At 40.5% G+C, this 142359-nt stretch overlaps 3 protein-coding genes across 6 annotated transcripts; 2 read left to right on the top strand and 1 right to left on the bottom strand.

Moving 5' to 3' along the window:
• Window positions 1-2447: 2447 nt before the first annotated feature.
• LOC140493676 (uncharacterized) lies at window positions 2448-26571 on the top strand. The gene is made up of 8 exons (XM_072592405.1): window positions 2448-2734; window positions 3537-3719; window positions 4601-4725; window positions 6136-6202; window positions 17513-17669; window positions 22856-23001; window positions 24390-24500; window positions 26058-26571. Exons 2-8 carry the CDS (start codon window positions 3567-3569, stop codon window positions 26244-26246), a joined length of 948 nt encoding a protein of 315 aa, XP_072448506.1. The 5' UTR covers window positions 2448-2734; window positions 3537-3566; the 3' UTR covers window positions 26247-26571.
• A 15242-nt stretch (window positions 26572-41813) lies between these two features.
• On the top strand, window positions 41814-66558 carry LOC140493675 (uncharacterized). 3 transcript variants are annotated; one of them, XM_072592404.1, is made up of 9 exons: window positions 44059-44088; window positions 45059-45168; window positions 46951-47133; window positions 48180-48298; window positions 49512-49578; window positions 57215-57368; window positions 60784-60929; window positions 64496-64606; window positions 65948-66558. In XM_072592404.1, exons 3-9 carry the CDS (start codon window positions 46981-46983, stop codon window positions 66149-66151), a joined length of 954 nt encoding a protein of 317 aa, XP_072448505.1. In that variant the 5' UTR covers window positions 44059-44088; window positions 45059-45168; window positions 46951-46980; the 3' UTR covers window positions 66152-66558. The 3 variants fall into 3 exon arrangements, with proteins under 3 accessions (XP_072448504.1, XP_072448503.1, XP_072448505.1); XM_072592403.1 differs by lacking the exons at window positions 44059-44088; window positions 45059-45168 and adding an exon at window positions 41814-42039; XM_072592402.1 differs by lacking the exon at window positions 45059-45168 and having other exon boundaries at window positions 43974-44088.
• Window positions 66559-70443: 3885 nt separating this feature from the next.
• On the bottom strand, window positions 70444-141762 carry nucb2a (nucleobindin 2a). Of its 2 annotated transcripts, none has more exons than XM_072592400.1 (13): window positions 141517-141762; window positions 134753-134890; window positions 106448-106555; window positions 104670-104802; window positions 99487-99590; window positions 96994-97179; window positions 95395-95485; window positions 94457-94515; window positions 84563-84655; window positions 83027-83116; window positions 81385-81555; window positions 74216-74300; window positions 70444-73019 (listed from the first exon to the last, which is right to left on the bottom strand). In XM_072592400.1, exons 2-13 carry the CDS (start codon window positions 134888-134890, stop codon window positions 72910-72912), a joined length of 1368 nt encoding a protein of 455 aa, XP_072448501.1. In that variant the 5' UTR covers window positions 141517-141762; the 3' UTR covers window positions 70444-72909. The 2 variants fall into 2 exon arrangements, with proteins under 2 accessions (XP_072448501.1, XP_072448502.1); XM_072592401.1 differs by having other exon boundaries at window positions 104676-104802.
• Between the last annotated feature and the right edge of the window lie 597 nt (window positions 141763-142359).

Genomic DNA, 142359 nt, shown 5'->3' with positions numbered 1-142359 from the left:
CATTGACCAACCAGGTCTTACCCTCTTACCTGTCTTCACCTATCCCCACTTCACTACCCTGTCCCTGCCATCCCCCTTATCTGCAGCTCCCCTTATACCAACCCCCCAGTCCAGAAGAAAGGTTACACCCAAGATGTCCACTTCTCCACCTCCTGATGCTTGCTGTATTCTTCCAGCCTCTTGCCTGTCTACTTTGGAGTCCAGCATTTGCAGTTTTTTTGTTTCTATCCATGCAAATATTACCATACATAAGACCAGAAAAACAAGATGGAAAATATAATGTTACAGCTACAGAGAAGGAGCAAAGAGAGATCAACTTTAATCTATAAGAGGTCCAAAGGACCAGCGCCTTTGTTTTGCTGACATTGAGAGAGAGAGATTGCTGTCTTTGCACCATGCAACTAAGCTCTCCACCTCTTTCCTGTACTCAGTCTCATCATTTTCTGTGATCTGAACCACTTTGGTGGTGTCATCAGCAACCTTGTAAATAGAGTTAGAATGGAACTTGGCCACATTGTCATGAGTATATAAGGGATATGGTAAGGGGTTGAGTAGAAAGCCATGTGGGGCACTGGCGTTGAGGGTTATCTTGGAGGAGATATTGTCATGTATAATTTCTGATTGTGGTCTGTGGGTCAGGGGGTCAGGAAGTCAAGTATCCACTTGTGAAGGAGGGAACAAAATCCTAGGCCTTTGGTGATGAGTTTGGTTGGAATTATGTTGGTGAAGTGGAGCCAAATTCAATAAGTAGGTGTCTGATATAGGTAATCTTGTTATCCAGATATTTCAGGATAAGTTTAGGGCTAGGGAGATGGCATCTGCCTTGGATATGTTGTTATGGTTGGCAAATTGTAATGGATCAAGTTAACCTGGGAAGCTTGAGTTGATTTGTGCCATGATTAACCTCTCAAAGCACTTTGTAATGATGAAAGTCAGAGCCATTGGGCAATAGTTATCAAGTCTGAGCTACTATCTATTTCTACCTTCTTTCATCGAAACCTTTCATTTGTTAACTGAAGTTCTTTAATTTCCCTACCTCTTTGGAGTTTGTGCTTTTTCAATTACATTTTATTCTTTTCACTTTTCCTCTTTTTCCATTTCAAGTTTTATAACTCTTCCGTTCTCCTCTCCACTATCCTCCATTTTTCTTTTTCCTCAATGTCAAGTCTTTTAATTTGTGTTTCTCTCTCCAAACTCAAATCCATATCATTTCTAACTGTCTCTTAATTAATGCCAATGGCGACATCTTAATTTTCAAAGGTTTTCATCCCACCAAATCGACAAATGTATAATCATTTGAAACTCCTCATCTTTGCACACCTGCTTTTACTTCTACATTCAACTTATCTGCTAAGTTTGTTGGTTTAAGTTTTTAAATAATCCAGTTATATTTTGCACAATTATTTAGAACATGCAAAAACATTTTCAAATTTTGTACAATAAACTTCACAACAACACAGCTGCTTTACGTTCTGCAGTCATAACTTCAACAAGAGACAAATCTTTCTTAAATCCAGTGAATTCATAAATCGTGGACAAGTCACCATTTGTTATGATCCTACTGGACAAATCTGATCGCAGACACAAACTTGGATATATCATAATTTGATAAGTTTTCATTTTTGTGAAATGGTCTCTTGCTGAAATGTTATCATGCAATGCTGCAGATTTTGTTTTGATGATAAAATAGAAGTTTATTAACAAATGAAGGTAATCTAGAGTAAACCAAACCATCACCTTCAAACACAAAATCAAAGATAATTAATCCCAAAGCACTGCTTTATAGTTAGAAAATAAAAATGGCTTTCTGAAGAACCAAAAACACCACTAGTCCAATATTCACATCACAGTCCCTGTATCGAAGTAGCATAATGTTACTTGTGACTTGGGTGTATTCTGCTTTAAGTAACCTCTTCAGGATTTTATCTCAACACTTCTGCTTTGAGACTTATACTCCATGGTGACTTAGTTTACTATATCTCCCTCCTTTCACAGCAGCATATATAAAGACTGCTCAAAACTCAAAATAAAACTCTCACTCTTTATTCTGAGTTCTTCCCTTACAATTGATTAGGCGAGTGATGTTAAATCAAGCATTGTTAATGAGTACAGCATCTAAGGCTGTGAGTATCTCCAGAGTCAACCCAAGGTCACTAATGTCAGAAAGGCCACACTCGGGTGAGTATCAAGTATATTCCAGCATAAACAGTTAGGTAAACAGTGGAGTGGGAGAAAGAGGAAGGAGAGGAAAGAAGCCCAGAAACCCAAACAGATGTGTAGTTGATTAATACAGGAATGGTTACCCAAATATGGTGTAATTGTTCCCACAGTAGTCACCAAGCCTAGTTCCAAGTCAGGAAGGTACAATGTGGTGAACTATTTCACAGGCATGTTGTTGAATTTTTAGGTTATATTTCATTCCCTGCATTGTATGACGCAGCTCAATATACATTTGGACCTCTGCAGAGAATCTGCATCTGTAAGAAACCCAACCTTGGGCTGCTTATGTTCAGTATTCAATGCCATTTTCTTCAATAACATTTCTCATCCTCGTCAGCTTAATAAAACAAAATAAAACGTGCATTTCAAACTACTGTTAACTTTACGTCCATGTAAGTCGCCCTTAAAGGTCACGTTATCGAAGCACACTCAGAATAGAACAATCATTGCTCATTTGTAATACCTGCCGTCTCAGCGTCACAGTTGGAAAGGGCGAAGGACACACAACAAGCTGGTAAGTCCGCTGCAATCTTAACGTTTGAAGATAACTTTATGCAGTTTCAACGTTGAACATTGAATAAGAAAATTCATAATTGTTAAATACTCAAAAATCTTACAATTCAATCCTTTGTGTTGGATTGTTGGCGTAAGAGCCAGTTAAACAGAAACAAATTCGTGTAGGGACGCCTCCCCAATATTCTCCCACCTCGAGACAAGTTTTCTAGGGGCGGCGAGTGGACAATCAAAAGTTCAAAGATCCAATTTACAGATTCTTTTTCTCTTGCTCCGACATTGACGGAATTTGACAAGCGGCAGATGGGTCACCCATAGAACCCAGAGCCAACCTTGTGTAAAGGGAGTTCTGTCCTGAGGATCCCTGTTCTCACCACTGTCTCTCCAACAGCCCACCTCTCCGAGAGGAGCTGCTGACTTGCTCACTTTGCAGACCCCATTGAGTCCCCTGTGTCCTACCGGCCCCCATTCCTTTATGGAGAGCTGCGGCAGAATGGGCATGTTTGGGATATACAATATATCCTCATATTTAATAAAAACTTCAAATATAATACTGAGCCTGTTTTCCAATGGCAGGGATAAATTTCCAGCGCATTATCTGCTGGATTTCATTTCTTAGGGAATATGAAAAGTGTGTCTGGGGAAAGAGATGAGATTAAGATAAAAGAGGGGATAGAAGCAAAAGGGAAAGGAGATGAATACAAGTGGAAACGATGTGGAACTATCAGAAGGAGGGAAAGGAAAGACACAGGGAAATTTCTGCATTTCACTTTCAGTAATGTTGTGTGTTTACCTACTGAAAGCTCCAAAGAAGCCAAAATCGTAGGAATACAATGAGCATCGAAATAGTTGACTTTGGCTCGTTTGGCTTAGGAAAAAATGAACCTTCAGCCATTGAAATTGAGCGAATATCCACAGAGGTCATCAGGGCTTTAACAGACATTGGATTTGTATACCTGAAAAACACTGGAATTGAAGATCAAAAGGTGTGTCCTTTTAAACTCTACAAATTTAGTGTCAGTTCTTGTCAGCAATGTGAATGGGGAATCTGTATGTGTTTTTTGTTCTTTTGTGCAATAACATAATGTAAATTAGTGTAAAAGGAAATAAGTTGAACTATTCAAGAATAAACCATGTCTGATAATGTCTTTGACTAAAGTAACAATTTACAATTGTAAATGACATCTGAATGCTGAGAGCACATTTCTGAATATATCTGGCCCATGTTTTCCATTTAAAGGCCTTCATGAGAAGAGAATCCTGTTAGATATTAGGAATGATTCAGTCAGTAGCCAGTCTGCCAGATGTGTCTCAAAACATGCACATTGAACCCTCCACAACTCTTGTGGATATTGTTTCTCATTTATTCAGGTCCCTGCACCTCAACGCTATTAGGGCTATTGCCATCATTTTCTGAGTGGTTGCATGAGTTCCTAGTCCATTGGAATCTCTTCCCATGAGTTGTAAACCAAACAATTCTCACCTCTCACTCCTCCAGTATACTATATGACATTATGAAATGATGCTCAACATTCTCTCAAATAATATATCCCAAATCTTTCTGCTTCTCTGCTTCCATAGGATCTTGCTTGATTGTCAAAAAAATGTACAACTGCATATTCTTTTATAGCTAATAATATTGTCCTGTTGCTGGCCTAGATGACATGCAAAGAAAATATGTGATGAGAAACACCCTCCTCTTCATATTGCATCCCCCACTCATCTTGATTTAGACAATCTTTGAAAATGGATTAGGGATAATAAACTAAAAGAAAGAACAGAAAGGGGCTGTTGATTAAAAGCTAAAGTTAATAGATCCAAGGTGCAAAACATATTTCATTACATTTGAAACATGATTTTTCCTCAGATATTTGAAGTGATGGACATCTGCAAGGAGTTCTTCATGCTTCCAAGTAACATTAAACAACAATATGCCCATACTGTGGACTCTGAATCTCTAGGTCATGGTTGGATTGCAGAAGACAAAGAAAGGTAAAAAAAAATACAGAACTATCTTTGGCAGAATTATTTTCTGTGGTAATGAGACGTGATGGAAGAACTGAAATAGAGGCATTGGGTGCAAAAATAAACAATTTGTGTTAAAGATTTCATTGGTAACGTCTCAGCTAAGTCACTTTAGCTAGTGTTGGTCATAACCAGAGGAACTCTAGTCAAATGGGAAGGACCAGAAATTAATTTTCACTGCCGCAAAGAGAACAAAACAATACTTAAATGGGAGAATGTTCAAAATAGAGGAGGAGTGATACTTCAATTCAGAAGAAACTGTTTCTACTAGTGCAAGGACCAATTATCAAAGGTCACATTTAAAGTAATTTGCAAAAGGACCAGAAAAGAGATGTGGAAAAAAATTTTGCAATAACTTAGGATGTCCATTAACTGGAGGGATGGTGGAAGTAGGTTAAATAACAATTTTTCAAAAGAAACAGCAACAATATTTGGGGAGAAAAATTCCAGTGTCATGAATGAAAAGCTGGTGAGTGTCTTCAAAATTCTGGAGATCACAGCAGGTCAGACAGCATCCATGGAGAGACAGAAACTTAAAAGTTTCAAGTCTGGATGACTCTTCATCAGAGCTATGGAGTAGGATAGCTCACAAAAGTTACTGGTTCATGTGCAAATGACCAAATGGCCACTTTCTTTTCCGAGGTTCAGTGGTGTGCTATGCTGGACGGCCAAACTTAAAACAATATTCAAAGAATCAGAAAATTATAATAACAACAATTTAATGATAAACTAAAGAATCTTGTTGCCAGTATCTAGTTCATAATCAATGTATTTTGCATGGCAACTTGTAGTTTAGAAATATATTTGCTGTTTGAAAATTCAATATAAGACAAATTAAAGAGTCTTGATTGAAAAAAACTGGCAATAATTTTGAAATCAATGTAATTAAAGCAAGCAGGAATTATTTTAATTTAAATACTATCTGATATCTTAAAGTCAGATGGATGGCTGTAATGTGAACAATGAGTGTGCCAGTTCTGGTCTTCTGGGTACAGTCTGAGTGTCCACCATTACATCCATAGACCGACGCTATAAACTAGCTTTGTTCGAAAGAGCCATAAAACTCTATTAGAGATTCACAAGAGGTAGAAATTGTTCATGTGGTTTCTAAGAATGAAGGAAAGTTTTTGAATTAAAGACAGTTTACTTGCCTCTCTATGTGGGAATAGTCACTTTCACTAAATGTTATTATTAGTATCAAAGAAGATTCACATTCAGGTTGTTGGCACCATGGTAGGACAGATATATATTTGTGAAAGAAGTACTCTTGGTAGACCTGATTACTTTCCCTTGCTATAAGGGACATATTGGACTAGCTAATTAATCAGATGCAAAATCATGAGGAGAATTTTGTGTAAACATGTTTTTTCTTCACAGATTAAATCCTGAGCGGCCTGCAGACCTGAAGGAGTCCTTTAATATATCAGCATTATCTCCACATGTTGTAAGATCTTAAGAGTTCCAGCTATAGTTGTTCTTGAACTTTGTATTGTTCGTTAGATCTGAAAAGATAATGAGATTTTAGAGATGTTTGGCCAGTCACTTGTTAGATGCTACTTGCAATTGGTATCATCCTGCCTGCCCTGCTGTGCAAAGCAGCAGGCTGAAGTCTTTGGAAATTAATGAGCCTGATACCTGCCAATGAGCAGGATCTAAGCTATTGTTGAAAATGCTCCTTCTTCAAAATTACTCTTACCCCTCTTTGCAGCCAGAGTCCTCCACTGGGATAAGGATTAATCAGATGACAGGACAAGACAAAACAGCTATTTTACTTATCATATGACTGGATCCTTATGTTCACATTACGTGATCTCTTATGCCTTTATGTTTGTACATTTCCTCACTACATTTATATTCTATTCCCCTATTGTTTTAATTCTCTTTCAAATTTGTTGCCCCTCTTATCTGTCTTTCATGTTTTCTTCCCTTTTCCAAATATTTCACTGGTTCACTTGTTTTTACTATACATTGCCTCAATCATCCCTCCCTTTTCCGCCTCTTCCCCCCCCCCCCCCCCCCCCCCCCCATTCTGCTATTTCTCCTTCCCGGATCCTTTATGCTAGTTCCTGACACTTGTTGCCATCACCTGTTATCTGTTCCTGCTCTCACTAGCAATTTCCACCACTTTGACATCTTCCACACTCATCTTCTCAGTATTTCCTTTTTCTCTTCCCAGTAGTCTCTCATCCCAGCATCGCTTTGCCTTTTCTGATAAACCTGACAAGGTGCATGGGGAATAACTAATCAATCTCCCTGTGGAGCTCATTGAGTATATGTTCCTGTGGTAACAGACTATAGCCTGTTCAGCTGAAACTCATTGCCTGAGCCCTGGAGCATTCTTATGGTGCAGTGGTAGTGTCCCGGTCTCTGATCCTTGAGGCCTGGGTTCAGGTCTGTCAGAGAATTGTCCAGTTATAAATAAAGCCCATACACGGATTTTGTGAAATTGACTTATACTGGTTTATTTCACGATATCGTGGGAAGAGAGACTGATTTCCTTGGATTACAATGGGATCTTGATCAGATGGGCCAATGGGCTGAGGAGTGGCAGATGGAGTTTAATTTAGATATATGTGAGGTGCTGATTTTGGGAAAGCAAATCTTAGCAGGACTTTTACACTTAATATATGGTTCTAGGGAGTGTAGCTGAACAAAGAGATATGTCGCAGGTAGATAGGATAGTGAAGAAGGTGTTCGGTATACTTTCCTTCATTGGTCAGAATATTGAGTACAGGAGTCAGAAGGTTATGTTGCAAGACATTGGTTAGGCCACTTTTGAAATATTGTGTGCAATTCTGGGCTCCTTCCTATCGGAAGGATGTTGTGAAACTTGAAAGGGTTCAGAAGAGATTTACAAGGGTGTGGCCAGAATTGGAGGATTTGAGCTATAGGGCAAGGTTGAATATGCTAGGCTGTTTTCCCTAGAGCATCGGAGGCTGAGAGGTGACCTTATAGAGGTTTATAAAATCATGAGGGGCATGGATAGGGTAAATAGGCAAGGTCTTTTCCCTGGGGCAAGTGGGGTCTACAGATGCTGGAGCTCAGAGTCAAGAGTGTAATGCTGGAAAAGCACAGCAGGTCAGGAAGTATCCTGATGAAGGGCTTATGCCAAAATCATTGATTCTCCTGCTCCTTGGATGCTGTCTGACCTGCTGTGCTTTTCCAGCACTACACTCTCAACATTTCCCTGGGGTGATGGAGTCCAGAACTAGAGGGCATAGGTTTCGGGTGAGAGGGAAAATATATAAAAGAGATCTAAAGAGCTGCTTTTTCACACAGAGGGTGGTGCATGTGTAGAATGGGCTGCCAAAGGAAGTGGTGGAGGCTGGTACAATTGCAACATTTAAAGAGCATCTGGATGGGTGTATAAATAAGAAGGGTTTGGAGGGATGTGGGCTGGGTGCTGGCAGGTGGGACTAGATTGGTTTGGGATAATTAGTCAGCATGGACGAGTTGGACCGAAGGGTCTGTTTCCATGCTGTACATCTCTTTGACTCTATGACTGCATGTATGCAAAATGGACACTTTGCACAGCTGAGTCAAATGCCATCTTTCCCGAGCTTCAGGTACAGTCAGTTCTTCTTGGGTTGCAAGAGATTGATATTAATTACAAGACAATCACAGTTGATAGCAACAATGCTGCTAGCCCGGCAGTAGCGGTCAGTTAACGATGGCAATAGAGGCTAGTTAATCAACAGAAATGCGTGCTAATGTCCAGAATCCTAGCTGCGATAGTTCCAAAGTGCCGTGAGCATTCATCTCAATCATCCTGGTGCCAATTAGTCTGCGTGGGCATTGTGGTGACTGGTGTCCTGGACACAGAGGGAGCGCCCTTGGGGCTTCAGGAGCTGTGGTGTCATTGTGAGGCAGTGAATCCCATTAGCAGGTCATCTAGATAACATTCCTTCAGTAAGGACTTAGGTTTACACCGGCACCAATCCCCACCTCTTCCTCCACTACATTGATGACTGCATTGGCGCCACCTCGTGCTCCCGCGAGGAGGTTGAGCAATTCATCAACTTCACCAACACATTCCACCCTGACCTTAAATTTACCTGGACCATCTCTGACACCTTCCTCCCCTTCCTGGACCTCTCCATCTCCATTAATGACGACCGACCTGACACTGACATTTTTTACAAACCCACCAACTCCCACAGCTACCTGGATTGCACCTCTTCCCACCCTACCTCTTGCAAAAATGCCATCCCGTATTCCCAATTCCTCTGCCTCTGCCGTATCTGCTCCCAGGAGGACCAGTTCCACCACAGAACACACCAGATGACCTTCTTCTTGAGAGACCGCAATTTCCCTTCCCACGTAGTTAAAGATGCCCTCCAACGCATCTCGTCCACATCCCGCACCTCCGCCCTCAGACCCCACCCCTCCAACTGTGACAATGACAGAACGCCCCGGTGCTTACCTTCCGCCCTACCAACCTTTACACAAACCAAATCATCCGCCAACATTTCCGCCACCTCCAAACAGACCCCACCACCAGGGATATATTTCCCTCCCCACTGCTTTCCACCTTCTGCAAAGACTGTTCCCTCCGTGACTACCTGGTCAGGTCCACGCCCCCCTACAACCCACCCTCCCATCCTGGCACCTTCCGCTGCCACCGCAGGAACTGTAAAACCTGTTCCCACACCTCCTCCCTCACCTCTATCCAAGGCCCTAAAGGAGGCTTCCACATCCATCAAAGTTTTACCTGCATATCTACTAATATCATTTATTGTATCCGTTGCTCCCGATGTGGTCTCCTCTACATTGGGGAGACTGGGCGCCTCCTAGCAGAGCACTTTAGGGAACATCTCCGGGACACCCGCACCAATCGATCACACTGCCCCGTGGTCCAACATTTCAACTCCCCCTCCCACTCTGCCGAGGACATGGAGGTCCTGGGCCTTCGCCGCTCCCTCACCACCAGACGCCTGGAGGAAGAACGCCTCACCTTTCGCCTCGGAACACTTCAACCCCAGGACATCAATGTGGACTTCACCAGTTTCCTCATCCCCTTCCCCCACCTCACCCTAGTTCCAAACTTCCAGCTCAGCACTGTCTCCATGACTTGTCCGGACTTGTCCTACCTGCCTATCTCCTTTTCCACCTATCCACTCGACCTTCTACTCCCTGACCTATCACCTTCATCCCCTCCCCCCATTCACCTATTGTACTCTATGCTACTTTCTCCCCACCCCCACCCTCCTCTAGCTTATCTCTCCACACTTCAGGATCTCTGCCTTTATTCCTGATGAAGGGCTTTTGCCCGAAAAGTCAATTTCACTGCTCCTTGGATGCTGCCTGAACTGCTGTGCTCTTCCAGCACCACTAATCCAGAAATGTTTTTTTTCTGTCTGTTTGTGAGTGTGGCCAAGTTGAGGTAGCAGTGGCATTATGGGTAGGCCCTCTTTGGCTAAAGACAACGATAGTGTCTGTAAGCAAATGGTCTGTAGGCAAAGTGGTTTTTTCTTCTCCCACATGGTCACACCTGCTCCTGAGATGTGTAATGACATCTTTGAACAGGTTGATCAGAAAGTATTATATGGCAGATCCAGGGATGGGTCTTCAGAATTGTCTGTCTCAGGTCTGGGCCTAGACTATGTGTCTGGATTAGTGGTGCTGGAAGAGCACAGCAGTTCAGGCAGCATCCAAGTAGCTTCGAAATTGACGTTTCGGGCAAAAGCCCTTCATCAGGTATAAAGGCAGTGAGCCTGAAGCATGGAGAGATAAGCTAGAGGAGGGTGGGGGTGGGGAGAAAGTAGCATAGAGTACAAATGGGTGAGTGGGGGAGGGGATGAAGGTGATAGGTCAAGGAGGAGAGGGTGGAGTGGATAGGTGGAAAAGAAGATAGGCAGGTAGGACAAGTCCGGGCAAGTCAAGGGGACAGTTTCTGCACTGGAAGTTTAGAACTAGGGTGAGGTGGGGGAAGGGGAAATGAGGAAACTGTTGAAGTCCACATTGATGCCCTGGGGTTGAAGTGTTCCAAGGCTATGTGTGTCATGAGTGGTGGCCGTACTGTGGTGGTCAACAATGAATGATATTCCTCTCCAGTTAGGCATCCTGTGTTATTCCAACTCTCCACTTCCTCATGTTATCTACTCACCTGTACACTCCCCTCTCAATCGTGACTTCATAGCCTATGACATTGCTTCTTCTTTCTCTGCCTCCTCAACTCTTCCCTATCCACCATCAGCCTCAACTAAAAGCTGTTTGGATCATGCTTGGAATCTGGTGTATTTTCAGGCATTTGTAACATAAATCCCTGATTCACTAACTGGGTCCATTGACCCAAGGATATTAGATTAGATTAGATTATTTACAGTGTGGAAACAGGCCCTTCGGCCCAACAAGTCCACACCGACCCGCCGAAGCGCAACCCACCCATTCCCCTACACTTACTCCTTTACCTAACACTACGGGCAATTTAGCATGGCCAATTCACCTGACCTGCACATCTTTGGACTGTGGGAGGAAACCGGAGCACCCGGAGGAAACCCACGCAGACACGGGGAGAACATGCAAACTCCACACAGTCAGTTGCCTGAGTCGGGAATTGAACCTGGGTCCCTGGCGCTGTGAGGCAGCAGTGCTAACCACTGTGCCACTATGAAATAATATGCATGTGAACAGTGCTGCAATGTTGGCTGTTGAGGCTGTGCTGTTGACCCTTATTTTGATTTTCTTTTTGTCTGCCTGAGCAGTACAACAGAGAGCATGTGCACCAGAATGTTCATTGTCGGTCCCAATGCTCTGCTGTCTGTGTACAACCTCATTATTGTGTACAACCTCATTGTAGTGTATCACTACCGAACGGTGGTGTTGAAGCAGATCCATGAACAGACATACTATATCTACTGGGTAAATGGTCAATTTTGTGTAAAAGTCATGCTTTGATGTTGGCAAAAATATTTAATTTTTAATATCTCTTTTGTATCAGCCAATTGCCAACATTTAGCCAAAAACCCCAAAACACTACTTAGCAACCACTCACTGCTCACATCAAACTTGCCCTTGTGCAAACTTACAGTTTGTTAGGATCAGAGAATAGCATAGCACTGAAGGTGCTTATTCACCTCCTTGTCTCTGCACACAACATTGACATCGATCCATCTCACTGTAGCACACTGCATAGCTGCCAATCTTGCTATCAACATGGTACCAAGCAAAAATATGCATTAATGATCTGGATGAAGGAACTGAGGGCATTCTGGCTAAGTTTGTGGATGAGACAAAGATAGGTGGAGGGGCAAGTAGTATTGAGGAGACAAGGAGGCTGCAGAAAGACTTAGATGGTTTAAGACAGTTGGCAAATAAGTGGCAGATGAAATACAATGTGGGAAAGTGTGAGGTCATGCACACTGGTAGGAAGAATAGAGGAATGGACTATTTTCTAAATGGGGTGAAAATTCAGAAATCTGAAGTGCAAAGGGACTTGGGAGTCATTGTCCTGGTTTCTTTTAAGGTAAACCTGCAGGTTGAGTCAGTAGTTAGGAAGGCAAATATAATGTTGTCATTCATGTCGAGAGGACTAGAATACAAAAGAAGGGATGAATTTCAGAGGCACTTTAATGCTATGGTCAGACCACATCTAGAGTATTATAAGCAGTTTTGGGCCCCATACCTCAGGAAGCATATATTGGCCCTGGAGCAGGTTCAGAGGAGGATCAAGAGAATGATCCCAGGAATGAAAAGCTTAATGCATGTGGTACATTTGAGGACTCTGGGACTATAGTTAGTGGAGTTTAGAATGAAGAGGGGGGAGGTTGTGTTCTGATTGAAACTTACGGAATTCTGAGCAGTCTGAACAGAGTGAACATTGGGAAGATGTTTCCATTGGCAGGTGAGATGAGGACCCAAGGGCATGACCTTAGAGTAAAGGGAAGACCCTTTAGTGTGTGGTACGGTGGCTCAGTGGTTAGCACTGCTGCCTCACAGTGCCAGGGACATGTGTTCAATTCCCACCTCGGGTGACTGTCTGTGTGGAGTTTGCACTTCTCTCCCGTGTCTGTGTGGTTTACCACCAAGTGCTCCGGTTTCCTCCCACAATCCAAAAGATGTGAAGGTCAGGTGAATTGGCCATGCAAAATTGCCCATAGTGTTAGGTGCATTAGTTAGGGGTAAATATAATGTAGGGTTTGGGTGGGTTGCTCTTCAGAGGATCGGTGTGGACATGTTGGGACAAAGATTCTGTTTCCATACTGTAGCGAATCTAATCTAATCAAATGGAGAAAAGGAGCAACTTCTTTAGCCAGGGAGTGTTAAATCTGTGGAGTTCATTGCCACCGAAGGCTGTGGAGGCCAGGTCATTGACTATATTTAAAACAGAGATAGATAAGTTCTTGATTGTCAAGGGGACCAAAGGTTACGGGGAGAAAGCAGCAAAATGAGGTTGAAAAACCTATCAGCCATGATTGAAAGGTGGAGCAGACTTGACAGGCCAAATGGCCTAATTTCTGCTCGAATGTCTTATAGTCTTATGGTCTTATTGCACAAAGACATTGAGATATGCAGAGCAGGCAAATTGTTGTGCTTAAAGAACTAGAGATTTCAAGATATTGGAGAAGAATATGAGAGATTGGATAAAGGTTTCTTCACTGTTTCAAAAGATTCCTCAGAGTAAAATGTAAAAGTAGAACACTGCAAGCCGAGCATGTGGTTGGAAAGTGATGTGAAATATGTCAATGAAAATCACCAGAATGGACTCAGTTTCATGAGGGCTGATCCAAACTTTGAACCTGAAATATTGAAGAAAATTAGTCAATCTCAAAGATAGCCCTGGTTGGTGTGCCAACTGAATGAAGGCATCAATTTTGTATCATGATACAAAATCAAGATTTCACACATCTCCCTCTGGAACTCGAAGTCAGGTTTATTATTCATAATTAGACCCTACAAAAGAATAGATCTGGATGGGAAATTAATTAGACTCCAATGGATTTTTATATACCAGCCAGTCAAACAAGGAGCAAAGCTGTAGAGAAACCATTGTTGAAGACAACTGGCTGTGAAAAGAGTAAATTTACCCATTAAGCTTTCTTGTGTTTTCAATGAGAGAATACTTAAGCCAATAGTGATGAACTCTCTTAGAACAATTCCTGAAAGGATTCTTCATCCATATTATCTGTGAGAAAGGATGGTTGGAAGAAAGTAGCTTGGTAATATGGCGGAGGAAGGTTTTGTGCTTCCAACAACAAAGAGAAAATAAAGTCTCCTCATTTGAGATAATACTAATATAAAACAAAAAAAACTGTGAATATTGGATATCTGAAACAAACAAAAATGGAAATTTCTGGAGAAACTCAAAAGGTCAGACAGCGTCTGTGAAGAGACAACACCATTATCATTTCATCTCCAGAACTGAAGAAGGATCACTGGACTTGAAATGTTATTTATTTTCTCACCTGGGATATGTTCAAATCACACTTTGTTGGTGTTTTGTAATTGAACTTCAGCAAAAATCGATGGTATTGTAAATGATTCTCAGTTATCGTATAAACTATGTTTAACCAACAAATATCTCTGTGAACAAGCCCTTTGAGGATCACAGAAGATTGAATGGCTGAATGATCAGAGGAGAGAAAGCATTGACCAAAGAAAGCAGCATTCAGGCCTAGAATAAAATAAGAATGCAGTCTGTTGGCAAATCATTCAAGAAATGTGGGATATCCAAAGCACTTGTTGATACTGATGGTGATTTTTGAGAATTGATGAAAGAAAGGGTTTCTTTAGTAAATGCACAATTAACTTTTATTATAAAACAAACATCCAATGAAGATGCAGAATCAGTTAATAAAATTTGTAATATGTAAATATTAGGGTTTCTTTCTCTAAGTAACCCTAAACACACGCAAAACAGACACATTTCAGGTTAAGAAAAACAAATTTCTCTCTGCAGAGAGAAAAGCACTTTCTGACGAAGGGTGAAGACAGAAATGATAAAGCATTGATTATTCCAAACTTGTCATACGCTCGTCTTGCATGTGAGGTGCATTGAGTTCTTTCAGTCAGTTCCTTCCAGAGGAACAATTAGATTTCACACAAAAGTCACCAAAGCCTTTTTGGAAATGGGAGACAAGAGCTGGCCCACTTATTCTTTACAGGTTTTTCCCAACTAAAACCAAAATGGAAATTCCAAACATGTAATTACCATTCAAGCCCGACAGCCATGTAACCCAGTTATTAAATAGAATCTACTTCTTCAGAGATGAGTACAAGCAACCAGGATCAGTCATGAAGCAGAATATTATAGGAGTGCGAGTGACATGGACTATGGTGAAAACTGTTGCAAAAATTAGACAAGTCATCCATCTCTATATCAGCTTGTTACTGCAGGGAGCAGAGTTTATATCAGAGCAAACTTGACTCATGACTCCATTGTGCAACCCCCTGACTGATGGGGAACATATAGTAATGCCAACCATGTCTCAAACAGGACCAGGTTGGAGCAGAGTATAAGACTGTTGAAGATGCACTTCCCTCGCTTGAACAGGCTTCTAGGATACTCCAGTGGAGCGCATCATTGTGGCATGCTGTGTTTTGCATAAGTAGAACAGGCGATGTCCTGGATGCAGACGAACTAGGAGAGCGGAAACATTTCTCCAATGAAGAGGAGGAAGCTAAAGGTGTCCACAATAGATTGCAGCTGCGATAAGCACTATAAAACAGAACTAATTGAAACCTGGTTGCAACAGAAGAGATCTGGGTGCAGCACACACTCAGTGACAGTAAAATTGTCTTTGGACATGATTCTGAAATCTGGTTGGCATTGCAAAGGGCTCAGTTCAACCTCTGTTGCCTTCAGCTGTGTTCCATTTTGCTCTCCATAAGGAAAAGCTCATGTTTGCATTTGTCTGATTGCTTTGTTGAGTATGATGTTTTCCGAGTGGACACTGATAAGAAGTGACAAAAAATGTGGTGATGGAAAAGCACAGCCGGTCAGGCAGCATCCGAGGAGCAGGAGAGTCGACGTTTCGAGCATTGGTTCTTCATCAGGAATTTCAAGAAGTGACAAGACGTGGGTTTAAATTGGGCACTGTGGATAGGGTAGCACTGACTTGGAAAGGTTGTTCAGATGGGATCTAACTAAGGACAATGTGTAGCCGAGTGCTCAAAGAGCAACTAAGATGAGAGAACAGGTTTGCACATGTGATTGTGACTGCCATGTGGTGCGGGCAACGGGCTTTCTGACTACTGTGACATCGTGGTGCCATTGAGGAGTCATGCTGGATTACAAAGGCTTGTCCAGATGTACAGTGGCAGATACAAGGGTTGGCAGATTTGGCAGATATCTGATGAATGGCAAGTTGTTCCATGATTGAAACATGGTAGGATTGGGGGTGATTGGAGAGACAATTGCAGGTTCATGGGAATGGTCCCAGGAATGAAAAGCATAACATATGAGGAACGTTGAGGACTCTGAATTTATACACGTTGGAGTTTAGAAGGATGAGGCAGGATCTAATTGAAGCATACAGAGTACTGAATGGCCTGGATAGAGTGGATGTTGAGAAGATGTTTCCAATGGGAGGAGAGATGCAGATCCGAGGGCATAGCCTTAGAACCTTTCAGAACAGAAATAAGGACAACCTTCTTCAGGCAGAGAGTGGTGAATCTATGGAATTCATTGCCACAGAAGGCTGTGGAGGCCAGGTCATTGAGTACATTTAAGACTGAGATAGACAGGTTCTTGAATATCAAGGGGATCAGGGGTTACGAGGAGAAAGTGGGCAAATGGGGTTGAGAAACTTATTAGCCATGATTGATTGGCTGAGCAGACTTGATGGGCTGAATGGCCTAATTTCTGCTTCTATGTCTTATGACCTTGTCATAGCAGCATGATAGGTCATTATTGAGGCGAGACAGTTTATGAAACTCCTCTTAACATCATAGCAATAAACCCTTCAATGCTGACTTACCCAAAGCTTTGCAAGATTGAGCCCAATGTCTTTTCACTGACCTTTAAAAAAAATCGATATCCAGGTATGCACTTCTGTCTAAATAAATTAAATGTGAAGCAACTTCAAAACATCTTACAAAATTCATGCAGGTTCCTCTGAAAAGTGATGGATTTCACATTGTGCAATGTTAAAATGCAAGGAATTTAGAATATTACATTTTGCCCGAGGGATAAGCCATTTAAAAACTAAAAATGTTTGAGAAGCAATGCTCTAAATAGACTGTTGTACATTAAACACTTTGAAAGTAGTTCTCATCATTAAGCTTAGCATTATAATACTGAACATCAGAAAGGCATTTGATAGGGACAGTGCAGGATGGATAGGTCAGAGGAAGCCCAAATGAAGAGGCTGAGTATAGGTAAACAACAAGGTCATCGAAGATTAACCCTAAAGTTTCAAAGATCTGACTTGACAGCAATACCAGATAGTCATAGTGTGCATGTTTAACTATTAATAGAAATGGGCGTGAAAGTTACAAGAATTAATTGTACAACTGGATAGTTATGCAAGCGCAAGATCAATCCACCCTCACTGGGGATCTAAAAGCAGAAATTAATTTATTTGTGTTCAGGCCTCTCAGACTGCATTACAAATCCTTCACAAATCCTTCAACAGTATGTCTAACCCTTCTCCACTCATCACCGAACCAACATCACAACCTTCTGTTTACTGAGGACAATGAAACAAGATATTTAAATAATTTTCAGAGTCAAGTAAAGATAACATTGCATTTGTTACTTTGGTAAATAAAACTTTGATAAAGTACTGCTGTTTCTATTTATCTGTTTGTCTAGAAATGGCCCATTATTAACACCAATCCTGAGTTTAGGGAATGTCTGGAATCATTCTTCAAAATGTGTCAGCAGCTGTCAGTAAAAATTCTGGAAGTGATTGCACTGGGCCTGGGTCTTGAGAGGGATTTCTTCATCAATAAGCACCAAAAAATGGGCAGTAAGTACCAGTTCAATGAGCAGTACTATCCGATTTTGGTTTATGTATCTATAAATCTTGCTTCAATATAAATATAAATATTTATACATATTAAAGAAGTTTGGTGAACCCCAGTGATTGGTGTTGAAGTAGAAAATCAATAAATTCATCCTGAGGACATAAAGGGCAATAGTTACGCCATGTTCCCTCAAGATATTGGATGGTAACAGTATTTAAATTATGAATTTTTAAATATTTAAACATTTAAATAATTTATTTAACACACTATTTAAATTATAAAAGCATTTGTAATTATTTGAAAGGAAATTAAGTGATGCCATTTTCTCATTACTCGTTTAAAAAGTACATGTTAACAAACCCTTTCTTCATTTCGTGATCATGTTGCCAATGAGATTACAAAATGTCACAAATAGCAGCTGTGATAAATCACTGTTCCAGCAGGACATTGTTTCATGATTATTCGGCACAGCCACTATTTCTCAATGAATCCTGAGCAAACTGTAAGTTAATCTTTCCAACCCATATGTTAACATTTTCTTCTGAAAGTGTTTTGTTGGTTCATCATCTGCTGATTCTTCATCCTGTGCCATTTTCCTCAGTAATTTGTGTTCATGGTGGTTTGCTATTCATTTCCACACTCAGCGGTACAGTGAGAAGTTTTCAACTCTGTCTCAGTCAGGAAGGGAGCTATTTACATTGAGCTATTTACATTGTTCTGAACTAAGCGACAGCCAGTTGGCAACTGAACTCATTGTATCTTGTGTCAACATTAGATGATGACAAGCTTGATGTGACATTGGCTGAGCTGAAACTGAGTCAGAGATGGGTTAGACCTGTCCATTGAAACTAGTGAATAGGTTGTCAAAATCAAAGAGATGATGTACTCACTTCATGCTCCTAACTCCAGACCATTCCCACTTTTAAGATTTGCTGAACTGTGCAACATGCAAGAAGACCCTCATAAAGCTGATTAATACATTTTGCAAATATAAGTCAGACCCTGTATGTCAAACATGATTTCAATTTTAATCAGATCCTGAGCAAAGCTGACAGTGACGTTACCATCCGATGAGGGTCCAAAGAGTATTCAGAGCTAAAAAGGGAATTTTTGAAAAAAAGATTATTTCGTACTTTTTGCCTCTGTTGTGGGTTCAGGAGGAAATCAGACCTCCCCACAATCCAATCAACGCATCCTCCAGGCAATATGACTTTCCACCATAGGGAGAACTGGATACCAAGATGAGACCCAGCAGCTTAAAAAAATCAGAGATACTCCGCGCAGTAGCAGGTTACCTTTTACGTGACACTGCTACTTGCTGCAAACAGATGAGGAATGGTGATTCAAACCTTCTGTTTTGATTGGTTGGAATATATATTTTCATTTCCTTTTCATGCGCAACTTTCTCCCACATCATTTAAAAATGTAGTTAGAGTCATATAGTCATAGAGATGTACATCATGGAAACAGACCCTTCAGTCCAACCTGTCCACGCCGACCAGATATCCCAACCCAATCTAGTTTCACTTGCCAGCACTCGGCCCATATCCCTCCAAACCCTTCCTATTCATATACCCATCCAAATGCCTCTTAAATGTTGCAATTGTACCAACCTCCACGACATCCTCTGGCAGCTCATTCCATACACGTACCAACCCCTGCGTGAAAAAGTTGCCCCTTAGGTCTCTTTTATATCTTTCTCCTGTCACTGTAAACCTCTAGTTCTGGACTCCCCGACCCCAGGGAAAAGACTTTGTCTACTTATCCTATCCATGCCCCTCATAAATTTGTAAACCTCTATAAGGTCACCCCTCAGCCTCCGACGCTCCAGGGAAAACAGCCTCAGCCTGTTCAGCCTCTCCCTGTAGCTCAGATCCTCCAACCCTGGCAACATCCTTGTAAATCTTTTCTGAACCCTTTCAAGTTTCACAACATCTTTCCAATAGGAAGAAGACCAGAATTGCACGCAATATTCCAACAGTGGCCTAACCAATGTACAACCGCACATGACCTCCCAACTCCTGTACTCAATAGTATGACCAGTAAAGGAAAGCATACCAAACTCCTTCTTCACTATCTTATCTACCTGCAACTCCACTTTCAAGGAGCTATGAAACTGCACTCCAAGGTCTCTTTGTTCAGCAACACTCCCTAGGACCTTACCATTAAGTGTATAAGTCCTGCTAAGATTTGCTTTCCCTAAATGCAGCACCTCACATTTATCTGAATTAAACTCCATCTGCCACTTCTGAGCCCATTGGCCCATCTGGTCCAGATCCTGTTGTAATCAGAGGTCACTCTCTTCGCTGTCCACTACACCTCCAATTTTAGTGTCATCTTGTACCTCTTATGCTCACATCCAAATCATTTATGTAAATGACAAAAAGTAGAGGACCCAGCACCGATCTTTGTAGCACTCCACTGGTCACAGGCCTCCAGTCTGAAAAACAACCCTCCACCACCACCCTCTGTCTTCTACCTTTGAGCCAGTTCTGTATCTAAATGGCTAGTTCTCCCTGTATTCCATGAGATCTAACCTTGCTAATCAGTCTCCCATGGGGAACCTTGTCGAACGCCTTATAGATCACATCCATATAGATCACATCTACTGCTCTGCCCTCATCAATCTTCTTTGTTACTTCTTCAAAAAACTCAATCAAGTTTGTGAGACATGATTTCCCACACACAAAGCCATGTTGACTATCCTGAATCAGTCCTTGCCTTTCCAATTACATGTACATCCTGTCCCTCAGGATTCCCTCCAACAACTTGCCCACCACAGAGGTCAGGCTCACTGGTCTATAGTTCCCTGGCTTGTCTTTACTGCCCTTCTTGAACAGTGGCACTACGTTTGCCAACCTCCAGTCTTCTGGCACCTCACCTGTGACTATCGATGATTCAAATATCTCAGCAAGAGGCCCAGCAATCACTTCTCTAGCTTCCCACAGTTCTCAGGTACACCTGATCAGGTCCTGGGGATTTATCCACCTTTAACCGTTTCAAGACATCCAGCACTTCCTCCTCTGTAATCTGGACATTTTGCAAGATGTCACCATCTATTTCTCTACAGTGTATATCTTCCATATCCTTTTCCACAGTAAATACTGATGCAAAATATTCATTTAGTATCTCCCCCATTTTCTGTGGTTCCACACAAAGGCCGCTTTGCTGATATTTGAGGGGCCCTATTCTCTCCCTAGTTACCCTTTTTTTCCTTAGTATATTTGTAAAAACCCTTTGGGTTCTCCTTAATTCTATTTGCCAAAGCTATCTCATGTCCCCGTTTTGCCCTCCTGATTTCCCTCTTAAGTATACTCCTACTTTCTTTATACTCTTCTAAGGATTCACTCAATCTATCCTGACTGTACCTGACATATGCTTCCTTCTTTGTCTCAACCAAACCCTCAATTTCTTTAGTCATCCAGCATTCCCTATACCTACCAGTCTTCCCTTTCACCCTGACAGGAATATACTTTCTCTGGATTCTTGTTATTTCATTTCTGGAGGCTTCCCATTTTCCAGCCGTCCCTTTACCTGCGAACATCTACCTCCAATCAGCTTTCGAAAGTTCTTGCCTAATACCATCAAAATTGGCCTTTCTCCAATTTAGAACTTCAACTTTTAGATCAGGTCTATCCTTTTCCATCACTATTTTAAAACAAATAGAATTATGGTCGCTGGCCCCAAAGTGCTCCCCCATTGACACCTCAGTCACCTGCCCTGCCTTATTTCCCAAGATAAGGTCATGTTTTGCACCTTCTCTAGTAAGTACATCCACATACTGAATCAGAAAATTGTCTTGTACACACTTAAGAAATTCCTATCCATCTAAACCTTTAACACTATGGCAGTCCCAGTTGATATTTGGAAAGTTAAAATACCCTACCAGAACTACCCTATTATTCTTACAGACAACTGAGATCTCCTTACAAGTTTGTTTCTCAATTTCCCTCTGACTATTGGGGGGGGGTCTATAATACAATCCCAATAATGTGATCATCCCTTTCTATTTCTCAGTTCTACCCAAATCACTTCCCTGGATGTATTTCCAGGAATATCCTCTCTCAGCACAGCTGTAATGCTATCCCTTATCAAAAATGCCACTCCCCTCCTCTTGTCTCCTTTTCTCTCCTTCCAGTAGCATTTGTAACCTGGAACATTAAGCTGCCAGTCCTGCCCATCCCTGAGCCATGTTTCCATAATTGCTATGATATCCCAGTCCCATGTTCCTCACCATGCCCTGAGTTCATCTGCCTTCCCTGTTGGGCCCCTTGCATTGAAATCCCTTTTAATTCGATAGATTTCTGTGGTATATCTTGAGAATACTAAAAAATTTATGGAAGTAACTCTATTAATTCACACATTTGTATGAAAAGTTGCAAAGTTTGGATATAAAAGTTGCTTGCAATTGTTCAGCTTTGGGATGATAATGGAGCCATACTAGGGAATGAGTTAATTAGTTTTAATTAGTTAATTCAATCAAAATGAAGGTTGCCATTCCTGGAGTGAAGGAAAAAGGGATTTTATTACTTACGAACCCTGAGATCCTATAAAAAGATCTCAACATCAAACACAGTAAGTTTTTTTAAATGTGTGGGACTGATACACAGAGAAACATTAAGTAATCATTCTGAGTCCTTCATTGTCAGATTGAAATCTGAAGTCACAGTTATTTAAGTTTCAACTCATATCCTCAACTGTGATGAAGTTTTAGATATCTTTGATCACACACATCTCGGAAAATGGTTGTTTCCCCAGTTTGCTTTTTCACTGAAAATTGTCTTTGGGGAAGCAAGGAACAGAGCAGGGGAGAAGAAGATACTTGCAGTTCTTATTGTTAAAAATTCAGTTTTTCTATTTTCTCGCTCCTGGTTTCCTAAACAACTATTCCCTAGTATGGCTCCATTATCATCCCAAAGCTGAACAGTTGCAAGCAACTTTTATATCAAATATTTGCAACTTTTCGTACAAGTGTGTGAATTAATAGAGTTACCTCCATAAATTTTTAGTATTCTCTTCTCAAGATGTACCACAGAAATCTATCAGTTAAACAAAAACAGCATGGAGATTATCCTTCACAAATTTTTTAGTCTGATATTCAGAAAAGTGGAAAAAATAGAAACAATGGAATTCATTAAAAAAATTAGTTCATTGTACTCATGATAAACTATTTTGAAATTCTTTAAAGGCAATAAAAATCCTACGACCCTTCGAGCTCTATATTATCCATCAGTACAGAAATCCTCTATGCAGGATCATCAGATCCGATGTGGAGAACATTCTGATTATGGAACATTCAGTTTACTCTTCCAAGATAAGACTGGAGGGTTAGAGGTAAATAAATATTTGCAATGAGATTTCAGATTTAAGTGTTTTTATTTATGAGATAAAATATTAAAGCATCTTATAATCACACATGAATAATGTGTTTTTTCTTTACCATTGTCTTTGCATTTACTTGATTTACCAAACATTCCTAAGGTTCCTAAGGTTTATTTTTAATAAATAATTCTTTAAGCACATCCATCTTATGTCAAACAATAATGCTGTCACTTTTTATTTTCTGTTTGCATTGAATTTGTTTACAAGAAGCAGGTACTAATATGGCAGGAACAGCTAAGTGCTGTATCTTGGCGAATGGAAGAGACCAGCAAGAACTCAGATTCCATTTTGAGTATGCACTGAGTTAACTGATTGAATGGTCATAAGTCTGTGTAGAATTGAAGCTTGAAACATTGGATGAAAAACAGAGTGTTATCTGCCCTTGATCATATCTAGCTACCTGTATGGAAAACGAATCCATGTGCATATTTTATCATAACAGTACTAAGTATAATGTGGAATATGTACAAACATTTCCTGCACTAGCACTCACTTAAGTTCTGATGCCTGTAAGGTTGCCACTTTGAGAAAGTAACCAGAGGGCTCTCAGTAAATTGGCATCTTCAAGAGAAATGATAAATTGGGAAGGAAAAATGGAATGCTGTAGTTGTGGGTATGTTCGCTGAGGTGGGAAGTTGATTTGCAGACATTCCATCCCCTGTCTCGGTGACATCTTCAGTACTTCGGAGCCTCCTGTGAAGCACTGTGTGCTGTGCCTTCTGGAATTTATTTGGTTCCATTCCTGCTGTGTTCGGTTGTGAGTTCCAGTTGTTCATTGCAGTGGTCAGTATATTAGGTCTAGGTCAATGTGTTTCTTGAGGCTATGCCATGCCTCTAGAAATTCTGTGGCTGTCTTCTGTTTGGCTTGTCCTATTATTGTTGTGTTGGCCCAGTCAAATTTATGGTCCTTGTCATTGACAAGGGACAGCTGATCATGGTGTTCGTAGATACAGATGGCTAGTTGTCTGCCGTTTGTCCTATATAGTGTTTCATACAGTCTTTTCATGGACTCTTGTAAACCACGTTTGTCTTGCACATGATGGATTTTGGGTCTTTTGTTCTGGTGAGTTGTCTGAGCATGGCTATCATTTTATAGGCTGTCATGAATCTAAGTGGTCAGAGGCGTCTAGCTGTTAGTTCCAAGACTTTTTTTATATAAGGTAATGTGGCTACTGAGTATGGACATGGCATATCCTCATCTTGTTGTTTGTGTGCTAGGCATCTGCAGATGAAGTTGCGGGGATATCTGTTCTTGGCAAAGACTTTGTAGAGGTATTCTTCTTCTTCTGTTCACAGGTTGGGAGTGTTTCACTGGTTTACACAGGTTTTCTGTATTTTAGATTCTAAACAGGTCTGGCGAGTATGTTGCTGCTCCCTACATCCAAAATACCGTTCTCATCAACATTGCTGATCTTCTGCAGAGGTGGACATCTGACAAATTATTATCAACGGTGAGATGGCACTCATCTTGGCAAAAATTCAGTCATTTGATATTTAAACAGTTATTGGTTTTCTTTTCACCTTCAGTGTGGTATGCAAAGATTTGTCAATATTTTAGGTTTCAAAAACTGAAGACTGAAATGAGAAAAAAAGTTTTAAAAACAGGACATTGAAAAGGATGGTTGTTAGCTTTGAAAAGCAAGTAATCCTATGCCCATGGCAAGCATCATAACTGTTTGGACAAGCTGTAATTAAAATTGCATTGCAGACTTGAGGGACTGTTAAGAGAGAGGTGCTCAGTTCTTCCCCAATTCAGGAGCATCTCTGTTCTCTGCAGTCCAAACGCAATAAACCAGAAGAAAACTATTTGTCTTGCCTGCAACAGCTGTTGTAAGCTGTAACTTGTAATTGATAAGCCAGGGAACTTTTATGAGTGAGCTAGCCACTTTGTGTTGTTGCTTAATCAGCAGAAGCATATTGAGAAAGATGGCTGAAGCAACATGCTAGCCAGCAGAAGATTCATAAAGATCATCTGAACAACAAAACCTGGGAGCAAAGACTACTGAACAATCTTTCCAGTTTTTCCCGCTCCCCAATAACCTATTTTCACTGACTCTGTTTTTGTACATATGCATAACTGGGAATTTATAAGAGGATTAGAATTTCAATAACTAGTATTGCCAATGGTTTATTATATTTATCTGATCCTGTAGTCTAATTACTTTTAATAAAAGATGATTCTTGTTCAGTAGAGAAACAAAGTCTGTTCTTGCTGTCAACCTTGGGTCTCAAAATCAGGCAAATTTGTACCAACTCTGCATATAGTGGAATTCAATATCCAGCATGCTCCTTTCGTAATTTGTAGCAGGTAAAAGTATCATGCTTATATGTAGACTGTATGCCATATAGGTTTGTGGATATTGCCAAACAGCATATTTCCTTGGCTGTTCTCAATAAGTCAGGTGCTCGCCATGCACAATAGCCAGTGCTCACAAACCTACAGCACAGTGACTAACATTTGATGCGATTCTGTAATTGGACTCAATTGCTGCATACTCCTGAGTGTAAGGCTAATGGCTAATGTTATTGCAACTTTATAAAATTGTGGAATAAGTCAACAGAATAAGCTTCCAACAGGCTACAAGGCAGTAGGTACAGTTTGGAAGTGATCTTTTTTACAAATATGAAATGCCTTTGGATTGTTTGCTGGAGAGAGTCAAACTCCAATGTTCAGTTTGTTTCTTCATATACTACTGTACAGAAATAAAATGCTTCAGTGGCTATATGTAGACAAAAATATTTTTGTGAATAAAGTATGTTATTGAAATTTAAAAAGTGAGAGACAGACAGACGAACAGAGTACCATAAAGACACAAGTTGTCTGCATATTACTGAATTTCTTTGCTTTTCAGCTCAAAAAATATGTACGACTCATTCTTTGGTTAGTTAGCAACTGCAATTACCCATTGCCTGTTTGGTTAGAGTCATTGATAAAGTTACTGTTAATTCTGTTTTATAACATACAACATACAATTTAACTTGGGTAAATATTTTCTCTTTTGCTTTAGGTTCACCGAGTCCTCCTTCCAAAGTCTGAAGACAAGATGTGCAAACCTAGACAGTCGTTGGTTTTCTTTGTTGATCCAGACAATGATGTGATAGTCACATGCTGTAATGGGCTTCAGAAGTATCCACCCATCCCAGCTCTGCAGCACATACAGGGGCGTTTGAATTCTTCAAATGTAACAAAATCCTGATCCAATGAATTAATTCATTGGCAATTGTGAGGCAAGGCTTCAAGATTATATAGAAGTCAAAAAATGAAAAGGGTATTTGATGAGATTTTTGATAAAAGCGATAATCTGATTAATTAAACTATGATTTCTGAAGGTCATTTCTCGGCATGAATATCTGATCCCATACTGATAATTTGGTCTCTTAGTTCATGGAGCTCTATGTCTCATTCAAGCTTCTGTGAGGACAATCTGAGGGGTGAAAGAGCATGAATTGCCTTAGATGAAGGAAGTAGAGAGTCTGTCCCTAGAACGTTAAAAATCACACAACGCCAGGTTATAGTCCAACAGGTTTAATTGGAAGCACTAGCTTTTGGAGTGCCACTCCTTCATCATGTGGTTGTCTGATGAAGGAGCAGCGCTCCGAAAGCTAGTGCTTCCAATTAAACCTGTTGGACTGTAACCTGGTGTTGTGAGATTTTTAACTTTGTACACCCCAGTCCAACACCAGCATCTCCAAACCATGTCCCTAGAACTTCCTGCTTGTTGGCTGCACGGGAAAAGTATTTCATCAAATAAATGGGGAATAAATTAGAAGGTAATGCTGGTAAGATACAAAACAAAGCAGACTGCAGTTCAGTATTTTTTAAGAATTTACAGTTAAAAAGTAAATGTTCATTTGTTTGATAATGCATCTGATATGTTTCAAATCAAGATAAGACTTTGTCAACTTTTCCTGAGATTACTTCCTCTCCATCATACCATTTATGGATCTGTTTTGCATGTTAATATTTTTATTAAAATGGAGAATGCCTTGACCGTTTTGTTTCAGCTGACTTTCATTTGGGTTTGATTTGATGCATATGCCTTGAACTTCTGAGCCAGTTGCACACATTACAGATTGTACACCAGTTTGTTGAGGAGCAGAGTCATATTTGTACTTGACAAAGCATTAAGGTCCAAATCTCTTTTGGGCATTTGGTCTGTCTAGCTGCCATCTCAAATGGGATAAAATACCTTTTGACTCCATTCTTATTAAATTTAGGTACCAAGAGAAGATTCTTGGCTAAATCAAATGTCTCACTGAAATCAGAATCATAGAGTCCCTATATTGAGGAAGCAGGCAATTCAGCCAGCATTCCACCCAGACCCACCCACTGCAACCCTGCATTTTCCTAGCCTGCACATCCCCCGAACATTATCAGAAATTTAGCATGGCCACTGCAGACTGTGGGAGGAAACTGGAGCACCCAAACAAAACCCTTGCAGACACAGGGAGAATGTGCAAGCTTCAAGCAAACAGATGCTAGAGGATGGAATCAAACCCGGGTCCCTGATGCTTTGAGGCAACAATGCTATCACTGAGCCACTGTGCCATCTCATTTCATTGATTTGATTTTATTATTATCACATGTACTGAGGTACATGTACTGAGAAAAGAATTGTTTTGCGTGCTATCCAGGCAAGTCATACAATACATAAGAACATATAGATAGTAGAACAGAATGGAGATTTTAGTGTTATAGCCACAGAGAAGGTGCAGAGAAGGATCAAGTCTGATAACAGAGGGGAAGAAGCTATTCTGGAATCTGTGGTACTCTTTTTCAAACTTTTCTATCTTCTGCTTAATGGAAGAGGGTTGAAGACAGTATAACTGGGGTTGGAGGGGTCTTTGATTATGTTAGGTGCTTTTTCAAGGCAATGGAAAATACAGATGGAATCAATGGAAGGCAGGCTGGTTTGCATGATGGGCTGTGTTCATACTCTCTGTAGTTTCTTGCAGTCTTTGGCAGAACAGTTACCATACCAAGCTGTGATGTATCCAAATAGGATGCTTTCTATGATGCATCTATAAAAGTTGGTAAGAGTCATTATAGACATGCCAAATTTTCTTAGCCTTCCGAAGAAGGAGAGACATTGATGTGCTTTCTTAACAGACGTGATTGGACCAGGACAGATGGTTAGTGATCTTTACTCCAAGGATTTTGAAACCTCAATCATCTCCACCTCAGCATCATTGATACAGACAGCAGTGAGTCCTCCCCACGCTTCCTGAAGCAATCTTATAAGTAGAGTTATAATGGAATTTGGCCACACAGTCATGAATGTGTAATGAATATAGTTAGGGGCTGAGTATGCAGTCATGCAGGGCATTGGTGTTGAGAATTATTATGTAGGAGGTATTGTCATCTCTACTTACTGATTGCAGTCTGTAGGTCAGGAAGTCGAGAATCCAGTTGCAGAGGGGGAGCAGAGTCCTAGTTCTCAGAGTTTGGAGATGGGCTTGGTTGGAATTATAATGTTAGAGGTGGAGCTAAAGTCTATTAGTAGGAGTCTGACATAGGTGTCTTGTTATCCAATGTCCCAAGATGAGTTTAGGGCCAGGAAGATGGCATTTGCTGTGGATGTATTGTGATGGTAGGCAAATTATAGTGATCAAGGTAATCTGTGACATTGGAGTTACCGTGTGCCATAACTAATGTCTCAAAGCACTTCATAATGATGGAAGTCAGAGCCATCAAGTGGTTTGAAATACTACTTCCTATACTACCTCTTTCTTCCTTCTTTTGTCAAAACATTTCTTTTTTTTCATTATCTTCTTTAATTTCCCTATCTCTTTGGAGTTTTTATCTTTTCAATTGAATTTCATTTGTTTCTTTATTCCTCTTATTCCATTTCAAGTTTTATTACTCTTTTTGTCCTCCATTTTCCATTTTTCTTCAATGTCAAGGTTTTAAATTTAACCTTCTCTCTCCAAATTCAGGCCTATATCATTTCTAACTGTCTCTTAACTAATGCCAACAGAGACAATCTAATTTTAAATGTTTTCATCCCACCAAATTGACAAAATTCATATAATCATTTGAAAGTCCTCACCATTACACAATCCTGCTTTTACTTCTACTTTCAACTTATCTGCTAAATTTGTAAGTTTAGCTCCTTAAATAATCCACTGTTATATTTGGCACAATTATTTACAAGATTTAAAAACATCTTCAAACTTTGGAGAATAAACCTCACCACAACACAGCTGTTTTATGCTCTGTAGTCATAACTTCATGAATTCATAAGTCGTAGACAAACCACCGCTTAGAATCCCTACAGGGCAGAAACAGGCTGTTCAGCCCATCAAATCCACACTACTCCTCCAAAGACCATCCCAACCAGAATCAGTCCCCCACCCTATCACTGTTCGCTTGCAGTTCCTGTGGTTAATCCACCTAACCTGCACATTTTTGGAATTTAGGAGGAAACCCATCCAGACATGGAGAGAACATGCAAACTCCACACACACAGTCACCCAAGGGTGGAATCAAACCCAAGTCCCTGGCTCTGTAAGGCAGGAGTACTAGCACTGTGCTGCCCCCAAAACTTCAAACCTTCTGTGTAGATCAGATCTTTTCCCTCTCTCTAATCACTTAAAGTCTTGGAGTCATAGAGATGTACAGCATGGAAACAGACCCTTCAGTCCGACCCGTCCATGCCGACCAGATATCCCAACCCAATCTAGTCTCACGGGCTAGCACATGGCCCTCCAAACCCTTCCTATTCATATACCTATCCAAATGCCTCTTAAATGTTGTAATTGTACCAGCCTCCACCACTTCCTCTGGCAGCTCATTCCATACATGTACCACCATCTGCGTGAAAAAGTTGCTCCTTAGGTCTCTTTTATATCTTTCCCCTCTCACCCTAAACCTATGCCCTCTAGTTCTGGATTCCGCAACCCCAGGGAAAATACTTTGCCTATTTATCCAATGAATGCCCCTCATAATTTTGTAAACCTCTATAAGGTCACCCCTCAGCCTCCGACGCTCCAGGGAAAACAGCCCCAGCCTGTTTAGCCTCTCCCTGTAGCTCAAATCTTCCAACCCTGGCAACATCCTTGCAAATCTTTTCTGAACCCTTTCAAGTTTCACAATATCTTTCTGATAGGAAGGAGACCAGAATTGCATGCAATATTCCAACAGTGGCCTAACCAATGTCCTGTACAGCTGCAACATGACCTCCCAACTCCTGTACTCAATACTCTGACCAATAAAGGAAAGCATACCAAACGCCTTCTTCACTATCCTATCTACCAGCAACTCCATTTTCAAGGAGCTATGAACCTGCACTCTAAGGTCTCTTTGTTCAGCAACACTCCCTAGGACCTTACTATTAAATGTATAAGTCCTGCTAAGATTTGTTTTCCCAAAATGCAGCACCTCACATTTATCTGAATTAAACTCCATTTGCCACTTCTCAGCCCATTGGCCCATCTGGTCCAGATCCTGTTGTAATCTGAGTAACCCTCTTCGCTGTCCACTACACCTCCAATTTTGGTGTCATCTGCAAACTTACTAACGGTACCTCTTATGCTCGCATCCAAATCATTTATGTAAATGACAATAAGTAGAGGGCCCAGCACCAACTTGTTATGATTCTACTGGACAAGTCAGATTCTGGACAGAAACCTGGGTTGATAGATCATATTTTGATTTGATTTGGTTTTAATTAAGTGGCTGAAGGTGGGGGCTTCCTTTATGTTCAATAGTTCTCTCACTGAAACATTAACATGCAAAGTTAAAAGTTTATTAAAAAATGAATGCAACCTAGAATAAACAAATCCATTATCTTCTAATACAAAATCAAAGATAGTTTAAACACAGTAAAACTATACTTCCATTCACTCTAAAAATGGAAAATAAAAATGCTTTTCTGTAGGAACCAAAACTTCACTCATTTAATACTCACATTACAATTCCTGTACCTAACATTCCAGGAGCATAAAGTCACTTGTGACTTAAATATACTCCGCATTAACTAACCTCTTCTGGATTTTATCCCAACTGATTTGAAACTAACACTCACTATATTTCCTCTTCTTCTGGATTTTATCCCAACTGATTTGAAACTAACACTCACTATATTTCCCTCCCTTCACAGGAGCACATATAGCCATTCTATTTCTAGGAATTCAAAGGACAGTTCAAAACTTAAAATAAAACTGATACCAAAAGTCCCACTCTTTAATCTGTGAGTGTTTCCCTTACAATTGATTGGGCTAGTGAAGATGAAACCAAGCATTGTTAATGAGTATAGCAGCTGAGTCTATGAGTGTGTTCAGAATAAATCCAAGGTCATTAGTGGCAAAAGGCCACACACCAGAGAGCATGTCAAATATATTCCAGCATAAACAGTTGGGTAAACAGCGGAGTGGGAGAAGGAAAAAGGAGAGGAAACAAGTCCAGAAACCCAAACAGATATGTGGTCAATTGACGAGTGAATGGTTATACAAATATGGTACCATTGTTCCCAGAGCAGTCACCAATCCTAGTCCCATGTCAGGAGGATATAATGTGGTGAACTATTTAACAGTCATGTTGAATATTATGGTTACATTTCATTTTCTGCAAACAAAAGCTGTGTTCAAGCCTTGTGGAGGTTTTGAATTACTTGGGAATTCGGGAACCCGATAATTCTCTAATGTTTTCCTGATGATAATAGGTCTCAATAGGTCAGAGGCAACTTATGAACCAATTCAGCAGTCATTTGGAGGTCCTTGTTGCCAGGAAGGTGTAGAGGAGAGGAGTCCTCTTACCAGAGGACTAGCAAAGGAAACTGCACAGTGCCAAAGAAGATCAATGATATCCATTGCCACAGGAGCCATTCACTTCTCTCAGCTACCCCACATTCACTCTATTTCTGCTGCTGCACCCACCTGTCACCAAGGCTCATATTTTACTCTCCTCATTACTGCCTGCACTGTCTTCCCCCACCTGCTCTTATCCCACTCCCATACTCCCACACCATTAACACAGCTTTTGTTTGCAGAAAATGAAATGTAACCGTAATATTCAACATGACTGTTAAATAGTTGACCACATTATACCCTCCTGACATGGGACTAGGATTGGTGACTGCTCTGGGAACAATGGTATGTGCTCTCTGTGCTGCAGGAAAAGGACAAGAGTATTCCTCAGACACCAGCTCGCAGCTTCCACATGCACTTGTTGGTGAGCTCCTGAATATCCACATTCCCTTCCTCATAACCCATCCCATAAATCCCAGATAGGGATTTCCCACCACCCCTCCCCAGTTCCCCAGTTATGATTTACATAACTGCATCTAACTACATTTCTCACCCAGCCCTGGTATTGGAGGTGAGCTTGCCAACTATGTAATTCAGTGCCCCATTCCCACTTGGACTTGCCCCTGTAATCAGAAAAGATGCAAATCCTGCTGGCACATCACCCCCTGCACCTCCATGCAGGGCCCCAAACAGTCCTTCCAGGTGAGACAGAGGTTCACCTGCCTCTCTTCTAACCTAGTTTACTGTATCCAGTCCTCCCAATGTAATCTTCTCTACACTGGGGAGACCTAACATAAACTAAGGGAACATTTCACTGAGCATCTCAGCCAGACTCACAGGAGTCGACCTGACCTCCCAGTCACCCTCTATTTTAATTCCTCTTCCTACTCCCTTTCAGACATGACTATCCTTGGCCTCCTCTATTGCCACAATGACTCAAACAGCAAACATAGAACATAGAACATAGAAAAATACAGCGCAGTACAGGCCCTTCAGCCCTCGATGTTGCGCCGACCGAAGCCTACCTAACCTACACTAGCCCAATAACCTCCATATGCTTGTCCAATGCCCGCTTAAATGACCATAAAGAGGGAGAGTCCACCACTGCTACTGGCAGGGCATTCCATGAACTCACAACCCGCTGAGTAAAAAATCTACCCCTAACATCTGTCCTATACCTATCACCCCTTAATTTAAAGCTGTGTCCCCTAGTAACAGCTGACTCCATACGCGGAAAAGGTTCTCACTGTCAACCCTATCTAAACCCCTAATCATCTTGAACACCTCTATCAAATCTCCCCTAAACCTTCTTTTCTCCAATGAGAAAAGTCCCAAGTGCCTCAGCCTTTCCTCATACGATCTTCCTACCATGCCAGGCAACATTCTGGTAAACCTCCTCTGCACTCGTTCCAATGCCTCCACATCCTTCCTGTAGTATGGTGACCAAAACTGCACACAATACTCCAAATGAGGCCGCACCAGAGTCTTATACAACTGCAACATGACCTCATGACTCCGGAACTCAATTCCTCTACCAATAAAGCCCAGTACACCATATGCCTTCTTCACAGCACTATTTACCTGGGTGGCAACTTTCAAAGATCTGTGTACATGGACACCAAGATCCCTCTGCTCATCCACACTACCAAGTAGTCTACCATTAACCCAGTAATCCATCTTCTTGTTACTCCTACCAAAGTGAATGACTTCACACTTAGCTACATTGAATTCCATTTGCCACCTTACTGCCCAGCTCTGCAACTTATCTATATCGCGCTGTAACATGCCACATCCTTCTTCGCTGTCGACAACTCCACCGACTTTCGTGTCATCCGCAAACTTGCTCACCCAGCCTTCAAGCCCCTCCTCCAGGTCATTTATAAAAATGACAAACAGCAATGGTCCCAAAACAGACCCTTGTGGAACATCGCTAGTAACTGCAAAGTAGAGGAACAACATCTCATTTTCTGTCTGGGCAGCCTACAGCCTGGAGGACTCAACAATGAGTTCTCCAATTTCAAATAACCTCCCTTCCCAGTGCTTACCTTTCCCTTCCAATCCTCTTAATGATCCTTCCTTCCAGCCACCAACCAGATTCATTCCTCCTATTGACCAACCAGCTCACACCCTCTACCTGTGTTCACCTATCCCCACCTCACCACCCTGCTCCCCCACCCAACAACTTTATCTGCAGCTCCCCTTACACCCACCCCCAGTCCTGAAGAAGGGTTACACCCAAAATGTCAACTTCTGCACCTCCAGATGCTGCCTGACTTACTGTGTTCTTCCAGCCTCCCCATTGTGTACTCTCCCCACTTGAAGCTAGGGTCCCTCTGAATGTAAATGACACCCCCCATCCTGTATTATCCCTTTCCCAGCCATGCTTTACCATAATGCTTCCCCCGCCCGTTGCAAGTAGTAAATCTTTACAATTATACTCTTCCCTTCCTCAGGGTCTACAGCCACCAGTATAAAATACTAACATGCTGAATCACCTTCCTACAGCAATGGTCACCCTTGGCCTTTAGCTTCTGTGGTCAGACCCAATGGACTGACAAAAGCTTACCTAGAGTGACTTAACCAGAAAGCGCTGGGCAAGCCATGCCCAGATTCCTAACTAGTGGCTGAATATTCCCCTGAGTGTGAAACCCTGTCAGCCCAAAATGGCTGCTTCTATGGACTCATAGTAACACATTCGCTTTCACAGTGGCATGTACCTGTTGACCCAGAAGTCCACAACTGAGTGCCTGACCCTGTCCAATTTCCTAGACTGGTCTCTGAGGCTGCCCTTCACTTGCAGTGCTGGGAACCTTTGACTGGCAAGTGCCTTGATGGACTTCCCTGAAGAAAAGTCACAGAGTCATAGAGATGTACAACATGGAAACAGACCCTTTGATCCAACTCATCCATGCTGACCAGATATCAAAAATTAATCTAGTCCTATTTGCCAGCACCTGCCCCATATCCCTGCAAAACCCTTCCTGTTTATATACCCATCCAGATGCCTTTTAAATGTTGTTATTGTACCAGCTGCCACCATTTCCTCTGGCAGCTCATTCTGTACATGCACCACCCTCTGTGTAAAAATATTGCCTTTTAGATCCCTTTTAAATCTTTCCCCTCTCACCCTAAACCTAAGCCCTCTAGTTCTGGACTCCCCTATCCCAGGGAAAAGACCTTGTCTATTTATCCTATTCATGTCCCTCATGATTTTATAAACCTCTATAAGGTCACCCCTCAGCATCTATTCCTCCAGGGAGAACAGCCACAGCCTATTCAGCCTCTCCCTATAGCTCAAACCCTCCACCTCATCAAAAAAATCCCTTTCACCTGTTCCATCAGTGCACCTTAGCAAATATTTCAGATAATTAAGCAGCAACAACAGATATTTTGCTTTATCAATTCCAAATGTCCTTGACTGAACTGTTCAGTTCAATACAATAACTAACCAAATGTTGCACAAGGGCAAAGTGCTGATTTATTATCAAACAAGTATAACAGCAGGGTGTAATCAAGGTGGTGATAACTTGGTTGGGGATTGGGAAATGATTTTGAAGGGATCAGGGAACAGCAAACAACGGAGAAAATCAACATAGAAGGGATAAGGCTGAGGAGAAAAGAAAAGGAGGAACATGAGAAACTCGGCAAAGAAATGAAAAAAGGAAGAAGAAAGAATGAACTAGCCTTAGAGAACGAGGAGGAGAGGATGGGGAAAAGTCGAGTCACTAATCTACAGTTCTCTGCCTCTGCCTCTTCCCATCACCTGCAATTTGAAGTTCTCAATCTCATGTTCAAATCCCTTCAGAGCCTCATCCATTCCTATCTCTTTCTGCCTTAGAATCCAATCAAATCTTACAGAAATCTCAACTGTTCCAACAATTGTCTATTATATAGTCTCTTTCCATCTTTTCATTAATAACTGTGCCTTGTGCTGCCAAGTGCCTGAGCACTAAAGTTCCTAACCTTGGCCACTTTGCTGTTCTCCCTTTAAAACCTTTTAAAACCCATCTGTGTAATCAAGCTATCGGCTATCTTCTTTTTAGATTATTCTTTGGTTCAATGCTAAGTTTTGTTTGATTAGATTTATAAGGATGTTTTCGCACATTAAATAGATTAGGAACACAGGAACAGAAGCATAGAAGTGTGTCATTCAGCCCATTAAGCATTCAATATGGTCATGGCTGATTGATCACTTCAATGCCTCACACTCACCTCCACCACATAACCTTGAATACCATTGGTGAACTGAAATCCATCAATCCCAACTTGACATACCAAAGCCTATGCGGTAAAAGTATTATAAAGGTTCACAAACTTCCAAGTAAAGTAATTTCTCTTCATCTCTGATTTAGGTGTACCCCTCTTATTTTTAAATAGGGTTCCCTGGTTTTACACACCCCCTCCCTCCACCAGCAATCTACCCTGCAACTACCCTGTCTATCCCTTTAAGTATTTTGTACATTTCAATGAGATGACCTCTCATTCTTCAAAACTCTAGTGAATACAGACCCACTTTTCCTATGTTCTCTTGTTCAGAATGTCTCACCATCTCAGGAACAAGTCTAATTGCACTCCTTCTATGGCAGTAGTATCTTTCCTAAGATAAGGAGACCAAAGCTGCACACTGCATTCAAAGTGCAGCATAAACAAGCTCTTACACAATTCAAGTAAAACTTGACTTAATTCCTCTTCCAATTCCATTAGCCTTCTTAATTGTTGCTTCCTAAAAACTGCTGTAACTTGCCTGGCCAAACTTCCTTCATTTCTTCTCCTTAACCTATCCTGGATTCACATTTTTCTTAACTTTCTTTCCAATCTCCCCTTATGCACTCTCCATGCTCAATTGTCGATGTGATACATCCTTCTGTTCCCTCAATCGTTTTCCCAATAAACTGCTGATTGCCAAACCTGACCCTCATGTTTGCCCACAATGTAAATGGCTTTCTCTCTTCAAATGTTGTCCTTTTCTCCTTTAAATTAAATGCCATCACCCCTCCCAAAAAAACATTTGACTCCACCAAGTTTGTAAACTACTGTCCAATTTTCAACCTCTCTCTCTTCTCCAAAGTATGTTCGCACCTCCCAGATGCAATCCCATCTTGCCCAAAACCCTTTTTTTTTTGCAAAGGCAGACAGTGGTTCCTGTATAGCAGGCAGGAAAGTGGTGTTGAGGCTGAGATGAGGTCAGCCAAGATTGTGTTAAGTGATGGAGCAAGCTCAAGGGGCTGAATCCTTTTGCTCTTGGTTCTTATGTTAATGAGTGCATATAAGATCCTGCAAAGATGAGCTGTTTGCAATATTTACATGCATGACAACTTACAGAAAAAATAATCACCCCATTTCACTGTTCAGACTTGCCTGCTGAAGAGTTAAGGGAGATATGTGTTTCCTTTAGGCTTTTCAATGGCTAGCATTTACATGTGATGTACATCCAGGGTATTGGAAAACTGTGAGATTATAAATATCCGAATCATCCTCAGCAACCATTGCTACTGTTAGTCTAAGTCAGCAGAAGTTTCACCTTAAAAGACTCTGACATTATGTTAACATGTGGTACATTTCCATTCTGAATCACACTGAGTGGGGAGCACACTGCTCAGAAGGGAGATAGATAATTGACTTAGTACTGCTGACAGTTGAACATTTTTCATGTCTTATCTGACTTAATTGCTAATCTAACCAACATTATGTAACTCAGGGTTACGATCTGTAAGTCATCTTTGTTGACAATTCCAGGGTATTGGAAAACTGTGAGATTATAAATATCCGAATCATCCTCAGCAACCATTGCTACTGTTAGTCTAAGTCAGCAGAAGTTTCACCTTAAAAGACTCTGACAAATCTATGCACACAATTCCCAGATCTTCCGTCCCTGTGTAGACTTTAAAACTACACCTTGAATTATACCTTTCTTATCCCTTTCACCAAAATGCACCACTTGATATGCCCCATGTCAAATTCAATCTGTTCCTTGTCCATCTATTTTGCTGGCTTATCTATGTCTTGTTTCAGTCACTTGGTGTCATCCTCACTGTTTTCAGTAAATCCAAACTTTCCTTTGTATTCCAAAATCTACATCATTTAAATAAGAAATATGAAACCTCCAGCAGCAGGTGGCAGGAGGAGTTGAATGGACCCTGAATAGAAAAAGGGGACCCTTCGGGAAAGGAGGCCTCATGGGAAGAACGTAGAGACAGAAAAAGATTCCTCAACCTAAAGTAAACCACAGGCTTTATTATATGTGAAGACTACAAATATTTTCTTGTTTAATCTTAATACCCCTTCACATTTGTAATGACTTGATTCCAATGGAATAACAAATCCCTGTTTCCTGATCTTTGGGCCACCAAGGCCTCGTCTATAGCCAACGTGTTAGTACATGATTGAGTTTCCATTTTGGTGCTCCACATTTGAATCACAGCGATTGGGGTCAACTTTAAGAGCAAGACCCTATCAGAGATTTGCAATGTCTACGGCAATGCCAAAATCTGCACCATTCACTTATGATCCAGAGGGAAATGGACAGTAGGAATAAACTTGACTGTTTGTCCAGCTTGCCTCCTGAGAGTTAACAAAAATAACTTGAGTACTTTCTAGAGCTGTATTATGCCTATAATAGCAACCTGGACTCATTATCAGGCTGCTCTCCACACTATCTCTTGTTTGGACAAGGTCCAGTCCCTGTTTTTGACCATTTCTTTGGACTTTCCATACTGCTAGGGAAAATGGCCAGGTCAGTGAATGGAAAGTTGAGCATCACACCAGGTTAAGCCACAAATTGAAAAGAGGAATGGGAGAGAAGTGCTGAGAAGAAAAAACATTGTACAATTGGAAAGCTGGCAGGACTGACTTTCCAGTCAGCGTAAGGTTGGAATAAGATACAGGGTGTGTCAGACCCTGAACCCCACAGTGTCATCAAGTGGCTGTCCATAGATAGTCAGACTTATGTTGTTGAAACAATAGTTGGAGGCAATCTCAGAAAATGACTAAGCAACTAAGTTGCTGAGACAATGGGGAGACATGCAGTTCATCCTGCAGTATTGCAGAACCTGCAGTGTTGGTGGATAATGGCTTGAGAGAAGTAGAGTCAGATAGTGATATGCTCTGGAGTGACCAGCACATTGCTAATCCAGGAAGTGTATCCAGTGTGTGGAGGCCTATTCCCACCCTGGAACCTATCATTGGAACACATCACCTTAAACGATACATGCTGTTGACAATACACTCCTGCATACCTGACCAACCTAGACCACAGTGTGGCTGATCCTTTGCAATGTACCAGTACCAATAATGGGCTGAGAAGGTCATCCCTCCTTACCCAATTCTTATAATTTGCCCAGATTAGTGATGGAAGACAGGAATGCATCCACTAATGTGATCTTGAACATCCGAGCATTGCGGAGCAATTGATTATACTAATCCTGGAACTGCTTAGCATGTGGTTACTACGTGATGTGTGTAGTTGTCTGAATGGCATGTTTCAAGCAGGGAGGAGTGCAATGGAATTTCCAGCAACAGATGGCAATGGTGAGGGAGGGGACTGAGCAGGGGAGCTTGAGAAATTGTGCTGGGATGCCAAACAGCTGGCAGCAATGGTTCGGCAGGGTAACTGGAGCAGTCTAACTAGAATAAAAGGATGCCACTTGGAAAAGGAGAACTCCCAGGAAGAAGCAGCAGATAGACAAAGCATTCCTCAATTTAAGTTAAAAATCACACAACACCAGGTTATAGTCCAACAGGATTGAGCCCTCCACTATCACCTGATGAAGGAGCGTCGCTCCGAAGCTAGTGTGCTTCCAATTAAATCTGTTGGAGTATAACCTGGTGTTGTGTGATTTTTAACTTTGTACACCCCAGTCCAACACCGGCATCTCCAAATCTCAATTTAAGTGGTAGGCTTCATTCTATGTAAATATTGAAAATGTGCCTTTGCTTAACCTTTATTTGCCTTCACATTTGTAATGACCTTATGTCAGTGGAGTGAAGATGCTCTGTTTCATGATCTTTGAGCCATCCACGTGTTCAAATTTCTAAATCTAAAAAAATGCAGTGACTTCTGCCAAATGTTAGTGTCTCCTGTCATCCAGTCTCAAAAATAACCATTGACCACAACTCATTGATTTCTGTCTTTAAACCAATTTTTAATATATTCTGGCACTGACCCTTCCATTCAATAAGCCTCAACTAAATTTACTAACCTTTTATATAGTGCCCTGTCAAGCATTTTCTTAAAATCCATATAGACATTCATCACTGCACTGACTTCATTGCCTCCTCAACCAAAAACTTAAAATATCCAAACAGAACTTGCCTTTCACCACCAGGGATATATTTCCTGCCCCACCCCTTTGCTTTCTGCAAAGACCAATCCCTCTGCGACAACCTGGTCAGGTCCACGCCCCCTAACAAGCCACCCTCCCCTCTTGGCACCTTCCCTTGCTACGGCGGGAATTGCAAAACCTGCACCCACACCTCCTCCCTCACCTCCATCCAAGGCCCCAAAGGGGCCTTTCACATCCATCAAAGTTTCACCTGCACTTCCACACATGTTATTTATTGTATCTGTTGCTCTCGATGCGGTCTCCTCTACATTGCCTTTTTGCAAAATGCTTTAAAGGACATCTCCAGGACACCTGCACTAATTAACCCCACCACCCCATGGCCAAACATCTCACCTCCCTCTCCCACTCTGTCGAGGACATGCAGGTCCTGGGCCTCCTCCTTTGCCACTCCCTCACCACTGACACCTGGAGGAAGAACGTCTTACCTTCCGCCTTGGGACCCTTCAACTCCAGGGCATCAACGTGGACTTCACCAGTTTCCTCATTTCCCCTATCCCCACCTTAGCCCAGTTCCAACCTTCCAGCTCAGGACTATTCTCATGACCAGTCCTCTCTGTCTCTCTGTCCATTTTCCTTCCCAACCTCCCCCGCCCCCCCCCCCGCCCCCCCATTCAGTCTGCCCTCCTCTCTGAACTATCACCTTTACCCCCACCTCTATCCACCTATTGCACTCAAAGCTATCTCCCATTTATCCCTCCACCCCCCAGGTTGCCAGCCTCATTCCAGATGAAGGGCTCTGGCCCGAAACGTCGATTTCCCTGCTCTTCGGCTGCTGCCTGACCTGCTGTGCTTTTCCAGCACCACACTCTCAACTTTCATGAATTCATGATTTGGAGACGCCAGTGTTGGGCTGGGGTGTACAAAGTTAAAAATCACACAACACCAGGTTATAGTCCAACAGGTTTAATTGGAAGCACTAGCTTTCGGAGTGCCGCTCCTTCATCAGGTGATTGTGGAGAATAAGATTGTAAGACACAGAATTAATAGCAAAAGTTTATAGTGTGATGTAACTGAAATTATATATTGAAAATGACCTGGATTGTTTGCTAACATGGTCATCTTTTAGAATGACCATGTTGGTTTCAATTCGTTCATACATAAATCGCAAAACTTTTTGTAAAAGTTACATTCTCAAGTGCTCTCTAACAATTGGTGTCATGTCGGCCCAGATAACGTATTGAAGGTGTTAACTCCCTGTGAGGCTGTTTGCGCCACAACGGTCAGACTGATTCTAATCTAAAAAACGGATTTACAGAATCTTGCATGAATTCATGCAGTTTTTGAGCAAAGTAAAATGTAATTCTGCAAGTACAAATTCACCCCACAAACTTATATGTGTACGTGTGCATGTGGGTGTGTGTGTGTTGGGGGGAGGGGGTGTGGTTTTATAAGTGTCTGTGGGAGGGTGTGTGTATGTGTGTGAGTGTGAGTGTAAAAGGGTTTAAGTCTGTGAGAGGGTGTGTATGGGAGTGTAAGTGTGAGTGTATGAGAGAGTGTGTGTGTGTGTGTGAGTGAAGGTCTGTCTCTCTGCATCTGTCTGTCTGTGTCCGTCTATCTGTGCGTGTGTATTGTGCAATGGGGTCACCTTTGATTTGACATGAACCCAAGGTCCCGGTTGAGGCCATCACCATGGATATCGAACTTTGCTAACAGCCTCTGCTCTGCAACTTTTTATTATCACCTGTCCCGAAGTCCGCCTTGGCGGATGGTCACCCAAAGTTCTGAGGTTGAATGTCCTGGACCACTGAACTGTTCTCCTACTAGGAGGGAACACTCCTGTCTGTTGATTGTTCTGCAGTGTCCATTCATCCATTGCCGTAGCCTCAGTTTGGTCTCGTCAATGTTTGGTCTCTTCATCCTTGCCTGCAGAGTATGCGATAGACAATGTTGGCTGAGTCACGTGAGTACCTGCCACGTACATGGTGGAAGGTGTCCCCACGCATAATGGTGGTATCCGTATCAACATTCTGAACATTTTGTAGCGCCTACCATGACAAGGTTGTATGGTACACAAACACACACACACACACCCACATGCACACGCACACATATAAGTTTGTGGGTGAATTTGTACTTGCAGAATTACATTTTACTTTGCTCAAAAACTGCATGAATCCATGTAAGATTCTGTAAATCTGTTTTTTAGATTAGAATCAGTCTGACCATTATGGTACACACAGCCTCACAGGGAGTTAACACCTTCAATACATTATCTGGGCCAACACAACACCAATTGTTAAAATGCACTCGAGAATGTAACTTTTAAAAAAAGTTTTGCAATTTACATATGAAGGAACTGAAACCAACATGGCCATTCTAAAAGATGAGAGACTTAACAAACAATCTGGGTCTTTTTCAATATATAATTTCAATTATATCACACTGTAAACTTTTGCTATAAATTCTGTGTCTTACAATCTTATTTCCCACAATCACCTGAAGAAGGAGCAGCGCTCCGAAAGCTAGTGCTTCCAAATAAACCTGTTGGACTATAACCTGCTGTTGTATGATTTTTAACCATAAATTCATGCATTTTTTTCATTATTAATACAGATTTCTCTAAGTTCCTACATTATTTTACAGAATCAAAAAGTGCTGGACAAACTCAGCAGGTCTGGCAGTGTCTGGGAGACATAGCAGAGTTAATACTTCAAATTCAGTTACTCTTCTTTGAAACAGTTACTGCCAGACCTGCTGAGTTCCTCTAGCAATTTCTGTTTTTGTTTCAGATATCCAGCATCCATTGTTTTTAATTTGAATTTATTTTACCTACTATTCTTTTCCCTGGTTATGGTTGTAAAACTGCACCCACCATAGATATTAAAGTGACAATCTTGTAATCACTAAGAATGTCCTTTTCTTGAACAAGGGGGTGGCACGGTGGCACAGTGGTTAGCACTGCTGCCTCACAGCGTCAGAGACCCGGGTTCAATTCCCGCCTCAGGCAACTGACTGTGTGGAGTTTGCACGTTCTCCCCGTGTCTGCGTGGGTTTCCTCCAGGTGCTCCGGTTTCCTCCCACAGTCCAAAGATGTGCAGGTCAGGTGAATTGGCCATGCTAAATTGCCCGTAGTGTTAGGTAAGGGCCCTAGATGTAGGGGTATGGGTGGGTTGCACTTCGGTGGGACGGTGTGGACTCGTTGGGCCGAAGGGCCTGTTTCCACACTGTAAGTAATCTAATCTAAAGGTGTGACATTTGCCACTTTCCAATCCACTTGATATTTCCTTCCTAAGTAGGAATGAAAGATTATGACAGGTTATTCTGCACTTTTTTAAGTCAACCCACAGACTAGGTTCCTTAATCACTCACCATAGGCTTTGCCAGCCTTTCTGATAGATTCTGCCTATCTCTTTTAACCTAATCAATTTCATTTACTACTATACGTTTATTAATAATTTGTCAAATCCTTTTCCTTTGAAAAATGTGATACAACCACTCATCAAGTGTTCCAGCTTTGCCTGAACCTCTCTGCACTTTTTGTCACTTATGGACCCAACGTAGCACTTTTCTGCCCACTTGCTATTTAGATCCCAGCAGATGATGCTTGGGTTATATTACTGACATTCTATTTTCTTCTTCCCTCTTTGCCAATTTTCCTCTTCACTTTTCATTTCAACTTATTTAGCATGGTTTGTGCTTGAGACATTCTCCTGACATCCAGTCAAATTTTGGTGCAGTTCATTTGGTCAGATGCCCTCTCACCCCATTCAAGTTAGTCCCTTATAATTTTGGAAGTTCTTCTTTAAATTGTTCCTTTCTTTTCTCCATTCTTGACATGAATTTCATGCCAAAGAGTCAAAGTCTGACTGATTGTTTGTCTGGCAAACATTTTTCCAATAAGCACTGAATAAATATTTGAATAGCTACTTTTATAAATTAGCAACTCTATCGAGTTTAAGCAAATGCGTAAAGTCAGCTTCCGGAACTATTTAGCAAAATTCTTTTAGTGGTAAGTTTTGTAAAGATTAATTTATTAAAAATTGTCAACATTTGATAATTAAAAGTTTAGCATTGCTTTTGTCACCAATTAGGAGAACAATACATTTATGCTGCAATTTTAGATTATATCTGTTTCAATCAAAATTTGAAATCTGGCATGTTTTGCTTGTCTGAGAATATTCTATAAAAATGAACTTAGTAACTTTTGAAATAAGTTGAATCCTGGATCTAAATCAGAAGTTAGGAAGTTGACATTCATTTTTATTGAGCTGTACATTTTAGCAAGAAGGGGAAAAGGAAATGAGAAACAACAAAGATAGAGTCTGTATTTTCAAAATGCTCAAATGGAGTTGGAAGCTATTGTGTTATTAGTGAGGAATAGCAGATGGTTCTTGGAAATTAACTACCAGCACAATAATAAATTGGAAAAAAAGAGGAAGAAAATGACTAGTACCTTTTAGTTGTCTCTTCAATGACATGTATGCTCATATGATACATAACCTTTCTCTCTGAGGATACTGACAGATCTATTATTTATGACCATTAATTTTTGTGTTAATTGAAAATCTGTAAAATTATTTCAGTTCATTTTTTCTTAACATTTTTTCCTTTTAGGTAGAAATCTGCTTCACACTAATTCTGTTACAAAATCGTATAAAAGGTCCATTAAATTAAAACCCATGTACTCCTTCCTCTCAACTGACTGCCTTTCAATTTTAAGGCAGCTTTGCAATTCTAGTGAACGTGAACCAATCAATAATGTCTGATCCATTTTTAAACTTTACACACCGTGTTCAAACTTGTTGCTTTTGTTACTTACTAAGCTATGAAGCAATATGACTCAATAGGCAACTGCAACATAGAATGCAATACATTGAAGGTGTCATGGCAGCTGCCAGAATATTGGGCATTGATTTGCAAGATTCATTGTATATGGTCACATATCAACTGGATTTTGAAGCAGTGTAATTTGCTTTCAGTTCTAGCATAAAGCACAACTAGATTGCAATATTCACACAGTAGTACAGCATGAAGAAACCTAAAATCCAAGCAGCACTTCATATTCAGTCTGCCTGCATCTGCCTGAGAGGTGAGAATGAAATGTAACTTGCTCTGTAAATATTGAGCTTCAGTGACCATCCATATACACGAACAGAATGCAAATTGGAAGATGTTGCAAGTATCTCTGCTCCAGTTTTAATGTTTCCAGATGCATAAAGGTTCACAAACAGTAGTATTATGGCCTTTACCCTGCTATGAGTCGTAGATGCAGCAGTTGGAGGATTTCAATGATGTGTTCTTTCCTAAATGCAGGTGTTGAACACATTGTTCATCATTGAGGTTCAGATCAGAGAATGGCTTCCTGAACACTCAGTCAGATCCTTGTTTGAAGCCCTTACAATACTCGACTCCTCCTCCTCCATAGGTTTAATCAATTCTGCCTTGACTCTATTCATTCTTCATTCATATAGTAGCTATTGTTTTAAAACAACCTGCTCAGGCATTGCAACAAATATCTGGGGCAGGTGGAATTTGATCCCAGATGTAGGTACACTACCATTGAACTTCTAGATCCTCCAGGTTATGCTGTATCCTAAAGGTATTGCTGTATTAACTCATCTATGTCCAGGCCCAATTGGTTTGCCTGACAGGAGTCAGCAAGATGTTATTCAACACCCGTCAAAGCAATGTCTTTATCTTTTTGAAACCTGAAACTGCAATGGAAGGTGCCAAACGTTGGTAGAATCCATGCAATTGAAGAAGAAATTAACCACATACTTACCAAAAAGTGACCCCTTGAAAAGTCATGACAAAGTGTTCTTCCTGCTGCAAAACATATGTGTATTAGGTTGAGGCATTTGGAGTGCTAGCTGGGAACAAAGGTAATAAATCAGCCTTGCATGCTGATTCTATTCCAATCTGCCTGCTCTCCATACCTCTGATGGATGTTCAAAGCTTAGACTAAGACCTATACCAATGTAACATTCATTGTGTTTTACCCCATATTTGAGCACATGCTTCTTGAGGCATTTATAGAATCTGACAAATAAGTGACACCAAGGCCTATTGCTCAAGTCCAATATTTGGCAAACATTTCAACAGATCTTGTTGAATTTATAATTAGTTTACTTCATAAACTTACTTTACAGGCAAATCTTTAGAGTAGTCGTGCTTTTATTTGTCATTTCTGGTATAGTAAAAAAAAGGAGAGAGCTTTCCTCTAGGAGCAAGGTGCTGAATGGACAGTACAAACTACACAACCATACACAGGGCGGCATAAAGTGCATAAGAAGTGCAAAACATGCAACTTACATTGTAGTAAAAGAATTATAATTAATAGGCATTGTTCTAACAACAATTCGAAGTTGTGCGAAGAATTTCAGATGGAAATGAGTCTGATCATGTAGTGTTAAGAAGCCTGATGGCTTTGGGGAAGCAACTGTTGCACAGCCTGGCTGTGAGAGACAGAATGCTCTGGTATCTTCTGCCACATTTCAGGAGGGAGAGGTGTGTGGGGTCTCCCTCAAGCTCTTAGCCTTTCGAATGCAGCGTGTGGTGTAAATGATTGTAGTGGAGGGAAGAGAGACCCCAATGATCTTCTCAGCTGTCCTCACTATCCATTGTAGGGTCTTACGATCTGAGACTGTGCAATTCCTGAACCAAGCAGTGATGCAGCAGCTCAGGGTACTCTCAATGAACCCTCTGCAGAATGTGGTGAGGATGAGGTGTAGAAGGTGGGCTTTCTTCAGTCTGCGCTGAAAGTAGAGATGCTGCTGGGCTTTCTTGGCTATGGAGCTGGTGTTGTAATGGCTTCAATTTCACTTTTAGTTAATCTTATTTCAATCAATTTGTCTGCCTTTTTTACTGAAAGCACTGAAGGAGACAGAAACCTTGCAACAAGATGAACATTGAAGTGGTTGATTTTGGTGCAGCTGGCTTAGGGAAACCTGAGCCCTCAGCCACTGAAATGGAGCAAATATCCAGAGAGATCATAAGAGCCTTCAGAGACATTGGGTTTGTGTATCTGAAAAATACTGGAATTGAAGATCAAACTGTGCGTATTAATTTTATTTTCTTATTTTATATGTAGTACTATTCAATTTGCTGGACATATTAAAATTGCATGCTTAATGAAACAAGTTGAGTGGTCTTGTTCTACTCTGTTGTAAGTTTACCAAAATAAAGAGTGATTCATTTTCACAAATGTGCTTTGCATTATGCCATATAGATATTAATATGTTCATATTTGCTTGCTCATTATTCTGAACTGTTAATTTGTTCAATGATTATACTTTAAATGTTTTATTTTTAACCTCTTTATTAATTGTGACACATGCCCAAATGCAAAATTTAAACGTGCCATGTCTAAAAGTATTAGATTTAAAGCACGTTAAAATTTCATCTAATCAACTTAAATATATTAAGTATCACAAATGCATCCAGACAGGACACGTCAATAAAAATGCTGTGTAAATTTATTATCAGAAGGGCATTTGAACATACAGGTGAGGAGGCATAAGCATTGACAGCAATTAACCTAGTGTGGATTTAACTCTCATTTTCTATCATGAGAATCGCATAATGAATAGAAGATGGAATGATGGTGAATGTGATACTCTAAAATGAAGATTTTAAATGAAAATACTGGCTACCTGTACGACACACACCTCTTCCCTATTTTCTTCACTTCTTTCTATGGGAAAAGAAACAAAACATTTCTTCAGTGGTAAATCTTCAGTGAAGTCTGTCTAAAATGGCATATGTCACCAGGAGGTGATATGTTGCCATAAAAATCTACTACTCCACCAACGGAAAGGCCTGTATCTAAAAGTTATCTTTCATTCAGGTTAGGTTCCTACAGGCATCACTACTCTGTCCCAGCTGTCTCAAAAGGAAAAGCCAATCTCCTCAGAGACAGAGTTAGTTGGAGGTACAAGGCCTTAAAATGTTCTTTCTCCACCACAGAATCAGTTGTGCAGCATTATAGATGCTCTGGCTAAGTGTGAATGCTAAAGTTTATTAAGCTAGTGAAACCCCAGCATTGCTATAGTTAATATAGAGCACACATTTTATAATCATTCAAACAATTATGTTTCTCAGGTGTTTAGAGTGATGGACATCAGCAAGAATTTCTTTCAGCTTCCGAAGGACATTAAACAACAATATGCTCGTATATTGGACTGTGAGATTCCAAGCCAAGGGTGGATTGAATTAGAAAGGTAAGATTCCCAGAAAAATGTCATCCAGTATGACCCAAGCCCAAGATACTTCAGTCCCAAATGCAAGCACTTAGAGTCATGAAGATGTACTGCATGGAAACAGACCCTTTAGTACAATTTGTCCATGCCGACCAGATATCCTAACCCAATCTAGTCCCATTTTCCATATCCCTCTAAACCCTTACTATTCATATACCCATCCAGATACCTTTTAAATGTTGTAATTGTACCAGCTTCCACTACTTCCTCTGGAGGCTCATTCCATACGCACAACTCCGTCTGCCTGAAAAGGCTGCCCTTATGTCTCTTTTAAATCTTTTCCCTCTTACCATAAACCAATGCCCTCTAGTTCTGGATTCCCCCACTCCAGGGAAAAGACCTTGTCTATTTACCCTATCCATGCCCTCATGATTTTATAACCCTCTATATTGTCATTCCTGAGCTTCCGACTCTCCAGAGAAAACAATCCCAGCCTATTTAGCTTCTACTTATTGGCTCAAACCCTGGCAACATCTGTGTAAATCTTTTTCAAATCTTTTCAAGTTTCACAACATCCTTCATATAGGAGGGAGACCAGAATTGCACACTATATTCCAAAAGTGGCCTAATCAATGTCCTGCACAGCTGCAACATGAGCTCCCTACTTCTGTATTCAATGCTTTGACCAATAGAGGCAAGCATACCAAACACCTTCTTCATTATCCTATCTACCTGCAAATCCACTTCCAAGGAACTATGAATCTGCAATCCAAGGTCTCTTTGTTCAGCAACAGTCCCCAGGACCTTACCATTAAGTGATCTGAAGATAAGGAATGCTGAATGGAAGTTGCATTATGCTGAATACAGCATTACTTTGTCAACATTAGTACAGAGGAGGTTTGGTGCCATCATGAGTCATTAACAACAGTTGGAAATCATGCATTTGTATTGGTTATCTCATTATCCCTTAAACAAACCAGTCCAGGGTTACTTAACAGATATCTCTGCCAATTAACAATGAGGCGTGGGAATCCGTTTGTGTAGTGGACTGTGGTTTGTTCTACATTTGGGAAGGAATATTAATGCAGAATTTTTCTCTGAGTTGATTGCTTGGCTTGGGTAATTGCTGATAGGCATAAATCTTAGTTTGTGAAAGGAGTGGGCTTGAAGATGAACTGAGTACAGTGTATTAATTCTGTATATCTCTGTTTATTAAATACTGTGTTCTTTACAGTTTAAACTCCACAAACTCTGAAGACCTGAAAGAAGTTTTTAATCTAACATCGCTGTCTGAAAGTCATGTAAGATCTCAAAATTTGGACTGAGTTTTGTTTCTTTCTTTATATTTTACCTCTGTGGTAGGATTGAGAATTTTATGCATGATTTATTGCTTTCAAAAAATTACAGGAAGGAAAAAGTACACAATAGACAGGCTGCAGGGAACTTTGTGCTTTATTAGTAATGTAATCAATCCTTGATTTCCCTCACATCCCAATGACCATTTCCAATGAGACAATCTAAATGAACCTCCTTGTCACTCCCCAGTGTTACCATTACTGAAGCCCTCACTATCAATATCATAAAGGTTACCATTAACCAGAAGCTCAACTGGATTCACCACATAAATAGAGTGGCTACATGAGCAGGTCAAATGCTATGAATATTGACTTACCCCTTGACTCCCCAAAACCTGTCCACAATTTGCAAGGCATAAATCAGGAGTCTTATGGAACACTCGCCACTTGCTTGGAGATGTGCTGCTCCAGAAAAACTCAACTTAACACCATCTAGGACAAAGCAGCCCACTTGATTAGCATCACATCTATCAGAATCCACTCCCTCCAACACCATCACTTAGTAGCAGCAATGTGTATTACCTACAAGGCACACCGCAATTCACCAAAGATCCTTAGACAGCACCTTCCGATCCCAATGACAACTTTCATCTAAAATGGCGAAGGCAGTAGATACCTGGGACGACCACCACTTGCAAGTTTCCCTCCAAGCCATTCTGACTTGGAAATGCATCACTATTCCTTCACTGTTGCTGGGTCAAAACTCTGGATCTCCCACCCTAATAGCATTCTGGACCAACCTATTACATGTGGACCGTAGCTGTTCAAGAAGTAGTTCACCAAATCTTCTCAAGAGAAGCTAGGAATGGGCAATAAATGCTGGCCAGCCAACAAAACCCATGTCCCACAAAAACATCTTTGTGTCCTAATCATCTATTATCTCCTTAACTTGAACACATTGTATAATATATCTCCAATTAAATTTAGCGTCAGTTGGCACTAAGTTCTTTTAACTCAGCATTCTAAAAGCTCACTATTTTTGTAGCAGGGATTAAGAGCTTTCACCCCAAACTAGATTTTGGATAGAAACTCCTGCCTAACAAAACAGAAGGTTAAAAGCAACTCTTTATATGGCTCAACAGAGTTAGACTTATTAACCAGAAAGAGACAATTATACAAAATACCAACAACTATCTTAATGACTCCAGGATGTATCAACCACTGAGATTCCTTAATGGTCTGAGCTGATCCAGAAATGTTTCAAATGTTACCCCTCTCCCAAATCAATTGCTTTAGCAGTTTACTACAAACACTCACTAAATGTCAAAATGCAGTCCTTTGCAGAAGTTGGAGCCCTAAAAACAATCTCAGGTAGTAAGTTCCTATTATATTGGAACTGTTAAAATAGTGATAGACAGTGAGAGGCTGCTGGAATGATTCAATAGATGGCTGATGAAATTTAATGCACAAAAATGTGAAGTGATACATTTTGTGGAAAAAATGAGGAGAAGCAAAATAAAGTGAAGGATAATACCTCAAAACTGCAACAGTTCAAGAAGGTAACTACCACTGTCTCGAGAACAAAGATTAGCAATAGACAGCAACAACCATATTCCAAGAATTAATTAAAATAAGTTTAAAGGTGGTGCACACTGGGTGGCACGGTGGCACAGTGGTTAGCACTGCTGCCTCACAGCGCCAGAGACCTGGGTTCAATTTCCACCTCAGGCAACTGTCTGTGTGGAGTTTGCATGTTCTCCCCATGTCTGTGTGGGGGTGCTCCGGTTTCCTCCCACAGTCCAAAGATGTGCAGGTTAGGTGAATTGGCTATGCTGAATTTGCCCGTTGTGTTAGGGGAATGGGTCTGGGTGGATTGCTCTTCGGAGGGTTGGTGTGGACTTGTTGGGCCAAAGGGCCTGTTTCTACACTGTAAGTAATCTAATCTAAAAAAGAACCTGCATATGTTACTAGGCTAGATGAGAAATTAAAAAGGTAAACAGGATCCTGAACTTTACCAATAGATGAATTGAGTGCAAATCCATGGAGACCAAATCATTGGCTTAGCCCCAATTCTAAATACAAAACTATAGGTTGGATGTGAAGCCTTTAATGAAGATGCTGAAATGATTTAAAAGAACGGTTTCAGGAAAGAGCTTAAGCTTTTATTACCTCATTCATGCAACCTGGGTATCACCGGGTGGCCAGCATTTATTGCCCATCTCTAGGTACCCTTGAGAAAGTGGAAATAGCTGCCTTCTAGAATGTTTGCATCCTGTGCTGAAGGATAACCCAAAATGCCCATAGGGAGGGAATTCCAGGATTTTGACCCAGTCATAGTAAAGGAATGGCAATATCTTTCCAAGTCAGGATAGTGAGTGACTTGGAGGGAACTTGCAGGTAGTGGTTTCCCCATGTGTCTGCTGTCCTTGTGCTTTTGGATGGAAGTGATCATAGGTTTGGAAGGTGCTGTTGAAGGATCTTTGGTGAATTTCTGCAATGCACCTTGAGATACTACATACTGCTGCTACTGAATACTGGTATTGGAGGGAGTGGATATTTGTAGCTGTGAGGCCAGCCACTTTGGCTGCTATGTCATGAATGGTGTTAAGTTTCTTGAGTGTTGCTGGAGTTGTACCTAACCAGGCAAGTGGGGTGTATTTCATCAGACTCCTGACATGTTCCTTGTAGATGGGGGACAGGATTTGGGCAGTTGGGGGTGACTTACTTCCTGCAAAATTCCAAGCCTCTGATCTGTTCTTGTAGCCATTACATTTACATAGCCAGTCCACTTGAGTTTCTGGTCAATAGTAACCCCCAGGATGTTGATAACAGCATTTAATGTCAAGTGACTGTGATTAGATTGTCTCTTGTTGGAGATGGTAATTGGCTGCCACTTATCGGCCCAAGCCTGGATATTGCCCAAATATTGTTATTTTAAACATGGACTGCTTCAGCATCTTAAGATTATCAGTAAATGTGCTGAATATTGGTAAATAATCAGTGAACATTCCCACTTCTGACCTGCTGTTGGAGGGAAGCTCATTGATGAAGATGGGTAGGCCTAGTACATACCCTGAGGAACTCCTGCAGACAGGTCCTGGAGGAGAGTTGACTGACTTCAAATACCCAAAACTATCTTGCTATATGCCAGGTATGACTCCGATCTTTAGAGTTTTCTCCCTGATACCCATTTATTCCAGTTTTCCTAGGGCTCCTTGACACCACACTAGATCAAATGCAGTCTGGATATCAAAGATTGTAACTCTTACCTCACCTCTGGAATCCAACTCTTTTATCCATGTTTGAGTCAACACTAGAATGAGGTCAGGAGTTGAGCTGCCCTGGATGAACCCAAACTGGGTGTCACTGTGCAGTTAATGCTGGGTAGGTGCTGCTTGACAGCACAGTTGATGACGCCGTCTATCATGCTACTGATCGAGATTAGATGGATTGCACAGCAGTTGGCTGAGTTGGATTTGCCTTGCATTTTGTGTACAGGACATCAATTCAAATTCCACCATCTCTAGTGACAGGATTTGAACCTGAGTCCCCAGAATGTCAGTTAAATTTCTGGATGAATAGCCAATTGCTTATGCGAAAAGATGGAAGAATTTGGGACAAATTCTGTTAGAGGTATTCAAAATCACGAGCAATCAAGACAAAGTGGATAGGGCCAGATTTTTCCCATCATTGGAAGGGTTGAGGAGCAAGGAATACTTATTAAAGTTGATTGGCAAAAAAAAAATTGACATCAAGGAAAATTATTTTTAATGCAGCAGCAAGGATTATAATGTATTTCTTGAGACTGCAGTGGGAACAGATTCAAATCTGGCTTACAGAAGCAAATTGGGTTAACACCTAAAGAGAAAAACAAATTAAGGGCCACGGGGAAATGGCAGAGAACAAGTCGTGTTGCTCTTGCAGAAAGCTAACGTAAAAACAATGGGCTAAATTATCTCCTTTGTTCTGCAACCATCCTATGAAGTTGTTAGTGATTGACTGGCACAGTGCTTAGGTGTTATGGCTGCACAGTTGAACAGTTGGGAAAGTCTCTGGCAACAGAAAGAAGACCATGGGACTGGTATTATTGGAAGGTGTTTGATGGTGAGCTGTAATATGTAAATACAAGGATATAAATCTTGAGTGAGTACTGCAGGAGGAATGATGAGAACAACATGCAGGTGTGCTGATGGAGTGAAAATAAGATCTAAGAGAGTATGAATTTACTACCTTGACCATCTGCTTGAGGACATAGATGTGCCTTTACCAAACACCAGCATTCTTCTTCACTTCTGTTTTTCATCTTGTTCACCATCTCCTTTGCAATGGCACTTAACCCAAAAGCGCTGTATTACTCAGCCTCCCAAAATCTTCATTAACTAACCACCTTCACTTTAGCAGTGCTGAAGTACCTTTCAATAGTGAATCAACCTTTACAAGTAAGGTTGGTGGACAATGTGATTTGCTATCCTTGCTGCCAGGAGGCCGCAAGCAGCTTTTAGTACAGATGAGCAACCTAAGAATCATTCAGGCCAATGCTACAACCATTCAATGATGTTGGTACACTAAATTCATGTGTTGCCCATCTTACTCTGAATAGTGCAGACTAACTAATCATGACTGATCTCCAAAACTGGGATCATCAAACATGTCGCCTGTAAAGTTTTTTTGATAGTTTAATAGCTGAATTAAATAATAAAAGTTTCTCTAAATCAATTCAAAATTTAAGTTAAGAAAACATTGCACGCTTACTTCTTTAACTTATGAGTTGAGGTGTCAGTGTTGGACTGGAGTGTACAAAGTTAAAAATCACACAACACCAGGTTATCATCCAACAGGTTTATTTGGGAGCACTAGCTTTCAGAGAGTTGTTCCTTCATCAGGTGGCTGTTGAGTATAAGATAGTAAGATACAGAATTTATAGCAAAAGTTTACAGTGTGATGCAACTGAAATGATATATACCTGGATTGTTTGTTACATCTCTCATCTTTTAGAATGATCATATTGGTTTCAGTTCTTTCACGTGTAAATCTCAGAACTTTTTTTAAAGTTGCATCTCAAGTGAACTTTAACAATAGGTGCCATGTCAGGTCAGACAATGTATTGAAGGTGTGAGGTTAAAGTCTGTCTGTCTGTGTCCCAATGTTCAGACTGATTCTACTTCTAAAAAGGGATTTACAAAATCTTACAAGGATACATGCAGTTTTTAAGCAAAATAAAATGTAGTTCTGCAAGTAAAAATTCACCTTTCAAACTTATATCTGTGTGCATGCATGTGGTGGGTGTGTATGGGGGTGTGGGTGTGAGTATGTCTGAGAGAATGCGTGTATGTGTATGTGTGGAGTGTAAAGGGGTCTAAGTCTGTGGGAGGGTATATGTGTGGGTATGAGTGTGGAGGCGTGTATATGTGAGCATATGAGAAAGAGTTTGTGTATGATAGAGGGTCTGCGTGAGTGTATGAGTCTGTAGGAGCATGTTTGTGTGTGTATGTGCATGTGTGTGTAGTGCAGTGCAGTCACCTGTAGTGTGACATGAACCCATGGTCCCGGTTGAGGCCAACACCAGGGTATCGAACTTAGCTATCAGCCTCTGCTCGGCCACTTTGCATTGTTGCCTGTCCTGAAGTCCACTTTGGAGGATGGTCACCCAAAGGTCCGAGGCCTGACTGGGAGGGAACACTGCTGGCAGGTGATTGTTGTGCGGTGTCCATTAATCCGTTGCCGTAGCATCTGCTCGGTCTCGCCAATGTACCAGCCTCAGGGCATCCTTGCTGCAGTGTATGAGATAGACAACGTTGGCAAAGTCACATGTGTATTTACCATGTTTATGGTGGGTAGTGTCCCCACATGTAATGGTGGTATCCATGTCGACACTCTGATACGTCTTGTGGCATGTGCCGTGACAGGTTTCATGGTGTTGTCCTGAAAGCTGGGCAGTTTGCTGCGAACAATGATCTGTTTGAGATTTGGTTGTTGTCTGAAGGCGAGAAGTGGAGTCATGCGGAAGGTCTTGGGGAGGTGCTCATCCTCATTGATAATGTGCTGCAGGTTGCAAAGAACATGACACAGTTTTTTGGCTCCTGGGAAATACTAGACAAAAAAGGGTACCCTGTCGGTTGCAGGTCATATCTGTCTCCTGAGGAGGTCATTACAGTTTCTCGCTGTGGCATGTTGGAACTAGCGGTCGATGAGTTGAGCATCATACCCCATTCATATGTGAGCATCCATGAGTACTTCCAAGTGTCTGTCACATTCCTTCTCATCTGAAAAGATCCTGTGTATGTGTAGGACTTGTCCATAGAGGATGGTTGTTTTAATATGTTTTGGATGGAAGCTGGAGAAGTGTTGTATAGTGAGTTTAGCTGTGGGTTTGCAGTAGAGTGAGGTGCCCATCCTTGATAGAGATCTATGTGTCCAGGAATGAGACAGATACTAAAGAGTAGTCCATGGTGAGTTATGATGGTGGGGTGAAATTTGTTGATATCACTGTGTAGTTGTTTCAGTGACTCCTCATCATGTGTCCAGAGGAAGGAACTGTTGTTAACATACCTGAAGTATATTGTTGGTTGGAGGTCCTGCATAGAGAAGAGGTCTTGTTCAAACTTGTGCATGAAAATGTTGGCATATTGGGATGCAAATTTGGTCCCCATGGCTGTTCTGTGTGTTTGGATGAAGAATTAGCTGTCAAAAGGTGAAAATGTTCAGGTTGAGGATAAAGTGAATGAGTTGTAGGATGGTGCTCGGAGATTGGCAGTTGTTGGTGTTCAATACTGAGGGAGTTGCCGCAGTGCCATCATCGTGGAGGTTGCTGGTGTACAGCACTGAAACGTCCATTGTGACAAGGAATGTTCCCTGTTCGACTGGTCCATGGCTGCTGAGCTTTTGTAAGAAATCTGTAGTATCGCAAAAGATGCTGGGGTCCCCTGTACAATGGGTTTCAAGATGCCTTTGACATAGCCAGAGAGATTCTCACACAGGGTCGCATTGTTTCATACAATGAGATATTCTGCGCTGGCTTTGCATATCTTCTAGAAGTCGCCTACATGAAAAATACGTGGAAGGAGGGCTCGTAGGGAACTCTGAAGGACTGGATCCAAAGTCCTGATGAATGTTTTTAGTTCATGGATGTGCTCTTTGGTCAGATTGGCTGGTAGTTGCCTTACACCTTCAATGCATTATCTGAGCCGACATGGCACATATTGTTAAAGTTCACTTGAGAACGCTACTTCAAAAAAAGGTTCTCTGATTTACATATGAAAGAACTGAAGCCAATACGGTCATCTTAAAAAGATAAGAGACTTAACAAATGATGGAGAGACTGAACAAACCATCCAAGTCTTTTTGATTTGGAGATGCCAGTGTTGGACTGGGCAGTGTACTTCCAATTAAACCTGTTGGACTATAACCTGGTGTTGTGTGATTTTTAACCAAGTCTTTTTGAATACAGAATTTCAGTTGCATCACACTATAAAATCTGTGTTTTATGATTTTATACTCTACAACCACCTGATGAAGGAGCAGCACTCCAAAAGCTAAAGCTTCCAAATAAACCTGTTGGACTGTAACTGGTGTGATTTTTAACTTCTTTAACTTATTTCACTCAAAATGCTAATTTAAGAATTCTTTTTTTTATTTATATTAGAACTGGCCTGTTGACCATGATCCTGAGTTTACAAGGAGTATGGAATCATTCTTCAAAGCCTGTTGGCAGCTGTCTGTCCGAGTCATGAAAATTATTGCACTGGGTCTGGGCCTGGAGAGTGATTTCTTTATGAGCAAACACAAAAAAATTGGGAGTAAGTAGTTATTTTGACAATAGTAAAATCTGCTGCAATTGTATCCATGATTAAATGGTCTGTCAACTTTCACAGTCATGTCTTACACATCCAATGGAAGCTGCTCAATCAAGGTAGACAAAGATGGCAGAAATCAACAAATGCTGGTGATCACAGCAGGTTAGACAGCATCCACGGAGAGAGAGAGAGCAAGCTAACGTTGAGTCTTGATGACTCTTCAAAGCTGAAGTGTGGAGGGGATAGCATCAATGTTATAGCTTGGGTAGGGGTGAGGTGGGGAGGAGCTGGGGTTAGTGGGTGTAGGCTGCTGGTGAAGAAATGATGTTGATAGTTCATTTTAAATGTTTGGAATGTGAGGATAGCAGAACAATGATGTGTCTCCTGCCAGACTTGAAAGGATAGTAAAGTGGGATGGGGGTGCGGGTGGGTGTGGGATGGGAGCACATGATAACAAGTGAACTGAAAAGGAAAAACTGCTCACAATCTAAAGAGGTTGAACTCAATATCAAGTCCGGACGGCTGTAAAGTGCCTAGTCTGAAGGTGAGATGTTGTTCCTCCAGTTTGTGCTGTGATTCACTGGAACACTGCAGCATGCTAAGGACAGACTGTGGGTATGCAAGCAGGACACAGTGTTAAAATGACCAGCTATGGGAAGGTTAGGGTCCTGCTTGCTTACAGACCAGAGGTGTTCTGTAAAGTGAATCACTCAGTTTGCGTTTGGTTTCTCCAATGTAGAGTAGGCTGAATTGGGTGCAGTGAACACTGTACACAAGATTGGAGAAGGTACTGGTGAAATGCTGCTTCACCTGCAAAGACTGTTTAGGCCCTTAGATGGTGAGCAGTGAGGAGGCAAAGGGGCAGGTGTTGCACCTTCTGCGGTTACGTGGGAAGGTGCCGTGGAGAGGCAAAGGGTGGTGTTGGTGATTGAGGAATGGATTAAGGTGTCCCCAAGGGAATGATCCCTGCAAAATTCAAATGGGGGAGTGAGAGGAAGATGTGTTTGGTTGTAGTGTTCTGCTGGAATTGTCTGAAATGGTGGTGAATGATTGTTTGAATGCGGAGGCTGGAGGGGCGAAAAGTGAGGATGAGGGGAACTCAATCACACCGTTGTTGGTGGGGGAGGACAGAGGGCGGTGTTTTCGATCAGAAACTCACTGTCTGGAAATCTTTACCACAGAGAGCTGACAAAGCTAGGTCAGTAATACGTTTAAGGCTAAGATAGATAGATTTTTAATCAGAAAGGGAATCAAAGGTACTGGGGATAAGGCAGAAAACATTATATGCCATTCAGAAAAGGTAGCTTTGTCATTAGAACAGTGGATTTCAGTAAAATTGGATAGGCTGTCAATACTTAAGGATGAGATGATGTTGGAACAGGATGATATGACCCAAGGATATTCAAGGAAGTGAGAGTGGAAATTGGAAAGGAAGTAGTCATAATCTTTCAGTTTTCCCGAGATTCAGAAGAGATGCCAGAACACTACAGAATGGCAGACATTATGTCATTGTTTTAAAAAAAAAGGTTGTAGGATTACTACAAATACAGGTCAATTAGTTCAGTAACGTCAATGGTGGGGGCATACATCAAAACAGTAATTTGCAATAAATTAGTAATCACATAGAAAAGGTTGATTGTTTAGAAAGAGCTAGTACAGATTGCTAAATGTAAAACTGTAGTTGACCAACTTGGAGTTTTTTTTGGAAGAGGTAACAGGAAGAATCAATGAGAGTAATGATGTTGATGTGGTAAACATGGACTTTCAAAGGACCTAGAAACACAGGAACAGAAGTGGTTCATTCAGTCTGTCGAGCCTGCTTTGCCATTCAATACAATGGCTAATCAAACAGTTCAATGCATTTTACTCATACTATCCTCACAATCCTCTATTGATAAATTTCTGAAAAGTTGACATTCAAAAATTTATCAATGTAGCATTCAATACAATGCCACACAACACTTTAAAAATGTTATAGCTCATGGAATAAAAGGGACAGTGAAACACTTTTTAAAAAAAAATTGGCTGAGTAATAAGAAAGATATGTTTGAAATAGAGGAAGGTTTGTCTTGAAGCTTCCCAGTGGTTGGAATTGGGATCTTTGCTTTTCCAATATATATTAACGATCTATATATTGACGGGCAAGGGACAATTTTAAGATTATGGGTGACACGAAATTTGGAAGAATGCTAAAGTGTGACAAGTGTAGTATAGAGTGTCAAAACAACACGGATAAGTGGGTAGCTGAGTCAGATAAATGGTGACTGAAGTTCAATGTGGAGAAGTGTGAGGTGATGTATTATGGGAGGGAGAAATTTACAGACCGTATAAAATGGAGGTTACAATATTAAAGGGGGTACAGGAGCAGAAATGCAAAACTTGTGCCCACACCTCCCCCCTTACTTCCCTCCAAGGCCCCAAGGGATACTTCCATATCCGCCACAAATTCACCTGCACCTCCACACACATCATCTATTGCATCCGCTGCACCCGTTGTGTCCTCCTCTATATTGGGGAGACAGGCCGCCTACTTGCGGAAAGTTTCAGAGAACACCTCTGGGACACCCGGACCAACCAACCCAACCACCCCGTAGCTCAACACTTCAACTCCCCCTCCCACTCCACCAAGGACATGCAGGTCCTTGGACTCCTCCATCGCCAGACCATAGCAACACAACGGTTGGAGGAAGAGCGCCTCATCTTCTGCCTAGGAACCCTCCAACCACAAGGGATGAACTCAGATTTCTCCAGTTTCCTCATTTCCCCTCCCCCCACCTTGTCTCAGTCAAATCCCTCGAACTCAGCACCGCCTTCCTAACCTGCAATCTTCTTCCTGACTTCTCCGCCCCCACCCCACTCTGGCCTATCATCCTCACCTTGACCTCCTTCCACCTACCGCATTTCCAACGCCCCTCCCCCAAGTCCCTCCTCCCTACCTTTTATCTTAGCCTGCTGGACACACTTTCCTCATTCCTGAAGAAGGGCTTATGCCCGAAATGTCGATTCTCCTGTTCCTTGAATGCTGCCTGACCTGCTGTGCTTTTCCAGCAACACATTTTCAGCACTGATCTCCAGCATCTGTAGTCCTCACTTTCTCCTACAGGAGCAGAGGGGCCTGGTTCTTTACATACATAATCACTGAAGGTGGCAGGACAAGTGGAGGGATCAGTAAATAATTTGTGGTGCTGTACACTAGTAAAAAATCAACAGCTTCAGAAAATGAGAAGCAGAAGGAATTTGAAAAGAAAAAGTTATTCAAACTGATAGTATGACTATTTAAATGGAAAATGAGTCAAATATCACAGAAAGCAGATAAATAATTGCTATTTCTTTTATTTGGGGCTTAATAAGAATAGGTTAATATAATTGCACGTTTCAATGTAAGTTTATAATGTAGAAATAATGTAATCTCCCAAAGGTAATCAAAATCCTACAACTTTGAGAACTGCATACTACCCACAAATACAGAGATCCTCTGTGAAGGAAAATCAAATGCGATGTGGAGAGCATTCTGATTATGGGACATTCACCTTACTCTTTCAAGATAAGAACGGAGGGTTGGAGGTAAGTTTCAATCTCTAAACCACGATCCTACTTTAAGATTCAAATTTTCAATGAGTTGCAACTATATACTGACTATATACTGAATCACATTTAACATATATTGAAAAGCAAGCTTCAATCAAAAGACTGAGGGTAAGTTCAAACTGAAATTATGCACAGCATGGCATCTTGAAGTTTTCTGATACTGGAGGATAATACAAAAGAGAAGAAAGGGTAAAATCATGGAGGCATTTGTAAACAAAAATGGTCATTTTAAAATCACAATATTGCTTGGACAGCAGTCAGTGATAGTTAGCAAGCATAGGAGTAAAATATGAAAGCAGCTTTGTGTAAGATATAATGAGCAAAGTTTTGAACGATGACAAGTTTACAAAAGGTAGGAAGATTGAATGTCACTGACATGAGAGTAAGACAATTCTCCCAGCATCTCAGTCATCTCTATTCTAAGAAATAAACAAATCAATACCTCCATGTTTGGGAGCAACCACTTTGTGCAGAAGACTTGAAGTGAGCACCTGCCATATTGGCAGCCAATCTGAACACAGTGTATTGCTTTTAAAGGTAATTTCTGTGAATTATCTGTAAATTTGGAAGAGTACTTTTGATGTCATTCCTCATGAAAATATTCATGAAACAATGAGCAAATGGCTCCTCATAACTCAAATTGCAATTTTAAATTTGTACATGAATAGTTTGTAGACAAATAATGAACATAAATTCATGCCATTTTATGGCAGAGGCAGGGAGAGTTTTCCCTCTGAGGGTTCTACAATTTTGTAACTCTCTGCTAAAGATCATGGAAAGTTGGGCCAATGAATTTATTTATCTCAGAGATGGATAGATTTTTGTTAGGTAAGGAAATAAAAGTTTCTCTGGGGTCTATGGGAATGTAGAATTTGAAACCCAGATAGCCATGATATTGTTGAATAACAGAGTAGCTTATCAATTGGTCTACTTCTATTCTAATTGCATTCCATTCCTGACATTTGAATCTGTAAATTGGCATCTGAGGATATGAGGCATCAGTACATCCCTCCTCTTCACGATTTACACCCTATGGAGAATGCAGAGCTTTTCTATTGTCCAATAAGACAGGTCCTAAACATGTTGCTCTCCTAGAGTACCATGTGCAGTTCTGGGCAGCACACTTGAGAAAGGGTCTGAATACATTGGAGAGTGTGTGCAGAAGATGTTTGAGAATAGCTCCAATGATAAGAAACGTCAGTGATGAGGAACGTTTGGAGAAATTGGGGCTGACTTCCTTGGAGAAAAGGCAGCTATGGGGGTGTTCATTAGAAGTTTTCAAAATGATAAGGGGCATAGACAGAGTAGAATGGAGAAATTTTTCCCACTCAAAAGAATTGAGAAGGAGAAGGCACAGATTTAAAGTAATTTGTAATAGAAGAATCTGTGGGAGAAAAAAATAACTTTTTCACAGCATGGCGTTTGGGTCTGGAATCATCGGGAGTGTAGAGGATGCAATTTCAATTTAGGTATTCAAGAGAGCATAAGGCGATTATTTGAATAGAAACAATTTGTAGGGTTACAGGAAAAGACAAGAGATTGACATTAAATCAAGATGCTTGAAGAACCAAAGCAGACACAATTGACTGAATGGCTTCCTTCTACACCATAATGATTCTGTTGCCTTCACTGGCACCACTAAATCAGCGTCATTATTTAGTCAAGGTCAGAAGTCAGATGGCATCAGGTTACAATCCAACAGCTTTACTTGAAATCACAAGCTTTCATAATGTTACCCCTTTGTCAGGAGAAGGGGCAACACTCTGAAAACTTGTGATTTCAAATAAACCTGTTGGAGTATAACCTGGTATCATCTGACTTCTGATCTTGTCTGCTGCCCCAATCCAACACTGGCACCTCCACATCATTACATATTCAAACTAATGATTCTCTGCCAAACATATTTCTTTCAAGATGCAAATAAACATATTAATAACATTTTGAAGCTAAAGTTAAAAGCATTGATAATATTGATGCCTTATCACTTGTTAGTTGAGAACAAACTTATTCATTGCGTAATTTATTTGACTCCGACAAATATTAGGTTTATTTACATAGAGCTGAAAATGTGTTGCTGGAAAAGCGCAGGTCAGGCAGCATCCAAGGAACAGGAGAATCGACGTTTCGGGCGTTAGCCCTTCTTCAGGAATGAGGAAAGTGTGTCCAACAGGCTAAAGATAAAAGGTAGGGAGGAGGGACTTGGGGGAGGGACATTGGAAATGCGATAGGTGGAAGGAGGTCAGGGAGGAGCCTGCTGGACACACTTTCCTCATTCCTGAAGAAGGGCTTATGCCCGAAACGTCGATTCTCCTGTTCCTTGGATGCTGCCTGACCTGCTGCGCTTTTCCAGCAACACATTTTCAGCTCTGATCTCCAGCATCTGCAGACCTCACTTTCTCCTCAAAGATTATTTACATAGAGACAATTTAACAAGAAATGTTATCACCCTTTCATTCATGTTATCACTTATCTTATTCTTAAAATAGGTGATATAGATAGCAATAAGCAGATAATTTCTAGCTTATATTTTCTCTGAAGCGGAGTGATTTCAGGAGGTCTTTAAAAATGGTGAGTGGGTCCAAACTCTGTTTCTCGACCTCAGGGAAACTGCCCCAGTTTTCACTGTGGCCTTTTAAGGGTGTGGATTGATTTGTGTTGCAAGCCTGGATGCTGCATTGGGATAGGTGGTGGTGCATGATGAAGAGTAGATGGCAAAAAGGGAGTTTTGGGAATACTGAAGGTGGGTATGGGGCAAGGGCAGGAGGACCTTTTTTATTATAATTGGAACAAAATCCCACAGCGCTGAGGTGAACCTTTTAAACTACCCATTTAGCTACTCAGCATCACCAAAGGCTCACCTGACTGCACCTCCTTTATCCCTAAAAATGAAAGCCCCAAAAAGTTGAGATATTTTCCCAAGGTGATCCCACAAATATGGGAAATTTCCCTAGCACATTGCCTCAAAGCAGAAAACACTTACTGTATTCGGTCTTCCTTGAGCATAATGCTCCTTTGAGCAATATTTAATTGAAAATAAAGTTTAGTTGACTTGTTAGTCATAAGTAATTTACCATTTATTTGATTTCAATCATTAATAATTATTTTATACATACGAAACCAAGAACAATTTATAAAGAAAAGTCAAAATAAGAGAACACGGAATGGCTCAGATGGAAACCTGTTGTAGCAATGAATCATAGAAGGCCAGGAATTCACAGGTTCAATCCTTGGCCTGGTACAATGACAATGGGGAAATTCAAATTAGTTACAGAACTAATGTGCTACAAAGGAGAAAGTCAAATGCACTTCAGTGTCATACAATGTCCTTTATAGAACTTTGCAGATTTCAATTAAGAGGATTGAATTTAATGCCTTCCACATAGAAAATAGCCTGTTATTTCTCATCATCTAGACAGATAAAGAACAGCCACTAGCTGTGAGTGCATAGCAAAATTTCTTCCCAAATTGGAAAGGGAAGAAGCAAACAAGAAATGCTGTTTGATGCAGTTGTTGGTGGAGTTTTAACAACATTTGTATTTTAGGTCATGCACAAGTCTGGCCAGTTCATTGCTGCTCCCTACATTCCAAATACCGTTCTACTCAACATAGCTGATACCCTACAAAGGTGGTCAGCTGACACACTGATTTCCACGGTGAGACCACTTATTTTGGTAAAAATAGTAATAATTTAGATCTTAGCAAATCATTTATTTCCATGAACTTACAACTTATTTTAACAGTTTTCTCAATTAAAATGCAATATCTGTCAATTTGTTAAACACGATATGAAATAGCAATCATATTTACTAAGATACAGTGCATTGTTATTGCAATTATCTGCTAATTTGTTTCAAAAAAGTGGATTTTATTTCATTCAAAACTGTAGGCAAGTGTGTGTGTAGCTATAAATATGATGCAGTGAAATGTGTTCAAATGCATAACAGAAAAAAAAATACTAGGTATGTTTTTCATGAAAACAGCAGTATTCCAGTAATTGTACTGTAGCTTTAGAAGTGCACTTCTGCCCCCACTGAGCTGACCTCATTTCATATTGACAGAAGTGACATGAAAGACAGAAATGTTCAGTTCTAGCAATTAAAAAGGTCTTAACTCACTAGAAAGATGTTTCAATTTTGTAATTTGTGAAGATTTTTGGATAGGTCTACATTAAAATAGGAATAATGTACTGGGACAAGAATGAAAGATTGATACATTCAACCAGCTAAATTACCTTTTTGTGCACTTCACTTATCTTTATGCCTTTACAGTGCATGAGCCAATTATGTTTATAAAGTGTAAAAGACTATGTTATTAAATTAATGCACAAACAAAATGTAAAAATATGGCACTATAGAGTGAAAGTACAGAAGGAATCTCTCTGTTCAATGTCCCTTTGATACACCTATCCATTACTCCAACTCTATTCTGTTTTCCTCCTGGTTCTATAGTTACTTTCTGCTTCAAGTATTTATCCAATTCCTATTTGAATCAGTTTCTTTTACCCTTTCAATCAACGTATTCCGGAATCAAATAACTTACCATGTTAAAAACAAATTCTCTAGTTACTGATCCATAGGCCACAAGAACCAATTTCTCTCTATTGTTCACAAGCAATGATTTTTAATACTTTTACTAGATCTTCCCCTAACCTTCTCTACTCTCTCCATGTAGTTGAAGTTCCACATTACTGCTAATCTGCCAGTAAATCTTTTTCACACTCTAAAGTCTTCTCAACAGCTTTTAATTCTTCTGCATGATTGTAATGGCCGAGCTTCAATCACCCCATGTAGACCTTCTTCAAATGATTAATCTAAGAGACATTTGTTCACATCTGTCCTAACTTTATCATTTTCAGTCTTGAACCTGCTCATGTGCCGAGTCTCAAAGGGTTGAATTTCTCAGCATGGACTCGGATCACAATAGAAATCTTTATGCTTGCACTTATAGTGACATGAAGTAGAGAAGTCAGGCAAATTATTATTTCTTTCCCTTAGAAACATAGAGTTCCAATTCCACAGGCTGATGATATGCTGAACAAACCTCGACGGTCAGTGGCATTCTTTGTTCATCCAGATCATAATGCATCACTTGAATGCTTTGGAGGATTGGACAAGTACTCACCTATCACCTCTCTTCAGTTCCTAAAGAAGAATTATGGTAATTTATTTATAAGGGATTCTTATCCAACAAGTGATTGAACAAGATGGCATCCACTGGGCATGCGTGAATATTTTTCAAGTTGCAAATTTAAGTTAATTAAAAGGAGTTATCAAAGTATTAATGAGTTTATTAGAATAGCAGAATACAAAAATCATTCAACTCACAGGTTTTCTCTTAATGTGATAAATTACCAATTTCTGAAGCATTGCATACAAGAGTGAAAAATTAAGAAAATTAGAGATCATTAATTGGGTTGTTACCAGGTAATGCCTAGTTGCAAAGAGAAATCTATTATTGTTATTGATGTTATATGATAACTAAAACAAAAAAAAAACAAAATCTCTTCAAATGCTATACTTAGAATACACCTTTCTGAATTTATGGAAATTAATTGCTCACAAACATTTAAATGACATTATTAATAAAAGCTCAATTTAAAAGGAAACATTATTTACAGTACTTTGTGCATTTATTTGAACAAATTATTTCAAATACATTATCCATGATTTTATTTATATTTATTCCTTTCAATGCAACCAAATAGTTAAACATCCAAAGGCAGTACTATGTTCAATAGAACAACTCAGAACCCTCAGATAATGTTGTTGCTCCAATATGATACAGCATGGACCACGTGAAAAATATATAGCCTCATACTCTAACTTATCCATGAAGAATAATGACGTACACTTAATGGTATTTATGGATGTAAGAGCAGAATTAAGAAATAGGAAATTGGAGGGAGAAAATATGAATAATTGTTATGTCTTTGTCAATCTTTTTTGTTTATTCATGGAATATAGGTTTTCCTGGCTGTGCTAGCATTTATTGTCCATTCTTAGCTCCTTTGCAAATATGGTGAATTGCCATATATGTCCACTTGATGTAAATACATCCAAAATGCTGTTACGGAGGGAGTTCTAGAGTTTTAACCATGTAACACTGAAGGAACAGTATATATTTCCAAATCAGGACAATGAATGACTTGGAGGGAAATTTGCAGATGGTGGTGTTCAGAGGTATCTGCTACCCTTGTCCGCTAAGATGGTAGCAGTCATCATGTGGAAGGTTTTGCTGAAGGAGCCTTAGTGAATTTGTGCAGTGCATCTCCTAGGTTGTTACACATTACTCCCTCCACCACCAATGCAAAATAGCAGCAAACATTTATGGATACTGCCAATCAAGTAAAAAAATCACAACACCAGGTTAAAGTCCAACAGGTTTAATTGGAAGCACTCTACCACCTGATGAAGGAGCAACGCTCCGAAAGCTAGTGTGCTTCCAATTAAACCTGTTGGACTTTAACCTGGTGTTGTGTGATTTTTAACTTTGTACACCCCAGTCCAACACCAGCATCTCCAAGCCAGTCAAGTAGGTTGTTTTGTCCTGAATGGAGTCAAGCTCAAATACTGGTAGAAATGCATTCCCACATTAGTGGGGAGTATTCCATTACATATTCAATGCCACCTTGTGCTGAACTCAAAACAAATTACGAACAATTTTTTGTAATCAACCAAACACCTGGCATTGTACGATAATGTGTTACGGTGAAGATTTTAAGGCTGGTGCTGCTTATTATACATTTCACATTTACTAACCACCACAAATCACACTGGAATTATTTTGTTTTCATTCTCAGTATGTGAACAATCTAAGGTCATACTTATTCACCCAACAGGATGATTAGCCTTCCTCTGAAAATTACTTGTCCTTTTGGTGATAGTGTTCCTTTAGTGGAGTTAAATAAGGGGTACACTATTGATCAAACAACAAAGGAAGAATGCAGCTATGAAAGATAAAGTAGTGTATGATTTGGAAATTGTGTTGTTCTTATGACAATTTTATCAATAAGCCAAGATAACAAAGGGCAAAGAGGAGATAGGTGCTGGCTTAGTAGCCTTTGGAGAGCTTGAAGTGCATTCTGAAGATAATACATATGGTAGCAATACTGGGAGACTGCACCAATTAAGTGAACTACTTTGTATCTTGAATGGTATTGAGCTTGAAGTGTAAATTACACTCAGGTATTGGAAAGATTTTTCCCCTTTACTGTCTGATTTATTTCACTTTTACAGCTTCTCCATGCCTTATTATGCTGAATGTGGCTTTGATACCAAGATAAGCTATGTTACTTTTCTTAAAACACTCAGATCCTGTAACAATGTCTGAATCTAACATTTAGTTAGCAAAATGATACTGATGTCACTCAAATTGAAAACTGTTAATATTAATTAAGTGAACTTGAAGTTTATTTTTGATAACTCTAGTTTCTAAACTTAAATATAACATCCAAAATGAATATCATTGGGTAAAACTTGAACAGAATGCTTGAATTTTGAAGACTGAGTTAGGAGGGGCAGGAGGTGCTTTTTGTCTTCTTTTTAAAAAAAACATTTCAACACTATTAATTAATTCCTATTCTCAAGTATCTAATTTGTAGATGCAGGAGAGGGAGATGATTGGGGCGTAAGGGTGAGTAAATCTACTTTCTACTCTCATCTCCAGTTTGTATTAAATAGGTCAAGTTTAAGCTCAAGTTATGGCAACTCCTTGAAATTCCAATTCTGCTGTGTACAGACAGTCGTCATTAACACTTAATATTGCCTAGGAATTAGCACATCCGCAGGAAGCAACAGAAACCTAAGTTCTGGGTTCAAAGCTCAAGTAGTGGTTGAAGTCATCATGGTGCATCTGCAAGGCTGAGGATTATATGGTTAAAAAAATCACAACACCAGGTTATAGTCCAACAGGTTTAATTGGACGCATATATATGAATAGCATGTTATAGGGCATGAATGGAATGGATGACCAAGAGAACTAGGTAGGTAGGTAGGTAGTTCATCAGGTGATTTTGCTTTCTAATTAGGTTCCCATGTTCAGGAGCAGGCTGATGATAATGTAACAAGCTGGAGAGAATTGATTTTATTTAGTGGAACAAACACTTGAACAACCTTTTACAGCGCTGTTCAGAAGCCCACTTGATAACCTATAGCTTGGCTGGTGAAACACCTAGCTCTGGTACATAGGTATTCAAATATCCTAACATTGCCAAAACCCGCATACTTTGCAAAACTGCCAAATGCACTAAATACAGAAATGTGATATACATAAAACAAGAGGTGGTCATGAGGCTCCTCAAGCTGGCTCCACGTAATAAGAACATCACTTCTCTGATCATGCTCTTATTTCTAAAATCATACGCGGCTGCCACAAGATAAATTTTAATATGGATGAAACTATACCAGCTGGACACATATCTGTGAAGGTAGGAAGCTCAAGCTGAAATAAATAAGGATCATCAATTGACATATTTGATTGAAGATTTTTATAACCACTTTAGCCTTGTTTTTTTAAAGCAAGTGTAATCCATTTCACGATTGTTGAGATTGGAGATGTTCGTACAGAGCCTTCCTTCCATTAGTTGCCTACTTGTTCAAAAGCAACTAGATTTGATTACTTTATAGATCTGTGTGTTGATCTGCTGGTAATGGGAATGTGTAGCTGTCTGTACCCGCATTTTGCATTTGCTATTTAGTTGGCCTGGTGTAGTGCTGAGGACCAAAATATGTTTTAGAAGTTACTAATAGCTTATTGAAAAAGAAACGGTATAAGTAATTTAAATATTTTGCTTTATGCTCAAATGCAATTATTTTATAAACCAATCTTACAAAGAAATTAATAGAACCTAAACAATTTCTTCAACAAATATTGCACCACAAAACAAAACCAGGACAATAGTCAAATAAAAACACATTAACAACACATTTTAAAATACGTACTCAGAAATTATACTTTGGAGCCAAGACAATAAACTTAAGTTTGAATACAAATGCTTAACAGATTTCAAAATGCGATGGAATACCTGTACACATAGTAGTGGCAGATATCTCTTTGGAAAGGCTTTACTTGGTAAGTAGACAATGAAACATTGTATTTCTTAAATCAAGAAATGTTGAATATGTTACACAAATAAACTGAAGGGCATTTCAACTCCAGATCAAAGACAGCATTTTCATAACTTAAAGTTTTATACTTAGCAAGGCGAAATATGTGATGCTAAGTTATTTAACACATTACAAGTTTAGATACTCAGTGCCAATATTAAGCATTCCCCAGGTCAGGTGCAATATAGTTAGATTCAAAGTAGAGGACTCCCCCGTGTGTCTGAAAATGTATATTTTCACTCAAAAGACACTTCAATGTACTGGCTATATTTATGTAACATTATATATTTCCAACATCAGCCAGTGATTAGGAGTGCCAAAAAGTATTACAGTAGGGGCAATTGTGTGCTGTGAATCCACACATAATAAAAACTACCTACTAGAAATTCAGACAAATTACCAACTTTATTTTACATTGGACTTTCACTGACCAGATGGTCTCCAGCCTTGGTGGACTGAAGTCCAGGCTTCAAGATTAGAGGTTACAATTCAACCCAGTGCATCACTTAGTATTTAAATTTGGGTAAAGACTGTGTCAATTCCTGGCAACAAGCATTTTAAGTCTAGTGTTTTGAATTGTCAATTCAACTGTCCCATGTGTCACCTTCATAGTTTCCTCTGCTCTCAAAAAGGTATCCGTCTACCAACTGCTTATTCTCACTCAAGATGCTCCTAGCTTTTAAGTGTTTCATGCCAACAGTTCAAACTCAGTTCAGCCACTTATGGCAGCAATATCAAACCTACAAGAACAAATATCCCGGATATTCTCTTCTGTTCCACATGATCCCACTCATCATCTTTTTAACAGCATAAAAATTGCTATCCTTCCTAAATTTGGAGGAAATCATACTGGACTTAAAACATTAACTCTGTTCCTCTTTCTGCCAGATTGGAGGTTTTCTGGCATGTCGTTTTATTTCATATCTCCAGCATCTGCAATATTTCATTTGTGTAATTCCGAAATTTCAAACATACTTCAAATATTACTTTATGGCCATTATGCGGCATCTTTTGTTAAGAAGGATGACCATCTTCTACGTTTCTGCCAGCACCATTCTGAAACTGACCTGTGTGCATTTTAAACCACATCCCTGTGGCAGAATAGCTGGACTTCAACTGATCGTTCTCCAAAACGGCACAGCTAAGCCTAACACATTGAGAGGAGATTGCATTGCAAATCCTTACCCATATAATAAAATCATCATTGCATTGTTACAGTTAAGTCAAACAATGAGGTTCATTAAGACAACTCGTCTGTCAGAATGCAAATACTGTGAGAAGCAGCTTTTTTAATTTAACTAAATCTGTTAAAATGCTGAAATAAAATCAGTCTACAATCTTCAGATCTTCAGTATTATTCAACCAACAGTTTACATGTGATAAAATGCAACTTTCAATTCGTGACTACACATCTATTATCTGTGCATTATGGCAATCAGCATTCCCACTGTGGCAGATAAGTTAAGTATCCAAGTAGACCAAACCACGCTAACGAAGGCAAATGGGCATTGGCTCCTATACAAACAGCATACATCTTGGCGAGGACCATACACTTATCTTTTGTACTTGGTGATTCTATTATGCATGTTGATGCATTACTACAAGCTAGTAAATGTTGGTGATCTTTAACAAATCTGAAATGCCAAGAACCTAAAACCCTACAAGTTCAGGAGTAAAATCAGTCCAACATTAAAACAGAATACCCATATCCATTATGATGAGCAGTTCTTCTAGTTACCGTTACCTTAAAATGTATGTATTGAGATATTAATAAGCATCTTTTATGAAGTAAAATAACGGGCTGGCAGTTGCTGAATTGGAAACTGCAAATTGGCAACTCATAACAGCCAGTTAGCATTTTTGTATTGTTTTTGGATTATCAACTGACTTGAATATCAGCTATGGCAACTGTGTGAATTTAAATCCAACCTGGGAAAACCATGGAAAGAGACGGTCCACAGAACTTCCACTGAGAGGATTGTCTCCAGTCCTCAGACTGGCAGGGTAATTAGTAACAAATCAAAGGTTAAAAGAAGTACCAAAAATACTTTGATAACCAAACACAATTATGAGTAGCACACTGGATATCCATCAAAAGCCATGATCAACAAAAGGATGAATCAATGTTTCAAAATAATCAAACTTGTAAAAAAAAAAGCATTGAAAGTGTAAGCACTTGCAATAAAAGCCCACCCTCTCACTATTTTCCAGCTGACATTATCACTCCCAAATATTGTTGGCCAAGATATGGCATTGAAGACTAAGACTGAGTGAGATTAATTGCAGCTGAAGATAGCTAAACTAGCTAAAGCCAAGAAGAGAGACCAGCAATAAATCATACTCAACAATCTTGAACACAATGCCTCACAAATAAAATGATTAGCTTTTCTACATACAAACCTAAAATACTAACCCAAATATCTTAGCTACTTTTTAAATCCCAAGAACCATCTCAATTTTAATTATTAATACACTAAGGATTTTCTCCAACATCCCATAAAGGAATCATACCAACCACAGGATGAAAATATTTTTCCAAATGCTCACAACCCAGTTGCAGCCATTCTGTTCTACTATAATTTACAAGTGAATCTCAGATCTCTGTTCAGGGTTTCAAGTGAATTCTGCTCACTATCATAAGTAAATCACCTTTGTTGGATAATGAAATATTTGCACGAGTGTTTCAGTAACCCCCTTGAAGAAAATGCTTACAGACAGTGGTCTCTGCATAATGTGCAACTTTAACAGGAATAAACAGCAATAAAAAATTATTGGATTGGAGCAATGATCATTTGGACCCAAAAAGCCATTCAGGAACTCATATGCTAGCCCAAATCCTGGAGGCATAGTGATTATTGTTGAGGTTGATCCTGACCAGGAGCTGGCTGGTTTAAACCTTGGGGCTGATCATGGCCTGGAGGCAAAGCTTGCATATTTCCGGGAGGAGCTGCTTGTTGTTTTTCTAAGAAAACAAACATGAAAAACAACCAAGATCAGTCAGTTAATAGGGGAAAAAAAAGAGGAAATTAACATAACAAAATATGTATCACAGGCATTCAAGTATTGCTGGCAGAATGGTGGGCTTGCACTAACAACCAAAAGAAAATTTCAGCACAGGAACAGGCCCTTCAGCCCTCCAAGCCTGGGCCGATCCAGATCCTCTATCTAAACCTGTCGCCTATTTTCCAAGGATCTGTATCCCTCTGCTCCCTGCCCATTCATGTGTCTGTCTAGATACATCTTTCATGGCCCTATTGTGCCACCTCTACCACCTCCACTGGCATTGCGTTGCAGGCACCCACCATCCTCTGCATAAACAGCTTTCCGCACATATGTCTCTTAAATGATTCCCCTCTCACCTTGAACTCATGACCCCTAGTAATTTTTCCTCACTCTCGGAAAAAGCTTCTTGCTGTCCACCCTGTCTATACCTCTCATGATTTGGAGATGCTGGTGCTGGACTGGGGTGTACAAAGTTAAAAATCACACAACACCAGCTTATAGTCCAACAGGTTTAACTGGAAGCACACTAGCTTTCGGAGCAACGCTCCTTCATCAGGTGATAGTGGAGGGCTCAATCCTAACACAGAATTTATAGCAAAAATTTACAGTGTGATGTAACTGAAATTATACATTGAAAAATTGATTGTCTGTTAAGCCTTTCATCTGTTAGAATACAGTGATAGTTTCACTTCTTTCAGGGGTAGATCACAAAACCTTTTTTTTTAAAAAAGTTGCATTCTTCAACATATTGTCTAGCTATCACCATTGTTGACAGCTAACCAGAGAATAATTTCAGTTACATCACACTGTAAATTTTTGCTATAAATTCTGTGTTGGGATTGAGCCCTCCACTATCACCTGATGAAGGAGTGTGCTTCCAGTTAAACCTGTTGGACTATATCCTGGTGTTGTGTGATTTTTAACTTTATACCTGTCATGATTTTGTAGACCTCAATCAGGTCTTCCCCACCTCCCAACCTCCATTTTCCTTACAATAATAATCCTAATCTACACAACCTCACTTCATAGCTAGCACCCTCCATACTAGATGAAAGAATATTTTGCACCAGACGATTAAATAGCCATTTATACACGGGCTATGCAAAAGGAAGCAAAGATTTATTGGTCACATGATCTTAACAGCAAGTTACAAACCTTGATGGAACTGGAGTTCTCCATTAGGTCCTGCTGGAGGATGAACCTGCTGCGTCTGTTTTTGTTGCTCCAGATGTTGTACAACCTATTAGATTTGAGGTTAAAAGAAGACAACCTATTTTAAAAGTTACATTTTTTATGTTAATTTTGCCCAAGATGCTAACTAGAAGTCACTGGGAGCACAACAAAATCCCATCTTGTTTCCACAACTGATCAACTCTCATTGAATTGACCAGTGAGTAATGCATATGCAAGAACATGGACATTTTTTTCTACTTTACATGTTTTAAGCAGTCCCAGATCTAGATGGTGATCAATAAAATCCATTACTTCATCCAAATAATGTGCTCAGTTTTTTTGCGTCCATCATTCACACTTCTACATGAGGTATTCTTAGAATCTGAATCTTGTGCCATTGATCAATCAAGGTCAGCATTACTTTGCATTGTTTCATGTCAACTTATCTGCAATAAATTTTCTTTACTCATTATTTTGAAACTTCTATCAGATCTCCTCTTGACCTTAATCTCTCAAATGAAAACAGTTCCACACTCTGACTGTCTTCATAACTGAAATTTCTCACCCCATCAACCATTCTTGTGTGTCTCTTCTGTACTCTCTCCAATGGATTCACATACTCCATATTAGTATGGTGTTCAGAACAGTACACAATCCTCCAGCTGAGGTCTAATAAGTATATTGGATAGGTTTATGATGACCTCCCTTCTCATGTACTCTATGCTCCAATAATAAAACCCAGGAAATTGTATTCTTTTTTTAAACTGTTCTCTCCATTTGTCTTGCCACCTTCAATGCAGATCCAGATCTCTCAGTTCATGTACCCATTTATGTGTTATATCCACTATTTTATATTAACTATCCATGTTCTTCCTACCAAAACACCTCATTTCACATTTCGCCAGTGACCTCATCTCTCATATTTAGCTACTCCATCAACTTCTCTGTATCATTCTGAAGTTCTACATTGTTCTCCTCACAAGTTACAATACTTCCAAGTTTTGTATCATCCGCAAATTTGAAATGATTCCTGCACACTGATATCTAGACTGTTAATATATCTACTGTATATGTATATATCAGGGAAAACAAGGGTCCCAAATACAAACTCCTAATGATCTCCACTACAAAAACCTCCTGTTCAGCTATGTTTCTCCCCAGTCCTTTGTTCCAGTGTATCCACCCAGCTTTGTTCTTAGTTTACTGAAACTGGCTTCCCCCAGCTAAGTTATGCTGACTCTGAATTGCCTGATTTTACACATCACCCTGCCTTCAGATACAATGAACACTGTCTCCTAAAATGTTCCCCAATGATGCTTTATCAACTTGCCCCAATTCATTTCCAAAAAAAATGTCCAACAGTTTCTCCTTTCAAGTTGGATTTCACATGTAGTTCTACATCCTGACCACAATGAATGGAGATTTGCCCCTCCCTAACCTTCATGTCATCTCTGTTCTTATCCATTTTTGGGTAGTAATTAACTCGAAGGTTTGCATGTTTCTGTAACTTCCCTGAAGATCTGTTTTTCTACATCCTTCCCATCAGTTGGTGGTCTATAGGTTGCATGACTCAACGTAATTGTGCCCTTTTTGTCTCATGTCTGGCCAAACTGATTATCATTGAGCCCCATGGAACATTTACATTCTCCGGAAATTCAATGTTCTTCATAATCACTAGCACCACCTTTCCTCCTATACTTTGTTTCCCAGATTTTCCAAACATCTTGTACCCAGGGATACTTAATATTCTGTCTTATATAAAATATAGAACACAGAACAATACACCAATGGAATAGGCCCTTCAACCCATCATGTCTGTGCTGACCTGGATGCTATTCTAAACTAAACTCACCTACCTGCATATGGTACATTTCCTTCTTTTCCCGACATGTTGATGTGTCTGTTTAAATTCCTTTTAAATTGTAGTATTGGATCTGCTTCTAGCACCTCCCCTGGAAGCATGTTCCAGGCACCTACTGTGTAAAACACTTGCCATGCACATCTTTAAACTTCCCTTTCTCATCTTAAATCTATGCCCCCAATCACAAAAGCAGCAATTACTAGCAAAACTCAGCAACTCTGGCAGCATCTGTGGGGAGAAAGGAGAATTAAGAGTTTGCTTACTCTTCATCAAAACCCCAAGCTCTCTAGTATTCAACATTTCCGCTCTGAAATGTCAAAATCTGAAAACAGATTTTGACTATCTATCCTATCCATGCCTCTCAAATTTTTTTTAAACTTCTGTTAGGTCGCCATTCCACCTTCAATATTGGAGTAAAAAACAGTCCATGTTTGTCCAATCTCTCCTATAGCTAGCACACTCCAATCCAGCGAATCTCCTAGTAAACCTCTTTTGCACCTCCTCAAAAACCTCTATATCCTTGTCATAGCGGGGCAACCAGAACTGCACACAATACTCCAAATGTGGTCTAACTAGAATTACAGAGATGCACAGCACAGAAACAGACCCTTTGCTCCAACCCATCCATGCTGACCAGATATCCCAACCCAATCTAGTCCCACCTGCCAGCACCCGGCCCATATCCCTCCAAACTCTTTCTTTTCATATACCCATCCAAATGCCTTTTGCAATTGTACCTGCCTCCACCACTTCCTCTGGCAGCTCATTCCATACATGTATCACCATCTGCGTGAAAAAGTTGCCCCTTAGGTCTCTTTTATATCTTTCCCCTCTCACCCTAAACCGAGGCCCTCTAGTTCTGGACTCCCCGACCCCAGGGAAAAGACTTTGTCTATTTATTCTATCCATGCACCTCATAATTTTGTAAACCTCTATAAGGTCACCCCTCAGCCTCCGACACTCCAGGGAAAACGGCCCCAGCCTGTTCAGCCTCTCCCTATAGCTCAAATCCTCCAACCCTAGCAACATCCTTGTAAATCTTTTCTGAACCCTTTCAAGTTTCACAACATCTTTCCAATAGGAAGGAGGCCAGAATTACATGCAATATTCCAACAGTGGCCGATTCAATGTCCTGGACAGCTGCAACATGACCTCCCAATTCCTGTTGTTGAAAAATGTAGTGCTGATTCCTGAAGAAGGGCTTATGCCCAAAACATCGATTCTCCTGCTCCTCGGATGCCGCCTGGCCTGCTGTGTTTTTCCAGCACCACATTTTTCAACTCTGGTCTCCAGCATCTGCATTACTCATTTTCTCCTCCCAACTCCTGTACTCAATACTTGACCAATAAGGGAAAGCATATCAAACGCCTTTTTCACTATCCTATCTACCTGCTCCTCCACTTTTAAGGAGCTATTAACCTGCACTCCAAGGTCTCTTTGTTCAGCAACACTCCCTAGGACCTTACCAATTAAGTGTACAAGTCCTGCCAAGATTTGCTTTCCCAAAATGCAGCACCTCGCATTTATCTGAATTAAACTCCATCTGCCACTTCTCAGCTGGTCAAGATCCTGTTATAATCTAATGTAACCCTCTTCGTTGACCACTACACCTCCAATTTTGGTGACATCTGCAAACTTACTAATTCTACCTCTTATGCTTGCATCCAAATCATTTATATAAATGACAAAAAGTAGAGGACCCAGCACCGATCCTTGTGGCACTCCACTGGTCACAGACCTCCAGTCTGAAAAACAACCCTCCACCACCACCATCTGTCTTCTACCTTTGAGCCAGTTCTGTATCCAAATAGCTAGCTCTCCCTGTATTCCATGAGATTTAACCTTGCTAATCAGTCTCCCATGGTGAACCTTGTCTAACGCCTTATTGAAGTCCATGTAGATCACATCTACTGCTATGCCCTCATCAATCCTCTTTGTTGCTTCTTCAAAAAACTCAATCAAGTTTGTGAGACATGATTTCCCACGCACAAAGCCCTAATCACACACTATCCCTAATCAGCCCTTGCCTTTCCAAATAAATGAACATCCTGTCCCTCAGGATTCCCTCCAACAACTTGCCCACCACTGAGGTCAGGCTCACTGGTCTATAGTTCCCCGACTTATCCTACTGTCCTTCTTAAAGAGTGGCATGATGTTAGCCAACCTCCAGTCTTCTGGCACCTCACCTGTGACTATCAATGAAACAAATATCTCAGCAAGAGGCCCAGCAATCACTTCTCTAGCTTCCCACAGTTCTCAGGTACACCTGATCAGGTCCTGGGGATTTATCCACCTTTACCAGTTTCATGACATCCAGCACTTCCTCATCTGTAATCTGGCCATTTTGCAAGATTTCACCACCTATTTCTCTACAGTCTATATCTTCCATATCCTTTTCCACAGTAAATACTGATGCAAAATATTCATTTAGTATATCCACCTTTTTCTGTGGCTCCACACAAAGGCCACCTTGCTGATCTTTGAGGGGCCCTATTCTCTCCCTAGTTATCCTTTTGTCTTTAATGTATTTGTAAAAACCATTTGGATTCTCCTTAATTCGATTTGCCAAAGCTATCTCATGTCCCCTTTTTGCCCTCCTGATTTCCCTCTTAGGTATACTCTACTGCCTTTATACTCTAAGGATTCACTCGATCTATCCTGTCTCTACCTTACATATGCTTCCTTCTCTTTCTTAACCAAACCCTCAATTTCTTTAGTCATCCAACACTCCCTGTACCTACCAGCCTTCCCTTTCACCCTGACAGGAGGATACTTTTTCTGGATTCTCGTTATCCCATTTCTGAAGGCTTCCAATTTTCCAGCCGTCCCTTTACTTGCGAACATCTGCCTTTCGAAAGTTCTTGCCTAATACCGTCAAAATTGGCCTTTCTTCAATTTAGAACTTCAACTTTTAGATCAGGTCTATCCTTTGCCATCACTATTTTAAATCTAATAGAATTATGGTCGCTGGCCCCAAAGTGCTCCCCCACTGACACCTCAGTCACATGCCCTGCCTTATTTCCCAAGAGTAGGTCAAGTTTTGCACCATCCACATACTGAATCAGAAAATTGTCTTGTACACACTTAACAAATACCTCCCCATCTAAACCTTTAACACTATGGCAGTCCCAGTCGGTGTTTGGAAAGTTAAAATCCCCTACCAGAACCACCCTATTATTCTTACAGATAGCTGAGATCTCCTCACAAGTTTGTTTCTCAATTTCCCTCTGACTATTGGGGGGGCCTATAATATAATCCCAATAAGGTGATCATCCCATTCTTATTTCTCAGTTCCACCCAAATAACTTTACTGGATGTATTTCCAGGAATATCCTCCCTCAGCATAGCTGTAATGCTATCCCTTATCAAAAATGCCACTCCCCCTCCTCCCTTGCCTCCCTTTCTATCCTTCCTGTCGCATTTGTATCCTGGAACATTAAGCTGCCAGTCCTGCCCATCCCTGAGCCATGTTTCTGTAATTGCTATGATATCTCAGTCCCAAGTTCCTAACCATGCCCTGAGTTCATCTGCCTTCCCTGTTAGGCTGCTTGCATTGAAATAAATGCAATTTAATTTATTAGTCCTACCTTGTCCCTGCCTGCCCTGACTGCTTGATTCTCTTCTGTTCTCAACTGTACCAGTCTCAGATTGATCTCTTTCCTCAGTATTTCCCTGGGTCCCACCCCCCCCACCTTACTAGTTTAAATCCTCCCCAGCGGTTCTAGCAAATTTCCCTGCCAGTATATTAGTCCTCTTCATGACTTCCTCAACAAACAATCAAATTTGAGACACACGACTTCTCCAGCACAAAGCCTTGCTGACTTTCCCTAATAAGTCCATTTTCTCCCAAATGCAAGTAAATCATGTGCCTAAGAATCTTCTCCAATAATTTCCCTAACATTGATGTAAAGCTTATCAGCCTATAAGTTTCATAGATTATCCCTGTCGCCCTTCTTAAACAAAGGAACAACATTGGCTTTTCTCCAGTCTTCTGGGACCTTGTCTGTGCCTAAAGAGGAAACAAATGCCCCAGCAATGTGCTCCCTTGCCTCCTTCAGTATTCTGGGGTAGATCCCATCAGGCCCTGACGGCCCATCTGATTAATGTTTCTCAAGAAACCTGGAACAAAGCTGGTCCCTTTTTTCTAAACGTTGTTCCTTTTCTCAAGGATACTGTGCCCTTGATTTTTTTTTCAGACAGGTTGTAAACAGGCTGTGCTCTGATCAGACTTGTTTGGTACAGAGATGAAAAGGATTTTAAGCTTTTTGTTTATATGTAAACAAATGAGATATCAAGCAAAGTGGTCATGTTTTAGGAATGACCTGTATAATGGGAAGGGAGTGGTCAGCTCTCTAGCTGAGCAGTTCAGTCCAGAACTAGTTGGGAGTTTAACATCGAGTTGTGTGGAAACTCTCGGTCTCCTTGTGCCCTTCTCACTTCAACCTGTAAGCATTTATTCCATTATTTTAAACTTTTTTTATGGAGGTTTGCTTATTGTGACTGTTGTGTATATTCAGAACAGCATAATTAAGTCTAGTTTGGATAGCCTGAATTCTGTAGGGGTTCTTTACTCTATTCTTCATGTTTCGGTGTGTAATCTTGTGAATTAATTTTTGTCTGTTTTAAAACATGGTAGTCAACTTAGCTAACTCACTCAGAGTAATTTTCACTGTACACTTACCAAAACAAATTGTAAAGTTATGATCTGAGCTACCTACTTAAGAATGTTTTGAGTGGTATGGCCGAGTCCATAACACACCCAACACCACTTCCTCCCTAATGCAGAGAATATCAACTACCCCTGTCTAACATCATCATCTCTGTCCTAGTCCTTGTGAATAGCGACATGAATTACTCGTTAAGGACTTCACTCACTTCTTCTGGCTCCACACATGAATTCCCTCCTTTTTCCTTGAGTGGACCTACTCTTTCCTTAGCTACCCTCTTATACCGGATATATGTATAAATTATCTTAGGATTTTCCTTAGTCTTATTTGCCAAGGACCCTTTTAGCTCTCCTCATTCCTTGTTTAAGTTCTTTCCTGCTTCCTTTATATTCAAGAGACTTGTTTGATTTCAGATTGCTAAACCTTAAATGCATAAAGCATAGGAAATAAGATTGTGGAGTTATGGATGCAGATTGCTATTTTGAAATATAATGTAATGGTGATGATAGACCTAACTCAATGAAGTGCAAGACTTGCACAGGAGTTCACTGACAAAAGGACAAAGTTGAGGTGAATAGAACAGCTGCATTTAAGGAGAATGCAAATAAACACAGAAGGTTTACCTGCTGGAACTCAAATTTCTGTGCTTGGAGCTGGTCTTGTTGAAGCTGCAGTGCTTCACGCTGTTTCAACAGATCATCTGATTTCATTTGTAGTTCATGCTCCTGCTGAGAAAGTCGTCTTTCAAACTCTTGCAGCTCATCTTCTGAATAAAGCTCCTGTTCATCTAGAGTCTGAGCAATAATATGCACAAGGAAATCAAACAGCTCACAACCTACAAATAACTACTGGGTTATTAGAGAAAGGAATAGTTAGCCAACTGAATTATTTTGAATTGAATTTCATAAAATTTAATTAGTTCACAATTAGTAACTACTTTAAAGTAATGAGATAGGTTAATGGGTAGCAAACGCAACACAGCAGGTCAGGCAGTATCCGAGGAGCAGGGAATTGATGTTACAGGCATACGCCCTTCATCAGGAATGAGGCTTATGGGCTGGTGGACAGAGATAAATGGGAGAGGCAGTGGGGCTGGAGTGAAAGGCAGCTGGGAATATAACAGGTAGATTGGGGGGGGGGGGGGGCACTTAGGTGATAGGTCAGAGAGGAGGGTAGAGCAGATAGATGAGGAGGACGAGGAGGACGAGGACGAGGACGAGGACGAGGAGGACGAGGACGAGGACGAGGACGAGGACGAGGACGAGGACGAGGACGAGGACGAGGACGAGGAGGACGAGGACGAGGACGAGGACGAGGACGAGGACGAGGACGAGGACGAGGACGAGGACGAGGACGAGGACGAGGACGAGGACGAGGACGAGGACGAGGACGAGGACGAGGACGAGGAGGACGAGGAGGACGAGGAGGACGAGGAGGACGAGGAGGACGAGGACGATCGCAGTAGGGTTATAATCAACTAGGAGATAGTGAGGACCGCATATGCTGGAAATTGGAATCGAGAGTGTGGTGCTGGGAAAGCACAACAGGTCAGGCAACATCCGACGAGCAAGAGAATCGACGTTTCGGGCATAACCGCTTCATCATGATCTCTGGGACACCCGCACCAGCCAACCCCACTGCCCTGTGGCTAAACACTTCAACTCTGCCTCCCACTCCACCAAGGACATGCAGATCCTGGGCCTCCCACATCACTAAACCCTAAGCACCCGACGCCTGGAAGAAGAATGCCTCATCTTTCACCTTGGGACCCTGCAACCACATGGGATTAATATTGATTTCACCAGTTTCCCCATTTCCCCTCCTCCCCCCACCTTATCCGACTCCCAAGCTCCAACTCAATAATGCCCTCCTGACATGTCCCTAGTCTTCCTTCTGCTCCACCCTCCTCTCCAACCTATCACCTTCACCCACCTATTGCATTCCCAGCTAACTTCCCCCCCAGCTCCACTCTCCTCACATTTATCTGAGCCCCCCAGCCCACAAGCCCCTGATGAAGGGCTTATGCCTGAAATGTGGATTCTCCTGCTCTTTGGCTGCTGCCAATGATCTGTTGTGCTTTTGCACACCACACTCTCGACTCTGATCTCCAGCATCTGCAATCCACATTTTCTCCAATCTATCATACGTGCAATGAACAGAAGTGTTGACTGCCCTCACTCTGACCAATAATTGGAAAGCACAACGGTTGTGGTCATATCACTGTTCCAGTGAGATCTTTTCCCCTTGTGTTACAGGTCTCCTCACCTCCCAATTATCTGCATCCACAAACTCCTTCTTCTCAGAAGCAGTTAAAAATTCATCAACAGATATCAGTCGGTCTTTGTTTGTATCAATCTGAAAAGATCACAAAATAACATTTGTTGTACAATGTAATGTTTAACATGTTGAACACAATGATAATTTGCTTTTATACAGTACCTTGAAGATAAAAAAAACTACCATCACAAGATGAGTTAGAGGAAACTTCTCATTTTTTTAAAAGAAGGCAATATGCTAAGCTTTGCCATGAGAATGCGGTGAAGTAAACTAAAGTTTGTCAAAATACATTGGTTTCAAGGCATGTTTTAAAGACACAATGCAGAGGGTGAAGCCAAGGTAGCTAAAGGCTCTGCCAAAAAATGTGGGAGTGACATGTAGAAATAAAGCAAAACCAAAGAACACAGGATACTGGAGGAGCTAGAAGATCTAAAGGTTCCCATCGGCTAAGATAGAACCAAGACATATCTGAAGATTAAGTCTTAGCATTCAAATTCAGTGAGAATAGTGTGATCAGCAAGGATCAAGTAACATTCCAGTATGAAATCAGATTAAAAAAAGGAACTTATATCTGAACTTTGAAAGAGTTTGATAGAGGTCGATAAAAGACTAAGGAAATCAAGTCTAGGCAAAAGATTTAAGTGACAGTGAGAGTGAGATCAGTGTAGAAGCAGACAAAAATAAGTGATTTTGTGCTGGGTAGGACATGTTATAAACATCATCCAGGGTCAAAATTGGCAAGGGAGTGAATTCTACAATGGGGACTTAAAACAACAGATTGTGTTTCTAACATTCAGATGGAGGTGGTTTTGACTAATGCTTGAATGTGGAGATGATCATCAAATTAAAGGAAGGAGTAGGTAGTGAGATCTGGATTTTACAGAATGGCCAGGATGGTCTTGGTGCTGAGAGTAAAATGTAAACCAAACCAAAATGTATTTTCGGAAAAGACAGATTTACAGCTAGGATAAGTTGAAGAAAATAGGGACAAAAGGGAATTTACATGGGACAGTGGCTGGAGGATAAATAAGACAGTAATAGATTACTTGGTGAAACAAGATGATATTAGCAATTTTTAAAGAGAAGTGGATATTGTCTGAAATAACAGCATTAGCAAACAAGTAGTTCAGAATATGGTGCAGATCAACTGAGTATATTTCAGAAAACTTGAAGAATCTAATTTGATGAAGAATTAAAGGTGACCGGTCATTTTCTAGTGACACTCAAGTTTGCATCCCTTGGACTTAAACACAAGCGTCAATGGTGGACTATGACACATAATGCAATATTATTGTTAATATGCAATTCTTAAAACAAGTTTCATTAATTGAGGTTCATCAATACAAACCAACATCATTTGGATAAGGAACAAAATAAATAATTGATTAATTGACATTTCAAACCCTTCAAAAATCTTAGTCTAAATTCTCACTTAAGCAGGTCATTCTATTGTTCAAATGTATTTGAAGAGCATAAAAGGACAGCATTAAGCATTGTTTTCTGCTCATCATAGAAGTTCAATACCTCTTTCATAACATGCTCCCTCATTCTCAATCGTTCTTCTTCCATTTCTATCATATCATCTTCCTCATTGTTAGGGTCATAAATCTTCTCCAGCTGTAAGGTTAATAGAAAGAAGAAGAAACTTATAACTAAATCTCTAACACTGCTATTCATCCAAGTGCAACTTAGCAAAGCCAACATCTATGTACCTTTAGCAGAAACACATCATATTGTTATCAAACATGCTCGAAGTTAAATTAACCTTTCCAAGAATTCTGAAGTTCTCGATTTTATGACCTGGCAATTACTGAAGTGTTAAAATTAGAGATACAGATACCAGAATTGTGGTATGGCAAGACTTAAAATGCACTAGAATTTACACAAAAAATTTATTTCTCCCTACTGGTTTGGAATAGCTACCAGTTAGGTTAACAAATGCTTAAAATAGTTCAGATAGAAACGTAATGCAAACATCAGAGAATAAATCATCTCCACCATGTCAAATTTCTCCATGATAAAATATTCCACATATTTTTAAAATAATATAGACTTTTAATTTTTTTTTTCATTTTAATTTTGGTTTCTATTTTAATCCTATCACACACACTTATTTTGCTACTTGAAAATTTACACTAAAGCAAAAGGATACCAAAAACGTTTGACTTTCTGATCTGCTGTACAACAAATGCTCCAATATGATTGGCAGCTTATTTACCTTCTTGCTGATATCACTATTGCTGAATGACATTGACCTGCCCCCAAACTTGAACCCCTTGTCAGGAAAGAGACAAACAATGCTACAAAGTTCACAGAAATTTACTGACTATGGTGAGTCAATGCCTCACCATTGATTGCAAAACTTGGCCCAATATGTTTCATTATGGGAGTCAGGCAGCTTTCGCAGTGCTCTCAAGGGCTGTGCATCACCTCCCTTAAGCTGAGTTTCAAGCCAGGGGATGTGGAGATCTAGGAATTGTATATGCTTGGTTTTGCTGCTTCATATTCTAAAAGGTCATCACATTTGTGGGAAATTATAATTACAATTGTAATTACAGATTATTTCCATCAATGTTGATATTGTTGAAAACATGAGAGGTAAAAGCATAGTGATGTTGTTGTTGGATTAGTATCCAGAGAGCCAGGTATTGTTCTGGGGAACCAGGTCCAAATGCCACCACAGCAAATCTAAAATCATCAGATCACAAAAATATAGAAATATAGAAAATAGGAGAGGTAGTAGGTCATTCAACTCTGAGTCTGTTCTGCCATTCAATATGATCATCCAACTCAGTACCCTAGTCTGTCTTTCTCTCCATATCTTTAATCCCTTTTGTGCAAAAAACTACATCTAACTCCACTTGAAGAAATTTAGTGTTTTGGCTTCAACCACGTTCTCTGGCAGAGAATTCCACAGGGTCACCACTGTCTGGGTGAAGGAATGGCTCTTCAGCTCAGTAAGAAATGACCTATCCTATATCCTTAGACTATGACCTCTAGTTCTAGACTCCCCGGTCACTGGAAACATCCTTTCTGTATTTACCCTATCTAAGCACATTAGAATTTTATAGGTTTCGGAGATTCCCTTTCATTCTTTTCAAATGAAGTTAATATAGTCTTAACAGATCCAATCTCTCTTTAAACATCAATCCTGCCACCCCAGGAATCAGTCTGGCAAACCTCTGTTGCTCTCATTCCCTAGCCTAAGTATCTGTCTCTGATAAGGAGATCGGAAATGTGCACAATACTCCAGATGTTGTCTCACCTAGACCCTGTATAAATTGCAACAATGATGTGGAGGAGCCAGAGTTGGACTGGGGAGGACAAAGTTTTTCCTTCTAATGAAGGAGCAGCGCTCCAAAAGGCTAGTGCTTCCAAATAAATATGTTGGGTTATAACCTGGTGTTGTATGATTTTTAACAATTACAACAAGACATGCCTGCTCCCGTACTTGAATCCTCTTATTATGAAGGCCAACGTACAATTTTCTTCTTGACCACTTGCTGCATCTGCATGTAAAAGAACTCCCAGGCCTCAATGTAGCTCGCTTTTCCCAATCCATCTGCCTTGTCATTTTTGTACCAAAGTGGATAACCTCACATATATCCAGAATATACTTCATCTGCCAAGCATCTGCCCACTCATTCAACTTGTCCAAATCACAACAAAGCATCTCTGTATCCTTCTCGCATCCAGTTTTTGTCATGTGCAAACTTAGAGGTATTACATTTAATTCCTGCGTCAATATATATTTTGAAAAGTGGGGTCCACGCACTAATCACAGCAGTACCTTATTAGTTGCTGGTTGCCACTTAGAAAAAGACCAATTTTTTCTTACTCTTTATTTCCTTCTGCCAATCAATCTCTATCCGTGCCATCTAATAATAACTATGAAATGATCATAGGATTTTTATGACAATCTATCTCATACATTAATGTCCTTGCCTGATCTGGCCTATACATGATTCCAGAACGGTCCTCTGAATTGGCTTAGCAAGATACTCAGTTCTATCAGATTGCAAAACAAAAGCCTTGAAGACGACATGAAACCAGATGGACCACCAGGGATCAACCTAGAGATTGGAAATATAAATGCCTCCTGAAAACTGCAAAAGTCCTTGTTACCAGTATCTGGGGCAGTGCCAAAATTGGAATAGCTGACTCTCAGATGAGTCAAGGAACAGCCCAGCATCATGCCCCATGTAACAACATCAAAATCCCTGGGTCTGTCATATCCCACCATTAGAATAGACCAAACACAGTGGCAGCACAGTGGTATAAGTAAGGAAGAAGTTGCCCTAGGAGCCCTCAACATTGACTCTATAGACCTCATGAAATCTCATGGCATTAGGTCAAACATGTGCTATTACCACATACCTTTACCAGCCACTCAGATGATGAATTAGTACTCCTCTATGTTGAATATCACTTGGCAGAAGTCCTAAGGATGGCAAGATGGAGTCTTCATAATCTACCACCAAGACTGGTTTGGCAGCAGCACTACTGATTAAGTTGGACATATCCGAATGGACTTAGTTGCCAGACTGGGTCTGCTGCAAACGGAGAAGCAGTTTGTCGGTGATGGCATCAATAGGACTGAACATTGCACAGTCCTTGTCTCTTCTTCAGGGTGAGGATATCTTCCATCTTGTTTTAGGGTGCTACAACTGTGCTACAGGAGGTAGATTTTGAATACAGCTAGCAACTCAAGGCTAGGCATCATGATATACTGTGAGCCAACTGCAGCAGTAAAATTTTACGCTAACACAATCTGGCCTGACACATCCGCAACTCTACATTAAAATCAAGCAATTGAGCATCCACACTAGCTCAAGGAAGAGTTCAGAAGGATATGCCAGAAGCAGCACCAAATATACCTAAAAATGAGGTGTCAACCTGGTGAAGCTACAACATAGGATTAACTGCATGTCAAATAGCATAGCAGCTGGTAATAGGCAGTTCAAAGTGATTTCACAACCAGCGAATCAAGATCTAAGTTCTCCTTTCTTGCTACTTCCAGCTGAGAATGGGATTAGACTATTAAGCAGCTCACTTGAGGAAGAGAGTCCACATGTATCGTCAACCCCAAGAATGGGGAGTTTAGCACATCAATATAAAAGAAGATGGTTTGTAAAAATATTCAGCCAGAAGTGCCAAGTGGATGATCCACTTTGGCCTACTCTGCTGGACCCCAGCACTACAGATGCCAGTCTTCAGGAAATTTGATTCAACACACAATGATAACATGAAATGACTGAAGGCCTTAAAATACCACAAAGTCTATGAAACTTGACAACACTGTGGCAATAGTATTGAAGACCAACATTCCTTCTAAGCGGTGCACAGCCACTCCAAGGTGTACCACTTGACAACACTGTGACTGGTGTACCAATACCATTTGCAGCATTGGCTTCTGGATCCTGTACCACACACATGGAGATCCATGCAGAAGGAAAAAAAAAGCAAATAACAGTATACTGCTGAAGATTTGTTCTCCAGAACTTGTGATACCTCTGGCCAAAAGGTTTCAGTATAGCTACAAAAGTGGCATCTACCCAATAATGTGGAAAACTACCCAGGTATGTCTTGTACATAAAACGCTTGACAAAGGGGCACACACTGTGTCAGTAGTGTCACTGAACCCAGGGTAATATTCTATAGAGATGGTTCAAATTTCACCACAGCAGATGATGAAATTTGAATTCAATGTTTTAAAAATCTGGAATAAAACCTAACATAATGACAACTCATATGGCCATAGCTGACTGTTGTTAAAACTCATCTGGTCCAGTAATATCTTCTAGGGAAGGAAATTTGCCCTTCTTACCTGATCTGTCCTACACTGGACACCAGACCGACAATAATGTAGATGCCTTCTGAGCAACGAGCTGGTGAGGGCAGAAATAGGAGGATAGAGCAGATGAATGCATGGCTGAGGAGATGGTGTATAGGAGAAGGATTCACATTTTTGGATTATTGGAATCTCTTCTGGGATAGAAGTGACCTGTACAAGGACAAATTGCACCTAAATTGGAAGGGGACTAATATACTGGCAGGGAAATTTGCTAGAGCTGCTCAGGAGGATTTAAACTAGTAAGGTGGGTGGGGTCAGACCCAGGAGATAGTGAGGAAAGAGATCAATCTGAGAGTGGTACAGTTGAGAACAGAAGCGAGTCAAATAGTCAGGGCAGGCAGGGACAAAGTGGGACTAATAAATCAAACTGCATTTATTTCAATGCAAGGGACATAACAGATGAACTCACTCCAAAGACGTGCAGGTCAGGTGAATTGGCCATGGTAAATTGCCCGTAGTGTTACGTAAGAGGTAGATGTAGATGTAGATGTAGATGTAGGGGTATGGGTGGGTTACGCTTTGGCGGGGCGGTGTGGACTTGTTGGGCCGAAGGGCCTGTTTCCACACTGTAAGTAATCTAATCTAATCTAATCTAAAACATGGGACTGGGATATCATAGTAATTACAGAAACATGGCTCAGGGATGGGCAGGACTGGCAGCTTAATGTTCCAGGATACAAATGCTACAGGAAGGATAGAAAGGGAGGCAAGAGAGGAGGGGAAGTTGCATTTGTGATACAGTTGTACTGAGAAAGGATATTCCCGGAAATACATTCAGGAAATTTATTTGGGTGGAGCTGAGAAATAAGAATGGGATGATCACCTTATTGGGATTGTATTATAATCTCCCTAATAGTCAGAGGGAAACTGAGAAACAAACTTGTAAGGAGATATCAGCTGTCTGTAAGAATAATAGGGTGGTTCTGGAAGGGGATTTTAAACTTTTCAAACATAGACTGGGGCTGCCATAGTGTTAAGGGTTGAGATGGAGAGGAATTTGTTAAGTGTGTATAAAAACTTTTTCTGATTCAGTATGTGGATGTACCTACTAAAGAAGGTGCAAAACTTGACCTACTCTTGGGAAATAAGGCCAGGCAGGTGACTGACATGTCAGTGGGGGAGCACTTTGGGGCCAGCAACCATAATTCTATTAGATTTCAAATAATTATGGAAAAGGATAGACCAGATCTAAAAGTTGAAGTTCTAAATTAGAGAAAGGCTAAATTTGGCGGTATTAAGCAAGAATTTTCAAAAGCTGATTGGGGGCAGGTAAAGGGACAGTTGGAAAAAGGGATGCCTTCAGAAACAAGATAACGAGTATCCAGAGAAAGTAAATTCCTGTTAGGGTGAAAGGAGAGGTATAGGGAATGCTGGATGACTAAAGAAACTGAGGATTTGGTTCAGAAAAAGAAGGAAGCATATATCAGGTATAGACAGGATAGATCGAGTGAATCCTTAGAAGTATATAAAGGCAGTAGGAATATAATTATGAGGGAAATCAGGAGGGCAAAAAGAGGACACTAGATAGCTTTGGCAAATAGAGTTAAGGAGAATCCAAAGAGTTTTTACAAATACATAAAGGACAAAAGGGTAACTAGGGAGAGAATGGGGCCCCTCAAACATGAGCAAGGTGGCCTTTGTGTGGAAGCCACATAAAATGGGGGGGGGGGGGGGGGGGAGATACTAAACAAGTATTTTGCATCCATATTTACTGTGGAAAAGGATATGGAAGATATAGAACGTAGGGAAATAGATTGTGACATCTTGAAAAATGTCCATATCACAGAGGAAGAAGTGCTGGATGTCTGGAAACGCATAAAGGTGGATAAATCCCCAGGACCTGATCAGGTATACCCTAGAACTCTGTGGGAAGCTAGAGAAGTGATTGCTGGGCCTCTTGCTGAGATATTTGTATCATCGATAGTCACAGCTGAAAATGTGTTGCTGGAAAAGTGCAGCAGGTCAGGCAGCATCCAAGGAACAGGAGAATCGACGTTTCGGGCATCAGCCCTTCTTCAGCCCTTCATCAGCCCTCATTGATAGTCACAGGGGAGGTACCGGAAGACTGGAGGTTGGCAAATGTGGTGCCACTGTTTAAGAAGGGCGGTAAAGACAAGCCAGGGAACTATAGACCGGTGAACCTGACCTCAGTGGTGGGCAAGTTGTTGGAGGGAATCCTGAGGGACAGGATGTACATGTATTTGGAAAGGCAAGGACAGATTAGGGATAGTCAACATGGCTTTTTGCATGGGAAATTGTGTCTCACAAACTTGATTGAGTTTGTTGAAGAAATAACAAAGAGGATTGATGAGGGCAGAGCAGTAGATGTGATTTATATGGACTTCAGTAAGGCGTTCGACTGGTAGACTGGTCAGCAAGATTAGATCTCATGGAATACAGGGAGAACTAGCCAATTGTATACAGAACTGGCTCAAAGGTAGAAGGGTTGTTTTTCAGACTGGAGGCCTGTGACCAGTGAAGTGCCATAAGGATTGGTGCTGGGTCCTCCACTTTTCATCATTTATAAAAATAATTTGGATGCAAACAAAAGAGGTATAGTTAGTAAGTTTGTAGATGACACTAAAATTGGAGGTGTAGTGGACAGCGAAGAAGCTACCTCAGATTACAACAGGTTCTTGATCAGATGGGCCAATGGACTGAGAAGTGGCAGATGGAATTTAATTCAGATAAATGCAAGGTCCTGCATTTTGGGAAAGCAAATCTTACACACTTAATGCTAAGGTCCTTGGGAGTGTCGCAGAACAAAGAGACCTTGGAGTACAGGTTCATAACTGCTTGAAAGTGGAGTCACAGGTAGATAGGATAGTGAAGGAGGCATTTGGTATGCTTTACAGGACATTAGTTAGGCCACTGTTGGAATATTGCATGCAGTTCTGGTCTCCTTCCTATCGGAAAGATGTTGTGAAACTTGAAAGGGTTCAGAAAAGATTTACAAGGATGTTGCCAGGGTTGGAGGATTTGGGTTATAGGGAGAGGCTGAACAGGCTGGGGCTGTTTTCCCTGGAGCGTCAGAGGCTGAGGGGTGACCTTATAGAGGTTTACAAAATTATGAGGGGCACGGATAGGATAAATAGACAAATTCTTTTACCTCGGGTGGGAGACTCCAGAACTAGAGGGCATAGATTTAGGGTGAGAGGAAAAAGATATAAAAGAGACGTAAGGGGCAACTTTTTCACGCAGAGGGTGGTACGTGTATAGAATGAGCTGCCAGAGGACGTGGAGAAGGCTGGTACAGTTGCAACATTTAAGAGGCATTTGGGAGGGTTTGGAGAGATATGGGCCGGATGCTGGCAGGTGGGACTAGATTGGGTTGGGATATCTGGTCGGCACGGATGGATTGGACCGAAGGGTCTATTTCCATGCTGTACATCTCTATGACTCTAAGTAGGGATGAGTAATAAATGATAGCCCTGCCAGTAATGTTACTTCTGTATATTACAAGTTGGGAACCTGGCCAATTACTGACCCATCAGTCTGCTCTCAATCACTAAAGTGATGGAAAGGATCATCAACAATGCTATCATGCTCAGTCTGGGTTATGCCAGGGCCATTCTACCCCTGACCTCATTGTACTATTGGTTTCAACATGGATGAAGGGCTGAATTCCAGAGGTGAGGGGAGGTGAACATAATGCCCTTCACATTAAGGTTGAATTTGACCGAGTGGAATGTCAAGGAGCCCTAGCAAAACTAGAGCCAATAGGAATCAGGGAAAAAACTCTCCTCTGCTTGGAGTCATACCCAACTCAAAGAAAAACAGTTGTGGCTGTTGGAGATCACCACTACCCACAGCTGCATCATAAATGATTTTGCCTCCGTAACAAAGTCAGAAGTGAGTTTTTTTGCAAATTGCTCAGCACCATTCACAAACCGTTAGGCATTGAAAATGTCCAAATGCAGTAAGACATGGACAATATCCAATTGAGAAGTGGCAAGTAACATTTTCAAGGCTCTGCCCATCTCCAACAAAAGAGAACCTAACCATACTCCCTGGACATCTAATGACATTATCATTACTGAATCTCCCACTATGAACATCTTTGTGATCACCAGTGGTCAGATATTCAACTGGAGTGGCCACACAAATGCAATGATTAAAAAAAAGTGTCAGAGGGTAGGAGTCCTGCAGTGAGTAACTCACCACCTGACTCCCCAAAGTCAGTCTATTATCTTACAAGGCACAAGTCATGTGACTCCCCCGCTTACCTGAAAAGGTGCAGTCCAACAACACTCATGAAGCTCAACACTATCTAGGTCAAAGCAAACAAAGCAACAACTGCACAGTAGCAGCAGTGTTTACCGTCTATAGCATGCCCTGCAGATATTCACCAAGACACCTTAGGCAACACTTTCTAAACCACAATAACTACCATCCAGAAGGATAAAAGCAGCAGGTACCTCAGAATACCACTACCCTGCACCTTCCCCTCCAAGCCACTCACTGTCCAGATTTAGAAATATACCACCATTCCTTCAGCGCCATAGTCAATATCCTAGAACTGCCTCCATAACAGCATTGTAGATCTACCAATGGACTGCAGGCATTCAAGGAAGGCACCTCATCACTACCCTCTCAAGGGCAACCAGGGATGGGCAATAAATGCTCACCCAACCAGCAACATCTCCAATACAAGCAATCAATCGGTAAATGAAAAAATGTTACAACAGGAATCACATTAAGAAATTCCAAGTTGTTCAAACTTATGCATTACTTACTAAATATTTCTAACAATTTTGCATTCTTTCATTAATAATTTTTTTTTAAATTTGGAACTTGGTGATATGAAAGTACTCAATGAAAGTAATGCAGCAACATGTACAAAAATGGGCAAAAGTCATAATCAAAATCACATGGATTACGAACTTGTCAAATAAGAGTTAGCAATCCTAACTTCATGTAATTGAGTTCAGTTTTCCATTATGTACTCCTTTTTAAGACATTCTGAATTACATCATATGAACCAAAAATTAACATTCGTTAAAATGTATTTAGAAGGCATGAGTCCAGCGCAGTGTGGTTACCAACTATAAGCTTCTTTAAGGAAAGCAATGACTCAAAGTAAGAAATTTAAAATGAATTATATTCAAAATCTGGAAAATATATAGTTATTTTATCAGAACATTATTTGGGGGGGGGTCGAAACCTCCCAATTAGTCACGATGAGTGATGATAGTTCATCAGTGAGAATAAAGACGTTTATCCTGTCGATAGAAGATAAAACATATTTAAAGTAAAAGAAAAAAAGTTCACAGAAGCACCTACAAGTTTGGCCACCCTATTAAAAGTAAAAATAACCCAAGATCAGATATACAGAATGGAAAGTCAATGAAATGATGATGGTCATGTCTTTACTTAGAATGTGTAAAGGAGCTTTTCATCAGCACTGGTGGCTCCAAGCACACAGACCACCACTTTAGCTCTGAATTTGATCATTGATCATGCATGAATTTTACAATGAGACTGGAGACTGCAAATTTAATCTAATTGTGCATCTTCTACTGTCAAAATGTTCTCCAAATGAACTATAAAATATTAGTTAATACCTCTTTAGTAAATAATGCTTCCATCTCCTGCTCATCCAAAAAACCATCACCATTAGTATCTAAGGAGAAAAATATTCTCTAGGTTAATATTTCATAAAGTACAAATACAAACCTAAAACTACTGTTTCAACTTCTATAATTGGTTGCCGCCAACTTAACATTTCCCTTAAAATGCTAGAAATTACTGTGGATATTTAATTTTACTATTCACATACTTAAGTTGCCTATTATTTATTTACATTATCATCAAATTCTACACTATGCTAAATTTTAAGAATAGAAAAGATCTTAACCATTTACCACAGACCCAACAAACAGCTAGCTCCTTTTTCTATCCTAGAGCAAGATCCAATTCCAATCACCTTCAATAAATTTACCTATACGTTTGACTGACTGACTAAGGGTCCTTTACTTACTTTCCTGGATGCTACTAATTATCTGTTTAAGTTTTCTCAAATCACCTATTCCTCTCTCCTCCTCTTGTCAGTATAGGAGAATGTGCAGCACAGTCCAGAGACCAGCCGAATCACTTAACGCCATTGAAGACTGTGGCATTTTGAGAGACCAACTGGCGAACACGAGTATTCTCCCTGGGGAGGTCACTGGATGAGGGGGTTATGGTCTCCTGATCAGGCACTCCAACAGCTCCTCTCCAACCACAACGGTCACAAAACAATGTGTGCCTCTGGGACTGAACCACTTCCTGCTCATCAATTAGAGTTGGTTTCTCCACCGTAACAGAAAGGGGCACCTTAACACTAGCATATTAGCTGTGGTAAAAATGTTGTCAAATGGCTAAGAAGGGTTGCTTTCTAGCCCATCATGTGGACCACAACTATCCTAAGAAAGGTCCAGTCACCATCTCAATTGCTTTGATCTTTTTAAGTGTTATCCAGCCCAGATACAAGAAGCTGAAAATTGATTAGTCGCAACCTTACCATGCAGCTTGAAGAAGGTCTTGGTATCAAAATCTTCAGGATCAAGGCCATCTGTTTCCTCCCAGACTTCTTTCAACTGATCTTTGCTTCCCTGAAAAAGAATAAATTGAACAGTTGGCAAAAGCTCTTCTGTGTTGGAGTTATAGCCACCCATGGAGGGACATGTTCCAGCTATTTACCCAAATTCTGATCACAGATGAAGTCTGTTTGAAAAAGAAGTGGAAGGATTTAACTTAAAAATATAATTTCAAAGAGAGGACAAAATAAATCACTAACAATTAGGAGATGCCGGAGTTGGACTGGGGTGTACAAAATTTAAAATCACAACACCAGGTTATAGTCCAACAGCTCCTTCATCAGGTGGTTGTGAAAGACTCAAAAGACAATCAAGGTATTTTTCAATGTATAATTTCAGTTACAACATTGTAAACTTTTTGCTATAAATTCTGTGCCTTACAATTATGTCCTCCACAACCACCTGATGAAGGAGCGGCGCTCTGAAAGCTAGTGTGCTTCCAATTAAACCTGTTGGGACTATAACCTGGTGTTGTGTAATTTTTAACTAAATCATTAACATGTGGGAAGTACAAACTGGGAGGGTTCTGGCAGTGAAGCAATTGAATCCTCCATGTCAATATCGCATTCATAATTGAATTTGTGTAGCACTTTAACTCCTCTTTCTCAAGGCTTTAAAGTTGGAAACAATGAAAGTTGTCTTTATTTTAAACATATTGTAAACTCAGTTTAAGAACTTTATCAAACCTCACTTGACCTATGTTTCTATCAGAATGGAATATTGATAGAATTTGGCATGTAATTAAAGTAATTAAATTACTGTATTGGAGAAGTGTTACTTTCGTGAAATAATTATTCTTCAACCCTCCATTATTTCACACATTATATTACTATTCTTTTTAAGGATGTTTAGTGAATTTGAAACTCCTTGCATTGCCCCTACTCTAATCCTTCATTTTCACAAGAATTATGGAATTCCTTATCTTAGAATCCCTCCCACTTAGATGCTAACTATGTATGAAGTGAGTTTAACAGTATTGGCCGGTATTGGCCAGTGGAAGGTATTGGCCGGATCAGTACTTGAGCATATATAAAGAGGGACCTATACTCAGTGGTGTAAGAGTCACAAAACTTGTAAAGATAAGCTCTGGTTTCATTTTAACCAACTGACTAATCAGAAGTTTGACATTACAATCAGAGTTTCTAAAACTAGTTCCACAATCATTACTTGTTTCATTTCAGCTTGACTCTTACTTTGCCCAGTTTGGCTCTGCTCCAGTTGAATTGTGAAAATGTGTGTTAATCATGTGACATCTTCACGTTTACATCTTTTCTATGTAGTCTGATAAATCAGATTGAAACCCTGGGATATTAATGAAAAATTTGAGTAATGGGCACACAGGTCTGAAGGAGAATCTAATCAATAACAAAATCATTGTCACACACAGTTGCTTATTCTAAGGAACAGGCATTGGGCGTTCATCTAGTTTTGATTGAACTTGCTCAAATTAAATTTAAGCAAAGTTACACAAATCTCCATGGCAATCTACTTTCCTTTCCAATTTACTGTGTGGCTTCTCTTACTGGATGATTAATTTTTGGGTGATCCTGGTGTTTCCTTTTCATCTCATCAAACCGAGCCTCCTCCTCTTTCCTCTTTTCTTCATCTAATGTTTTCAAATACTCCCTCCTCTCATGTTCCTTCAGCATCTCATACTGCTTAAATTCTTCATGCCGTTCTTTATCATAGTTTTCCAGATCACTGGTTGCCTATATGTATTAAAAACAAAAATAAAACAATTATACTGCACTGAGCATTTGGTCCCATAATTCTTGGTGACACCTGGAATGAGAGTGGAAATGGAAATGTTGTGGTTTCCAGACTGCAACCAGATGATATACAATAAATAATAAATCAATGAATGCTTTATAGATACATTCATACATTTATTGGAAGAAAACTGGAAGATGGGCATTTTCAGGAATGAAAATTGTTTAAAGCCATATGGTTTTATCAAGAAATTAAATCAGTACAATATTGAGAGCTGCAAGCCAACTGCTGTTTACAGATATGACAAGGACACTAGAGATGGGTTTTTCAGTGCTTAGTTATTGGAAAATCTGATTTTGTAAAGATGCAGAGCTCTTTACTACGGATTGCTTAGGAGCACTTTCGAGGCTTTGTTTTCTGTTTACAGGATGAATCACTAAGGAGCTGAAAATGTGTTACTGGAAAAGCGCAGCAGGTCAGGCAGCATCCAAGGAGCAGGAGAATCGACGTTTCTGGCATGAGCCCTTCTTCAGGAATGAGGAGAGTGTGCCAAGCAGGCTAAGATAAAAGGTAGGGAGGAGGGGAGTTGGAAATGCGATAGGTGGAAAGAGGTTAAGGTGAGGGTGATAGGCTGGAGTGGGGTGAGGGCGGAGAACTCAGGAAAAAGATTGCTCCACCACAAATTCACCTGCACCTCCACACACATCATTTACTGCATCCGCTGCACCCGATGTGGTCTCCTCTATATTGGGGAGACAGGCTATCTACTTGCGGAACATTTCAGAGACACCTCTAGGGCACCTGGACCAACCAACCCAACCACCCCGTGGCTCAACACTTCAACTCACCCTCCCACTCCACAAAGGACATGCAGGTCCTTGGACTCCTCCATCGCCAGACCATAGCAACACGACGGCTGGAGGAAGAGCGCCTCATCTTCCGCCTAGGAACCCTCCAACCACAAGGGATGAACTCAGATTTCTCCAGTTTCCTCATTTCCCCTCCCCCCCCACCTTGTCTCAGTCCCAACCCTCGAACTCAGCACCATCTTCCTAACCTGCAATCTTTTTCCTGACCTCTCCACCCCCACCCCCACTCCGGCCTATCACCCTCACCTTAACCTCTTTCCACCTATCGCATTTCCAACACCCCTCCCCCAAGTCCCTCCTCCCCACCTTTTATCTTAGCCTGCTTGGCACGCTCTCTTCATTCCTGAAGAAGGGCTCATGCCCGAAACGTCGATTCACCTGCTCCTTGGATGCTGCCTAACCTGCTGCACTTTTCCAGCAAGACATTTTCAGCTCTGATCTCCAGCAAATGCAGTCCTCACTTTCTCCCTGAATCACTAAGGAATAAACCAAAGAAGCTGCAAATCTCTTTTTTCCTCTCAGTAGATGATTTTGGAAATTTCAGTTTCCAAATGCCAGTACTTCCGACTACATTATAAAAGGCTGAAAAGAAACTGGTGGCAACCATTTTCCAAAATCTTGGATCCAGGCTAATTACAGACCTGAAGCTCTCCAGTCAGTCTAGGACTGTCAATAACTTGATTTTGTCAACAGAAACCCAGTGAACCATGCAAATTCATCACATCCTAGCCATTGTTCTCAGACCCTTGGTCCACAAGGCTTTTTATCCCTCCCTCCCTTTTGCCTTTTTTAATAAAAGGCAGGTCATCTCTACACAGATCATTGTCCTTTTGTGTTGTCTTCGTTTGGGATTAATAAGTTACAGTGTTAAATCTAAATTATAGTTTGACGTTAAGCAGTTTTGGCCACTCATTTGTTTGTAATTAAGAGATTATTTTCAATTTATTAATTCAGCCCGGCAAAGGTTTTCTATTTTGAATAATGATACAAAAAAGCAATTAGCCAGTTTGATGATTGAATTAACATATGTGGTAGGCTGTGCTTGCTGACACCAACGAATACATTCATTAGCAGCAAACCTCTCAAATATAGAGGTATTTGCAAAACAAGATAAAACTTTCATGAAACAGTAAACTGCATAACCTTTAAGCAAACTAGATCTTTTATTTTAATTTTGAAATAATCAGCCTAATACTGTGCACATGTACAACCAGTAATAATTGGCAGTGCACACACAAAGTTGGCAATCAACATCAACGTGTCGGTTTCAGCAAACAGAACCATTACATCAGTAATGGAACAGGCATGAGGGGCAGAATGGCCTATCCTGTTCTTACATTCCTATGGTGTGATTGGAGGAGCAATGTAGCTTGATCATCAGTGCATTCCTCCCATCACATTTGTGACAGACTGCACAATATTTAAACGACTACTTACAGTTTTAATCAATAATTCCAAATCTTCTGGCTCAAAGCTATGCGGGTTTTGGTGATTGAGGTGCTCAAATTGTTTCAACAAAGCATGATGGTCTATTCCTGCATCTGAGAGGTTAAAAAGATGAAGATGTTAGTTTGCTATGCAGACAACTAGCATTTTTTTTTGTAGCTGATAGCGATAGTTCCAATGGAAGAAAAAAACCTACAATGGAACATTCAAATAAAACCAAGATTCAACTGCACCCAGAGGTATCAGGCCATTTGAACCAAAGATAATAGCACAAGAAACCATCTGCAAGAGGGGTACATTCTGAATTCAACAAGCATTTCCATTCATGCAGCAAGTTCTTTTCTAATTGGGTCAACTAACAATAAGTTGATTTAAGATCAGAGATTCTGTCCTCTGGCTAGTAATATTCATAATTAATTGCCTGAATCCATCCTTTGGCATACAAAGCACATATTGACCACTTACTCACTTTAACCTTTATTAGAGCTAGGAATCCCCAGTGAAACAAGGATGCCTTAACAGTGTATATATTCAAGTCTGAGTCACTGCAGGTCATAAAGAGCTTCATTTAGCTTTCCTTAAAGATTTGTAGAGTCAGGATGAAAATAAAGGTTCTATATCTCACCAGAGAAAAACAAATATATTTCTCTACACGTAGAGATATTACATGTGTCATAGACATGGTCATACATAATAAAAGAATTATATTGCAACTACATTTATATGTTTTTTGGAGAGAAGTCTCTTGATTAAACTTAAAATATAAGCCATAGCTATTAATTTTACCTGGGACAGTGTTTGTAGAGGAATAAGACAGTGTTATTTTCTGGATCTGTAGATTGTGAAGGAGCAAAAATGGCCTTTGCAGTGATATGTACGTCTTGTCAGATGTGGGAGTTTAAACAGAGTTTAAGGGTTACTGCGGATTATATCTGCCATAAATACTGTTGGATGCAAATCTTAGCAGATTGAATGGATCAGTTGCAGAGACAGATACAAGCGATGAGGAATTTGCAACAGCAATAGTATGTGATGGATGGCAGTTATAGGAGGGGTGGGGGTGGGGGGTGGGAGGGAAGTCTCAGATACAGTCACATAGATGGGTTAACTCCAGGAAGGGTAAGACAGGTAGGCAGCTAGTGCAGGAGTCTTTTGTGGATATACCCATTTCAAACAGATATGCTGTTTTGGAAAATTTAGGGGTGATGGATTCTCAGGGGAATGTAGCACGAACAGCCAAGTTTCTGGTATTAAGACTGGCTCTAATGCAACAAGGGGTATGTTGACTTCCAAGAGATCAATTGTGTTAGGGGATTCTGTAGTCAGAAGTACAGACAGACGTTTCTGTGGCCAGCAGAGAAAAACCAGAATGGTGCGTTGATTCCCTGATGCCAGGATCAAGGATGTCTCAGAGAGGGTGCAGAATGTTCTCACGGGGGAGAGGGGCCAGCAGGAGGTCATTGTCCACATTGGAACCAATGATATAGGAAATGAAAAGATTGAGATTCTGAAGGGAGATAACAGAGAGTTAGGCAGAAATTTAAAAAGGAGGTCCTCAAGGGTAGTAATATCTTGATTACTCCTAGTGCTACGAGCTAGTGAGGGCAGGAATAGGAGGATAGAGCAGATGAATACATGGCTGAGGAGCTGGTGTATGGGAGAAGGATTCACATTTTTGGATCATTGGAATCTCTTTTTGGGTAGAAGTGACCTGTACAAGAAAGACGGATTGCACCTAAATTGGAAGGGGACGAATATACTGGCAGGGAAATTTGCTAGAACTGTTTGGGAGGATTTAAACTAGTAAGGTGGGGGGGTGGGGGAACCCAGGGACTTAGCGAGGAAAGAGATCGATCTGAGACGGGTACAGCTGAGAACAAAAGTGAGTCAAAAAACAGTCAGGCAGGGACAAGGGAGGACTAATAAATTAAACTGCATTCATTTCATGCAAGGGGCCTAACAGGGAAGGCAGATTAACACAAGGTATGGTTAGTAACATGGGACTGGCATATCATGTTAATTACGGAAACATGGCTCAGGGATGGGCAGGACTGGCAGCTTAATGTTCCAGGATACAAATGCTACAGGAAAGATAGAAAGGGAGGCAAGAGAGGAGGGGGAGTGGTATTTTTGATAAGGGATAGCATTACAGCTGTGCTGAGGGAGGATATTCCCAGAAATACATCCACGGAAGTTATTTGGGTAGAACTGAGAAATAAGAAAGGGATGATCACCTTATTGGGATTGTATTATAGATCCCCCAGTAGTCAGAGGGAAATTGAAAAACAAACTTGTAAGGAGATCTCAGCTATCTGCAAGAATAATAGGCTAGTTATGGTAGGGGATTTTAACTTTCCAAACACCGACTGGGACTGCCATAGTGTTAAAGGTTTAGATGGATAGGAATTTCTTAAGTGTGCACAAGACAATTTTCTGATTCAGTATGTGGATGTATTTAGAGAAGGTGCAAAACTTGACCTACTCTTGGGAAATAAGGCAGGGCAGGTGACTGAGGTGCCAGTGGGGGAGCACTTTGGGGCCAACGACCATAATTCTATTCATTTTAAAATAGTGATGGAAAAGGATAGACCAGATCTAAAAGTTGAAGTTTTAAATTGGAGAAAGGCCAGCTTTGACGGTATTAGGCAAGAACTTTCAAAAGCTGATTGGAGGCAGATGTTCGCAGGTAAAGGGACGGCTGGAAAATGGGAAGCCTTCAGAAATGAGATAACAAGAATCCAGAGAAAGTATATTCCTGTCAGGGTGAAAGGGAAGGCTGGTAGGTATAGGGAATGCTGGATGACGAAAGAAATTGAGGGTTCGGTTAAGACAAAGAAGGAGCATATGTCAGGTATAGCTAGAATAGATCGAGTGAATCCTTAGAAGAGTATAAAGAAAGTAGGAGTATACTTAAGAGGGAAATCAGGAGGGCAAAACGGGGACATGCGATAGGTTTGGCATACAGAATTAAGGACAATCCAAAGAGTTTTTACAAAAATATTAAGTATAAAAGGGTAACTAGGGAGAGAATAGGGCCCCTCAAAGATCAGCAAGGTGGCCTTTGTGTGGAGCCACAGAAAACGGGGGATATACTAAAGGAATATTTTGCATCAGTATTTACTGTGGAAAAGGATATGGAAGATATAGACTGTAGAGAAATAGATGGTGACATCTTGCAAAATGGCCAGATTACAGATGAGGAAGTGCTGGATGTCTTGAAACTGGTAAAGGTGGATAAATCCCCAGGACCTGATCAGGTGTACCTGAGAACTCTGTGGGAAGCTGGAGAAGTGATTGCTGGGCCTCTTGCTGAGATATTTGTATCATTGATAGTCACAGGTGAGGTGCCGGAAGACGGGAGGTTGGCAAACGTGGTGCCACTGTTTAAGAAGGGTGTTAAAGACAAGCCAGGGTACTATAGACCGGTGAGCCTGACCTCGGAGGTGGGCAAGTTGTTGGAGGGAATCCTGAGGGACAGGATGTGCATGTATTTGGAAAGGCAAGGACTGATTAGGGATAGTCAACATGGCTTTGTGCGTGGGAAATCATGTCTCACAAACTTGATTGAGTTTTTTGAAGAAGTAACAAAGAAGCTTGAGGAGGGTAGAGCAGTAGATATGATCTATATGGACTTCAGTAAGGCATTCGACAAGGTTCCCCATGGGAAACTGGTTAGCAAGGTTAGATCTCATGGAACACAGGGAGAACTAGCCATTTGGATCCAGAACTGGCTCAAAGGTAGAGGACAGAGGGTTGTTTTTCAGACTGGAGGCCTGTGACGAGTGCAGTGCCACAAGGATCGGTGCTGGGTTCTCTACATTTTGTCATTTACATAAATGATTTGGATGCGAGCATAAGAGGTACTGTTAGTAAGTTTGCAGATGACACCAAAATTAGAGGTGTAGTGGATAGCGAAGAGGGTGACCTCAGATTACAACAGGATCAGGACCAGATGGGCCAATGGGCTGAGAAGTGGCAGATGGAGTTTAATTCAGATAGTTGCGAGGTGCTGAATTTTGGGAAAGCAAATCTTAGCAGGACTTATACGCTTAATGGTAAGGTCCTAGGGAGTGTTGTTGAACAAAGAGACCTTGGGGTGCAGGTTCACAGCTTCTTGAAAGTGGAATCGCAGGTAGATAGGATAGTGAAGGAGGAGTTTGGCATGCTTTCCTTTATTGGTCAGAGTATTGAGTACAGGAGTTGGGAGGTCTTGTTGTGGCTGTACAGGACATTGGTTAGGCCACTGTTGGAATATTGCATGCAATTCTGGTCTCCTTCCTATTGGAAAGATGTTGTGAAACTTGAAAGGGTTCAGAAAAGATTTACAAGGATGTTGCCAGAGTTGGAGGATCTGAGCTACAGGAAGAGGCTGAACAAGCTGGGGCTGTTTTCCCTGGAGCGTCAGAGGCTGAGGGGTGACCTTATAGCGGTTTACAAAGTTATGAGGGGCATGGATAGGTTAAATAGATAAAGTCTTTTTCCTGGGTTCGGGGAGTCCAGACTAGAGGGCATAGGTTTAGAGTGAGAGGGGAAGGATATAAAAGAGACCTAAGGGACAACTTTTTCATGCAGATGGTGGTACGTGTATGGAATGAGCTGCCAGAGGATGTGGTGGAGGCTGGTATAATTGCAGCATTTAAAAGGCATTTGGATGAGTATATGAATAGGAAGGGTTTGGAGGGATATGGGCCAGGTGCTGGCAGGTGGGACTAAATTGGGTTGGGATATCTGGTCGGCATGGACGGGTTGGACCGAAGGGTCTGTTTCCATGCTGTACATCTCTATGACTCTATATTTGGGCTCTGATTTAGATTTTTACATATTGAACTAGAACGGATACAAAACCTGTTTAGGGAGTACATGACCCTCATAACATTTAAGAAGCACTCAGATGGACATTTGCAATGCCAAGGCATGAAGGCTACGGGCTAAGTGCTGGAAAATGTGTTTTGAATAATTAGGTGATTGTTTTTGACCGGTGCAGACTTGATGAGATGAAGAGGTGTTTTTCTGTGCTACAGATATCTATAAATATGACAAAATCTGATTAGAAAATACACTTTGTAACACATCCGGTTGCGGTATGAGCCAAGATTTTATATTCTAATCTGAACAGCCTTCATTAACAAAACAAATAGTAGAAGAGGCAGCAACAAACTGTTTATGTACAGTACCTTTACCTTGTTGTGCATCTATTTTAGCTTTAATAAGCATTCGTAGCCGGGACACCTCCTGTCGTTTCAATTCATCTAATTTGGTTCTCACAAGATGACTCACTAAGTTTAGTTCTTTAGCGAGTTTTCCACTCTTCATTAAAGAAAATAGAAAGAGAAATATTCACAGAATCATCTAAAGGATTAATTAAATATCATAGTGATCACAAACTTTTCACCGATGAAGTTCAGTTTCTCTCGCCAAAACTTTCTGCAGAAAACCATAATCTTTAACAGCATGGCCCACCAGTAACCATTACCACCAGAACAGTCATCACATCATCCAATGGTCTATTTGTGGTTGAAAGTAAATAAACTTTTAACCAATGATCCCACAACTCATTCCACACTCAACTACTCAGACTTAGCTAACTTGCAGGAGAAACAAGTGCTTCTGTGATATCACTTCAGGGTATAAAAACAAAGTAGCCCCCACCCCACACCCATTAAACAGAGTGGGACAAGCTTTCAGTTTACAAACAATCCATCATCTCAGAAGGACAGCACAAATAAAGCTCTTTCTGATATGTTTAGTCTCAGATTTGCTGCGCTTACTAATCTTACACCTATAAATAAAGAAAATATGACAATGGAAATTTGTATCTAAATATATTTTATGAATTTTTATTTTATGAATTTATATGGTTGGAAACAGCTCCAAAATGTTGAAATAGAAGTCTGAAGTATAGCTGCAGCATAAACAAATATGCAACACTGCACACTCACAGTTGCAATGAGATTGTAAATGAGTCAATATTCATAAGCTCAGCTTTAATTGTTATAAGTAGCATAAATTTGACAGGGTTTCACAAGAGCATAAGGAAACAAGATTTGACACAGTTTCACAAAAAGTAAATTAAGAGGTGGCTAAATGTACACTGAGGCTTAAGGAGAGATGCAGCGATTTACACAAGTTTCGGAAGAGAAAGCCAGAGAATAATTAATGCTAAGTAGCTAAACTAATAACAGACAATGGCGGTATGTGAAAATCATGAATGCAGGGTTCTCAGACAGTTCTAGGTTTGGCAAGAGATGACAGGGATAGTGTAGGGTAAGGCCAAGATGCAAACAAACAAACAAATAATCTAGTCAGCTTCTGCCAGTGGTTAGAAATCAGAATAGAATTAGTGTACACGAAACAAAGATTGTGGCAGGAGGTGAAGACAAGGCTTTGGTAGTCCCAGTAATTAATTCGAGGACTTTTCTGTTCATTGGATAAGTAGCTCAACAAATCAGATATGAAGATGTCAAGATAGAGCTGGATATCATGAGGAAAAAATATTGTTTTTTCTAATAATGCTGCAAAGGTACAGCATGCAATTAAAAAACAGCACTGGGGACCAAGTGGGTATGCTCTTGTGGCATAGCAGTAGTGCCCCTAACACTGGGCCAAAAGTTTCAAGTTCAGAGGTGCCATAGTGGAGTGTCATAACATCTCTGACAGGTCAATTAAAAATATTTATGTCTTGAAGGACTTCAGAGGTGACAGAATAGAGCAAGAAAGAAGCAATTTCAGCAGACTATCTAATGAAAGCAAAACTACTATGGGTGCTGGAAATCTGCAATAATGACAGAAAATGCTGAACAAACTCAGATCTGGCAGCATCTGTGGGCAGAGTAGAGTTAATATGATGAGGCCAATGTGTTCTGAACTCAAGTCCTGAAAAGTTGTATCAGATATTTTCCGTTTTTATTTCAGCAGCCTCTCTATTAACAATAATTCTTAACGAGTAGCATACCTTTATTTCATCTATATTTGCTGTTTGAAGTTTGTCCCGAAAATGTCTGTCTGTTTCCAATACATCAATTACTTCACGGAGGTAGCGATCATAATACAACCCAGTGTCCTGTGGAAAATTGGGGGGGGGTGGTACAAAAAACTCTGGTAAAGTAAATGGAGTTCCATCAGTTAGGGAGTGCACAGCCCACTGTTCCAATCATGTCAAGAGATGGATTTTTATAGAACATAATGCGCAACAATGAGACAGCCAAATACTCATAACTTCGGCTCTTTTAAAACAAAGTGCCTCATGCTAGCTAAATTCAGTATCAGAAGAATTAGCGAGGTGATGTTACTGAAGATACGACCAAAAAGACAAATTTTCAGGATGCTATGGGTAGCAAAGAGAACTGATAAGATAAAGTGGTTTAGGCAGAAAGTTCCAAAGTGAAGGCCTGCAGTGACCATGCTCCAAACAAAATTGTAGGATACGCAAAACCATTGCATCAAAAATTATAATTCATTATTTGTTCTCCTGTCAATATTGTCTCTAGAAAGTAAATGGGCTTATGAAGTGTTCATGTTTAAACGGTCAAAAAGCAACCAGGAGTGCGCATATAGACTTTGTCCAACCAAGCATTTGAGCAATGTGGGACTGAGTAAAGTCTGATGGTTATAAGTTAAAATGGTTATAGGAACAATTTAAGATGAGTTATCACTAATACACCGAAGAACTTACATCAATGCATACAAAGTTATATTTGTGTGAAATTTCCTAAAGGGTATCAACAAGAGTGAATAAACAAGGTTCACAACAAACACAGTTATACTCGGATGGAATAATATGGAAAAAACACAGGGTTCTAGAGTTTAAATTATACAATTCACAATTGCACTAATTTCTTTGCATGGTACTACATGATTATAATCCACATTTAGCTTTAAAACAAACATAAACTAACATTTTTTGTTTTGAAATTTTGAGAAAGACTGACCAATACTATTTGTCTTATGAATGCAATAAGTAGCATTCATTGCTACTTATAACAATGAATGGCGTAACACATTCATTTAGGACTCAGTGATAAAGGTTCAAAAGTGGACTGAAATTGAACAGTCAACTCAACACAGATCACGAATTGATCCCAATTCATAGGAAATGTACAGAACCAGAAAATATCAGTTTTGTTTCCATCTGGACACTTCATGCATGGGTAAAGCTTTACCAATAAAGATATCAAGGTATCTCCAAGTGAAAGAAGTTGAAGTAGCCCTTTCAGCAGAGGAGGAATGGTGCAAAGGAAATGGCCCGTTCCCTAGCACTGTCATTATCTCTGACCATAACATAATTTTTCTTCATTGAAAATCAGATCGTCTTCAGTAATACCTGTGGGGCATTCTAGGAAAAATAAGAGCAAGATCAGATCCTTCAATTTATAGAAAAATCACTTCCTTTTACTTAGAAAGTGAAAGTAGGTAAAAAGGAATCAAATGGAAACAAAGTCATTTTTGATCATTACTGAAGCAAAGGGAAAAAGGTTGTAGTTATCACCCCAACCAATCCTTGTCATCACCGTGTTCTTCAGTGACAAAAGCTGTATATTCCTTGGGCCCTTGACAAATGAGATACTGATATCATCCCATTTCACCCCTTCAATTGAATCAAAACACTCAGACATAGTATAGTTTTACCTCCTTCACCTTTATTCTGGGCCCTGGAGGGAGAGAAAACGATCGCCCACGTGCATGGAGACATGAGTTCACAGTCTTCTCTGGAACAGCCATTTGTCAGTGAACTAGAGAGTCATTTTACAGGGAAGGGCATCCAGATAAGGCACCATACATAATGATTGGGTGACCATTACAATCAGCGAGTGTCAATAGCAGAGACCAAGCCCTTTACTGTTATAAAATGAATGTTCTTAACCTTGTTAACTGGATTGATACAATGGATACTTTTTCCCTTGCTAGCTGACCTTACATACTGAATACTTCCAATATTGTTAAATGGCTCTACATAGTGAATGCTTTTCCACCTTGTTAACCCACTACCCTTGCCTCCAGCACCCCATTGTTAACTAAGTTCTTATCTGATCTGAGTCATGCTCAGCTGAACCTCTTGTTTCACAAAACTCAATACTTAACTGTTTCCCTGCCTGCTCAAACCCGCCAACCCTGACAACATCCTTGCAAAACTCTTCTGAACGCTTTCAAGTTTCATAACATCTTTCCTACAAAAAGGTGACCAGATTGAATACAATATTCCAAACATGGCCTAATCAATGTCCTGCACAGCCGCAACATGGCCTTCCAATTCCTATACTCAGTGCACTGACCATAAAGGCAAGCAAAGCAAATGTCTTATTCACTACCCTGTCTACCTCCGACTTCATTTGCAATGAACTATAAACCTGCACTCCAAGGTCTCCTTGTTTGGCAACATTCCCCAGAACCTTATAATTAAGTGTACTGAATGTCATTGATTAAGGTACAATAAAGGGGTTTGTTTCTTAACTCCACAAACACTATACTTTCTCAAACATTTAGCTGGTAGGGGGGACTAAAATGCTCATCATTTGCCTCCGTGGCTGCAATTGTAATAAGACACAGATGGAATAGAGGGATAGAGGGATCTGGGTGTGCAAGTACATAGATCCCTCAAAATTGCCACCCAAGTGGATAGAGTTGTTAAGAAAGCCTATGGTGTTTTGGCTTTCATTAATAGGGTTTCGAGTTTTAGAGCCATGGAGGTTTTGCTGCAGCTCTACAAGTCCTTGGTGAGACCACATTTGGAATATTGTGTCCAGTTCTGGTCACCCTACTATAGGAAAGATACAGATGCTTTGAAACGGTGCAAAGAAGGTTTACCAGGATGTTGCCTGGACTGGAGGGCTTGCCTTATGAAGAAAGGTTGAATAAGCTCGGATTTTTCTCTCTGGAGAGAAGGAGGAAGAGAGGAGACCTGATCGAGGTGTACAAAATAATGAGAGGAATAGAGAGAGTCAATAGCCAGAGACTTTTCCCCAGGGCAGTATTGACTGGTACGAGCAGTCATAGTTTGAAGATATTAGGAGAAATGTATAAAGGAGACATCAGAGATAGGTTCTTTACGCAGAGAGTTGTGAATGCATGGAATGTGTTGCCAGCAGAGATGGTGGAAGCAAAATCATTGGGGACTTTTGAGCGAATGCTGGACATGCACATGGATAGCAGTGAGTTGAGGGGTGCATAGGTTAAGTTACTAATTTTACATTAGGATTAAGTCTTGGCACAACATCGTGGGCCTAAGGGCCTGTTCTGTGCTGTATTTTTCTATGTTGTCTAAAAAGCCAAGAGAAAGCCAAGTAGTTTGCTTGAATAAAGCCCCTGCCAGCCTTTTCACTATCCACCCCTCAAATCACTGCAGACATGACTGAAACATTTATAATATACAAGAATATCCTGGCATGGAAGTATATTGCCATTTCTTCATGGTCACTGGATCAACGTTCTGAGCTCCCTTCTAAACACCATGGATGTATACACTGGATGACTGCAGCACTTCAAGAAAGTGGTACACCATCACCTTCAAGGGCAATTAGGGATGGGCAATAAATGAAAATTATTTTTAAAAAAGAACTTTAGATTAGATTAGATTCCCTACAGTGTGGAAACAGGCCTTTCAGCCCAACTAGTCCACACTGACCCTCCGAAGAGTAACCCACCCAGACCCATTTCCTTCTGACTAATGCACCTAACACTATGGGCAATTTAGCATGGCCAATCCACCTGACCTGCACATCTTTGGACTGTGGGAAGAAACCAGAGCACCCGGAGGAAACCCATGCAGACATGGGGAGAATGTGCAAACTCCACACAGACGGTCACCCAAGGCTGGAATCGAACCTGGGACCCTGATGCTGTGAGGCAGCAGTGCTAACCACTGACATTTCACAAACATACAATTCTTAAACTGATTGCCCAATGATGTCAATTAGGGAGAAAAAGGAAATTTGTCTGTGGACACAGATGACAAAGTTGATTTACTGAATGGGTAAAGGCATCACATATGGCTGCTTTGCCATCAGAGACATTTAATCTGAGGATCACTACATCTCAGGTGAAGGGGGTGAGGTTGAGAAAGATGGTGACTTCATGATGACTGCAGCCATACAGGAATTGAACCTGTGGTTTTGGCATCACTCTGCATCACAAACCAATCATCCAGCCAACTGAGCTAATCACCCACCCACTAAGTCCTCACCATCTGCTTTCATTAGAGTTGCACATCCTGCCAATCTAGACAGAGCAATATTGAACAGGATAAAAATGGAATGCAAGTTATAAGATCAGCAGTCCACAAAAAAAAAGTAAGGCTCAAGACAAAATCATTTTTGGTGCTCGAGGACTACAGAATTGCAAATATTGCACCCTTAATTTACAAAAAGGGAAACAACTATAGTCCTATCAATGCTGAGTAATAATTCTGGACAACATTTGTTGGCATTTGAAAAAGTCTAGGCCTCTGAAATGAGGATCATATCACCATCCTTCAACCCTGTCCCTGTCTGAAACTGAACCAGACTGTTCACAGCTTTGGTTTTACATTTGATTCCCAAGATAAACATCTGAGTACATATTCAGAACATCACTGAGACTGCTTATGTCCATCTCTGCAACACCATTATAATCCTTTAAAATATCTGTGCTCATCGAATTCTGGCCTTAAGGAGCCAAACTTCCATTCTTCCACTATTGATGTCCCCATCTCCAGCTGACAAATGTATACGCTCTGTAATTACCTCTGTGCAATTCCCTGCCTCTTAAGTCTTCTTTTCCTTCTTCCAGCCCCTCCTTGAAAGCTATGACAATCTTCTGTTATCTCGTCTTGGATCTTCTTTTATGGCTCAGTGTGCAGTTTTGTTTTGTAATGTTCTTGTTGAGACAGCTCAAAGTGCTTAACATATGAAAGGTGCTATACAAATTGTGGTTGCTGAACATATATACAATGATTGGCCCAATGCAGTAGGATCATGGGATCATTACCAGCACTACAAGTATTACAGAGTTCAAGATGTCCCACCACCTTCTTGAGGCAACTAACAAATTCTATTAAATGTAGCATTGCTAGAATCTTAGAATTCTTTTAAAAAGCAAGTGCTACATCTTTCCAAATTGAATAAAATGATTACAAATCTCCTTTTAGACCAAAGGCAATTGCACTCGCCATTTTCTTCAATGCTAGATGATCTCCTGCACAGTTGATACCAGTATCTAGAGATATTTCCAGTTTGTGTTTAGTCTGAATAAATAATGTGTTGGCAAGCTCAAGTGCATTCCATTTACATTGCTAAGCATGATTATAGGATATGCAACAATATGGAATTGAGCAAGTGGGAAATGTCATTGGCAATCACAGCCTCTGCCCATAACTGGTGTTTTAAACTGGGAACATGCCAGCAAGAGACATCAGAATCGAAATATACTTAAAAATTTCTGAAGTTGGAAATACAGGTTTCAAAACATTCCTCAACCATATGTTATTTAAATATTGTCCACTTGTAAGAACAATAGATAACTGGAATGAACAAAGTGCTGTGCAAAGATTGACAAGAACAATTTAGTTTTTTTTGGCCTAAAATTTTATATTATGCTCAAAATGTCACAGGACAAGAATACAAGTGGCACCAGGAAGCCTAATATTTGTACTTTATGTATTCAAAACATGAATGCTGATAGGATTGAATGCATATTGGCAGAATTCAGGGTTAAATCCTCAAATTCCTCAGCCAAGCTATGCTTACCAAGTGTTGTTTAATAGAAGCCAACAACTTCTCAAATGGCAATGCATATTAAGAGGCAGTATTCATTCCAATATAAGCATAAGCTTTGGCCTGGGAGTTTTTTAAAATTTCAACAACACAATCTCATTTTCTGTAAAAGATTCAATTGTGCTGTTGAGCGACCTAAATCTTACTTGGTTTTCATTTTTCAGTTACAGCTACATGTAATACCGAAATCAACAAGATCCATTTTATCATCACACCACAAAGTAAAATCTGTTGGCCTTATGAAACTAACCACATCAACTATCTCCCACCTCAAATTCAACAGTCAGCACTTTTTTTTAAATAACGATTTTGGCACCAATACAACTAACGACATTAGCAGAGGAAAGAGTCAGTGTTCAGCTTTCTAGGAGCTGAGCTTTCAGTGTTTAATGAAAAAAAAGACTCATTTGAGGTTAACTTCAAATAAACTAATAGATCAAATAAATGTCTGTTTTCAATAACAGAAATTTAAGCATCACACATAATGAATGTCATGATTGCATCGGACTACTTGATCTCATTTTCACAGGGAGAAGGTGAGGTTTGTGCAGGGAAAACATAATTTTGAACCTCCAAAGTAAACACCTTTTAACTTTAACTATTCTTCCCCCGGTGCAGGTAATGAACCTTTTTGCTGCAATGGGAAGGAGGGAATTCACAGAGAGGTCTTTACTGGTTTGATTTTCGACCATTTCTAACAAGGAGCCAACATGCACTGGGTAATTACCCTATAACAAAACAGATTAAAGAAAAAAAAAGATGAAAATACACACAGGTCAGTTTTAGTTTTATTGTGGGGCGCTCCCATTGCAGTCACTTTTAGTGTTCAGCCGCTTGTTTTCACTCTCTCATTGCAGATCAGGTCCTGCCAATGGTTGTAAACCGTTGTTCTTGCACTGGTAAAGAACAACCTCAATCCCTGGTATCTGCTGAAGTCAGTATCAGTCACAGCTAACATTCCCTTTATCTCTGAAGCTATACACAGGCAATTTAAGTTTAAATTAATTTGCATAGTAGTGCAAGTGTGGCGATTTAAAGAAGGCAACTAGTATATGGGCTGCATGGGAACTTTTGGTTTGTTCTGTAGCTTTGGAAGTGTATGCAAATAAACTGTACAGTTAACTCAGTCAAGATATCAGAATTAGCCTCAACCATGACCATTTTACAGTACCCCTAACATTAAGTTGAACGGTGCAGTCTGTTCTGATATAACATGATAAGTCCGTTCCCGTGCAATCCCGCATTATAAGAAAATTGCACAACAGCTGCACTATTTAAGCCAATGGGACAGGAATCATGCTATAGCCAATACAGGTAAGGAAAGTTCACGTTTTACAAATAATGGTCTAAATTCTTCAATTGTGTAATAGTCAATTTGCATTGAAGAAACGCACATGGTAACTGAACTGACTGTATAAATTTTAGTTCATAACAGCATCAGGTATAGCTGGGACCATAGCTTTTTTTGTTCCTGGAATCTGGATGATGCTGTCACAGGCTCCTTTACTGCCCACTTTTGGTTTCTCTGAGGAGGCAGCAATAAGTCTTCCAGAACTACAGTAGCCCTTGTGATGGTGATAGAGTGTGAGAACATAAAATGGAGTGGCAAGGATACCAAATCTGGTGGTGGAAATGTCAGCGGATGATTTGTTTTATGCGAAGGTTATCCGCCATGACCAGGACCTCCAAGCCCTCCGTTTCTTCCTCTACCGACGTCCCTAACAGTAGCCTTCCACCGACACTCTCATTCTTTTGACTGAACTGGTCCTCACCGTTAACAATTTCTCCTTTGAATCCTCCCACTTCCTACAGACCAAAGGGGTAGCCATGGGCACCCTTATGGGCCCCAGCTATGCCCATCTCTTTGATGGCTACGTAGAACAGTCATTCTTCCGTAATTTCACCGGCACCACTCCCCACCTCTTCCTCCGCTACTTTGATGACTGCATTGGCGCCACCTCGTGCTCCCGCGAGGAGGTTGAGCAATTCATCAACTTCACCAACACATTCCACCCTGACCTTCAATTTACCTGGACCATCTCTGACACCTCCTTCCCCTTCCTGAACCTCTCCATCTCCATTAATGATGACCGATTTCACACCAACATGTTTTACAAACCCACCGACTCCCACAGCGACCTTGATTACACCTCTTCCCACCCTACCTCCTGCAAAAATGCCATCCCATATTCCCAATTCCTTCGCCTCCACCGTATCTGCTCCCAAGAGGACCAGTTCCAGCACAGAACACACCAGATAGCCTCCTCCTTTAGAGACCACAATTTCACTTCTCATATGGTTAAAGATTCCCTCCAACGCTTCTTGTCCACATCCCGCACCTCCGCCCTCAGATCCCACCCCTCCAACTGTAACAAGGACAGAACGCCCCTTATGCTCACCTTCCACCCTACCAACCTTCGCATAAACCGAATCATCCGCCAACATTTCCGCCACCTCCAAACGGACCCCACCACCAGGGATATATTTCCCTCCCCAAGCCTTTCCGACTTCCACAAAGACCATTCCCTCCGTGACTACCTGGTCAAGTCCACGCCCCCTACAACCCACCCTCCCGTCCTGGCACCTTCCCCTGCCACTGCAGGAATTGAGAAACCTGCGCCCACACCTCCTCCCTCACCTCCATCCAAGCCCTTAAAGGACTCTTCCACATCCAAAGTTTTACCTGCACATCCACCAATATCATTTATTGTATCCGTTGCTCCCGATGCAGTCTCTTCTACATTGGGGAGACTGGACGCCTCCTAGCAGAGCGCTTTAGGGAACATCTCTGGGACACCAACACCAATCAACCATACTGCCCTGTGGCCCAACATTTCAACTCCCCCTCCCACTCTGCCGAGGACATGGAGGTCCTGGGTCTCCTTCACCGCCGCTCCCTCACCACCCGATGCCTGGAGGAAGAACGCCTCATCTTCCGCCTTGGAACACTTCAACCCCAGGGCATCAATGTGAACTTCAACAGTTTCCTCATTTCCCCTTCCCTCACCTCACCCCAGTTCCAAACTTCCAGCTCAGCACTGTCCCCATGACTTGTCCTACCTGCCTATCTTCCTTTCCACCTATCCACTCCACCCTCCTCCCTGACCTATCACCTTCACCCCCTCCCCGACTCACCTATTGTACTCTATGCTACTTTCTCCCCACCCCCACCCTCCTCTAGCTTATCTCTCCATCCTTCAGGCACTCTGCCTGTATTCCTGATGAAGGGCTTTGCCCGAAACGGCGATTTTACTGTTCTTGGATGCTGCCTGAACTGCTGTGCTTTTCCAGCACCACTAATCCAGAATCTGGTTTCCAGCATCTGCAGTCATTGTTTTTACTGAGTTGGTTTAGTTACAAACTAGTGCCTTCCAGGCAGAAAGGAGTTGAGTTATCAGTTAAAACAAAAAGAAAAACATAATACAACATTAATTAAATAAAATCAGACAACAACAGCACTTCAAAAAGGACAAAGATCAAGTACAGTTCATTTGAACCAATTACATTTAATGAAAACCATGCCCCAACAGCCTCAGAAGGCAAAACAAATTCAGGGCAAATGTTATTTAACTACCAGCTCAACAATTCACTTGAAAATAGGCCACCTGTAATGGACCCATTAAAAACTGCAGGACTCATACCAATATGCAGAACATTCTTACTCAACAGTCTGGAGTTTTGTTGAAGTTGCCACCTTGCAAGTATTGCATTTAACGGTCAATAGATTGTTGCATGAGATATGGAGTTGAAAGACTAGCTTCAACATAATGATAATTTTCTATGCAAATTCAGCTGGCCTCGACTTTTTTAGCTAGGGCAGCTAACTGTACTTGGACAACTGATGGTCCAAATCTAGGGATCATTGTTTGGAAACTGACCAACTCATATAACTCAAGGTTGGAAGCAGGAATCAAACCTTTCATGTGTCCCAGAAAAAGGCTGCTGCAAATCCAGAAAAAACAGTAATGACGTCAAAAAAATTTGTACCAGACCAAAGCATACATTTGTCTGAGGGTTCATGATGTCTCTCAGTTCTCTGTCCAACTCTACACAATACACGAAGTTCAGCAGGATTAAGAAAAGCTGGAAGGTTCGTTTTCAGACATTTTGTCACTTTACTCGGTAACATCATCAGTGAGCCTCCAGATGAAGCACTGGTGATAGGGCCCGCTTTCTATTTATGGGTTTAGGTTTCCTTGGGTTGGTGATGTCATTTCTTGTGGTGATGTCATTTCCTGTTCTTTTTGTCAGGGTGTGGTAAATGGGATCCAAATCGATGCGTTTGTTGATAGAGTTTCAGTTAGGATGCCATGCTTCTAGGAATTCTTGTGCATGTCTCTGTTTGGCTTGTCCTAGGATGGATGTGTTGTCCCCCTCGAAGTGGTGTCCTTCCTCATCTGTATGTAAGGATACTAGAGAGTGCGCATGTCTTTTTTTGGTGAGCTGATGTTCATGCATCCCTGGTGGCTAGTTTTCTGCCTGTTTGTGCAATGTAGTATTTGTTACAGTTCTGGCAAGGTATTTTGTAAATGACATTAGTTTTGCTTGTCTGTATAGGGTCTTTCAAGTTCATTAGCTGCTATTTTAGTGTGTTGGTGGGTTTGTGGGCTATCATGATGCCAAGCGGTCTGAATAGTCTGGCAGTCATTTCTGAGAGGTCTTTGATGTAGGGGAGAATGGCTAGGGTTTCTGGATATGTTTTTGTCTGTTTGTTTGGGTTTATTGCTGAGAAATCGATGGACTGTGTTCATTGGGTACCTGTTCTTTTTGAAGACATTGTATAGGTGATTTTCCTCTGCGCCGCAGTGTATGGTGACTCATTGAAATAATGTTCTAATGCAGCTTCGTTTGTGGGTGTTGGGATGATTACTTCTGTGGTTCAGTATTTAGTTCGTATGTGTAGTTTTCTAGTAGACGCTGGTTTGATGTTCCCCATTGGCTGTTCGCTCTACTGCGACATATAGGAAGTTGTTGAGAGGTTAGCATACCCCAGGTCAAGAGCTAGATATCCTTCCCTACAAGTTGGGCATCAAATTCAACATTTTACATCACCACAAAACAAAGTGTTATCTACTAACTAGAACCTAACAATGTCTTATCTATCAAATCAGCAAACAGCCTGAATTAGTGATGTAGGGAGAGGAAAGTAATAAGGACTGTAGGTGCTAAAGATCAGAGTTGACAGTGTACTGCCAAACCCTAACCACCTGACACCTGGAGGAAGAACACCTCATCTCCCACCTTGGGACCCTCAAACCACACAGAATCAATGTGAATTTCATCAGTTTCTTCATTTCCCCTCCCCCCACCTTATCCCAGTCCCAAGCCTCCAACTCGGCACCGCCCTCTTGATCTGTCCGTCTTCCTTCCCACCTAGCCGCTCCACTCTCCTCTCCAACTTATCACTTTCCCCTCCTACCTTCATTCCCAGCTACCTTCACCCCCAGTCCCACCACCTCCCATTTATCTCTCAGCCCACCTTGCCTACAAGCCTCGTTCCCGACGAAGGGCTTACGCCCGAAACATTGATTCTCCTCCTCCCCGGATGCTGCCTGAATCAGTGATGTATCAAAACATATTTCCTTCCCATCAACCCAGAAATATATTGACACCCTTTGAATCAAGTTCTCCTCAAATACCATAAAAAAGCCCTTAAGAGACATAATTCTACAGGCAGCAGACAGGATGTGAAAAAGACATGAAACACTATGATACTGTCAGCTCAGAACTAAACACTGAATGTGTGGACGTGTCCTCCCTCCTCCACCAATCCAGAAATCACACCAGGCTGCACAAACCTCCTAAGCTATGATTCCTGGAGGAGATTTCAACAAAGGAAATACTTGGTCATGCCTATAACCACTTTTGATTCTATATCACGTACAATCTGGACTATGTTTGAACAATTCCAAATGTGCAAGATTTTCATATATTGCACAACACAACTTCCCTGATACAGCCCTTGTAAGTGGCTGTACTCTTTAAACCAAGACACTCTAAAGCCACTTTTATAGGAACAAAGTGCAGCCAACTGCACCAAGTTCTGCCACCACTTTACGTATGCATGGTCAGACTTAAAAATTAAACAGCATCACAGGTCAACAAAAATTTGGCATGCAAAATATGAAGGCCAAACTGAAGAAAAATGAACTGCTCCCATGTTTCAGAACAATACCTGAACGTATTAAATTTGGATAAAATGGATTTTCAAGGCCTTTTTGATAGATACATTTATAAGTAAATAAACCACAATTTTGTACAGTTGAACTTTAGAATTTAGAATGAAAACTATATTTACAGCCCTAATGGGAGAAAAACTGGTTTATCTCAGTTGGACTGTGAGGAACTAGAATTGGAGGGAGAAGGAGAGACATGTGGGTGTCTGAGGTAAAGCAAATCTTAGCAGGACTTATACACTTAATGGTAAGGTCCTAGGGAGTGTTGCTAAACAAAGAGACCTTGGAGTGCAGGTTCATAGCTCCTTGAAAGTGGAGTTGCAGGTAGATAGGATAGTGAAGAAGGCGTTTGGTATGCTTTCCTTTATTGGTCAAAGTATTGAGTACAGGAGTTGGAAGGTCATGTTGCAGCTGTACAGGACATTGGTTAGGCCACTGTTGGAAAATTGTGTGCAATTCTGGTCTCCTTCCTATCAGAAAGATGTTGTGAAACTTGAAAGGGTTCAGAAAAGATTTACAAAAATGTTGCCAGGATTGGAGAATTTGAGCTGTAGGGAGACGCTGAACAGGCTGGGGCTGTTTTCCCTGGAGCGTCGGAGGCTGAGACGTGACCTTATAGAGGTTTACAAAATTATGAGGGGCATGGATAGGATAAATGGGCAAAGTCTTTTCCCTAGGTTGGGAGAGTCCAGAACTAGAGGGCATAGATTTAGGGTGAGAGGGGAAAGATATAAAAGAGACCTAAGGGGCAACTTTTTCACACAGAGGGTGGTACGGGTATGGAATGGGCTGCCAGAGGAAGTGGTGGAGACTGGTACAATAGCAACATTTAAGAGGCATTTGGATGGGTATATGAATAGGAAGGGTTTGGAGGGAAATGGGCCAGGTGCTAGCAGGTGGGACTAGATTAGGTTGGGATATCTGGTTGGCGTGGATGGGTTGGACCAAAGGTTCTGTTTCCAAGGTGTACATCTCCATGACTCTATGACATCTGCTCAAAGATATGCCTACAGAGACATTAGGCAAGTGCAGATCAAGCTTGCAGATGAAACACCTCCTGACACCTTTCAAGCACCTGTTACTTCACTGTTCGTAGATCACTTGGACAAGTAAATCATACAACCAGCAGCTGTGGAACTGTGCCTTAGAATAAATTGCTGTCATTATGAGCAAACAAACAAAAAAGTTTATTTTTGTACTATTCTCACAACTGACTCCTTGAACCATCCGCATAACTGTTGGTTTTTTTTCCCTTGAGGATTAATATGTGACATCAGTTGGATATGACAATACTGAACACAAACATTAAACTTGAAAGTACGAATGATCATGCGGTTCTGTTCATGTTTGACATAGGACCAAGATGTAAAGTTATCTAGTCTACAGCTAGATAAACTCCATTGTATTAATCAGGTTAGCAAGTCAGAGACTCCTGAAAAATCAAGCATGCCTCTGTCACTCAGATGGTCTTGATCATTTCTTTGTTACCTGCAATGTTTCTGCAATTGGCTGGTCTTGTTGGTCCAAGAGAAGCCTTTCTTACTGAAGAAAAGAAAATCAGATGCCACAGGAATAATTTTTTAATATGACTAGTCATATGGTGTATTAACTAATATTGATCTCCAGCATGCAGCAAATCAATCAGAACCAGATCAGTCACACAGCATTTTCGAATAACGTACTAACTGAATAAAACACCAACAGCATGAAGCTATTATGCAGTAATATTTTGAAAAACATGCCAAAATGCATAGACATTTTCACCAGCCATATAGCGAAGGCATGAAGGGTCAGCATTTTGTCACAATAGTGGTAAAATTCAGATCAATTTTCAATTTTCATCATCTGATTTTAATAATGGACCTTTCATGGACTGAAATAGTTTCAAAGAAAAATGAAAAACCATGGACTTAAGATAGTCACATTGTTGGACTGACCAAGTTAATCAATCCAATGCAAGATGATCAGACAATCAGAATCAAAACTAACATTTTATCAAAAGTCATTGAAACTCTAAGGCATGAGGAACCACAGCTTCCTATTATTGATTTACACCTTTCTGAAAGTTTCACATATTGCGATGAAAGTCACCTGCAGATAATGCAACTTTAAAAAAAAACAAAAAATAGAGCAATGATATTAGGCATAGGATGCACAAGTGAAATCTTTTTTAGGCAAACAGCTTTTGAGCAGAGAGAAAAACATTGATTTGTAACAATGGAACTGAAAGACACTCGCACCCGATCCATTTCTCTCAGCCTCTCAAAATAACACCCAGTTACAAAACAAATTGGAGAAACATCTATTCACCGACAACTGACGGATATTTATAGATTTTGAAACTGTTGAGTATATATATGACATCTGTTAAATCACCATGGTCTCAGGTTAAAATTCAATATCTTTAACTCAAATGACTTTTTAAACTGCACATTCTTTTTGTTTCATAGCCTCTCTTCTTTTGGAACATTATACCTGTGTTTGTATGTCTTTGTGAGATCTCACTTCTTAACCACACAAGGTTAGGAGATAATAAAAGATGAAGAGGACTGTTAACAAAGGAAATTCAGCTCATTTTATTTTGGCAACTCAATGTCAAACACTTCCAGATTATGCTTAGTAGTTAGAACTGCAGTAAGTGAAATTCCCTTAGCTTTCCTATATCAATCATAGAACAGTATCTCTAATTGCACCAATGCGACATTCTCTTTTCCCCATAACAATACCCCACCCCCACCCCCCTCCCAGGTTAATGCAAATTATTTTGTATACTCACGAGAAATTAGATTAAAACAATGCAAACTAATGTAATAAATTTCAAATCAAAGAGACATGAATGTTATTAGTCTGTAATGTTCAGATGTTGTGTGTTTATGTTCTTTATTACACATCACTAAACAAAAGTTACAGAGGTGAACCACAGAAAAATGCACCAAGCACAAACAAGAAAAACTGTAAGCACTTAATTTTACAGACAGACATAACAACATACAACACAACTGAATGAGAAAGCTTTGGCTCCATGTGTCAAGTCTCATTCATACCATTATATAGCATTTTTCTGAACGCACAACCTAAATCAACAAGAGTAGATGCATGCGAACATTAGCCGTTCCAAGTCAAAGATTATCCAGACTTCAACATGCCACCAAAGTCCTGAATTCACCACCAAATGGCATAGTCACCACTTTCTGAAAGCAATCAGGATGTAGTCAATGTCAGTAAATGCAAACTTTGTTGGCATAGTGTACATCCTGGGAATAAATAGAAAAGTAAAACTTTGAATGGGCATATTGGAAACAAAAATCTTGGATTGAGAGATTCATTGAGAGTGTAATGGTGAACAATAACCATAACACAAATAAAACACAACTTCTAAACTACATACAATCACACTCATCAATTTGTGTCACTATCAAGGATTTCAGGAAACCATCTTGAATTGTTCTATCCTAAATAAGTGCCAATCAAATATTCAAGTGGGCATGTCTGAAATAGTGGATAAATGCTAGATCATTTTTGTGAAATATATAAATCCCAACTTTTGAAAGAAGGACATTGTGATTCCATACAGTATAATGTTCTGTTCCCCAGATAAAACGGTTTCTCTGTGAAGCCACAAAATTTAATTGCTGCTCAATAAACATTGGGCGAGGTTAGCATTTAATTGATTTTTATGCTGTTGGTCACAACACAAGACTCCATTTTCTAGCTTTTTTAAAGTGTTGGTAAGTCTGTCATAAGTTATCAGTATACTAATTTTTAATTAAAGTATCTTCAGTTGCTGTGGTACACTGCACCTTTATTTCCTGTTTTAAAAAGTGGGACACAAGTTTTTTTACTGACTAAAATTGAATGCTAAACATAAATATTTTATATTCTGGATTAGTGGTGCTGGAAGAGCACAGCAGTTCAGGCAGCATCCAAGGAGCAGTAAAATCGACGTTTCGGGCAAAAGTTCATCATCAGGAATAAAGGTAGAGAGCCTGAAGCGTGGAGAGATAAGCTAGATGGGGTTGGGGGAGGGGAGAAAGTTGCATAGGTGAGTGGGGGAGGGGATGAAGGTGATAGGTTGGGGGCGGGGGGAGGGTGGAGTGGATAGGTGGAAAAGAAGATAGGCAGGTAGGACAAGTCATGGGGACAGTGCTGAGCTGGAAGTTTGGAACTAGGGTGAGGTGGGGGAAGGGGAAATGAGGAAACTGTTGAAGTTCACATTGATGCCCTGGGGTTGAAGTGTTCCAAGGCGGAAGATGAGGCGTTCTTCCTCCAGGAATCTGGTGGTGAGGAAGCGGCGGTGAAGGAGGCCCAGGACCTCCATGTCCTCGGCAGAGTCGAAGGGGGAGTTGAAATGTTGGGCCACAGGGCGGTTTGGTTGATTGGTGTGGGTGTCCCGGAGATGTTCCCTAAAGCACTCTGCTAGGAGGCGTCCAGTCTCCCCAATGTAGAGGAGACCGCATCGGGAGCAACAGATACAATAAATGATATTAGTGGATGTGCAGGTAAAACTTTGATGGATGTGGAAGGCTCCTTTAGGGCCTTGGATGGAGGTGCTTCCAGCTCAGCACTGTCCCCATGACTTGTCCTATCTGCTTATCTTCTTTTCCACCTATCCACTCCACCCTCCACCCGCCCCCAACCTATCACCTTCATCCCCTCCCCCACTCACCTATTGTACTCTGTGCTACTTTCTCCCCACCCCCACCCTCCTCTAGCTTATCTCTCCACGCTTCAGGTTCTCTGCCTTTATTCCTGATGAAGGGCTTTTGCCCGAAATATCGATTTTACTGCTCCTCGGATGCTGCCTGAACTGCTGTGCTCTTCCAGCACCACTAATCCAGCATCTGGTTTCCAGTATCTGCAGTCATTGTTTTTAACCTAATAAATATTTTAAAGTTGAATTAATCTCTCCTGATCATTGGTTCAGTTCCCTATATTAGGAGTACAGTAACATCACTATGGTACTATCCTCAATGATCAAAGCTGAATAAATCACATTACTTAAATGCTAACTTGTGACTTAAGTGAGTGAACAAAATTCATGGGAATGGTAAGATGGAAGAGCAGAGACACGAGTTGAAGTGTCACCAAGGTACTTAGGAAAGTTAAACTCAGATAATTAAATAAACCTGAAATTAAATTTTAGTATCAATAATAGTCACTGTGATATTACCAGATTGTCATAAAAATTCAACCAGTTCAATTGATGCCTTTCAGAAAAGAAAACCTGACCTCCTTACCTGGTCTGGCCTAGATGCAAATCCAGACCCTCAGCAAAATTATTAACTCTTAATTTTCCTCATGAACAACACAGCAAGTCACTCAGGTGTATAAAACTGCTAAAAATATTATAACCATAAGAACTAAACACTAACCTTAGCATTAGATACAGATGCAGCAAAGGCACACCAAGCCTTGATTCACTCAACTACTGACAAAGCTTTTTCTGAAATTTTCCGATTCAAAATTACCTCCATCCAAAGTAATTTTACGACACGGCCACTTGATCATGTTCAAGAATAATATTTTGGCAAGTTCAAGCTTTCTCTGTCAACTCAATAAAATCTCTCTCATTTCCATCTGGAGACATGCTAAAATTGGAAAACATGTTCTATTCATTAGTCAAACATAAACTGTAATTCTTACAGTATCATTTTCAGTAGAAGTCCCAGGTTCCTTCATCACCATCTCTGTACTGTCCCATAAGAAGGACAGCCTGAACAGAGCCGCTAACAGTTACAGTTAACAAGGAAGAAATAGCCTTGTGTGCTCAATATTACTCAAGGTCCCACAAACATTCATGACATCACATTAAACACTGGCAAGAGAAAGCCCAGTTAATTACCACCTGCCAACCTCCATCAGCTGATGGACCATTACTCCTCCATGTTAAACACCATTTGAAAGAATGAATAAACAGAGACTGTAGTCTAGTGAAGAGAATTCAATAGCCAATACCAAGATTGTTAAAATCATTCTGCTAAAGCACATAGCTGCTGGACTAGATCTCTGGCAGGTGGAAAAAAAATGGAGGCAAGAGTAAAAAATACCTTGTCATCACCAATCTGACACAGATGTATCTATCCATGACAATACTGTTAGCAGTGATTACTACATAGTGTTCACACTGAAAATACTTTCCATGTTGCGTATTAAGTAGGATTGATATAGAACAATTTAACATTTCTAAACTTGGCATAAATGAGGCACTGTGGGCACATCAGCAGCAACAGAATTATATTTCAATATAAACTTTAGCCACATGACCTGGCAGAGTCCTCACACTAACTGATGACCAACCCTGGCTCAATGAGGATTGTAGAAGAGCTTGCAGGACACAGGACCTAATGCATCAAGAGAACAAGGTTCCAACAGAATGCTGTTAATGGAACTAAGTGATCCCACAACCAACAGTCTCAGTCAAATAACAGTCTGGTTATATTCAATCGTGAATGGTGATGGATAACTAAATTACCAATGTCAAGTATGAAATTGTATGAACAATGAAGGCTGGGCTGAACTTGAATGTAAAAGACAAGGCTGAAGCATTGGCAGCCATCATCAGCCAGAAATGCCAAGTGGCTGGTCTATTCTGGTCATTTCCTGAAGTTTTCTGCATCACAGATGCCAGTCTATAGTCAATTAGCAGTTTAAAAACTACTGAATAGACCAGATATGTTAAAAGCTATAGGTACTAACAAAACCCTGGCTGCAGAGCTAAAAACATACCATGGACGTGGGGATAATTCCAGCCAAGCTGCTGTAGAACTTTCTCAGGTGAGGAGGAACAGAATTGGCTTCTGCCTTTTTGTTCCAACAATTATTTTCCTCTTTTTCTGCAAGCAGCTATCACATTTCAATTGAAACAGAATTCACTGGAAAATTAAGGACTCAATTTTATTTCGTTAAACAGGAATTTTATATCAACCCCAAGAAAACAAGAATAAAAATAATATCAAGCATATTCACAAACAGGTAAAACGTTTAAAAGGGTGTACATCTGGGTAGAATAAGGGTTATGATACTAAACAATCCCTAGAGTCTGAGGTGTTAGATTGTAAACCTGAAGCCATAGTTGGTTAATTTTTGATTCATATGCACAGCAGCAGACGAATCTGTAGATATCATTGATTTCTTAATGAAAGGTTGTTTGTCTAATTTGCCCTCCCCCCACCCCTTCCCACAGGTGCTAGATTCAGAAATGAGAAAATAAGCAAGGAGTAAGTTGTCATTCCTGTTGTCACAAAATCATTATTCCTTCTCTCTGCTCTGTTGCTCAAAAACACTGCAGTTGTGTGTATTGTGAAGGCCAGCCTCATTGTTTCTCCAAGCAGTTAAGTGACAGACAGCTCTTTCAACTGGCAATGTGAAATTAGCATGCAGGCTGCTGGATTTTAAGATTTTAGTTAAAATGGTGTGTACACAGCTTCATTTGCAAAGGTATTCCACATGGATGTCCTGAAACTTTCCTCAATCTGTGGTCAGGTGACTACTCCAGTCATTTTGGGATCATATTTCTTCCTTTTTAAATGATAGTTTGATCCATGAAAGGTGTTAGATACAACAGGTTGTTAAGCTAATGATGAATATGGACAATTAAATTATAATTTACACAGTCTGTAAATTTGGAATCAACCTAACAAAATGAAAAATTTTCCAAATACACCTTGTGCACAATAGGAGAACAATTAAACCAAATTTGGTTAATTATTGCATTAGTCTACTCTAAATCAGCAAAGGCCTTTACTTACTAACTGACCTACTAAGATCACTTGGCCTCAAACTCATTGTAGTCATGGTGCAAACATGGATAGATGGGTGAATTCCAAAAGGTGAGATAAAGGATTCCCCTTGATGTCAAAGCAGCACTTGACTGCAAGAAGTAACAAGCAAAAGTAAACTTAAAGTGAATCAGGGTAAAATGCTCTATTGGTTGGAGACCTATTTACACAAAGTAAGATGGTTTAGATTGTTTGAAATTAATCATCTGAGGCTCAGGACATTAGTGCAAGTGCAGTGTCCTAGGCCCAACCATTCCCTGTTACTTCAATGGACTCTATGCATTGAAGTGTCTCCAGTTGTCTGAGCTCAAATTCAGGATTGCAAAGCTCGAGGGGCAGTCTGAAGCCAGTGCAGAACATCAGGAAGGATGATAGTCTCCTGATCACACATTCTGGAATACACATTCTGGTGTCTCAAAACAGGTTGACTGGAAGATATCTATGAGGAAGCAATAGCATGGTGGTATTACTACTTGACTATTAATCCAGAGACCCAAATAATTTTATGGTGACCTGGGTTCAAGTCCAGCCATGGCAGATGGTGGAATTTGAATTCAATTTTAAAAATATCTCTGGAATTAAGAGTTCATTGACAATCATTAAACTATTGCTGGGTTTTTTTAAAAAATCAGGCTCCAATATCCTTTCGGAAAAGAAATCTGCCATCCACACCTGGTCTGGCTTACACATGATATCAGGTCCACAGCAATGTGATTGACAATCAATTGCTCTTACTGGATTAGTGGTGCTGGAAGAGCACAGCAGTTCAGGCAGCATCCAACGAGCAGCGAAATCGACATTTCGGGCAAAAGCCCTTCATCAGGAATGGAAGGGCTTTTGCCCGAAACGTCGATTTCGCTGCTCGTTGGATGCTGCCTGAACTGCTGTGCTCTTCCAGCACCACTAATCCAGTATTTGGTTTTCAGCATCTGCAGTCATTGTTTTTACCTAATCAATTGCTCTTGGCCAATGAGAGATGGGCAATAAATGTTGGCCTAGCTAGTGATGCCCTTTTGGTAAGGTTCATTAATATTTAAATATGAGAATGACTGTAAAATGCTAGAGTACAGCAGGTTCTGTGTTCTCATAAGAATCACAAAATGTTAGCATTCTGGTACAGCAAGTAATTAAGAATGAAAATGGAATATTGGCCTTTATTGTGAAGAGGATTGAGAATGTAAGTAGTAAAGGCTTGCTATTTAGGTAAGGTCTCTCTGTTACCCAGAGTATTGCATAGAGTTTAAAATGGAATGTGTCTGCATTGGAGGTACTTCAGATGATTCACTGGGTTGATTTTTTTGGGGGGGATGAAAGAGGTTGTCTCACGAATAAAGGTTGAGTAATTTTGGTCTATATTCCTTGGACTTTAGAAGAATGAGATGATCATTTTGAAATGTATCACATTCTGAGCAGACTTAACAAGGTAGATAAGGAGAGAATGTTTCCTTTGCCAGGAACTGATCATTGGAGAACCCAGTTTCAAAACTGGAGACACCTAATCTTAAATTGGAGATGAAGAAGAATCTCTTCACTCAAATGATTCATTAATCATTGGAATTCTCTTCCACAGAGGGGAGTGGAGAGTGCATCATTTAACATATTCAAAGTGGAGTTAAATCTACAAAGGAATGAAGGTTTATGAGGGTCAGGCAGGAAAGTGGAGTTAAAGACACAATTAGTCCAGCTATGATCTTAATGAATGGTGTGTCCCTAATGAAGGGCTCTTGCCCAAAACATTGATTTTACCGCTCCTCGGATGCTGCCTGAACTGCTGTGCTTTTCCAGCACCATTCTAATCTAAACTCTGGTTTCCAGCATCTGCAGTCACTGTTTTTAACCATCTAAATGAATGGTGGAGCAGGTTTGAAGGACTAAATAGTCTATTACTGCTCATATGTTTTCCATTCTGTTTTAGGTACTTAGATAACCTCAAATTTATAACTGAAAAAATTATTCTTAAGTTACTTAACACTAAATTTTAGCTAGTGAGCTAGAATATAAATTTGAATGCATTCCGTTTTTAAAAGTTCCCCTACTTTTTTTGAAACTAAAATTACCCAGCACCCTCTAAACTATTAAATAGCATGACAATTAAGGAAATGCAAAGTTGTTGTTTTGGGAATGCCATTAAAGGTGAGAAGTAATCTCTCTTAACCACCTTGTTGAAAGTACCTGCAAAACGCTGTTTGATAGGAAATTCAAAAATCTTGGCTCAGCAACGATAAAGGAACGGACAATAAATTGGTTTGGAGATGACACGAGAAGTGTTGGTGTCCCATGCATCTGATGCCCTCATCATGTTCGAGACTGCAATGCATCTTTTGCTTTGAACACATTGCAGCTGCAAAATGCTGGTGATGGAGGGCAGATTTTTTTTTAATGTTGCTTGATCAGATGGTTATTCATGCTTATTCCTGGATGATTGTTAACGGCATTTTTTTCATCAAGGCAAGTCTGAGTACTCCATCATTGGATCTTGTAGATGGTGGTCAGATCTTGAAGGCCCAGGTGGTGAGTTACTTGCTGCAGAATACTAATGCCTCTCAGCCACAGTATTTATACAACTAGACATTAAATAATATTCTGCTTTTCTGTTCCTACTACCAAAAAGGGCAGCATGGTGGCTCAAGTGGTTAGCACTGCTGCCTCACAGCATCAGGGTCCCAGGTTTGATTCCAGGCTCGGACGGCTGTCTGTGTGGAGTTTGCACATACGCAGACTCCGAGTGCTCCGGTTTCTCCCACAGTCTAAAGATGTGCAGGCCAGGTGAATTTGCCATGCTAAATTGCCCATAGTGATAGGTGCCTTAGTCAGAGGGAAGTGGGCCTGGATGGGTTACTCTTCAGTGGCTTGGTTTTTTTTTAGATTACTTACAGTGTGGAAACAGGCCCTTCGGCCCAACAAGTCCACACCGCCCCGCCGAAGTGCAACCCACCCATACCCCTACATCTACCCCTTACTGAACACTACAGGCAATTTAGCATGGCCAAGTCACTTGACCTGCACATCTTTGGACTGTGGGAGGAAACCGGAGCACCCGGAGGAAACCCACGCAGACATGTGGAGAACGTGCAAACTCCGCACAGTCAGTCGCCTGAGGCGGGAATTGAACCCAGGTCTCTGGCGCTGTGAGGCAGCAGTGCTAACCACTGTGCCACTGTGCCGCCCAATACAAGATACAAGATACTCTGTCCCTTCATCCAAGTCATTATTAGAGATTGCAAATAGGTGCACTCCTATGACCCTGCATTAGTTACTGCTTAACAAACTGAAAACAACCTTCTATTTTCTGTTAGTTAGCCAATTCTTTATCCTGAATTAATATCTGCCACATCATAGTCTGTCATCTTGTGCAGTAAACTTTTAGCTTATCAAATCCTTCTGCAATCAACATACTGTGCTAGAACTATTAGTTCCCCTTTATCCGCACTGCTTGTTATATTCCCAAAGAACATATGAATGTCTTGAATTATGGTAGGAGTAATTTTTCTCATCTCCAGAAAGAAGCCAGATGCAAAATACATTCTAAAGCCCTTTCCTTGGTTCCCAATATTAACTCTCATCTCCAAGAAACCAATGATCTCTTTATGTACTCTTTCTTTTTTACATACTCAAACTCTTATTGTCAGATTTCATATTTCTGTGCTGAAAGTTCATAACGTATTGTAATAGTATAGAAACTTAGATTCTGAAGCAGAAGAAAATGAATTTTAGGTTTCAGTTTTCTGAAGATCTAACTTGTTTTATTTTGCAAGGTCAGAGTGTCATTTTGAACAATAAACAACGATAAAACCATTCCCAAGAGATTGTGATTTTTAGCTAAATTATTATCAGGTAATAATTGCAGAGATAATTGCAATGGTGTTTTCTAACTTTAGTTTTACAACCCAGAGACAGGGCGGGCCAGGAACAGGTTCATTCAGAGAGAAGTTTGGGCGGCACAGTGGCTAGCACTGCTGCCTCGCAGCACCAGGAACCTGGGTTCATTTCCAGCCTCAAAGCGACTGAGTAGAGTATGCACATTCTCCCTGTGTCTGCGTGGGTTTCCTCCCATAGTCCAAAGATGTATGGGTTACCTGAATTGGTCATGCTAAATTGCCCATAGTGATAGGCGCATTAGTAGGGAGTAGGTCAATAGGTCTGGGTGGTATGCTCTTTGGAGGGTCGGTGTGGACTTGTTGGGCCGAAGGGCCTGTGTCCACACTATAGGTAATCTAATCTAATCGTCAATTGCAGCATAGATACTGTTCATAGAAGTCACCACAGAACAGTCAGAGCCAGGTTGGGAGAAGTCTAGAGTTGCTTAAATGAAATCTCCAGATGCAGAAGGAACCCATCATTACTGGGTATAATGAGCTAAGTTAGCAGCTTGTTTAAGGTCTCAGGGAAAACATTAATTGAACAAGAGCCAAATGATCTGCTGTAGTTCCTGCCTCCCATGTGCTCTCCTGTTACTTACTCTGATTAACACAGGAATTGCCCATTAGACCCTACCATCAAAAGATTTATTTAAAGCATAGAAATATTGGTAGCAAAGGCCTCTTATAGTTCCACACTGGTGCCACTGCCAACTTTGCATTTTTAAAATATTGTTGACAGGCAGCTGAGAGATTTCCAACACTCACTCACTGGCTATCCTTGTCGGCAATTTATGCAGATTTCTAACCCAAATTTGGTGGGATTCCTTGGCAGAAGGTGGATCTATTTCAGCATGAAAATAATGTTTTTAGATAGATGAGCAGACTAGGGAGACAAGAGATCTCTGCTCAATAGAAGCCCCTCAATCAGAATGTTAGTTAATTATTTTCAAACTGGATCCCAAGAAACTTTAAGCGGGGTTTTGAAATAATGAGTGTTTACCAAGTTGCATTACCACCAGATATAACAATATTACCAGATTTAAGAAGAAGACAGGCCTAACCAAAAATGAGCTGATAAAGTTCATTGAATGAGGACCTTCAAGAGCAGCACAGCATCTAGGCTGCAGAAAGAGACTGCAATGAATCAGGACTAGTGGAATCTTGCTGGCCAGACTTGTATCTGACAGAGTCTACTTTAAGTTTTATTAAATGTTCATTTCTCAAATGTCTCTGGCTAGGCCAGGATTTATTGCCTATCTCCAATTAGAATGTGGTGAGCTGCTTTCTTGAATTGCGGCAATCCATGTGGTATAGGTACACCCACACTGCTCTCAGGAAGGAGGTTTCAGGAGTGAAGGAATGGCAATATAATTTGAAGTCACATTGGTATGTAGCTTGGAGAATGTTCTGCCCTTTTTCCATCGAAGTGGCAGTGGTTTTGTCAATTACATAAAAGAATGAGTTGCACAAGAGGCAGAATGATGGAAGCCAGAAAATGAGTGCTACTGCTAAACAAGGAACATCCCTGGGTGAGCTACCTCCTCTAAGATGGGCTCACACAAAGATAGAAAACTCTGCAGTGTGGTCCTCCATAAGACTATGAGATACCGGAGTAGAAGTAGGCCATACAGCCCAGCTCTGTTCTGCCATTCAATGCGATCACAGCTGATCTGATCATCCTCACCTCCACTTTTCTGCCTTATCCCCATAACCCTGGATTCCCTTATTAATTTAAAATCTATCTATCTCAGCTTCAGTAACCTTAAATGAGCCCCACTTCGACAGCCTTCTGCAGGAAAGATTTCAACTGATTCACTCCCCTCAGAAAAACATTCCCTCCTCATCTGTTGGAAATGGGCAACCAATTTGCTCTGGCTCTGGCTTTGGCTTCACCGACAAGGGGAAACAATCTACCCACATCTTCCCTGTCAAGTTGTCTAAGAATCTCACAAGTGCTTCAATAGAGTCATCTGTCATTCTTTGAAATTTCAATAAGTACGAGTCCAACCTGCTCAACCTCCCCTCATAAGATCCTCCGTACCAGAGGATCAACCTTATCTACCTTCTCTGGGCTCCTGAAATGCTAATGGGTCTTTTCTTAGATCAGGGGATGAAAACTGTTTACTGTATTCTAAGAGTGGTCTAACTAGAGTATTGTATAGTTTCAACAAAACCTCCTTAATTTTATATTCCATTCCCTTTGAAATAAAGGGCATTAGATATCAGTCAGAAAAATGGACTAAGCACTCATTTAAAACTCGCTAAAAATATTTTTTAAAGATCTACATGCAGCACTTTTATTTATTGGTACTAGAAAGTATTACAAGGGAGAGATCCATGATTATTAATCCAACTGAATGAGAGTTATACAACCAAAACCATTTGAAAACTACTGGCCTCAGCCAGATATATTTACAATTTGCATGTTCAGGCCTTTTTCATACTTGCCTATGATGAGACAGTCATCAAAATAGGTGATAATTTCCTTCAGAAACACTTGGTATCATCTGATCCCAACACACAAAGTAAAATTACCAATAGCAGTTGGCACCACTGGGATAATTAATGCATTTTTTTCAAATTAATATTGTCAATGGATTCATGCAACTGCCAACAACAAAAAAACAATTACTTCTAAGAGCAGGGCAGATGTTCCAAACCATAAAACAAATATTTGCCATTATCTGTATCATTCGCTCAGTCAAAAGCCTAAGTATGATAATATGCTATATGATAGAGCGCAATTGTGTAAACAACTGTTGAGCAACTGTTTTTTAAAAAAAGAGTGCTGGACCCTTCCTTCTCATTTTAATTCTAAAGTGACACATGGTTCAAAAGAAATTGATAACATACTTTAACTTTTCTACCTTTTCAGAGGCAAAATCACAAGCATAAGGAAATAATTTATTACTTAGACATCAAGAGAAATTTCAGAATTTAGAACACGTGACTCCGAGAGCATGACTTTACCTGCAGTCAAAAAAAATTTGGATGTGGAAATGCCTCTTGCAGACTAGTACATCAGTGCTCCCTAGTAAATTTGCTGATCTTTACACTGAAATCCATTTATTCACTTAAAGGAAGCACTCAGCTTAAGGTTCAAAACATCTAGTCATTTGAGACTGCATTATGTCCGGTAAATCCTTTGCCACCCAATGTAGGTACATATCATCAAGTGGCAGGAAACATTGCTCATTATGCCTCAGGATGAGTTTAATCAGTAATCATTGCTTCCTACTACATGGAATAGGCACATATAAGCACACATTGCATAAATTTTATTCTCTTGTAAATGGTATTTGCTTAAATCTCCAAAATTATTTTACTCCTTCAAGAACAGATATACTGTTCATAGCTAATCATTGTTCTTGGTTAACACCATTAGCTTCCACAAAATAAAGATTGATATATGGAGAAGGTGGTCATGTCTGGCCAACTTGATTGACTGTTTCTGAAGAGATGTGTGGATGAGGGCAATGAAATCTACTTGGACTTCTGCAAGGCTTTTGATAATGTCCTGCATGAAAATCTGGCAGATATGTTAAGAACCCATGGGACCTAAGATCTACATTTGGCTGAGAGGCAGGAAGCAGAGGATGATGATTGAGAGATGTTTTTCTGACCGGATATCTGTGTCCAGTGGGATCCCACGGGGTCAATGTCAGGGCCCTTGCTGCTCGTGATTTATCTAAAATTATTTAGACGTGAATGTAGGATAGTTGATTAATGTGCTTGTCAATGATACAAAAATTGGTGGAGTACTAAACAGACAGGAGGATAGCCTTAGATTACAAAGGATATACACCAGCTGGTCACAAAGGCAAATGGAATTCAACCGAGATAAACGTGAAGTGATGCATTGAGGATCAGAGGCACCTTTATTGTGCATGTACACGAGTTCCTTAAGGTATCAGGAAAAGTGAATAAAATGATTAAGAAGGCATAAGATGTGCTTGCCTTTCTTAACTGAGGCAAAGAGTTTAAGAGCAGGGTGATTATGCTGGAATTGTACAAAGTGGCAATTAGGCTTCAACTGGATTATGCATAGCTCTGGAATCCACGTAAATGGGATGTGATTGCAGTGGACGGTGCAGAGGAGATTTACCAGCATGTTACTTAGGCTGGAGAGTTTCAGTTATGAAGAAAGATTGGACAGACTGTGGTTGCTTTCTGAAGAGCAGAGGAGATTGATGAGATAGGACTGTGATGTATGAAATTGAGGGGCTAGATAAGGTGGACAAGAAGAAACCTTTGGAGGGATCAGTTACCAGGCAATAGATTTACGATAAAGGACAGTAGGCTTAGACCAGATGTGAAGACTTTTTTTTCCGCACAAGAGTGGTGGGTATCTGGAACTCTCTACTTTAAAGATGGTAGAGACAGAAAACATAACACTTAGGTGGTATTTAGATGTACACTTGTGATGCGAAGGCATACAAGGCTATGGGCCAAGTGCTGAATAGTCAGGCGATTTATTTGACTGGTGCAGACACAACATGCCTTTTTCTGTACTGTTGACAATGAATAAGGGAATAAAGCCTTGCATAACTGAGCAATAATTAATTATTTGTTCATTCACTGTTGTGTTTATACATTTCTCAAAAGTATACAAACCTAAGACCATTATTTCCAATACTGGTACTTCCGAATCTCAAATGATTCAATATATAAATTGTTTTACTTGCAATTGGAATACTTACTGGACTTTCAGCTGTCGCCTGCACTTCTGGTTCTTCTACTTTGGTCACCTTTATCTTATCGATTGGTACAGTTTCAGCAGCAAGAAGGAGACAGAGCAGCAACCAACAGCGGGACAGTGACATTCTCTGCCAATGCATCTATAATGAATTAAAAGAAAATTCCTCCTCAATCTCATTTACTCATTCAACTTGAACGTTTCAATTAAATTAACCAATTACCAAAATGGATGCTGTATGATCATGCCTATAACTATGACATGCAATTGTGAATTCAGAAGGCTGACATTAATCTAAAACCCCATGTTGAAATAGGCACACAAAATGTGGTTGTTTCTTCCATCAACATAACCATAGTGGCCACTACAGATCTGCCATTTGATTTGATTACACCCTGCTGAAATACCCTGCAAAGCAACAGGAAGTTAAAGTGCATTAATAGCTTGAATTAATAAAATTGTAATCTTACAAAACATACTTTTTTTTAAAACAACTATGTGCAAATCCTAAAACCTAAGCTTTTACATTTAAAATAGTGTTAGAAATACATATAAATTCAACAAAATCTGTTTTATTGCTGCATCACTGTTAGCTTAAATAAAAAGTAGGTAACTTATGTAATGGAGTACAATTCTAAACAAGGAAACTCCTAGCCATGGCAACAGACTGATAATAAATGGTTACAATGCTCCTTTGCTGTGGAAAGAGACACAAAAATCTCCATTCTTAATCATGAACCAGTAAACCTCATTAATAACTGTGCCAAGTGAATAACGTTGGAATCTGATGCAACCCAAATTTACTTCTTGAATCCATAGCCTATTCTAATAGAAGAAAAGGACAAGGGAGCCTGTCTGATTAGCATCCCATTCACCAACTTCATCGCTGATATGCAGTTTTAACAGTGTATACCTTCTACAAAATAAACTACAGTAACTCACCAGGGCTACTTGCCAGCATCTTTCAACCTACAATATCTACCACCTAGAACGATAAAGGCAGCAGATGCATGGGAACACCACCACCAAGTCCCACACCATCTTGACTTGGAACCATATTGTTATCCCTTCACTTACACTGGCTCAAACTCCTGAAGCCCTTTTCTTAACAGCACTCTGGGTGTCCCTACACTCCAGTGACAGCAATAGTTCAAGGCAGCAACTCACCATCTTCACCAGAACAATCAAACATGTGCAATAAATGTTAATCTAGCAACCGAAGTCCTCATCTCATAAAACAAAAAGAAACTACTTTCGATGTCACCATGGGTTGTGATAAACATCTTCTAGTTGAACAACAGAAAGACCATGGCATCTTCTGCTCCTACTACAAGGTTCCTAACCCTTGCCACTGATTCAATCCGTTTTGCAAACCATGCCTCAGGCTAAGAGACTATCCACAGACTCCGCAACATATGTGGTCCTGAATACATTTTGTAACCTCAAACTCCCGAACAAAAAATATCTACTACAGGCACCTTTAACATTGCCTTCCTTTATTCCTAATTTAATCTATCTGTTGAAGCTCTCCTCCACACCACTGACACCTTTGGACTCAAGTATTTTAGTGCACTCCCTGCCAGTCTTCCCTATTCTTTTAATCTCCACTTACCATCAAAAGTTGTGTAGCTATGTCCTTTAGCTACCAAGTCCTGTTCACTGATTGCCACCCCCAAATACTGTAATTTCAATTTCACGTTCAAGTGTTCAAATCACTCAACACCTTACCCTTAACTATCTCTCTACCCTCTCCTCGTACCAGCAACACTTACATATTTATGTCTCTGGCTGTCTGTGCAGTGTTTCCCAATTCATCCCAAATTCAATAGACGTTCTTTCAATAATCAAGATATAATGATCTCGGATTCCATCTTTTAGGTTTTTTCTCTGTTCATTTTCCTCCTCTCCCTAAGAAATGCTTGCTAAAGCTCTACTTTTTGCAAGTTTCAGGTCATCATTTGCAATATTTCTATGGTTGACACATTTTTTTTAAAACTCATTATACTTCACTGAAGCACCCAGAAATGTTATGTTAGAAGTGCTAGATGATAAATTATTATTGCCATTGCTTATGATTTCAAAGTAGAGCATGAATAAATTATTAAAAGTTGAACCGGGTTGTCAGTGTAATAGGGGTAAAAACAATGACTGCAGATGCTGGAAACCAGATTCTGGATTAGTGGTGCTAGGAGAGCACAGCAGTTCAGGCAACATCCGAGGAGCAGTAAAATCAACGTTTCAGGCAAAAGCCCGTCATCACGAATAAAGGCAGAGAGCCTGAAGGGTGGAGATATCTCAACATAAAAGCATTTGTTGCAGAAACTATTTATTCTCAATTAGTGACAGATAAAACGATGAATAGTTCTTGATAATAAACTATCTGCCATTTAGTCAAGTTATGAGCATCCCAGTTTGATACTGAAAAATTAATGTTTAAAAAAAAATCAATAAAGGGAATGTTATTAGATTTAAAGCTGCAGCTAGTAAGTTATTAAACTAACTTACTTAGTTCCTATATTTCAATCTCAGCTGGATTTCTGATCCAAACTTCAATGAAATTGTCCTAAATGAAAATGTTAGTCCCGTAAGCTGTGTAAAAGCAAATAATTCAAAGTGGAATGCCTTAAGACGAAAGACAAAATCTGAAATATCTTACAGACGAACCAGAATTTTAAAAAAGGACATAATTGTAAAACTTAGTGGGAAACATGTTCAGTGCTCTTTAGATGATTCAAAATTATCTGAATTCTCTTGGGAGGTGTAACATATTGTAGCAATCAAAGTTTGTGAGAAGATTTGTAGCTCGGGTGCTCGTTGTTGTGGTTCTGTTCGGCGAGCTGGGAATTTGTGTTGCAGACGTTTCGTCCCCTGTCTAGGTGACATCCTCAGTGCTTGGGAGCCTCCTGTGAAGTGCTTCTGTGATGTTTCCTCTGGCATTTATAGTGGTTTGAATCTGCCGCTTCCGGTTGTCAGTTCCAGCTGTCCGTTGCAGTGGTTGGTATATTGGGCCCAGGTCGATGTGCTTATTGATTGAATCTGTGGATGAGTGCCATGCCTCTAGGAATTCCCTGGCTGTTCTCTGTTTGGCTTGTCCTACAAACTCCCATGCAAGGACTGCACAAAACACTACATAGGACAAACAGGAAGACAGCTAATGATCCTCATCCATGAACACCAAACTAGCCACGAAACGACACTACCAGCTATCCTTAGTAGCCACACATGCAGATGACAAGCAGCATGAATTCGACTGGGACAACACTACTGTTATAGGACAAGCCAAACAGAGAACAACCAGGGAATTCCTAGAGGCATGGCACTCATCCACAGATTCAATCAATAAGCACATCGACCTGGACCCAATATACCGACCACTGCAACGGACAGCTGGAACTGACAACCGGAAGCGGCAGATACAAACCATGATAAATGCCAGAGGAAACATCACAGAAGCGCTTGACAGGAGGCTCCCAAGTGCTGAGGATGTCACCTAGACAGGGGACGAAATGTCAGCAACACAAATTCCCAGCTCGGTGAACAGAACCACAACATATTGTAGCAATTACTGCATTTACATAACCATGTGGCACACAGTCAGAAACAGCATCAAATACTTTGAAACCTACTGTATGAGGCCATATTGTTCTGCATTCTTGTGTTACATTTTAAACTCCCAGAGTAACCCAAATTCAATCCCACTGACTATTTCCCCATTGCCCTCAACTTCAAATATTTATTGAATTTCCACAAAAGAGAGGGGACAATCTCTATCTCAACCATGTTGCATTTTATATTTCAACCATCATCAATGCAAATAACTTTATTACAAGTCTTCTTATTCCCTTTGGAGTTTGGGGGGGGGGGGGGGGGGGGTGATGGCATCCCCAGCTGATGGTAACACTGGAAAGTTAGATTGGACCATAAGTTTTATTTTTTCTTTTTGTTTACCATGGCAGTCAGCCACTGAATATATTGAAAAGAGATTGCCAATGTACTTTTACTAAAAGTAAAAAAGCTTATTATATAAAATGAAAATGAAACACATTATTCAACAAATAGTCCTGCTACAAAAAGTGGAAGTAAAAACATAACCCTTTTATACTGAAAAATAATTTTACAAAGACTCAAACCTCAGTGGTTCACCGCGTCTTCACTTTAAATCTCCTTGTTCAGTTACAATGGCCTCAAATGGTTTCTGAAGTTTTCTAAATTAACTTCTAAACACTTTAGATGAAAACATATAAATTTTCCAAATATTCACCTTCCACCAGCTTTTGGGTCAATCTTCTCACCAGCCAAGCACTTCCATCTCCACTATCTGGTGTCCAAAGTCACAGACTGGCTGATTTCCTAGATATTTTTCTTCTATCGTCACTCAGGAATTTTTCTCCAAGCCCTGAATGTTTTGGAGGCTGCTAAACGAACAACTTTTTGCATTACCTTTTCTTTTAGATGAGCAATTTCTGTAATTATAGACCTCTGTTGGTAGGCAGCTACAGACTTTTCCCCTCTTCTATCCTGGTTTCTAATGCACTGAGCTATTTACCTCAAGGGTTTTCAGGATCTCATATGTATGTAAACAAAATTTCAGACACTAATCTAAAATGACATAAAACAATGTCTCTTCTTAACATATACAGAAGTACAAATCAAACTTAAAATATATACATAGCTCTTCTATTTTAGACCAAAGATTTCCAAATAGCAATAATAAATCATGAATTATCATTATAACTGTTTCATGAAATTGCTGGTTTTACATGAATTGTTCAAATCAGAGGTCTTTTGTTTAAGAAACTGGATAACCTCATATACAGCTAATCTTTGGACTTTCTTTAGAAAAGAGAACAGTAAAATGAGGAGTCAATTCTCAAAGTAAATTGTTCAGAGACATTTTAACTGAAAAAAAAATCAATTTCTTTCTATTTTTCCTACTTTTCCTTTCTATATTGAATTTTATTCCAATTCAACGCATCTTCATCTTCCAAATGGATTGTTTAAAACATAGACCATTGGAGATGACATTCACTGGTAATGTTACTGTGTCTTTAACCATTCTGAATCTGATAGAGGTATAGCCCAATCTTAAATGGGGGTGGGGGTTAATCTATAGTGTCTAGTCACATAGCATTTGCTGGGAGATGCATTCTTCCAGCGATTTCTAGGTGTTTAATTAATTATGTGTTTACCTAAGATTTCTGTTACTGTATCAAATCAGTAACTTTTTAATTTCCTTTGTTTGCAACAAGTGACCTGTCATTAGAGTTTTTAATGAAAACAGAGTGGTGATCCCTGTATTATGTAACTTCTCCCTCACAAACAGAAAATGAAAAAAATGGATGCATGTTTTTAATGTGCCTGTACATGCGCTGTATTCAACAATTATCCTCAAACAAAACTATCAGGTCAGCATTCTCCAGGGCACACCAAATGTTCTGCAAATTGAATAAAATGTTTCAGGTCGTGTGTTGAAACACAATTTTCATTGTACTACAAAGTACTTGAGTTTAGTTATCATAGCCATTGTATTACAGAATAAATAAAAATGAAACTAATTTGATTCTGCTACTGTATCTATTAGATACACATGGATAAAGTTCTATAAAAGACAGGACAAATTCAAAGAATGATGTAAACAGTATTAGGCACAGAATAATTCAAGCAAGTGATTTCATTTATAAGTCTATATCATGCAGAAATACATATTAATGATATTTAACAATCAGAACTCTTAATTTCTAGAGGTTCATAATTCTGCTTTCAGATTCGACAACTTTAATAGTGAAGAAGGCGTTTTGTAAGCTTTCCTTTATTGGTCAGAATATTGAGTACAGGAGCTGGGAGGTCATGCTGCAGCTGTACAGGACATTGGTTAGGTCACTGTTGGAATATTGCGTGCAATTCTGGTGTTGTGAAACTTGAAAGGGTTCAGAAAAGATTTACAAGGATGTTGCCAGGGTTGGAGGACCTGAGCTATAGGGAGAGGCTGAACAGGCTGGGACCATTTTCCCTGGAGCATCGGAGGCTGAGGGGTGACCTTATAGAGGTTTACAAAATCATGAGGGGCATGGATAAGATAAATAGACAAAGTCTTTTCCCTGGGGTAGGGGAGTCCAGACCTAGAGGGCATAGGTTTAGGGTGAGAGGGGAAAGATATAAAAAAGAGACCTAAGGGACAACTTTTTCTCACAGAGGTTGGTACATGTATGGAATGAGCTGCCAGAGGAAGTGGTGGAGGCTAGTACAATTGCAACATTTAAGAGGCATTTGGATGGGTATATGAATAGGAAGGGTTTGGAGGGATATGGGCCGGGTGCTGACAGGTGGGACGAGATTGGATTGGGATATCTTGGTCGGCGTGGACGGGTTGGACCGAAGGGTCTGTTTCCATGCTGTACATCTCTATGACTCTAAACCAGAAATGTGGTTTTGTGGTCAGTGTAAAGCCTTTAACAAGCTGTGGAACGAATATAACAAAGTTTTTAAGTTATGTTTTAAGTCTTAAAACCGAATGTGCTGTGAAATTGTACGATGAAATATTTTGAACTCCAACCTGCAGAAAGAAAACGTTAAACATATGTTTCACAATTTGAGCAGAGACTTTGCCAAGGGTCACAAAGTGTCAGAATTTAACTGTCACCTGCTGTGGACATCAAGTTTAATGCCTTTAAGTCAGCCTGCTCATGTCAGGGCAGAACAACTATTAAGATTGGTACGGAATAAATTTCATACAACGATTCATTCTAGCGGCGTATCTGTACTTCTTACCCTGATGTCTGGTACCTCCTACTTTCAGGCAGGACTCTGGGTAATGAAGTTCTTTTTCAATGATGAAGTTGAACATGAAAGATCAGGTTTAGTGGTCTTCCCTTAACCCTCGGCACCTCTAACCCGTAGAAAGATACACAGCCACGGTCTTTCGCAAACCCTCTACGAACGTAAACAGCACCTTCAGCTCCAATCCACCACAGCTCGACCCCGTTTGACAAATGTTGCAATGTAACCAAGCACCAGCACCGATAGGCCACGCCTCTATATGACCTCCATTGGTCAGGCCCCCCAAAGAGGTCCCGCCTTATACACCAGTCCATCTCTTAATGGTTAATTTTACTGTCCATCAAGAGAGTTGCGTAGATTGTTAGCAGGGTTGGTTGAGAGCTGAAAATAAATCCACGTACGTGGCGTTCGGGGATCAGACTCCTTTTACAGGGGATGTGACGTCAGCTGGTAAAGAGGACCGCATTTTGTTGGCATCCAAGATATAGGTGGGATTGACTATGCAAATATGATTTTCCGTTTCCCCCTTCCATTGGAGACAGTTTTCCAAAACACCCAGAGTTGTGCGGTTTGCAAACCTTCCAACTGTGGGTTAATTCCAGAGTGGACAGGTCTCAGCACTAGAACGAAGTGATCGTCAGCATTTCCTTCCAGGACTCACATTGATAAACGCAACGCAGGGTTTGCGGACTCAGAAAACAAAAGGTGTATAGTTTTTAATCCTAACCCTGAGGTGAAACTGTACGTTGTTTATCAGAGTAGTTAGTTCTCAAAGTGTGTGTTTGTGTGTGTGTGGCCTACGTACCACCGTGAGACTCATCCTCCAGGTGGCGA

The sequence above is a fragment of the Chiloscyllium punctatum genome, chromosome 22, assembly GCF_047496795.1.
Source record: "Chiloscyllium punctatum isolate Juve2018m chromosome 22, sChiPun1.3, whole genome shotgun sequence".
Lineage (NCBI taxonomy): Eukaryota > Metazoa > Chordata > Chondrichthyes > Orectolobiformes > Hemiscylliidae > Chiloscyllium > Chiloscyllium punctatum.
This window is presented reverse-complemented; position numbering and strand designations above follow the sequence as displayed.

Bases quoted from the DNA above. Each gene is read 5' to 3' on its own strand.
- LOC140493676 (XM_072592405.1), top strand. From the start codon at position 3,567: ATGAGCATCGAAATAGTTGACTTTGGCTCGTTTGGCTTAGGAAAAAAT. The intron at 4,726-6,135 runs GTAAAAAAAAAT...TTTTCTTCACAG, and splicing joins ATTGCAGAAGACAAAGAAAG to ATTAAATCCTGAGCGGCCTG. The intron at 6,203-17,512 runs GTAAGATCTTAA...CTGTTTGTCTAG, and splicing joins CAGCATTATCTCCACATGTT to AAATGGCCCATTATTAACAC.
- LOC140493675 (XM_072592403.1), top strand. From the start codon at position 46,981: ATGAACATTGAAGTGGTTGATTTTGGTGCAGCTGGCTTAGGGAAACCT. The intron at 47,134-48,179 runs GTGCGTATTAAT...TATGTTTCTCAG, and splicing joins CTGGAATTGAAGATCAAACT to GTGTTTAGAGTGATGGACAT. The intron at 49,579-57,214 runs GTAAGATCTCAA...TATTTATATTAG, and splicing joins CATCGCTGTCTGAAAGTCAT to AACTGGCCTGTTGACCATGA.
- nucb2a (XM_072592400.1), bottom strand. From the start codon at position 134,890: ATGCATTGGCAGAGAATGTCACTGTCCCGCTGTTGGTTGCTGCTCTGT. The intron at 104,803-106,447 runs GTATGCTACTCG...TCTTTAATGAAG, and splicing joins CAAATATAGATGAAATAAAG to AGTGGAAAACTCGCTAAAGA. The intron at 83,117-84,562 runs GTATTGAACTTC...TGATCTTTTCAG, and splicing joins GGGAGCATGTTATGAAAGAG to ATTGATACAAACAAAGACCG.